Source organism: Neovison vison, chromosome 3, assembly GCF_020171115.1.
Source record: "Neovison vison isolate M4711 chromosome 3, ASM_NN_V1, whole genome shotgun sequence".
Classification (NCBI taxonomy): domain Eukaryota; kingdom Metazoa; phylum Chordata; class Mammalia; order Carnivora; family Mustelidae; genus Neogale; species Neogale vison.
Window position 1 is genome coordinate 231,940,112 of NC_058093.1, and position 143,665 is coordinate 232,083,776.

Below are 143,665 nucleotides of genomic sequence, written 5' to 3' on the forward strand. Positions count from 1 at the left end.
TAAAAGTATTGTGCGGCTCACTCAATGGATTGGAAATCAAGAAAGATCGTAGTCAAGGGACCAGAACATTTGAGGGATGTTGAGAAAGGAGAAAGCAGAGGGTCAAGATTTTGGATGAAGATGGTGGGCTGCTCACATCCACAAGCCTTCAACTACTGCCCTAGACTCCAGAAATCACAGGGAAGGGATGAAAAAAATGTACTTCTGTTGCTGGACCCTGATTGGAAGCACCACTGGTGAGCAGAAGTGTGAGACCCCTGACCCAGGGGTGGGACAGGACGGAGGAGGAGAACTTAGGTCTGAAACACGGAAGGAAGAAAGTGCTTCTGCAGGTTGGGGAGGGCTCTGAGGAGCTGGAGGGAGGGAGGGACTCAAAGGGGTGAGCAGGGAGGGCTTTGTGTGGGTGGTTGGGAGCGCTAACTCTGGTCTTCAAAGGCGAGATTACTTTAAAATTCCTCTTTTCTTGAGCTGGGGGACCTCAGAATCAATTCTGGACCTCCAGCTTCATACCACACGTTTCCTCCCTTTGCCGGCCTTCTGGCTGTGCCCTCATCTCTGTGGACTAAAACTTACTTTTCTCAGTTTCATTTCCTTGCCAGGAAGTGGGGTAAGACCTCTGAGAATGTAGAAATGTGTGACTGAGGCACTGTGATTTTCATCTGATCATTTCCTTCCTCCTTACACACCTGCCCCTGTGTTTCTAAACCTCATGACTTTGTGTGCAGGAACCAGCAGCTCAGCATACCAGCACCTAGAGCTTTCTATAACCCTGGGCCAGCTGGCTTTGCCAGAGCTTAGCAGGAGAGACATGCTTATCCAAAACGCTTTATTATTTTTGCAAGAAAATTTTGGTCATAGAATAATACAAGTTTACTGCACAAAATTGACAAAGTCAGGGGCGCCTGGGTGGCTCAGTTGGTTAAGTGTCTACCTTCGGCTCAGGTCCTGATCTCAGGTGGGGAAATCTGCTTCTCCCACTCTCTCTGCCCCTCCACCCTCACTTGTGTTCTCTTGCGCTCTCTCTCTCTCAAATAAATAACAAATAAAAATATTTAAGAAGACATTTAGGTCTTCCAGGAACCAAATGCTACAAAATATAATTAAAGAAAGCATACTGAGTACAGTAACATAGAAACAAGTATGTAAGACTAATATGACAGAGGACATGAGATATGTACGCAGTGTAAAAATTATAATAGTTGCAGTGTCATTAAAAAAAATCAGTGAAGAGAAACTCCAAGTTCATGGATGGCGGTCTCACTAGAACATCGATGTCATTCTTCCTAAACTTATTTATATGATTCCAATCCACTGCCTCCCCATATTTTGGGTGGAACTTCATACACTGAGTGAAAATTAACATAGAAATAGAGAGGGCCATGGGAGGCCAGGGCTTCCCCCCTCATATAAGATTTATTTATCATTACTTTTTAATAGTAACTATAATTTCCAGGAGACTCTCCTGTGGATTTACAAAGATTAATTGCTTTCACTGTTGGAAGCAGAATAATTGAGATAAGTGCATTTGGCTGGGAAAAGGGAAAAACATTTTGAGTTTAGATTCTAACAGCTGATTCCAATTTGGATTACTATTATTATTTTTAATTTCCGTGTATTTAACATACAGTCTTATACTAGTTTCAGGGGCACCAGACCGTGATTCAGTAATTCCGTACATTACTCAGGTAAGTGTGCTCCTAATCTCCTTTATCTGTTTGACACCCCTCCCCAGTCCCCACCGCTGGCAACCACCTGTTTGGTCTCTATAGTTATGAGTCTGTTTTGGTTTGTCTCTTTTTCCCTTTGTTCGTTTGTTTTGTTTCTTAAACTCCACATAGTAATGAAATCACATGGTATTAGTCTTTCTCCCACTGGCTTATTTCACTTAGCGCTATACTCTCTAGATCCATCCACGTTGGGACGAATGGCAAGATTTCAGGCTTGTTTATGGCTGAGTAATATTCCATTGCATATATATACCACACCTTCTTTGTCCATTCTTCGATCGATGGGCACTTGGGCTGTGTCCATAATTTGTCTGTGGTAAATAAGGCTGTAATACACATAGGGATGCATGTATCTTTTCGAATCAGTGTTTTTATATTCTTTGGGTATAAACCTGGTGGTCTGGGTAACCCCATGAAGCCGATGTAGGATTAAATGTGCAAGAGAAATTGAGGAGGAAGATGGGGGCCTCCGGGAAGTAGGCCTTTCAATCAAGGGTAGGCCTTGATTGATTGAGTCTGAGTCTGACTCTGAACAAAGGCAAGAAGTTAGAAAAGCTGACTTTGCAGTCTAGAGAAGGTCAATAAGACCAGTGGGGAGTCCTTTAGCCCTGTGACTTATCGGAGGAGCCCCATGTCTCCCAGGAACAGGGCTGCCTTAGTGCCCCTGCCTCACTGAGCAGCTCATGTGCAGGGTGACTTGGCTGTCAGTCTGTGGATGGATTTGGAAGGCAGCAGCTGGGACTCCCTCTCCTGGGAGCTCCCTGGGCTAGATGTCTTTTGGGGTCGCCAGAGTGGGGAACAAAGATGCCTTAAGACCATGCAGCAGTGATCAAGGACATGATGAGATCCCGAGCAAGGACTAGGGTTCAAGTTTAGGCTCTATCTCTTGCTTGCCAGGTGACCCCAAGCAATTGCCCTGACCTCAGTGTGTTATTATAGCAACAAGAATAAAACCCAACTCACAGGGATGCTGGAAACTTAAAAGCAGGAGTAGGAAGATGGACAAGCCCAAGACTTGGTCAGCCACTCAAGGTGACCGGTGACCCAGGTGACAAGAACATGCTTGGTCCTGGGGTGTTTTTGTTTTTGTTTTTGTTTTTTAATATTTTGAGCCTTGAAAATGAAATGCTGGTTTTGGTACCAACGATGAGACAGTGTGGCTATGTCTGATGGCCTAGTGTACTCTTGAATCCAGTGAGTCACCTTCTGGGACAGAGCTGTGGAATATATAGAAATCAAAGGTGTGCCACAGGGTATAATTTTAACATTTTTAGGAGCCGCGGTAAAGAGCAAAAAGAAACAGAAAAGTCTGCTTTGATTTAACTCAATATCTCAAAAAGTTTTGTCATTTCAACATGCAATCAGTATAAAACATGATCAGTTGTCAAGAATGTGACATTTTTGGGGTGCCTGGGTGGCTCAGTGGGTTAAGGGTCTGCTTTTGGCTCAGGTCGCCATCCCGGGGTCCTGAGATCAAGCCCCGCATCGGGCTCTCTGCTCAGCGGGAAGCCTGTTTCTCCCCCTCCTTCTGACCGTCCCCCACTCATGCTCTCTCTCTTTCTCTCAAATAAATAGTCCTAAAAAAAAAAAAAGAAAGGATGTGACATTCTTTTTTGGCATGTGCGTACTAAGTCCCTGAAACCAGGCATATGTTTAACAAACTCCCCCCAGCACATCTGGAATTGGACCAGCTGCATTTCCAGTGCCCAGGGAGCCACGTGGGACTCAGGGCTACTGCATCAGACAGGGCAGTTCTGAAACTTCTCCCCCATAAATAATCCGAAATGTAGACAGGGGATGAATCAAAGAGGCCAGTCTTAGATCCTTCTGAAAGTTAGAAGGATCCAAAATAATCCACTATTAAAAGTCAGTGCACGCAAACATCAGACCAGGAGGCAGGGATCCCAGAGCCCAGAACACAGTAGGTGCTCAATACATATTTCAAGTTGAATCGGTTTATATATACACACCTATAATATGCAGATATATAGCTCTTGGCCATGGGACTTGCAGTTAATAAACACCCAACACATGGTATTTGCTGATCTTTTTATTGTTACTGATGATAAATTGGACAGCAGACCCCGCACCAGGAACACAGAAGAAAGTTAAGTCTCTCTGGTTGTCTCCCAGAGGGGATGGTCAGAGACCAGGCTGGGGCAGGTGGGGCTGCAGGGAAATCACTGCTGAGAGGAGGAGGAGCACAGAACAAGGGGAAGGGTGGGGGTCAGGAAGCCTGCATCCCCATCTCAGGTCTGATACCAGCTCACTGTTAGGATCGGAGTCGTCTTCTGCCCTCCGGATCAAGGGACCTCCCCCGACCTCTGAGATGAGGGAGCAGGCCTGGATGATTCTGGAACCCTTCCCCAAAGGCTCACTGGTGCTCAGAGGATGGCACACGCCCAGTCATCTTCCTTCGGGGCAGTGGACGGCATCATGCCTGCGCTGAGGCTCCTCCCAGCAGCTACAGAGTGCCATCCATAAGCCTCGGGAGAATACATCCTGTGCTCACAAGTTGCCCAGCTGTCCTCCATGTCTTCCGCAAGCTGAAAGCATAAAGCACATGATCACTGGGAGAACCGATCCTTCCACCTCGGCGCTGGGTCTCCGTGAGCAGTTAGGGTGCATACTGTTTTACAGGGTCCCCTGGATCCCTCTTGAGGAGGGACAAAGAAGTCTCAGCGGCTGGGGCGGGGGTCAGCAGACAGATGGCAGCAGTCAGCCCCTTGAGACTTGCCTCAACTACAGAGAGACCCATGTTCAAGGCTGTGCCCCTTCCTGACTTGCCCACATGCAGGGACGGATCTGACCACCCCCAGACCGGGGCAGGGCAACTCTGAAGGCCACTCCCTGCGTGGGCACAGGGAGAGCTGAGCACGGGGGCGCCGAGAACTGGCGTTAGAGTCCACTCACTCCAGATCCCAGCTCTTACCGCTCCCTAGATAAATGTCCTGGAGCAGGTGACTTCACGTCTCTGAGCCTCCTTTTCTTGTATGTAAGATTGGGAGTAGCACACACACACACCTCAAAGGGTGTTGTGATGATTTAATGAAATAAGGGAGCATTTAGGACAGAACCTGAGCCCGAAGCAAATATTCAGTAAGCGGTGGTTGTTATTTTTTTCTTATTCATAGAAGAATGAGCCCACTGGGGCTGCTGACAGAGCTGCCTCTGGCCAGGGTCATGTTAGGTGAAGAGTGAAGTCTGGACAGGGGATATGCACGTCCCAGGAAGCCTCTGAATGGGGCCAAGATAACGGAAACTATGGAGCACTGCCCGGGACCCTATGGATATGAATTCGAGCAAAGAACACTTTCTCTGGAGAGAATGAAGGTCACTTGACTGCTCTAAGCCTGCTTCGTCACCTGGGACATGGGGAGAGTAGGACACACCTATCTCAAGGGACACGATGGGAGGTTAGAGGTGGGATAAAACAAGCGAGATGCTCTGCACAGACTTAGAATGTAATGAGAGGTCAGTACACGCCAGATAATGACCATAGTTGGTTACAAGTACGTTAGAATGCATCAGTCTCACATGCCCCATGCTGTGTAGAGGGGGTAGGGGGAGGATGACAGGGAGGAAACAGAACATCTCACAGGCACGTCCCAGGAGCCCACTGGAGACCCATCTCCTTTCTTAAAGCATGGGTAGCTCAGCCAGACCCTGGCCTCCTCTGCCAGCCGCTGCCAGGGGTATGAGTCTCCACCCGCCACATTTCCCGTTGGGTCAGCCGGGTCCAGAATCACAGGCCTGGAGAGAAACAGTGAGAGAGGGATGGGTGACAAGCCAGGGCCATGTCTGGGGGATTCAGAAGCTCCCAGCAGGGCGAAACACCAAGCTGGCACAGGCTGGGACTCAGGACAAGAGCGGGGTGCTGTTTCCTGGGGCATTAATCTTACAGCAAACCCTTAATCCCCGGGAGCAATTAGGATCATCGCTCTAGCTGTTGGAATTTTAGTTCAGATTTCGGCCCTTCCACTTATTTTCTGTTAAGCGTAGCTCCTTACCCCTCAGAACCTCAGTTTACCCATCCGTACTGTAGGTATGGAGAGGCAGGCCTCACAGGGTTGGAGGCTGTTGTATAAATCAGATGGCAGCAGGAAAAGGCTCAGCACAACGGCTGGCCAAGAAAGAGAGGACCAGGAAATGAGGAGCCCTCATTGCCAAGGTGCCACGCCTGCCCCCAGGGGCTCATTTACGTGGGGGAGCTGACCCAGGTGGAGATCGAGTACCTGGCTTTTGCAAGCTGCCTCTGCAGGTATTGTCCAATAATCCGGTTTTCAAAGTTGTAATACTTTGTCCAGTAGATGCAGAGCTGGTGGTAGTTTAGGACTAATTTCAAGACGGTCTGAAATCCCTGAGCCGTGCTGAACTCTGTTCTGTTGCTGCCTTCCTCCCAGGCATAGACTGTCAGGAGCTCCAAGGCATACTGCTGCGGCAGTGGTTTCCCAAGCTTCTTCTTACACTGAGAGGAGGAAAAGGAATCAGAAACATGCACTTGTCCAGCTGGGGCAGAAAGCACATTTCCCAAAGGCCAAATCCAGCCTGCCATCTGCTTTTGTAAATAACATTTACAACATTTACAAAATCTGCTTTTGGTAAATAACATTTCCGTGGAGCAAAGCCACGGCCATTCATTCCCGTGGAGTCTAGGCTGCTTCCATAATACAGATTCGAGTAGTTGTGACAGAGACCATGTGGCCCACGAGGTCTAAAATATTTACTACCTAGGGCATTATGGAAAAATGTTTACTCGCTCCTGGGCTAAGAGCTTGGGCTCTGGATTCTGAGTGATGTGGGTTTGAATCTTGGCTCTATTGGTGCCCAATTCCAGGAAGACAACTTAGACTCATGGAGCCTCGTTTTTCAAACCCTCCAGGTGAAGGGTCATCATAGCACCAAGCCCATAAGAATACTGTGAAAATTAACTGAGAGGAAGAACTTGTAGAATTCCTAAGAGCCAAACAAAATTCCCTCTGGAGTAAGATATGAAACCCAAAGCCTCAGATGATTTCAGAAGTAATTTTCAAGTACCAGGACTGGCACAGAAATAACCAGGCACACAAGGAAATAAGACACCAAGAGTAATAACCATCAGAAAAAAAAAACTGAAAATAGTAATAAGTCCACAAAACTTTAAATATTGAAGAATCACACAGAGACTTTAAAACAACTAGAAATATTCTGTTTACAGAAATAAAAGTAGAGCTTGAACTACAGGAAATTAGAAGCCATGAGAAGTAACTTAGCATATTTGAAAGAGAATAAAATTGAAATCGTTGAACGAAACTTTACAAAAACTGTAATTAATAACTCAGCTGCCAATTAGATACCCTAAAGGGGGAAATTAATGAATTAGAGAGTATGTTAGAATAAACTGTTACGAATAAAGCATGGAGAGGCAGGAAGATGGAAAATGTGGAAGAGGGTATAAAGATAATGGAGGATAGAGTGAAGTCTAACATACATTTAACTGGAGGTCCAGGAGGCAAGGAAGAGAGAGAAAGACAATGTTAGAGGAGAATGGCTGAGAGTTTCCAAATCTGGTGAAAGATATCCATTCACAGATTCAGGAATCCCAGTGAAGGAACCAGTGAACTTTAGGCGGGAGAAGTGAAAAAGCAATCATCATTAAGACACCTCAGACATGGGCACTTGGCTTGCTCAGTTGGTTGGGCATCTGCTTTTGGCTGGTGTCGTGATCCCCGGGTCCTGGGATCAACCCCTGCATCAGGCTCCCTGCTCATAGGGGAGCCTGCCTCTTCTTCTCCCTCTGCCATTGCTACCCTCTGCTTGTGCTCTCTGGCTCTCTCTATCTCTCTGTCAAATAAATAAATAAATAGATAAAATCTTAAAAAAGACACCTCACATAGAAATGAAACAAAATCGAAGACAAAGAGAAAAATATAAATGCAGCCAGGGGAATAAGACACATTACCTACGAAGGATCTATGGTTAGACTGACATGACAACTGACTTTTCACTAGTGACCCTGGAAGACGGAGTAATATATTTCCTTGTACTGAAATGGCTGCCAACACAGCAAAAGTACCCATCAACGATGAAAGTTAAGATCAAGACATTTTCAGGCAAACAAAAACTAAGAGCTCATTATCAGAAGACCGTCAGCAAAAAACAAGCAAATAAGCAAATCAATAAATAAATGAATAAATCTTCCAGGACACACTTCAGGAAGAAGGAACATGATCCCCGGAGGAAGGATAGAGATATAAGAAAGAGCTGATGGTGGAAAACGTGGTAAATACACACATAGTTGAAATGAGCTTTAGGTATGGAAAATGATAGGAATGCTTTGCGGTACTTGAAAATATAGAGACTTGAAACACACAACAACGTGGCATGTAAGTTGCAGGTGGTGATGGTGGTGGTGAGTGGAGTTAGAGTAGGGTGGGATTCCTATGTTGTTTTATGGGAAAGAAGAGAGAGGGAGAGGGGAGGGGAGGAGGGGCAGGGAGGGAGCCGAGGGATGGAGGGAAAGAGACAGTTCCTCATCGCATGGGACTATTTTGCTCATGGTCAAACAACTAATATTCCTGGCCACTGATTGTCAGTAGCATCCTTGCCCCCCTATCACCATGGTTACCAAAAACGTCCTCATGAATTTTCAATATCCTTGGGGGCAGTTGTTACACTTGTCAAGAACCACTTTTGTAAGTTCTAAGATGCTCAGCCTCCATGATCCCATTTCCTTGAACAGCAAACCAGGATGTCTGGCCAATAAAGGATGGTCTTGCTTTGCCTTAATTAATTATTTTTTAAAAAAAGATTCTATTTATTTATTTATTTGAGTGAGAAGGAGAATGATGGTGTGCACGAGAGAGGGAGCAGGAGCTGGGGAGAGAGGCAGAGGGAGGGGGGAGAAGCAGACTCCCCGCTGAGCAGGGAGCCCCTCCTTCCCCACGTGGCCCCTCCCCTCCTCCTTTTCCTCCCCCCTTCCTGCCCTCTCATCCTTCTGGATTCCCCTCCCTCCTTCTCCTTCTCCTCCTCCTTCTCCCCTTTCCACACCTCTCTCCTCTCCTTCCCTCCCTCCATTCTATAGTCCTCCCCGCTTCCTTCGCTCCCTCCTCCTCCTCCTCCTCCTCCTCCTCTGCTCCCCAGGTGGGAGGAACATACCTTCTGGAACCAGTGCTTGACCAAGCGGATCAGGCTCTTCACCTTGGTTGGGCGCTGCCTCAGGAAGTCTCGCTGCAGCTCCGTGAAGCAGGTGGAGAACTCGCCCTCTCTCCGCAGCGCCTGGCACTCTCGGATGAGCGTGATGTAGACTTCAGGGTTAGGTTGGCCGTTATTGGTCCACTGACCTGTTAGGGACAAATCCATAACCTGAAGATGTCAGCGCTTCTCTAGGGTCCTTTCAGTTGTTCTGGGGCAACAAGCTTGCGGGCTGTGGGGCACAGCAGGAGGGGCAGCAGGCCCAGAGCCCTGGGGCCTGGAGTCTGTCCCCAACCTTCCCTTCTCCCAGATCTCCTGCTGTCACCCCGTCCAGGCGGCCATCACCCCCTCTCCCACCAGGACTTCGGGCAGCAGCTTCCTCACTGGTTCCCCCACAGCCCATTCTCGACCCAGCTCCCAGAGAGGCCTTTCAAAACGTGGGCATGTGACTTCTTGCTCCCTACAACATCTGGAATAACATCCAGCACCCCTGCAATGGCCTATGAAACTAGATGTGTTCTGTCTCCTGCCACTGCTCCCATCTCGCCTCCTACATTGGTCCCTTGCCATGGACACCACGTGGCCTTCCATCTCATCTTCAAATACACCAAGCTCATTCCTGTCTCAGGGCCTTTGCACTTGCTGGAACCCCCAGATCTTCCCCAAGTGGGTTCCTACCCATCCCTTGGGCCTCAGCTCAGATGTCACTTGTCAGGGGACCCTCTGTCATCACTCTGTCTGAAAAAACTCTCCACCCTCCGTTGCTCTCCATTGTGTCAATCCTCTTATATTTTTTTGTCACAGCAGGTATCATTCCATTTATTTCTGTACTTATGCTCCCTGTTGGGCTCACACATGGCCAGAGAACAATGCCTGCTCCACAACAGGTGCCCATGGGTCATCTGTGCTTATCACTGTTGATCAGCTGTCTCTGTCCTCTGGTCGTACCCCTCTTCCCACCTGTTTCCACACTATAGCTGGGCTGTCGTTCTAAAACAGCAATCTGACCCTGAGTGAAATCCCTCCACAGCTACCCAACGTGTTCCGGAGAAATCCACAGCCAAGGGTCCAGGCTTCTGCAGGATCAGCTCCCTCCCTCCTCGCCTTCCCCACTCCCCCTTTCCCTCTACCCTCTGTTCATCCTCAGCCTCCTTCAGGTCCCCCAGTGTATCCTGATCTCTCTTCTCCGGGCCTTTGCTTGTGCTGTTCCCTCCGCCTGGCATGTCCTTCCTCCCCTTCTCTCTCCCCCTCTTATTTTTTTGGTAGCCAATGGAATGCCAGCTCCCAACACCAGACGTGGCACCAAGGAAAGTTTTCCCAAACGTTCTCATTTCCAGGTGCTTCTAGAGTTTTGGTATTATTCTCACAGGTCCCCTATGCCAAACAAAACAAAACAAAACAAAAACCAAAAACAAAAGCAAAAAACCCCGCAAAAACCAACCAACCAACAACCACAAAAAAACCCCAAACAACAACAATAAAACCCACCCCAGTTCCATGTACGTAGTTGAGTACGAGGGACCAGTTGTCGTTTCTGCGGCATCCGACAGCTGCCACGGTGTTTCCCTCCAAAATTTAAAATCTAACCTATTCCATTCACCCCTGTGAGTTACTTCACTGTGGTCCCCAAGGGTGCCTCGGGACACAGTTGGAGAACTTACATTTTTGAACACCTCCGCTGGGCCAGAACCTATGTAAGAGCTTAAGGCAGATGATCATTTAATGCTGAAAGCAAGTGCATGACCTCGCTGGCCTGGTTTAACCAGTTTTGTATTTGTAGTGTGGAAACTGGGGGAATCGAACCTCCGAGAGGTGATGCTTCCCGTCCAAATGTTTCTGAAGATTATCTAGAGATTCCAACCCTCAGCTAAGTTTAGCGAGGTCTCCTCGTGTTTGGGGTAAAAGAGGCAGTTCACGTGTTGACTCTAGGCCGGGCCTACGCTGCCTCATTTTCAGCCAGAGAATTCCCAAGTACAAGCAGCCAGCCGGATGGGAATTCCCTGAGAAACGTCTTGCCCCCAGATTGTGCCAGTTTGCCGTTTCCTGTCACCCCTGTGGCTGGTTATGACCTCATTCAATCTAAGATCTTCTCCCCACTTTGCGGGATGTCCTGACAGGGTCAGAATCTACAGCTATGGGAGATTTCTGCTCAGAAATATGAAGAGAGAAAGAAGCCTTGACGCAGGACAGAGGCGGAAAGCCGTGTGTGCATGTGTATGTGTGTGTGTGTGCGCGCACATGTGTGCGTGCGTGCGTGCACGTGTGTGTGTGTGTGCACGCGCACACGTGCACACGTTCGCGCTTACCCAGGACATCAAAGGCAGGCAGCACATCAAACTCCACCTCTTGAGGGAGATAGCGGTGCGTGAGCCAGAAGCTGAGGGCTCGAGGCTTCTCCCACTGCAGACTCCCAACCTCAAACCGCACTTCAAAGATTTCTTTTCTTTGACAGGCTTCCAACTGCCTCTTAATTTCCCAGATGAACTCTGCTCTTTTGTCAAGCTGCTCCTGAAAACTCCCAAGGTTGCTAAGAAAAACCACAAGGTCAGCATCTGATCGGCCTCTGAGGGACGTGCCTTTGCCTGAAGAGCCACCCTAAAACAGATGAGGAGAATGAGAACCGTCATTGAGGAGAGCCTCCCTATATAAAATGATGAGGACAATCACTAACATGCTTGAGCCTTAGCCTATGCACTGAGGGCATCAGCAGTCTCAGCTCCCATAATGCCCACAGGACTCTGCGACTCCTGTACTCTTGTTATCAGACCCCACTTTTCGGGTGTGGCAACAAAGTGCTCAGAGAGGGGGTACAACAGCCCAGCCTCAAGGTAAGAGGGGGCAGAGGTGCAATTCAAACCCTGGCTGTTTCATTCTAGCATCTGTGTTCTTTACTCCCTAACCTTCACTATCGTGTATAGGATTCTATAGCGTAGACTGGCCCGTGCTGGGTGGTTTACACACATCGTAGAATCCTTACAGCCCTACCAGGCGCTGGGAGTTACAGGGGAGGAGGGTGAAGCACAGAGGGGTGAAATGACTTGCTCAAAGTCTCACAGCCAACAGGTGCTATCTGCTTTCAAAATTTATACTTTTTAAAAAAAGTTTTCATTTATTTATTTGACAGAGATCACAAGTAGGCAGAGAGGCAGGCAGAGAGTGGGTGGGGAAGCAGGCTCCCCGCTGAGCAAGGAACCCGAAACGGGGCTCGATCCCAGGACTCTGAGATCATGACCTGAGCTGAAGGCAGAGGTTTAACCCACTGAGCCACCCAGGAACCCCTCAAAATTTATACTCCTAACCAGACCACGATACCATAGAAAGGTTGGGTCCCTACTGCGGATGGGGGAAAAAAGGGACCCCGTGTACACTGTGGGAGGGAATGGAGATTGGAACAGCCGCTGTGGAAGACAGTATGGAGGTTCCTCAAAAAATTAAAAATAGAGCTGCTTTATGATTTGGTAATCCCACTATTGGGTATTTACCCAAAGAAAATGAAAACACTAATTTGAGAAGATACATGCAAAAATGCTTATGGTAAGACTATAATAGCCAAGATATGGAAGCAGCCCAGGCGTCCATCCATAGATGAATGGATAAAAAAGATGTGGTAAGTACACACACACACACACACACACGCACACACAGAGGAATATTCTTCAGCCATAAAAAGAATGACACCTTGCCATTCGCCACAACGTGGATGGATCTAGAAGGTATCATGCTAAGTGAAATAAGCCAGACAAATGGTATATGTGGAATCTAAAAAATGAAACAAAACAAGAGACTCATATACAGGGAACAAACAGGTGGTTGCCAGAGGACAGGTGGGTGGGCGGAGGATGAGCGGCATAAATAAAAGGGATTAAGAAGTTCAAACTTCCGGTTATGCAGTAAGTCCCAGACATGAAAAGTACAGCACAGGGAATACAGTCAGTGATACTGTAATAACACTGTGTGGGGACAGGTGGTGACTACATCTATCTTGAAGAGCACTGAGTAACATACAGAATGGTCGAATCGATACATTGTGTATCTGAAGCTAATATCACATGGTATATTAATTACACGTCAGTAAGAAAAGAGAACCCTGGGTCATCAGGGAAGTTGAGAAGCTGAGCTGGTGCCGGACCCCCTTTCAGCAATCCCCAGCTCTGGTTTTGTGGAATAATACTTTACGGGAGGCAACACTAACAACTTTCGTAGCCACAAAAAGTCATCGGAATAACAGTTGTTGTTGGCTGAAGCCCTCCGAACGTATAGTCTTAAACAACTCATGATTCCGCAGAAATTGTGAGTGCCCAGCCTGGCCGTTCATTATCAAATTATTTCTTAGAGCTGGGTCTCAGTTTTCCTGTCTCTGAAATGGGCGTTGCTAAGGATAGCAGTTCATAAACTTCAGGCAGAGTATTTATTTAAAAGTTCCAGATGTAGGTCCTCACCCCAGAATCTATTCTAACAGGTTATGGTTAGTTTTTTTTTTTTTTTTTTTTAGATATGGATATGTCAGAAACGGCCAGCCCCGAAGAACTGCCCTGTTTCTGTCTGTCTGTCAGTACGGGACCTGTTGTCCAACCAGCCACCCCTTCCCCGGGAGGGAGGTTTGGGCTCACCTTGATGACTTTGGTCACCCGCACAGGGTGGGGGGCTCCTTGGAAACACTCCTCCTTCAGGAAGGTGGAGATGATGTGGACGGCATCCTTGATCTGCCTGCGGAAATTCGTGTCTGGCAGGAGACGGTTTTCAATGAACTTGTCCAGGTGCTTGGCTGGGGTCTCTTCCAGCTCCCACATGATTCCCAGGTTGGGGACAGGAGTGCCTGTGGCCACAGCTGAAGCCTCCCCCGATCCCTCTCGCTGCCTGAGTCAGTTAGTTTCATTTCCTGGGAAGGGAGGAGTTTAGCTGGGCAAACGCTGGGGCGGATCCCTGAAGGGCTTCTCCCCTGCCAGCTCCCTTACCCTTTATGCAGCAGCCTAGGATATCAGGCTGAACACTGAAACTGTTGCGTTTTTTTTTTTTTAAAGATTTTATTTATTTATTTGTGAGAGACAGAGAGAGTGGGAGCGAGCAGGAGCTGGGGGGAGGGGCAGTGGACAAGGGAGGCTCCCCGCTAAGCAGGGAGCCAGGCAGGCTCAGGGATCATGACCTGAGCTGAAGGCAGACACTTGTCCGCCAGAGCCACCAGGCAACCCTGAAACTGTTGCTTTTTAACCGCTGTGGGCACCTCACCCAGGAGAAATTGTCATTAGAAACTGATTTACGGTCTCCTGCTTCCTCTTTTTCTTCATTGCTGACAAAACTGTTTTATAGTTTCCTATGATCTTTACAGCAATATATGCACATTGTAAAGTGGAAGAGAAGTCAGAAGAGCAAGAAGCATAAAGACCATCCATGATCCTAAAACTCAAAAACCACTATAAACACTTCGGTATAGGTCTTTTTAGATATTTTTCTTTTCTTTCTTTTTTTTTAAAAAGATTTTATTTATTTATTTATTTGACAGACAAAGATCATAAGCAGGAAGAGGCAGGCAGAGAGAGGGGGGAAGCAGGCTCCCCACTGAGCAGAGAGCCCCATGTAGGGCTCGATCCCAGGACCCTGAGATCATGACCTGAGGTGAAGGCAGAGGCTTAACCCACTGAGCCACCCAGGTACCCACAGGCTTTATTTCTTACAGCAGTTTTAGGTTTAGAGAAAAACTGAAGAGAAAGAACAGAGCTCCTGAAACAGCCCTCCGACTGGTCTGAAGGGATAACTTTGTCTCAAGCTTCTGCACTCCTTGCTTGCTGACCTAAGTCCCTTGGTCTGTAGCAGGACAGACTGGCCCTGATATTTGCAGACCCCTGGACTCTGGGACAGAAGGACCAAACTTTCCCAGAGCATAAGGCTTGACCACATCCAAGTACAGCTGCCGTGAGGCCAGCCAGCCTGTCCTGGGTCCTGTTGATGGGTGACTATCCACCTGCTTCTCCCGCCTGCAGCCCTCCCTCCCTTTCCCCATGCCTTCCCCTTCAATGCCCCCCAGCTCCTCCTGGACAGGGAAGATGGTCTTTGAGACATCAGTCTGCCATCTTCCTAGATTCCCGGCTCCCCAAATAAAGCAACCCTTCCTTTCCCACCGTCTGTGTCTCTCGAGTACTGATTTTCGAGTGATGAACGGCGGAACCTGAATTGGAACAGGTTCTCTGTCACCTGATACTCTTGCCCATACTTCCCACCCCGACTTCCACACCCACTCACGAATACGGGGCGGAACCTTTGTGACATCTGGTGAATTGGTATTGATTTGTTATGAACTCGGGTCCAAAGGGTTTGCTCTATGTTTGTGCAGTCCGTGTAATGTCACGTGTCCACCCACACGAAATGTGCAGAACCATTTCTGAAAAACACCCTTGGCTCACGTATTCGTCCCTCCCTGTGTGGCTCTTCCTTCTTTCGAACTTCTGCATTTGATGCTATAAACTTCCCAATGAACACGTCTTTCATGGCACCCCACACATTTCAACTGCTTGTTTTTTTCACTTTCCTTTTTCCTGTGCTTTTTCATTTCCTGTGCTAAAATAGCACAGATTTTTATTTTTTTAAAGATTTTCCTTCTTCCTTCCTTCCTTCCTTATTTATTTGAGGGGGGAGGGATAGGGGGAGAGGGAGAGAATCTCAAGAAGACTCCTTGCTCACTGTGGAGCCCCACAAGGGGCTCGATCCCAGGACCCTGAGAACCTGACCTGAGTCAAAAGCAGGAGTTGGATGCCCAACCGACGGAGCCACCCAGGCACCCCCAGCACAGAATATTTTAAAGTTTCTTTTGAGACTTCTTTGACCCATGTGTCAGAAGTGCTGTTGAATCTCCAAAGACTTGGGAATTTTCCAGATATGTTTCTTCTTCTTTTTTTTTTTTTTAAAAAGATTTTATTTATTTATTTGACAGAGAGAGCGATCACAAGTAGGCAGAGAGAGAGAGAGGGAAGCAGGCTCCCTGCTGAGCAGAGAGCCTGATGCGGGGCTTGATCCCAAGACCCTGAGATCATGACCTGAGCCGAAGGCAGCGGCTTAATCCACTGAGCCAGCCAGGTGCCCCCTGATATGTTTCTTATATTGATTTCTCACTTAACTCCACTGTGGTGGAGAGCATACTGTGTGTGACATCTATGCTCTGGAATTTGCTAGGGGTGTGTTTTATGGCCTCAGAATGTGGTGTAGCTTCGTGGATGTTCCACGGGATCTTGGGAAGAGTTTGTCTTCTGTTTTGGTTGGACGATGTAGTCTAGAAATGCCCACTAGCGACCCTTCTTTTGTTTGTTTGTTTATTTATTTATTTATTTATTTATTTGACAGAGAGAGAGATCACAAGTAGGCAGAGAGGCAGGCAGAGAGAAAAGGGGAAGCAGGCTCCCTGCTGAGCGGAGAGCCTGACTCGGGACTCAATCCCAGTTCCCTGAGATCATGACCTGAGTCGAAGGCAGAGGTTTAACCCACTGAGCCACCCAGGCGCCCCTTAACCACCCTTCTTTTAACCAGACCGGCAAATCATCTCCACTCCCCACTCCTTCTGTATAACATGTTGACCTATGTGGAAGGGAAAAGGTAACCATAGAGGGGGGTCTTCTTTCTAGGTGACATGCACTTTGCTTCCCAGTTGGATTGTGTGAATTTCAAAGATTCTCTCTGCTCTCAAATGCTTTCTGGCAATTGCATTTGTCAATGAAATGTATACTGTGAACCTGTATAAAACCTTGGAACATGAGAGACTCCCATTTCGGGGACCAACACCTCATCCTGGTTTTTGAAACAGGAGCTGCTGAGCACAAGGCAGCTGCCTTCGCATTCTGGATAAAAACTGGCCATTCTGTGAAGTATCTGTGAAAGATATTTTCCTAGTAACTGACCTAATGTACTCAGAAGACTGATGGATGGTATCATGTAATTGCATCTTCTAATCACGATTTCTGGAAAACTACGTCTGTACATTTCCTAATACTTGCACAGTTTGCTAGTGGAGACTCCTGGCTCTCACTCCCCAAGGGGACACATCCAGGCGGTTACCTGGGTCTGTGCTCCCTGTAGTGAAATTCAAAGACCCCAAATAAATTATCGCGTTCTCTTTTACTGCTTCCCCTTCTCTTGGTGGATGATACTAATGATATTGTTGACTGAATACATATAAACAGATCCAACATGAGGACAAAAGAGAATTGTCCTTAGAAAACCAACATTGAAATCTTTGGAAAGATGAAGTCAAAGTTTCACAACACACTGTATCAAACCGGGTAAGATTAAGACAACTGTACAAGATTGAGGAAACAATTGGAAAAATCCAGAATTATGAGAGAGCGTGTTTTGCAGGTAGCTTTAACTTATTGCTTCTCTTGAAGAAACAGGAACAAGAAATTTTTTGTGTTTTATGCAATAGAGACAATGCAGGACTCTAGGCAGGGGGCCTGCCCTCAGCAAAAAGGTCTAGGTCTTTACTGAACAATTGGGAGATTAAGGCACATTTGAGGGTCTTGGCAACCAACTTAATCCTGACACTCTGATGTCCTACCTAAAGAGTTGCAGACCAAGTGATGTGTTCAAGGTCACACAGCAAGTTTTGGGCCAGGGCCAAGTTAGCTATAACTGTCCCACACATGCACGGTGACTTGTGTTTCCAAGGTGCTCAAATGTATTACTTAACCTTGTTAGGCCAACGCCCCTGGCAAACCTGATTCAGCAGAGGAGGGGCCAGCCCAGTGGATTCCACAGCACAGAGCATTTTAATCCACTTGTACGGATTTCACCAGGCACCCCCAACCCCTCGACCTTCCTCTTTCCCGGGGCCCACCTTCATCAGCCCTGGTGGGAGACCAGACCCCAGCAACTTCATCTCACCTCTTGGAAATATTTCTAGTTGTTCCCATTTTCCAGATGAAGAAACTGAGTCTGGGAAGTGAGTTTGCACATCTAGAGAGTGCCGGTCAGGATTTGAATGCTGGACGGAACTGATTACAAAACTGGCATGCTTTTTTTTATTGTCAGGTGCTTTGGGCCCCACTGTATTGCCACATGCATTGTGTTTTATTTCAACGAGGGAGAAAAAGATCGTTAGTCAAGTCAGGCGTACCGATAGTTTTGAAAACTTTCCTCATGGAGATTCATCTTGGCTTCTTTGGCAGGTCTACATACGTGGGGAAGGAGCTCGATCATTTTAGAGATGGATATTAGCTTTCTTTTCATCCGTTCATGACTGACTGGTGGTGGTTGCCTAGAATGCTGTGTTGAGAAGGATTCAGAGGCTGCTGGCAGGCTCTGTGGGGAAGATGCCAATTTGATTAGCAATGTCTGCTATGAGTGCGGGGACAGATTAGTAATGTCTGCCCTGAGCACAGAGGAACCAGTGCCTCCTGCTACTCCTTGTGTGTGTGGGGGGGTACTCCACGGCCCTAATTGGTATCTCTCTCCACCTGCTGGCAGCTGGCTAAATCGTAGGAAAAACAGATGGACTGGGACAGTGGTTGGCAAAGTCATGAGGGAGGTGGGAGGCACGAGGCATCAACCAGGAAATATATTCAGATATCATCTCGTCCCCAGTGTACAGTTAGTGTCTGGGTGTGGGGTGGCAGGGAGAGCATGGGTAGTTTGAAAAGAAAATCTCTATAGGCGACTCTAATAGGCCTATTTCTTCCCTAAGATTGAGAACCACCCTTTTGGGGATAAGAAAAAGATCTTGTCTCTAAATTGGCAATCTGGTGGATGAAACTGATGATTCCTTCTGGGAAGTAACCAACATTCCTGATAAATTGCTTAAACACTTTTGGAATAGGTCTTGGCGAGATTAAGACCCCCCCTGGGAAGTTGGTTAGCTCCTTTGCCCACAGGACTTAGCCCTCAGCACTGGTGAGGGCCATCTGTGAAGGCTCCTTGCAGGATGGAAGGTGCTAGAACATAACGGAGACATTGATGATCTGTGATATTATTAACCAGGATGTTAAGGACATTGCATCAGGAGTCCAGTGAAACAGCTCCTTTCTGGCATTGCTGCCATGAGCCATTGGCCATGTTGTTCCCTGCCCTGGGCTTTGGGTTATTCCTCTGTCAGGTAAATGAGTCAATAGAACTTGGCCTTCGTTCAGCTCTTTTCTCTCTTTGCATCTTGACATTGTCTCATTTCACACCACCCAGGATTTCCCCCAAGGTTGAGGAAGAAGAGAGAAGAGATGCTGGCCCCCTGTTGGGTGGGCATCAGCAAAAAGCATTCTTCTACCTGGGTGTGGAGTCAGCCAACAAGGACAGAGACCACATCTGCCTTGTCCATGGCCGAAACCCCAAGGGCTGGTACATAGTAGATGCTCATTAAACACTGACTCTCCAAATAGGATCAAGTATCCTGATGGGGAGGAAGCACTTCCAGAAACCAGAAAGGAAAAACCCAGGCCACCAGCTTTTCCTGGATATTCCTACTTTATTTTTGGCTACATCATCACAAAGAAAGGCAGTGGGTGGTTCGGCATGCACTGGAGGGCGTGTGTGTATTCTAGGCAGGGAGGGGTTACACTTGTCATGGACAGCAGGCGCCCGGTCCGGGGACACTGTGAGCTTGCTGCATGCGGATTCCAGCGCCAACACCTGCGTCAGGCTTGCGCAGTGCAGCTAGCATGCTTTCTCCTCGGGGTGAACCGTGGGAAGGAGGTGGGCCGAGAGGGGGCGCCACGGGGACTGACAGAGGGACAGGGCTGGGGGGCAAGATGGCAGCCTGGAAGCCATTGGCCATCTTGGGGAAGGCGAAGAGCTTGGTGTTTGGAAGATGGTTATTCAAGGCAAGAAATCAGAGTCTTCCGATGAGTTATGCAGGGAGCTGAGGGCAGGGGCCTTGACTGAGAAAAGTTAAAAGGTGCGTTTGGAGAAAGTGAGAGTTTGCGTGTCCATCTGATGACGTCTCTAGACAACGGGCTGTCAGACAGAGGGATGTGATTTTCATGGGGAAGACAAAGGAAACCGGCGAAAAAACAAGCCTTTCTCACCGGGCAGGGACAGACGCCCTGACCCCAGTTTCACATTTGTAACATTCATTCTCTTCGCCTTTTCTTCTTTTTTACTATTATTATTATTTTTTAATTTGGGGGGAAGAGAACCCAAACGATTCATGATGGAACTATGGCCGTTGGCGTCAGGATCTGTCACTCTCCGAAGCTGCACATTCGCGATGGTATCTTATGCTGCCGACAAACTTGGTGAAAGGGTGCAGGAGACAGACAGACTGAGACAGCATCATGGACAGAGACATTCAAGGCGATTCTGCGTGAGAGACAGGGCTTGGGGATTCAGAGAAGCAGAAAGCGCCAGGGACGGACAGAGCAGAGTGTTTACTTAACTAAGAGCAGAGGGAGGGGGAAGGCTGGGGGCTTTGGAGAGCCCCCGCCCCCACCCAGACCCAGAGCTCTGGTTTCTAACTGCCTTTTGCACCTACTTGGGGAGCCCAGGGGCCAAGGAAAGCCCACTAAGGGGCGTCTACACAGCTGGCGGAGGCCACCATGCACCTGGGGCAGCACCAGAAGCAGGCCCAGCGGGGGACGGGGGGCCCCTGGTTCTGCCACCAGGAGACATGGGCAGGGGTTGAGAAGCACACGGGCCTAACTGGAACTCTAAGGCGGGGGGGCCAGTTTGAGTTTGCTGGCCAAGCTGGGGAGGGGGTGAGGCTGGCTTAAGGTATTTTTTGCTGTTGCTATTGAACCCCCTTAGGAAGAGGAAAAGGAGACGGGGAGAGAGATGGACAGGGAGAGAGGAGGGTGAGGAGCAGAGAAAGAGAGTTTGATGCGATGTAGGGTTAGGGAGGGAGGAGGGCAGGATGGGGAGGGGGAGGGTAGGGGGGGACACTAAAGGGTGTTGGGTTCTGCTAGGAAGCAAACAGAGGGGGCATCCTGAAAGACGGGGCTACCAAGCCCCTTTGTGTGTTCTGCGTGTCCATATCTGGATGCATTTGGGGCCAGGAGAGTCTATTCCTAGTCACCGGGGAGTTTAAGCTCGGTGGTCTGTCTTGCTGGCAATCGGGGCGTGTGGCGTGGAGGGGCAGCAGAGGCCTGGAGGTTCTATCTCTGCCCCAGTGCTGGCCCTTGCAGCCTGGTTCCAGTCTGCTGACTAGCTGAGGGTATACACAGACACGACCCAGGAAACGCAGGGTGTGTGTGTGTGTGTGTGTGTGTGTTTTCAAGGCCAGGAGGTTCTAAAAACAGTCCTAAATGATGAAGAACCTTTTCAGTTTCCCCAGACAGAAAGGTTGTTAAATTCCAGCCTCCTTGTACAAATCTCCGCCTTCCTGTCCCTCCTGGAGGGACCAGAGAGGGGCTGCAGTCAGGCCCCGCACCACAGCATCGCAGACGGAGGAAAAAGGTCTTTGGCAGCAGTGCCCAAGGTCAGGGGGCACCTCAAAGGCAGGCTTGGGGAGGGAGAGGGGTGGGGGAGGCAGAGAGAAGAGAGGCCAGAGTGCGAAGGGCGGCAGGGTCAGGCTGGCGGGTGACCTGGCACGGGGTGGGGCATGGAGCTGGGGACCTGGGGGCCCATCCTAATCGCTTGACACGTGGTTCTCGTTCTGCAGCTGGTGCCAGCGCTCAATCTTCTTGTCCTTGTTTTTCAGACACTCGTACCAGTGTTTCAAGCGTTCTCCCTTGGCCGAGATCCCCAGCTGGCAGCCTCCTGGAGGGCAGGATGGGGAGATGGAGGCAGGCGGTCAGTGTGGAGGGGCGCATGGGACTCTCGTTCTGGATCCTAATGTCTAGCTCGGGGAAAGCTGCCGGCAAGCGGTGACCCCTCTGGCAACCTGGGGTCTTTCTCTATGGAGGGCTGTTGTGATGACGTTACCACAGGCCTTCTCTGCCTGCACACCAGCTACTCAGGAGCTCGCCATGGTTCCCTATGGGAGCACCATGTGGTAGCTTCACTATCGCATTTTTTTAAGACCTTCCGTAAGTCACCACCCCACTCACTGAAACTGTCTCCCGCTACTTCTGGGTACCCCTCGTCTATTTCCAAAGGGTCAGCTCGGCCACCCTGTCCAGTCCTGCCCCCACTCCCTGGCTTACGCTGTGTCCCTTGCCTGGAGTGCTCTCCTTGTTCCACCTTTCATGAATGATCTTCCTCATCGTTGGAAGGGGGGCTGGGAAAACTAGAATCTTCCTCCAGGCCTCACGAATTAAGGGGACTTCCTTTATACCCTATTTTTGGGGGCCACAGACCCCACTCTCCTCTGTGATTTGGTTACCTGTTCAGCAAATAACCAATCATGACCCAGTCACCCAGCTTCGTAAGCCCTTTCCTATAAAAGCATCCCCAAATTGGACCCAGATCGGTACCCTGGGTCCCGAGCTGGTGTTTGGATGAAACAGCCACCAGAAGATAGGGAGAGCCTCGCACCCTCTAAGAGAAGCCTGGATCCTCAAGGCTCTTCTCTCCGGGGAGGAGGAGCTTGTCTCTGGGAGTCGGGAGCACTCACCGATGTAATCGTTGGACTTGCCGATGTCATAGTCCCAGACCGAGATGTCCAAGGACTTCTTCGCCAGGTCACTATGTTTGATGTCATAGAAAAACTCCTGGATGCAGCAGAGAAAGACAGGTGAGGGGGAGGGTCCTGATCCTTGGGCATGAGAAGCTAAGGGGATGAGCCCTAGGGATTCAGGGACCAAACACCTGGGAGCAAGGGGACCCTCCTGCTGGATCCTTTACCCCCAGGACAATCCCCTTTCAACAAACACTCTGTATAACAAAGACTCTCCAAACCCGAGATTCCCATTTCAATAACTCTCTAAAATCAGGTGGGGTTTTTCTAAGAGAGCTGCTCCTGGTCAGGTTTCCTTGAAGGCAAATAGCCCTGAATTCAGTTTTTCCATTCTGGTCGCTTCAGAAGTAGGTTTTCCTCTCTCCATCGTTTAGAGATTGAGGGTAGTCGAGTGCCCTGAGACTGACATGAAGAACAGAGGCTTGGGTTTCCAGACTTTCTACATCACTTTTCTGCCTAACTGTAAAATGCCTTCATGTTCATTGTTTGTTTGTTTTTTTTTAAGATTTTTTAAAATTTATTTATTTGACAGACAGAGATCACAAGTAGGCAGAGAGGCAGGCAGAGAGAGAGAGGAGGAAGCAGGCTCCCTGCCGAGCAGAGAGCCCGATGTGGGGCTCGATGCGGGGCTCGATCCCAGGACCCTGGGATCATGACCTGAGACGAAGGCAGAGGCTTTAACCCACTGAGCCACCCAGGCGCCCCCATTCATGTTCATTGTTAAAACAAACGAGGAAGCTAAAATAAAATCAAATAAAACCCAACCCCCAAAGCCTGTCATCTAACTACCCCAGAATAGCCACTGTCAACATTTCCCATGTGCGACCACATTAATGTATGTTTTCAAGTCAACATGAATATTAATTTGAATATTACATGAAACATTTGAATATTATGTAAAGTATAATATGAACATGCTGCATTGTGAGAGCCTTATTTTCCCATTTTATAACACATCGTAAAAAACCAGCTTAGCGCGTTAGCAAATACCTTTCTGGTTTCCTTTAATGCTTAGGTCACTGCCCCTAACCTCAATATAATGCTCAACAGCGGAGTACTGACGTTGTTTCCAACTTTCCGCTACCATTAATAATCAGATGAAAGGCACACTTGCAACTCCGTCATTGTGCAAATCCATGATAACTTATTCAGGATAGATTCTGAGACGTGTATCTCTGAGTTCATAAGGTTCTAAGATAGAGAGCAATGCCATTTGTGGCCAGTAAGAAAGCCGGCCCTATGCGTGTTTGTCCAGTATGTTTATAAATCCTGGAAGTGGAAAATATAGCTCCTTCAGAAGAAGAGAAGTAGGCAATAGAGGCTGGGAAAGGAGGAGGTCTGTTGACTGGACATCCCTTGGTACTTTTGGAATTTTCAGATATGTGACTATATTACCTGTTCCTCAAATAAATGGTATTTAAATTATAAAATGTTAAGGATTTTGGACATTTTGACAACAGTTTGACAAACATCCTTTAGGAAGTTGGACCAGTTTGGTCTCTTACCCATGATGCATACATTTCCCCACAGGCTCACCAACACTGGGTACCAACATTTTATAATATTTTTGTGCCTGATTGTGATGAGATCTGGTGTCTGGCCTTGTTTCCTATCTTCTCTATTGCTAATGAGGCTTACTGGCTCTTTAGATTTCTTTTTCAATGACTTGTTCAGACTCCAGGAGCAGGTAGGACAGGACCGCAGTCATTGGCTCCTTACTCAAAATTCAGGAGTCAGAGTTTGGGACATGAGGGGTCCAGCTTAAAGAGGGACATGGGGATAGGATGCATTGAGCTACTGGCCAGTGATGCTTTGAGCTCTGTTTACAAAGAATATTCTCCATGCACATGGATACGGGCACATGCATTTCAAAAGCAAAATGAGCATAAAGCACACTGTATTGTAGTTTTCTTGGCCCACTTTCCAACATTTGGGTAAAAAACAATTCCCGCTGACTCTGATCTGACGTCAGATCGTTACATTCAACAGATAGTTCTGGACCCCTAGGATCTGACCGCTTGCCAACAAATAACAGAAATCCAGGAGGACAGCATGACATGCAGGAACACGTGAACCCTGCAGGGGTTTTAACACACTGACTCTTAAGGGATGACTAGGAGTCTTCCAGAGAGGGAGAGAGAAAAAGATGGAAGCCCAGGAAAAGGGAGCAGCAGGCGCAAAGGCTAAGATATGTACCAAGGACCCGGGTGAAGTAAGGTTGACTTGAGGCGGGGAGGGTGAGATGGGGAAGGGATGGCACGTAACTTTGAAAGGGCTTGACTGTCACACTAAGAAGTTAAGGAGCCACTGCTGGGTTAAGCAATGGGGAAGAAAAATTCAGATTCATTCTTCAGAAAGCTCATGCTTGTATGAGGATGGGCCAAACACAAGGAAGTGAGTCAGGAGTCTACTGCAATAGTCCAGATGTGAAATGCCTGACAAGTGACAGTGAGACAACAGGAAGGGGCACAGTACGTAGATAGGGGCCTTAGTAGGGCCTGATACCTAGGATGGACATGGGGAGTGAGGGACAGAGAGGGGACAGTGCCAACTGGGTGACTGGTAAAAGGCATCATTATCCTTATTTATTTCCTCAAATTTCAGGACCACAGACTACTAGACCTTGGACATGATTTCATTCAGTCTGTCTCCAAATGCAACTTCTTCCTATGACATGCCTAATCTATAGGTTTTTGTATTAGGCTTGATTCCCTCTGGTGACAAGGAACTCATTACCTATCCTTTAAATAATTCAAGTGGGTGTATAAGAGAAAGCTTTTTAAAAAATATTTTATTTTTATTTATTCATTTTTGAGAGAGAGAGAGCATGAATGGGGAGGGGTGATGGGGCAACAGAGAGGGAGAAAGAATCTGAAGCAGACTCCACACTGAGCAGGGAGCTGACGCAGGGCTCGATCCCACAACCATGAGATCGTGACCTGAGCTGAAACCAAGAGTCAGATGCTCAACCAACTACGCCGCCCCGGGGCTGCAACAGAAAACTGTTTTGATGTGAATCATAACATTCTAGTAGGGAGCTTGTTCCTGCCTCGCACACGGGAAATATCCCAGAGCATGACAAAATATATGGGGTACCCTTACCTCATTAAACTCAGGGTTCAAGGTCTTCTTCTTTATTTGAGTCTTGTGTTTGGCCTTCTTTCCCATGTCTGGTTTCAGCCAGCTGAGAGGAGACAGAAATGCTATTGCGAAGGAAGTTTAATGAATAAGATCAGCCTCTTGACCCCAAAGGCTCCCTCCCGTGCCCGGAGAATCACTGCACAAATCAGGACATGAGTCGACATTAACAACATCGATGTGCGTTAGAGCAGAGCTGCCAGGCACGGCACTAAGGACCTGCGGGATAGTTCATTCTCAACAAACCCTTGTGGTTAAGGCTACAACCCCCCATTTCATGTGCAAGGAAATTGAGCATCCAGACAAGTTGAGACATGTGCCTCAGGTCACACAGCTCGGAACCAACCCAGCGCTTGCCTCTTAGCTAGTACTCAGTCCCAAAGGGTCATATTGAAAGCCTGGATGGTGGTTCCTAGAGTGGCACAATTACCCCTTAGGCTGCCCCCAAGTCCTGGGGAGGCGGTGACTGTATACACAGAAAGGAGAAGATGCAAATCTGATTACAATCAGTCCTCCTCAAAACTATCCAGTGGCTCCCCTTGGGCCTTAGGGTAAAGTTCAAATTCCTTGATGGGGCTTTTAAAGCTCTAGCCCAGCCTGCTCTTATGCTATGCTCTTCACCTCACCTCACTCCCCATTCACTCTCCTTTCCACCTCAGGGCCTTTGCACATACCATTTCCTCTGCCTAGACAGCTCTTCCCCCAATGCCTGGCACATAGTAGGTGCTCAACCAGTATTTTCTGGGCAAATAAGTAAGATGGGCCAAAAGCTCCTAATTGTTGGGACACTTGGACTCTCATTAAAGCTGTCACTATGGGGTGTCTGGGTGACTCAGTGGGTTAAGCCTCTGCCTTCGGCTCAGGTCATGCATGATCCCAGGATCCTGGGATCAAGCCCCACATGGGGCTCTCTGCTCAGCAGGGAGCCTGCTTCCTCTTCTTTCTCTGCCTATCTCTCTGCCTACTTGTGATCTCTATGAAATAAATAAATAAAATATTAAAAAAAAAAAAAAAAGCTGTCACTAGCTGTGCAACTTTGAACCTAAGTGTAGCTTCAGCATGCCTCAGGTTCCCGATCTGCAAAGAGGGCAAACATTTTTTTCCTTCACTTACAGAACTGCTTTTGAGGATCATTTATTTTGTTTATTTATTTTTATTGAAGCATAGTGGACAGTGTTACATTCGCTTCAGGCATACACACAGTGACTTGACAAGTCTACACATCTACCCTTCTGCTGTGCCCACCAAAAGGGTAGTCACCATCTGTCACCACGCAACACTACCGGAAAGCCACTGATGATATTCCCTCTGCTGTGCCTTCACCCCGTGACTCATTCATTCCACAACTGAAAGCCTGTACCTCCTACTGCCCTTGAGGACAATTTTATTATTTTGTTTTATTTTTAATTATTTACTTATTTGAGAGAGAGAGAGAGAGCACGCGAGCACACAGGCAGGGGGAGCAGCAGAGGGAGAGGGAGAAACAGGCTCCCTGCTGAGCAGGCTGCCCCCCACCCCCATTCCCTCTGTGAGGCTCTATCCCAGGATCCTGGGATCATGACCTGAGCCAAAGGCAGAGATGCTTAAGGGACCGAGCCACCCAGGCACCCCTTGAGGACAATTTTAAAGAAGGGACACAAAGTGGGGACTGAACAGTATGAAGTGCTGAGCAAAGATAAAGGGCAATTCTGATTTTAAAAATCTTAATTCAGGGGCACCTGGGTGGCTCAGTGGGTTAAGCCTCTGCCTTTGGCTCAGGTCATGATCTCGGGGTCCTGGGATCGAACCCTGCATCGGGCTCTCTGCTCAGCAGGGAGCCTGCTTCCCCCTCTCTCTGCCTGCCTCTCTGCCTATTTGCGACCTCTCTCCTCTGTCAAATAAATAAATAAAATCTTTAAAAAGAATCTTAATTCAATCTTAGACTGATTAATGGCCTCCTGTTAGCTTTCCCATGATGGTCACCAGGGCAACCGTTTTCTGGGTGACCACAGCAATGTTCCTTCCTCCAGAGTGATTGGGCGGATGGAAGAAGGGCATAGGTAGGGAGAATTATTTAAGAAAAACAGCTTGCTGGTGGCTGGGATGTAACAGAGTGCAAGACAGCGGCCCATGGGCTAATTTTCTTTATTGGCCCATATGAGAAAACAAAACCCAGTTACTCCTAGAAATCAAATTCATCCCTGACTCATAGGTTCTTCTGTTCACTAAACCTCATGTGAAGAAAATCCAAAGCAGAGTCCACCCTGGCCTAATTCTTTAGCCGTGACCTTAAAGGGAGCACTGCCTTCTATTATGAGAGGGAGGCCAGGAGAGGGAACGTCTCCCGGGCTGGAGGGAACATAAACAAACGCTCTCTGCCACGGGGAGGAACGGGAAGGGTAGTGATTTAGAACCAGAATGGCAGACGTTTAATGAGCACCTACTGTGTACCAGACCCCATGACAATGCTCCTCTCAGACCTCCAGCCACAGGGGGGCAAAATGGACTGACAAGGTGGCTGGGCTCTGAATTTACCCCAATGTTCTCGCCGTGGCAGCGCTCGCCCTGGGCTCCCAGCCAGCACCTGGGTCAGCAGGGCCAGCAAGGGCCACCAGGCAGTCCCACTGCCAGGAGATACAGGGCTCCTGCAATGAGCGATTTTGCACTCAAGCATTCCCCATCACCTGGGCTGTAACTTCGTCAGAACTGTACTGCGATCTAAGATTCTTCCTGCCCAACCGTCCTCCCGGGCCCCTCCTCCACCCCACCTGCTTTCCCTATGGTCCTCCGCTGGCTCCCTCTCAATTTTTCTATCCCCCAATAAATCTCCTGCACATCTCATTTAGCCCTGGAGTGTGCTTCTTGGAGGGCAGAACCTAATGACCAATGTTACTCTTCTCATTTTACAGATGAGGACATTGAGGCCCAGAGATGTGAAGGCACTAGCCAAAGGTCACACCGCTAGAGAATATTGAAGACTATGGGCTCTAAGGTTCAAACCCAGGCAGTCTGGATCCAGAGCCCAAGCTTTCAATCATATCCATAGAAACACACGCTGCCACAAGGCAATGCAGAAGTCTACTGAGAGTAGGGCAAATATTGCTATACCAGGAACATTTAGAATTGCTTTCTGCATGAGATCTTATTTGAACCTTTTGCCTTGTGCCCATTCCTGGACATAAGTGGCACTACTGTCTCCACTGTTTCCAGGAAGAATCCAAGGTTAGGATAACTTGCTTACAGTTATAGAGTGGGCAGCTGGCAGAGACAGGAGTGGAACCCACGTCTGATTCAGTGGTGGTTGTGAGGATGTGCTGCGCGGACCTCTAGCTACAGCACTGCTGACTGAGGTCTCAGCTGCTGCTCTTGGAAACCTAGCCATGTTTGTGCCGTGGCCCCACTCTGGGCTGATGGCTGAAGTTGGCAGGATTATTATGGGAGTCCTGTTCCTAGGAGACATGGGACTTGTCTTATGGCTGCTTTGGACCTTGAGGACTCTGATGGCCTTGCTGAACTTGCATCCACGATGCTTCCCCTGGCCCGTCTCTCCCCTCTGCTCACGTGAGTCAGACTCGCATGGTGGTCTAGCAGCTCTCCCATCTCCCTGCCTCAGGCATTGCCGCTAGCGAAGCCCTGGTCTGTTGAACCCCATCTTGGCATCATTCCAGAGACTCTGCACTAACAGATAACACGACTCTCTGACTCCCCATGGTGGAGTTTCTGGGAATAACTCAAAGTCTAAGGTCCTTTCTTTAAACATTTCCAGATTTGCACTGGAAAAAGCTGGATTGCTTCTTTGGCGGTGGGGCTCTGGACTGCTGGAGGGACATGTTGCTGATTCAAGGGGGCTCCAAATGGGGTCACTGCAATGCTGCCAACTGCCTTTGTCCCGATGGAGGGCACAGAGCCACAAAACTCCTCATATGGGCAAGTGACACACCAATCTGACTGTCTGGGATCCCAGACTCACACTCTAGCCAGTTCTGGGCACCATCTCACGGTGTGACCTTGGACAGGCTTATTTCCTTCTCTGGGCCCAGTGTTCAGTCATCTTGGGGAAGCTCTCTAGTTCTCCGTTTGCAAGGATCTAGGACCCCCTCTGGGGTCGGCTCACAGTCCCAGTGACTCACAGTTTGACGAATGGATCTGAGTAGCCGTTGGCGTCCATGGCGGCCAGGTGCACGCAGCGTATGATGCCCACGATGAGGCCTCCCTGCTGTGTGCTGTACATGAGAGACACCAGGATCTTCCCACGTTCCTCTATGTCACCAATACGTTCCACCTGCTGCAGTAGAAGAGGGTATATGAGTCTAGGAAGGGGAGGAGGCCAGGCGACTGGATGGATGGCTAGTGTTAGGGAGGAGTCTGTAGAGAGGAGAAAGAGCTGGCCCTCCCCAGTGTGCTCAGCACCACGGACAGCAGACACCCTCTAGTCTCCAGGGCTCACCAACATGGGTGCAAGTCCAAGGCACACTAGGGTCGAAACTTTACTCTGACTTAGACATGGACAGAGCCCTGAGTGACCCTAAGTGGGGCTAGACCCTGCTTCCAGTCTGAACTGCAAGCTCAGATTTGCCACAGTCAACCAGCCTTCTCACAGTTAGAGTCCCTGGGGTTGCATGAGGGACCTGGGCAAAGAGTGCAGAGGTGTAGTCCAACCCCAGCCTCCACGTCCCCATGGACAGAGGGAGAGTGACATCGCTCTGGTCCTGCAGAACTGCCAGCAGCGCTTAACCAACAAACAGGAGAACTCGAGGGTGTGTCCTGGGGGTGAGAATGTGGGGTGGGGCGCCCACGCAAGGTAGGGGCTCCAGGTCTTGTGGGTATCGTGTTCTAATGCCTCGGGCACAAGGGTACCCCTCTTGCGGTAAACCGACAGGCAAGTGGTTTTAGGAGAAAGAAAGAAGGTGCTAGGCAAGAGAGGAAAGAGCTAGTGGACCCCGACTGTGGCTTCGATACCCACTTAGTGCTCACCTCCTCCTCATAAAGGGCCATGCCTCGGGCTGACCCAGTGGTTCCAGCACGCTTCATCTTAGAGGAAGGAAACAGAAAGGAAAGATAACATGAGTCTGTGAGGCTCATCTCCCTGCACAAGAAGGACCAGAAAACCCTCACCCTTCCATCAGCATCCAGACCCATGAGGGCGGGACCTCCAAGCTTCCATGGCCCTCCAGCTCTTCCCCTTTTAGACAAAACTTGCATAACATTAACCATTTGACAGACCATGTGAATGCACACCAGTCTATGATATAGGGTATATTACTAACCCATTTTACAGAGGAGGGCACTGAGGATTAGAGTGGTTAAGCCACTTGCCTAAGATCACACTGAAACAGGTAAGCTTTTATCTGCTCCGGTAGAAGTGGCACAGGGGTCTTGGGGTCTGAGCCACCAGGTACTTCTTCCCCTGTGGCTCCTAAGGTCCTTTTGTGGGATTCTAGCTCCCTGGGGAACACTATGTGAAAACCCCCGGCTGAGTCCAACCTCCTCACTTTAGGGATAAGGAAAACTGGGATCCAGAGGGGAGGGGAGGCACTGATGAGGCCCCTGCTCTTGGTGGGACCCATGGGGGTAACTGGAAGATGGATAGTTAAGGGCAAAGAACAAAAGATCAGGAGGGTCCTGTGGCTACTCCGGGTCTCTGCCTGTCCAGCCACCTTCGTGCCTCTGGGGCTGGTTGCATCCCTCACAGCAAAAAAGGCAAACTCCGGAGCTGAAAACCCAGATGGGGGCCTGGCCACAGTCCTGACCAACTGGACTCACTGGGTGAGGGATAGAAGAAGGGGCTGGAAGAAGCAGCTGTCACAGGAAAAGACCCAGAGGAAACACCTCACTCTTAGGATTGTGCGTAATGATTTATTTGGAGCCTGGCACTTGGTGTAAATTGCTCCTTGTAGTTTTCCTTGTCGTGTCTTGTTCTTTCGCTGAAGCTACATAAAGACGGTGTGGCACACAGATACGCCATCCTCCGGCCGGCCATCTGGTAGGAGGATGCTGCAGGATTTCCCCTCCTGCCCGCGATGGCGTCCCCACGGGGAAGCTGGCCCACGGCCCAGGGGAGCAGGCACCCTGGTGACTGCAGGAGGGCTGGGCTCTGGCCGGTGCCTGAGAGCACAGCCACTGATTTTCAGTGTGACCTTGGCTGCCCGCTCCCCCTTTTACCTATGGGCCCCTCCCCAAGGGGCTGATTCGATTATCTCTGAAAATAGATGGCTGGGTCCCACTGTACCTCACTAAGTCAGGATCTCCAGGGAGACCCCCACAGATCTGAGTCTGTAAAGCTCTGGTTTAAAAACCTCGAGTTGGGAACTGGGTTTGCCGCCGCCGCCGGGCCACCGTCTCTCGCTCGCTAACTCCAGTGCCAGCGCTATGGGCTCCGGCAGCAGCAGCCACGGGGGAGGAGGGGAAGTGAGGAGGTCTCCGGGCCCACCGGACCGCAGCCTCTACCAAAGGGCTGAAGAAACCTCATTGTTATAGGCCTGGTACTGTGAAATCAGACGTTTTCAGAAATGCACTAAGCTTTGGATGCACAAACTTTCTTTGCAGCGTCTGGGGCGGGCAGGTGCTCAGGACTGCAAAACTGATCTGTGTGTCCAGAGTGCAGCTCTGGGGGCTTTGCAGGAGGCTAGGGAGGCCTCCCTGTGGGGTCTTTATAAAGACGCCAGTATGGGTGGTCTCCATGCCAAACGTGTAACGACTGTGCCAGAGACATCCTGCGAGGATATAGCACACGTGGAAACGTCCTTGAGACTCCACTAGGAGGGAAAACCTTCCATTCTTTAAAAAAAAAAAAAAAGTCTTCCTGTTATTGGTACTTCTGAAAGTTAAGTGTTTTTTCTTCCCTGGAGTCAAAAGATACCTAAGTAATGACTGCCAGCAGAAAAACGGGACAGAAGTCAGGTATTGGCATGGTTTCTGTCTTCATCTGCGTGCGAGTTTTTAACAAATGTGGGGACCTAAGGCCTGAATGCACGTTAGTACGTGTGGACCGTTCTCAGCAGGTTCAACGTTATGACCATGATCAATAAACCGGCTACATTTTTTCTGGACAATGCCAGCATTTGTTTTTTTGTTTGTTCGTTTTTGTTTTTCAAACAAGGAAATTTCCTATCGATGGCAGCTAATTGGAGTTTGTGGCACTTTTGTCATACAAAATATCATACATTCCCAGTGACGGAATGCATCATCACTACACACTTCTAATTGAGTTGTCCTGCCTGCAAATACATGTTTCTAATGTTGTCTGTCTCTTCTGCTGCTCCTGTTAAGTTTGTTATTAAAATACATTAAACTTTAAAAAAGAAAAAGAAAAATCTCCAGTTGATTCTGAGGTATGGCCCAACTGGAGAACCTCGGTGCAGTTCCTGTTCTGTCCTAAAAGGCGAGCGCACACGGAGGGGTCAGAGCTCCGACGCTGTATATGGGATCGCACACTAATCCTTAAAGGACCTTACGAAGCTGGTACTTACTACAGGATTCCATTTTGCAGATGAGAAAACTAAGGCCTAGAGAGGTTAAGTAATTTGGTAAAGTAAAGTAAAATAGAAATAAAATATATAGAAATAAATAAATAAAATAATAAAATAAAGTAAGTAATTTGGTTAAAAAAGAAGTTAAATAAATAATACATGGCAAAGCCTGAGATTCAGACCCAGGGAGTCTGGCTCCAGAGCCCGTGCTCTTAAGCAGTACGTGACCTTGTCTCCTGTCGCTCCGTGCGGTGCTTTATGCCCTCATGACCGACAAGTGGGTCAGCCAGCATTATTTTCCATGATAACACACAGTTAATTTATGAGTCCTTATTAGACACTAGGTTCTGTCCTGATTCTATCTTTCATGCAACCCTCTTCTGGCGCAGGTTGTTAGAAAACCCATTTTGTAGACAAGAAAAACTGAGGCTCAGGAGAGTTCAGACTCTTGACCGAGGCCAGGGAACAGGGAAGTGGCAGAGCTGGGCTCTGAACCCAGGCAGGCCACACTGCTATAGCACACTGCCCTTCCCAGTTTCACCACGGAGGACTCCGAGGTCAGAACTGATGGGTTGGTAAAAGACAGAGCTGGGATGCCAACCCCCACACTCTGGTCTGAAATCTCCCTCTTACCTCTACTGTCGGGCGCCCCGCAGATCACCCCCTTTGCAGGCCCAGAGGAAGGCCCCCAGCCCCCAAATCCTTCTCTCCCATTGCGCCCTCGGGCAAAGGTGCTCACCGGGATCACCCGCTCCAGACAGATATTGAAGTTCTTCTTCTGGTTGGGCTTCAGTTTCTTGAGTGAAAATCTGGTCTCACCGATAAACTCGTTATGGCCAAATTTGTCCTCATCACAGACAGAGATCCTGCGATCGACGTCAGGGGTGGGGAGAGAACACAGAGCCCCAGTTGAGCAAATACTATGTATCAAGATTTATGATTGATAACTGGCAGGGAATGGGTAATGAGCATAGGAATACTTCAATTTCCTACTTCTTCTTCTTTTTTTTTTTTTTTTGACAGAGAGATCACAAGTAGGCAGAGAGGTAGGTGGCGGGGGGTGGGTGTAGCAGGCTCCCTGCTGAGCAGAGAGCCCGATGTGGGGCTCGATCCTAGCACCCTGGGATCATGCCCTGAGCCGAAGGCAGAGGCTTTAACCTACTGAGCCACCCAGGTGCCCCTCCTACTTCTTGAGCACTAGGCCAGCTACTTTACGTTTCTTCTTCATTGCAGTGTAACTTCCAGGCAGTAATGTGCCCACATCTTAAATTTATAGCCCGCTGAACTTTTCTATATGCATACACTGATGGAACCACCACCCAGATCAAGATCTAGAACATTCTGGCTCCTGGAAGACCTCCATGCTCCCTCCTAGTCTTGACCTCCCTTAATGAAAACCACCCTCTTGGCTTCTGCAAGATTCCTATCATCTTGTTTGGGGCCCTCATATACATAAAACCAGATGGCATGTCTTCCTTTATGCTTGGCTTCTTTTGCCCAGCATTGTTGGTGAGCATCACCCGTGTCTACAGCAATGTGTCCTTTTCATGGCTGTATAGTATTCCATTGTATAACCATCCCAGAATACTTCTGCTACTGAAGGAAATTTGGTTTGGGCCAATTTCTAGTTTTAAGCTATGATGAATAAAGCTTCCAGAGAACACTCCTGTCTGAGTCTTTTGTATGCACATGGATGTATTTCTACTGTGTATCTTCCTAGGGGTGGACATACTGAGTCCCAGCCTACACATACGTTTAGCTTCAGTAGAAACTTCCGGTTTTCCAGAGTGTTTCCACCCATTTTACCCCCACCAGCAGGCCATGCTGGTTCTGGCTGCTCTTCTTTCTTGCTAACTTTGATTTTTGTCGGTCTTTCAGCAATAGTATCTCACTGCGGTTTTGATTTATAGTTCCCCAGCAGCTAAGGAATGCTTTATGGCCATCTACACATAATCTTCTACAAAGCTGGGCCAGGAATGTTGTCAGCCTTTCTTCCTTTAATGTTCTCCATGCAAACATGTGAGTTTCTCACTTTAGAGTGGAGACTGGGGGCCAGAGAGGTAGAATAATTTTTCCCTGGTAAGAGGCAGAACCAGGATTTGAATCCAGATCTCTGTGAATCCTCAAACACTATATTGTCCCTGGTTATCTGCTCCGAATAGCAGTGAGTAGAAGAGGTACACACAGAAAGGGCAGGTCACAGAAAGGTCCCTCGGGAGGTGAAAAGGACCGGTCATGGCATGATAATTCATCTTGACAGACACCAAAGGGGAGGAAGAATGCATCCCCCTGAGGCACGGGAGGTAGGGACCAAGGGTATCTTCCCCCTTGGCCATCAACTTGCTTCATCAATTTGCTGAATAATGTTCAAAGCGCTGGAGAGCCAGGGCACCCTCATGGCTGGGCCCCACACTGGTTAGGACTGGGAAAACAAGCTGTCTCTGCTTGGCTGGTGAGGCCACGTGTCTCCAAAGACTTAAGGATCATCTTTTTTTTTTTTTAAGATTTTATTCATTTATTTGACATAGAGAGATCACAAGTAGGCAGAGGCAGGCAGAGAGAGAGGAGGAAGCAGGCTCCCCGCTGAGCAGAGAGCCCGATGCGGGGCTCCATCCCAGGACCCTGAGATCATGACCTGAGCCGAAAGTAGAGGCTTAACCCACTGAGCCACCCAGGCATCCAAGGATCATCATTTCTGAACAAATAATGCCAGTTCTAGGAATTTATCTCAAAGACATAAGAAGTGCAAAAATCCTTAACCACAAAGGCGTTTATCACTGTTGTTTCAAATAACGTATGTATTCCATAATGGGGGATACTTAAGAGAAATCATGAAACAACCATAAGAATATAACATGGAAAATAGTGTTGTAATTGGTCATCAGGGAAAGGCAAGACCATAATGCAACACCGCTACACACCCACCAGAACGGCCGGAATGACGTGTTGATGAGGCTGTGAACAAATGGGGACTCTCGTACATTGCTTGTAGGAGAGTCACCTGGTACAATCCCTACGGAAAATTGTCAGTTTCTAAAAAGCCGAGCATACACCTACACTAGGAGTCTCCCATTACACTCCTGCGAAGAAAAGCACGTGTAATACAATGTCACTAGACTGTTCCTAGCAGTACTACTATAATAGCCCCCAAAGGGAAACCAACCAAATGTCCATTAATAGTAGAACAGGTAAAGGAAACTGGTACAGTCACACAAAGGGATACTAAAGAGTGGTAAAATTGGGCATACTGGGTGGCTCAGTGCACTGAGCCTCCGACTCTTGACTTCGGCTCAGGTCATGATCTCGGGGACGTGGGACTGAGCCCTGCATCAGGCTCTGTGCTCAGCCAGGTGTCTGCTTGGGATTCTCTCTCTTCCTCACCCTCTGCCCCTCACCCCCTCACCCCAATGTGTGCTCTCTCTCTCTCTCTCTAAAATAAATGAATAAATCTTAAAAAAATAAAGAGTGACAAGAATCAACAATGTACAACTATACACACAACTTGGGCAAGTATCACAAATACAATATTAAGTGAAAAGACAGGAAAGATTCACACTGTACCATTCCCTTCGTGTAAAGTACAAAGCCAGACTGAGTTCATTGTCCTTTACGTGTCTGGGTGGTGATTACCCTTGGCTGGGGGGGGGGTGTTCCTCCCTAGAGGGACAGTACCAGGGACAGGGTGTCTGCGGTCTGGGAATGTTCTGTTCCCAGACCCCAGAGTGTTCACTGCATAAAAATTCATCAATCTGTACAGTTTTCATGTGTGCATTTTCCTAAGTGGCTGTTACCCTTCAATAAAAATGCTTTCTTTTAAAGATTTTATTTATTTGACAGAGAGAGAGAGAGAGAGATCACAAGTAGGTAGAAAGGCAGGCAGAGAGAGAGAGAGGGAGAAGCAGGCTTCCCGCTGAGCAGAGAGCCCGATGTGGGGCTCAAGCCCAGAACCTTGAGATCATGACCTGAGCCAAAGGCAGAGGCTTAACCCACTGAGGCACCCCGGTGCCCAAAAAATGCTTTCTTAAAATAAGAGTGTAGCTGGTGGGAATGGACGTGGAACAGCCAATTTGAAAAGCAGTTTGTATGACTTGTAAAAGAACAACAAACAAAAAAATACCCACTATTATCCAACAAACACTCTCTTTTGGCCTCTATCCTTAGGAGACACTAGTATGTACACAAGGAAGCGTAAAGAATGCTCGTTGAAACTTTGTAAAAGAGAGAAGCTGGGAACAACCTAGATGTCCTTCCACAGGATCCTGGCTGAAGAAACTGGTACCATTTACGTAAAATTTAAAACAGGCCTGGGGTGCCTGGGTGGCTCAGTAGGGTTAAGTGTCTGACTTTTTTTTTTTGTTTTTTAAGATTTTATTTATTTACTTAACAGAGAGAGATCACAAGCAGGCAGAGAGGCAGGCAGAGAGAGGGGAAGCAGGTTCCCCACTGAGCAGAGAGCCTGATGCGGGGCTCGATCCCAGGACCCTGAGATCATGACCCGAGGCGAAGGCAGAGGCTTAACCCACTGAACCACGCAGGCACCCCAAGAGTCTGATTCTTGATCCCAGGACAGATCAAGTCCCATGTGGGGCTCTGCAGCTCAGTGGGGTGTCCGCTTGAGATTCTCCCTCTCTCTCTGCCCCTCCTGGCTGCTCACTCTCTCTCTAATAAATATATCTTTAAAAAAAATTAAAAACATTCCAGACAATGCCATCATTGTTTATAGATACACAATCATGTAGTTGAAGTCTAAAACATGCTTGGGAATGATAGCCATACAATTCAGTGTGCGTTTTGCCCTGAGTAGGGGAAGAAGAGAAGGAGGGGATGGGCAGGGGGAATATGACAGGAGCTTTAGTCCGCATCTGTAATGCTTTCTTTCTTGAAAATAATATCAGTTTTAAAAGCTGAAGAACATACAGCAAAATATTAAGATTTTCTTAAAGACTAAGTGCTGCTACTGGGTATTTACGCCAAAGATACAGATGTAGTGAAAAGAAGGATCATCTGTACCCCAATGTTCATAGAAGCCATGGCCATAATCACCAAACTGGAAAGAGCCAAGATGCCCTTCAGCAGACGAATGGATAAAGAAAATGCGGTCCATATATACAATGGAATATTATGTAGCCATCGGAAAGGATGAATACTCAACTTTTGTAGCAACATGGATGGGACTGGAGGAGATTATGCTAAGTGAAATAAGTCAAGCAGAGAGAGTCAATTATCATGTAACTTCACTTACTTGTGGAGCATAAGGAGTAACATGGAGGACGTAAGGAGAAGGAAAGGAAAAGTGAGTTGGGGGAAATCGGAGGGGAAGTCGAACCATGAGAGACTGTGGACTCTGAGAAACAAACTGAGAGTTTTGGAAGGGAGGGGGTGGGGTGTGGGGGGGATGGGTGAGCCTGGTGGTGGGTATTGAGGAGGGCATGGACTGCATGGAGCACTGAGTGTGGTGCATAAACAGTGAATCTTGGAACACTGAAAAAGTTAAATTAAATTTTAAAAAAAGACTGAGTGCTGAGTTGATGGATGTTTGTTTTATTATATTTACACTTTTCTGTATGGTTGTAATATTTAATGATAAAACATTTTTTAAAATTTGTGATAAATCGTTCTGTGTAACACACTGAAGCAGTCAGCTATTTGGCAGATCTAAATGTCTTCCCACAGCTATAACTCTAAGATACAATGTTAAGGGAAAAGGCAAGTTCCAGATCTATACAGCATGGTACTTTCTAGGTTGTAAGCAGTAGTAGAAATAGGCACACGTTCATGGAGGGAGGTTGTGGACCCAGGCTGGTGGAGGGGACTGACATTTTTTTTTTAAATTTTAAAAAAGATTGCTTTTATTTATTTGAGAGAGACAGCAGGTAGGCAGGGGAAAGAGAGAGAGCAGGAGAGAGAGTGAGCAGGGGAGAGGGGAAAAGAGAGAGGGAGAAGCAGACTCCCCATTGAGCAGGGATCAGTCCCACTGATCAGGGGCTCAGAGCTCGATCCCAGGACCCTGGGATTGTGACTTGAGCCAAAGGCAGATGCTTAACTGACTGAATCACCCACGTACCCTAGGGTCTAACATTTAAAAGGAGCTTTGCCTTCTCTGTAAGTTTTTATTCACAAGAAACATGTATTTGCTTATTACCTGCATAATTAAAAATGCAATTTAACAGAACACTGGAGAAGAATATAAAGAATATTAAATGGCATCAATATAGTGTTAAAAGAGGCTGATTAATTATTAGAACCATCTGTGTTTAGAACACTTAATTTTATAAGAAATGTTTGCACACAAATACACACACACACACACACACACACACATAAGTACACATATGACCTGAACGTCCAGAGACCACGATGTTAAGAGTTTTATCTGTATTTTTTTTTTAAATGGAAGGTTATCCTGAATCTTTTTTTTTTTTAAGATTTTATTTATTTGTCAGAGACAGAGAGAGAGAGAGCAAGCGAGCACAGGCAGACAGGCAGGCAGAGGCAGGGGAAGAAGCAGGCTCCCTGCCGAGCAAGGAGCCCGATGTGGGACTCGATCCCAGGACCCTGGGATCATGACCTGAGCTGAAGGCAGCCACTCAACCAACTGAGCCACCCAGGAGTCCCAGAGGGAGAAGCAGGCTCCCTGCTGAGCAAGGAGCCCGATGCGGGACTCGATCCCAGGACTCTGGGATCATGACCTGAGCCGAAGGCAGCTGCTTAACCAACTGAGCCACCCAGGCGTCTTTATCTGTATTTTCAAAAGTCTCTACCATAAACATATGTTGTTTTGTAGAGGTAAAAAAGAAAGAAAGAAACTTTGCAGATATATTTTCAAGAGTGGCCTCTGGCCCCTCTTCTCCATTTGCCCAGCCTCAGTCCCCTCCCCAACCACCCGCAGGTACCTGAGCGTCTTTCTCTGCATGTCCTCATCTGTGATGCCGTGATAGACAAGGGTCTCATTCCAGACGGGGTTCCGGGTGTTCCGTAGAGTTTTCGTACGAAGCTTGTTGGACTAAGCCCAGAGAGATAGACAGACACCTGCCTTGGTGGGAAGCCAGCCCTGCAGCCCCATCCTTTGGGTTGACTTGGGGTCGGTGGGTGGGTGGGTGATGTAGGAGTCTGCTCCCCTTACAAGTGTCTGGGGGCCCAGTTGCTCCCCAATGTATGCTCTCAGTAAGTGGAGGGCATACCCTATGCTGCTACAGCCTTCATCAGTAATGGGCACTGGGCCACCCCTCCCTCCATGTGCAGGGCCCTCTCTTTGAACTTTTCATTAAGATTAGAAAGCATGAGGGGGAAAAAAAGTGATTTATAGGTCAGAAAGGCAGAAATAAAGAGTCACCCACTTATAGGCAGTGAAAAAACAATTTCTGGGACGTATTGAAATGGTTTATTCTGTCTCCCCAAATAGCAACCTCCATGCCTAAAAGTCCTTAGCGGACAAGGTTTTCATTTTACTCTAAGAAAGACAACTAACAAGGCACTATATCCAGAAGAGGTGGCTTGGTAGCAAATCTAATTCATACTAACATGTAAAGGACTCACTGGACACTTTGGCAAAGCCAGTTTGGATTTGGGTGTGAGCAAAGAAGAGAGTATTGAGGAGAAGCAAATGTCACTGGCGGGTCAGAAAGAATAGCGGTCAAACACTTCACAGTTTGGTCATGTCCATGAGAGGGACTCTCCTTTCTTGATCCAAAGAAAGAAAAAGGGAGAGACAGTGTGTATGTGAATGCATACATGCGTGTCCTCTTTGTGTCATGGGGCATTTCCTACTTGCATAGATTTTTAACGGCCATTCTCCCAAGATCATGCAACCAAGTGTTCCCTTGTTTTGGGGACATGCATGTCAAATTAACACAACAAAGCAGAAAATGAAATCCAAGAAAGCACCCTTTCATTTCTAGCCATGTGCTCTGAGTGGGTCCATCCAAAAAGAGGAGAATTAACTCCACTGTCCTTCCACATAACAAGGTAGAGATACGGAGGTGAGCGAGCTGGCTGGGAAGAGAAAGGTGGGCGGGCAGCAGAGCATCTTTGCTCCGTAACAGACATTTTCTCAGGTGCTTAGCACTACGGCCTGGAGAGAGTTATTCATTTCTCTTTGGAGAGGAGAAGCATTTGGATGGGACATAAAGTGGGTGGGGGAGGTGAGCCACGGTCAGCACTGGGGAGCCACTGAAGGTATCTGAGCAGGTGGATGGCCTAATTGGGGCTTCTGCTTCTCTTCTGGACTTCGGCAGCTCCCATTACTTGGCTGGAGACATGGGCAGAGCACCCGCCCCTCGAAGGGGAGTAGTTCATGGTCTACCCCATACCCCTTGCAAGGACTTTGCCACTCAGGAAGGAGGGGCTTTTGGGGCCAGTTAGGGGCGCTATTTTAGGCTCTGAGCTGGGAACCTTGGGTGCCTGCCAGGGCCCATGTGCCCAGTCTGCTGAGAGGTCCAGGCCATATGGTACCTTGCTGGCTCCCGGCAGGAGATGGAGCTTCACATAGGGATCTGCCAAACCGTTGGAATCCATGGGCTTCAGTCCCTGCAACAGAAAAGGCAACAGCATGAAGGGCCTTGGGAGGGCCTGACGCTCAGCTGTCACAGGCACAGCCCCTGGCATCTGTCCTGCCCATCAGTCCTCCTGTGTGCTTCCTCTTCCAAAGACAGAGGAGGGAAATGAAGTATGCTGGGAAGAATGGTGGAATCAGGCAAACGGGGTTTGGAGCCTGGCCATGTTACTTCCCAGCTGTGTGACTTTAGGCAAGTTCCTTAACCTCTCTGAGCCTCATTTTCCTCATCTGTCAAAGGCGATAACAGTACCTGCTTCACAGAGTGGTAAGACTTAAACATGGTCCTACCTGTGAAGTGCTGAGCCCAGAGCCTGGTGCACAGTGATTTCTGCATCAAGGCTGGACTGTTACCCTTAGCATGGAAGGAAATGTTCCAGAACAAGGATGGGAGAGAAGGAGAAGCTGGGGAAAGGGGGCCTGAGTTCTGGCCCTGGCCCCACACTCATTTCGGAGACCTCAGTTTTTCCATCCATAAAATGGGGAACATAGTATCTGTCTGGCCCCCCTCCTCCTGGGCTTGAATGAGGCTTGAGTGAGACACCATGGGGGAAGGGAGTTTTCCTGGGGTAGTAATTAAACTGGGCTTGTTAATATGAGCAAGACCCCAAATTCCTGGGGCCCAGACAAACTCTGTCCAACATCCTATGCTAGGGCTGGGCAGGTGTTCCCACCTCTAGGCTCCTGGCATCCTCTCTCATAGTACTAATCCCAAAGCCATGCATCTTTGTGGCCTCAGTTTCCCCATCTGTTCAGTGGGACTGTTTGCAGCCCCTGTTCGTGGGGTTCTTGGGGGATTAACTGAGACCTCACCTGTGAACGGTGAGCTCTGGGTATAGCACTAGTGGGTGTGGACAATAGGGAGAGGGCGCCACAAAGTAGGAGATAAGGGAGAAAGCTGGCAGAATAGCCTCATGGGTAAGAGCACAGGCTCTTGAGCAGGACTTCCTGGGTTCAAATCCCAGCTTGGCCACTTCCTGGTATGTGATCTGGGCAAGTCACTTAAGCTCTGTGCCTCAGTTTTGTTGTCTGTAAAATGGGAATGATGATAGAAACTTCCTCCTAAGTTGCTGTGAAGATTAAGCAGAATGAAATCATCGTGGAAAGCCTATGATACTCAGGAAATGTCACGGCCACAGTCTCTTGGCCATTTCCCCGACATGAAGTCCGTGAAGGCAGGGCCCAGTTCTAGCTCATGCTAGGATCCCCAGCTTTTAGGAAGTGCCTGGTACAGAGTAGGCATATAATGAACATTTCTGCAATGAATGCTGGGGATTGCCAAGGCTGCAAACTGGCAGACACCACGTTTTTAAAATCTGACCTTGAACATCTCTGTTCGAGGCGGCTTATGCCAGTTTACCAAAGCTAATCCCACAGCCGAACACCTCACACACTTTGTTCGTATCTGTCACCCGCCCAGCCCGAGAGCAGGTGGGTTTTCTGTACCCCGTCTTGAGGGGTGGTGATGGTGTGGCTTTCCCCCATGGCTGGAGCTGAAGGAGGGGACTGAATGAATGGGCCGAAAGCAAAACCATTACTTCTGGGTGCAAATCAGCTCTACCCCCACCAGCTGTGTGACCTCAGGCTTTACTTTGCTGAGACTCAGTTTCCCCATTTGTACAATGGGGCAATAATGGTCCCTACCTTCCAAGGTTTCCAGGAGGATGGCCAGAGCCAATGAATGTGCTGATCTCACTGTGCTCTTGGGGCATGTAAGCGCTCGCTACAGGCACTGATAAGGAACAGGTGCTCAGCAAAACCCGCTGAAGATGTGCCCTGGGCATGTTGATCCAGGAGTTGTGCTAAGCTTTAGCCTCGTTTATCATCCAAACCAGGACATATTATGAGCAAAAAGGGGAGCTTTTCATTATTCCGGCAGGGTCACAGGGATTGGCTAAGGACTGTCCTAGGCAAACAGGAACGTGTGACCGCCTTACACTTAATACTCTGTCATCCTTATGGCAGAGGCACGTTATTGTCCCGGATTTACAAACGGAACACTGGGGCTCAGAGAGGTTGAGTAACTTTCCCCAAATCACACAGCTGAGAGCAATGGAACTAGTGTTTGAACCCAGGAAGTTCCTCAGCCCTGCTTCTGCTTCCGCATGTGCCAGGCTTGCAGCAGGGGGGTAGGGAGGTGAAGTGGTGGGTGGGGAGACTCCAGTCAGTACTTTCTGGGATGGGTGCTGGCATCATCCAGCTCTCCTCGAGGTCCCAAGTTGAGTTGGATGGCTCCCCCTGGAGCCCGCAGCACGGAGATATCCCAGTATCGGCAACAATGGGTGCCCCCTCCCCTGCCCCACCTCTGGCTGCTGCTCCAGCTGGACAGTCATAGGAGCACAAGGAGCCACTGGGTAGGCCTTGTTAGCCACCAAGTCTGGCTGGCATCACTGCCAGGCAGCCCCTCTGCTTCAGTCCCTCCAGAGGCTGCGGACGTGGCCTGGCCCATTTCAGCTCTGCCCTTGACTGATGGCTGCCTCCACTCCCAGGAGTGCCTCCCAGGAGGAAGTATCCATGGCTAATTCCTGCCCATTTCTCGTCACTGTCACACATAGAGAAGCCCGGTCACCCAGCCATCCCCAAGTCCTCGAGACATGCCTGAGCATTCCAAGTGGTCCCCAGCTTGGCCTCTCACTTACTTTGGCTTTTATGATGGTGCAGTGCAGGGAGCTATTGTCCTGGTCATAGAGAAGGCTGAACTCCAGGGCACCCAGGGTGGCTGAAGGAGGCAGAGGCAGGAACCAAGAGAATATTCGTTCAGTCACTCGGCAAACATTTCCTAAGCACTTACTATGTGCCCAGTCTGGTGGAGGCACTGAGCCTACAGAGGGGAAGACTCGGTCCCTGCTCTGGACACCTCATCCTGGTAGACCCTCCTTTCCTTCGGAGCCCTCAGCACACCTGTGATCACTTACTCTCACTTAATCGTGTGTGCAACTGCGCAGTTACTGATTTCCCATCCTGCTAGACCGAGAGCCCCCTGACAGCAAGGGCTGTGACTGTCTCATTCATTGCTGTGTCCCCACTGGGCACAGTACGAGGACACAGTCAGTGCTCACATAGTCACAACAGGAAGAAATGAGTCTGAGCATTTGCTTTTGCCTCTACCTGGAATATTCTGCCATTTTCCATCAAGAAGAGGCAACAGGACGGGTCAAAGCCAGGCCACTGATAATGACCGTGGGTCACTTCTTCCATCTGTGTCCTGTCTGTCCCCCTGACTAGGAGCTCTTGCAATGCTCCCAACCCCACAACACATATTAGATCCAGACACTTGTCCATCCATGTCTCCCTCCGGCACACAAAGGCCATCGCAGCTCTCCCTTGCTGCTCTGACACACCCAGGATGACTGTCACTGGGGTGTGTGTGTGCATGTGTGTCCCTAGGACTCTGGGTCTGAATGGGCAAGGCCCAGAACAGGCATTTTACAAGTCATTGAAGGGATGGATGTAGGAGGAAATGTCTAGGAATTTTTAAATTATGGTTAAGATATTACTTCTAGAAGATATACATTAAAGAGTTTTAGAGGCTATCGAAGTACATACATATAGCTAGGAAGAAAGACGTGAAATGCTGGGCCATATGATACTTCTGTCTGACTCGCTGAGGAACCACCAAACTGAACATCGCAAATATAGTCAAAGCATATTCTTTAAAATGATGTAGACAGTAACTTTGACGTTCCGTGTTTATCACAATAAAAATACACATAGTATCTATTCTTTAGAAAGCTGATGTTGCTTTGTGAAGTTAGTAACACAAACCCGTATCTTTATAACTTGGTTGATATGTTTATTAGGCTTGGCATACAGGGGCCTGTTCCTCTGCCCCTGGGGACGACACCCCAAAGTGACTCTCCCCAGACACTCCTCCCGTAAGTGCCACCTACTTGCTTCATCCGAATCGTAGCTGTTGGCTTCTTCTTCCTCCTCCTCTGGGGGTGGGGGCTGGCGGGCAGGGGCCATGGCAGGCTGGGGGGCAGCAGCAGAGGCTTGGGAATAGGGGCCCGGTGGGGGGCCCACTCGGTCGTTCCTGGTGCCAGCGGCTGAGTAGCCCCCAACTCCCCCTGTTCTCTCCTCCCGGGGTGGGGCAGTGGCCCCGGCATAGCCAGAGTCACCGGGAGCCACCTCTGCAGGGGAGATGGGGAGAGGGCGGGAAAGAGTCAGCTGAGTCTCTGTGTGGTGACATAAGCAACTGCTGCAGTGTTACCGCTAGTGATAAGCACCTACTGTATACCATGTGCTTGGCAAGGTACCAGAACCACCCAGCCCAGCCATGGAGGATTACCATATCCAGCTGACAGGGGGCCAGGGGACCAGAACCACCCAGACCAGCCATGGAGGATCGCCACAACCAGATGACGGGGGACGGGGGTACTGCATCATGTTATTCACGGGTCCTCTGAATGTTGCCTTTATCAAAACCACCTAGGGAAGCTTGCAAAAATGGGTTCTTGAGCCCCACCCGGACTCAGTAGGCAGTGCCATGGGCCTTAGAGTCTGGGTCTTAGAACAAGTCCCAGGAGCTGATTCAGATGCAGGCAAAACAGATCTTATGGGGGTACTGATCAGTAGTATAGGCTCTGCAGCCAGACGGCTTGGGTTTGAATCTCTGCTGTGTGACCCGGGGCAAGTTACTTAATGTCTCTGAGCCTCTGTTTCCTCACATGTAAAATGGGAATTATAATACCTAGAGGTGCTCAAAACTAGTAGCTATTCTTTTAAAAAATTACTACATGGACGGCACTTAAAACAGTACCTGGTGAGCTAGAAAGCAATGAGTAAGCCGTAGCTCTAGTAACTGATGACGAGTCATACTCCTCATATGAAGAATCACCATCACTTAGCATGATCCTAATCCACTCCAGGCCATGGGCTAAGGTTTTATATGTCTTGGTTTGTTTAATCCTCCCATCGACTCTGTGAGGTTATGCCCATTTTAGAGATAAGGAAACAGAGGCTCAGGGAAGTTAAGTGACTTGACAGCTGGAGAGGAAAGGAGCCTGGGTCTCTGGGCGCAGAGGGAGTGAAGGTCTGGCAGCCCCTGCTCTCCCACAGGAAGAGGGGTGCCCACTGGGCAGATATGGGAAGAAAGAACACTTGCCTGGTCTCTGATCTGGAAAGCGTCCTGTGGGTCCAGGGCCGGGTTTGCTGCCTCCTGGAGGCCCTGAATGGGGAAAGAGAGAGGGACAGAGCAGACAAGGTGGTATCATTTGGGTGTTCTTCCCTATCCCCCTTCATTTAAGGACTGTGGAAAGAGGCCTGGAGGCAGCAGGTGATAGCCACAGGCACCCAGGGATGCAAGAATGGTCCCACTGGGGGTCTCTGAGGTCAGAAAGATCTGGGTTCAAGCCCCAGTGCTTCCTTCCTGGGCCTCAGCTTCCTCCTCTGTGAAATGGCTCTTTGCGTTTCACCGACTGCTACAAAGCTGAGAAATGAATGGGAATTGGAATTGTTGTGAGGTGATACGCAGGTTTATGCCTTGACTCCACCATCCATCACTATGGGATCATTCCTGGTCCAGTGGATTCTTTACAACTACATTTCCCATAGCATAGGATGCAAGGGAGAGCCACAGGGAGGGGGCTTGGAGTAATGTTGAAACAAGAACCAGCAAGAAAGTCATTTCAGCTCCCACTGCCTGTCAATACCGACTCCATCATGGAAACGTCTCATTTAGGTGCTACTTCATCTCTAACACCTCTCTAACTTTTGTGAATTTCCCTTTTGAGCAAAAAAGAACAGGCCTTGGGTTCAGACCCTTCAGCAGGCTGGCATAAGGACAGTCTCACTGCACGGCTTTATTTTCATTGCATTAATTTTTATAATTACCCCCTGCAATGGGTTGAACTGAATTCCCCAAAGGATGCTGAAGTCTAACCCCCCGTCCCTCTGAACACGGCCTTATTTGGAAAGAGGGTCTCTGCAGACGATCAAGTTGAGATGAGGTCATCAGGGTGGGCCCTAACACCAGACGACTATGTCCTTAAAAAAAGGAGCGACTTGGACACAGAGATGTACGTAGAAGGAAGATGGTGTGAAGACACACGGAGAAGGCCACCAACCGGCCAAGGAAGCTGTGGGCCAACGGGAGCTGGAAGAGAGGCGTGGAGCAATTTCTCCCTGAAGCCTCCAGGAGGAGTCACCCCTGCCAGCACCTTGATTTCGGACTTCTGGCCTTCAGAACTGTGAGACTATGAATATCTGTACTTTTACTGAATATATGTACTTTTCTGTGCGTGATACTTTGTTAGGATAACCCTAGCCAACTGCTCCGTGTCTATAGGACATGGGATACTGGGTTCTCACTTATGGCACTATTACAGGTTCCTCTTAAAATAACACAATGTTAACTGCACCAGTCAGGCATTATTGCTACTGCTTTATGCAATCCATATTTGTATGGATTTTTCCATATTACTCATCTCTTTGGTCACCATGTCCTCCTGACTCTCACACTGCTGTTCTGGGAGCATCGGTCCCCAGCACTTCCTTGAGAGAGTCTGCGATAGCAAGTTCTCTCCATTGCGTTTTTCAAGTGAATCGATTTCAAGAAAGATGTGAAGTAAGAGGGCAGGTGGCAGGTGCATGAGGTAAGGACTGTGAAAGGGAGGGACAGTGCCTGAAGAAGCCTGTCAACGCGGGTCCGTTGGTCCCCTCTCACTTGTGCCCATCTTCCCCACCTGGAGGATTACTCATGGTCAGGATCTTTGCAGAGCTGAGGGTTTGGTGGTGGCTGTGGCTTTGCAGAAAGCCGGGCGGGCTCTGGAAGCAAGGACAGGAGATACCGGGGTCCCAGCTGAGTGACAGTCTGAGTGGGCAGGCGGCAGGTACCTGGCTGTGCGGCCTGGGGCGGCGCGGGGCTCTGCATGGTGGCGGGGGCGGGTCTGGAGGCTTGCACAGAGTTGGCTCGTCGCAAACCTGCAGGGGAAAAAAAGAACCTGTCTTGTTCTGTGCGTGCGCACACACATACCCACACATGCAGACACAGAGTGGAAGCAGGAGGAAGCCTGGAACTGGTCTGCTGGCATGAGGCAATGCCTTCTGGGTTTGAACTGAGTGCAGACCCCCTCCTCCTCTCCGTGCCTTCTCTCTGTGCAACACTCAGACCTCCTGTGCAAGTCACAGCAGTGACACGGGGGGCAAAAAGCAAAGGTTTCATGATTCTGTCTCCACCTGTGTGAACTTCTGCAAGTGTCTTGCCCTCTCTGGGCCTCTGTCTCCTGATTTGCAAAATGGGGATAACAGTACCTCCCTCCTAGGGTTGCACAGAGATGCTATGGTACAGTACAAGCAAAGGGCCCAGAATAGCACCTGGCATGGAGTAAACTCTAAATATTATTATTGGTTTTTTTAAAAGATTTTGTTTATTTGACACAGAGAGAAAGAGAGAGAGACCATAAGTAGGCAGAGAGACAGGCAGAAAGAGAGAGAGAAGCAGACTCCCTGCTGAGCAGAGAGCCTGATTCGGGGCTCAATTCCAGGACCCTGAGATCATGGCCCGAGTTGAAGGCAGAGGCTTAACCCACTGAGCCACACAGGTGCCCTAAATATTATTATTGTTGACTCTGGTCTCCATTTTCACATAGACCTAGCTCTGCTTCCAGCTTCTCATATAAACTGTGTGACTTGGGCTGGTCATTCACCTTCTCTGAACCTCAAATGTCTCATGGAGGCAACAGCTCTGTCTATAGGATAATAACGACTTAACATTTATTTAATGCTTACCATGTTCCATGTTTCAGGGACTTTACATATTACCTATTTAATCTCTATACCTCATGAAGTGGGTGCTTTATTATCTCCATTTTACAAATGGGGAGGCTGGACACAGAGGGCTAAGGAGCTCACTAATGTCTCCTTGCTGGTATGGCAGAGCCAGGGTTTGAATTCAAGCATTTGGTCTCAAGATTCTGCCTGAGACCATCAGATGCTACTGTCTCCTGCGCAGCTACTGGGGGATCAAAGGGGATACTGTACACAGCAGTTCCTGTGTACATACATCCAGAAGGTATGACATTTCTGGAAGAAAGCTCTGTCCTCGTGTATTTCACTGGTCTGGATCCCACCTTTCCTGAATTCAGCTCTTTGTTGCTGGAAGGATGCTTGAATGCTAATGACAGAAGGTGATTTACCACCTCTGGCTGGGGTCCTGCAGTAGCACTGTGGTTTGTTCATTTGGGTTCTTGTTCATGTGTTTGTTCATTCATTCATTCACTCACTCACTCGCTCATTCAATGTCTACCAAGAGCCAATCCCTAGAAAAGATGGACAAAACCCATCTTAATTCCTCTAAGAGTTCATGGTCCAGAGGAAGGAGACAGACCCTGAGATAATGAGTTTATAAAACAGCAGTAATAGCCCACATCCACTGAGTGGTTCAGATGTGCCAGGCCATAAGCATTGCTTTCTGGAACCCTCAGAACTCAAAGTCATGTGTGGTCCCCATTTTGCAGTAGAGAAAATGGCAGTTCAAGCGTGCCTGAGGTCACTTAGCTTGGAAGCGGCTAGGACCTTCAACCATGTTCGTCTGACTCCAAAAATAACCTGGGGCAGGTTATGTTATACCTGTCCCAGGAGGTAGAAAGTGAATAATCATGCACCCTGGGGTCCCACAGCATGCCGGGCTATGTTCCGAGAACTTTACAAGGACCATTGTGAGGTTTCAGTTCACTTAACCCTTTACAGCAACCCCAGAAGATAAGACTGATTACTGCCATTCTTTTCATTTTACAATAATTGAAAGCTTGCTGTCTTGATCTGTAAAATGGGAACATGCAGCTGGCAGGTGGTAGAACTGAGATCTGACCCCACACAGTCTCTGTTCTGGTGTTTGTGCCCTTGACACTGAACTGACATGGCCATAGAGGTAAATAAGAAGCATCATAGGGGATGGAGGCAAGAGGCAACCTTTGGCTAGGGGGACGGGAAGAGCTTCCTGGTGCAGGTGGAGTTTGGACTTGGAGTTTGGGCGTACCAACATGAAAGGGTTATTGATGCCCAGACAAAACTCTGCAGCTTAAAGAAAAGGCAGGATGATTTTGGTTTATTCCAGGGCACTAACTCCATGTCCCAGATCTGCAAAGAAGGGGACACCGGGAGGTGTCAGGATTAATGAATGGGACATGCAGGGCTCAGGTCATGATCTCAGGTTCGTGAGACTGAGATTCTCTCTCTCCCTTTGCCTTTCCCCACTGCATGCTCTTTCTCTCTCAAATAAATAAATAAATCTTTGGAGTAACTGAATATGATTCCCAAAGCACAGAAAACAAAAGAAAAATGGAACTCATCAAAATTTAAAACTTTGGTGCATCAAAGGACACTATCAATGGGGTGATAGGGCAGCCCACAGAACAGGAGAAAATATTGACAAATCATAAATCTGCAAAGGAATTAATATCCACAATATATGAAGAACTCCCATAACTCAACAATAATAAAACAAACATCCCAATGAAAAAATGGGTGAAGGGCTTGAACAGACATTTCTCCAAAGGAAATATACAAATGGACAATGAACACACGAAAAGATGCTCAACGTCACTAATCATCAAGGAAATGGAAATAAAAAATATGAGATACCCATTCACATGCGTTAGGATGGGTACACACATACACACACTACACAAATGTTGGTGAAAATGTGCAGAAACTGGAAGCCTTGTGTATTTCTGGTGAGAATGTAAACTGGTGAAGCTGCTCTAGAACCAGAATGGATGGTTCCTAAAAAAATTAAACATACAATTACCATATGGTCCAGCTATCTCACTTCTAGGCATAGACCTATCCCCCCAAATTAAGAGCAGAGACTCAAATGGATATTTGCACATCAATGTTCATTATTCACAATAGCCAAAATGTGAAAACAGCCCAAAGATCAATCAACAGATGAATGGATAAACAAAATGTCTATCCATGCACGGGGATCTTATTTAGCCTTAAAAAGGAATTCCCGATTGTGATACATACCACAACATGAATGAACCCTGGACACAGGATGCTCAGTGAAAGAAGCCAGTCACAAAAGGTCACATACTATTTGATTCTATTTATATGAGATGCCAAGAATAAGCTAATCCATAGTGGCTAGTGGTTACCAGGGGCTGGGGGAAAATGGAATGCAGAATTATTGTTTAATGGGTAAAAGATTCAGTTGGGGATGAAATAGCTCTGCAGCTGGTTAGTGGTGATGGCTGCAGGACAGTGTGCACGCACTTAATGCTACTATTAAAAGTAATTAAAACGGTAAATTTAATATTAAGTGTATTTTACCACCATTTAAAAAGATGCTTTCTTTAAAAAGCATTGTTAATAAAGACTTCACCTCCAGAAGAGAAAAACAAGCACAAGCTTTGATGTTGGACAGACATGGGTTTAATTTCCATTGGAACCAATGATCGGCTGTGTGACCTCAGCCCAGTGGCATCCCTTCTCTGAGCTCAGTGTCTCCACTGGTAAAATGGGAATAATAGAAGTCTTCATAACAGGGTTTGGGGCTGTGACAAGGATTAAAGGAGATGTATGAGAAGAACCTGGGCCAACATTTGGCCCATAGTAAGTAGACAACAAATATTCCGTGATGTTGCAGAGCTGAGAAATCCTCCTTTCTCTATGAATCTGAATCACAGGTTCATTAGGGGGTGTGCACAGTGGATTAAGCACAGGGTACGTGCCCAGCTCTCTTGCCAAGAAGAAAAAGAGGGACTATGGGTCTAAGCTGCAGACCCACTATTGAGGAAGAGAAGCCAGAGGTCAATATGGGACCTGAATATTCAGCCCACCCAAGTTTGGACACAGTCTCATGTCCTTGCTTAAAAAGGAAATGAAGTGGCTCTAAGGGATCCCACAGGAGGCAGGGAGCTTTGATCTCTCTCATCCAGCAGATATTTTTCCCAAAGTCCATGAATCAAGGACTCCCACCAGTGGGCACTCTTGGCAAATAAATCCCCCGCGAGTACAGCCAGAGGTACTGGGCACCAGTGAGCCAAGAGCAGTATGAGCGACATCCTGGCCATGCCGACCAACCCTGTCTCATGGACAGCAGAGGCCACTGGCCAAGAAAATAAAGAACTTGAGTGGGTCTGTGAGAGGGAAGTGTCTCAACTCTGCTCAGAGACACGCTGCATTTTCCTCAGGGCTTCCAGGGAGGAGGGCAAATCCCCCTACCTTTTCCTGACAGTTGGCATTAGAGCAGGAACCAGATATTACCAAACACATCTGTTTAGAGGCAGAATTATTTCTCAGTTGTCTTTCCAGCATCTAATCTGGCACGTAGCAGATGCTCAATAAATACAGAATACATGGACTAAAACACTGTCACCGCCATTCCTTTGGATTCCTTCCTCCTCATCCAGGAAGCCTGTCTGGATTTGCCCATGTCTCCTACCTGCTGGGTTCCGGCTGGAGTCGCCGGCAGCCCCACCGTGGCCGTGGTCCCAGTTCTCTGAGTCCCGGCTGGTTGAGCTCATGCGTGCCTCGGAGGCCCTGCGCACAGGAGGCCCATAGCTTCCTCGCCCGGGTGCGGAGGCTGGTTCAGGACCTGGAGGGGAAATCACACGTTAAATGGAGAAAGGGCAACAGAGGGATGGGATAGAAGGATAGAAGGGTTCCTGTCCCAAAATACAAGACAGAGTCAGCAGGACCCACCTGTTTTCTGACCTGGGCCCCTCCTGTCTTCAGTGTCACCTGGAGAGAGAGAGAGAGATGATGGGGGAGCCCTTGTTTTACGGTTTTGGGTGAGCCCTCACTTAAGGAGCGCACAAAGTTCCTGCCACTCTCAGGAACTTTTATAAAATGAGCTGGAAGTCCCCTCTCCCAACTTCCCCTGGGATGTAGCTCCCATTTACTATTTCACATGATTTCCTTTGCATGCATGAGCCCGTGTGAGCACGCATAAGTTTTAAAAAGAATAAACTGGGATCGTTAGCCAATGATCATACAAACTGTTCTAGAATGTTCTCTGTTCGCTTGAGTTTCCCCAGGGCTCACCAGGCATGCTCCAACCTCAAGTCCTTTTGCACGTGACATTCCCAAATGTTCCATAAGCCCTCTCTACCAGCTCCTCAGACAGCCCTTCGGTGACCTTTCCATCCAAAACGGAGCCTCCTGCCACACCTGTCCCCTTCACCTGCTTCATCTGTCCTCCGGACCCCATCACTATCTGGTATTACGTGGTATTTGGCCGTGCTGTTTGTCGAGTATCTGTTTTCCCCAGAACAATTTTAGCTGCTTGAGGGCAAGGATCTTGTCTGTTCCACTTAACACTGTAGTCCTGGGGCACAGAACAGAGTCTGTTCAATAAGGGTTTGTTAAAAGAGTATCAAAAGCTTCTATCGTGGGCATCATTCCAAATCTATAATACACATTTCCATCATTCGATTTTAAAAGAGGCCTACTATAGCATGGTGTGGTTGTACCATCATCCATTAAACAATCCCATTAATGAACATTTAGGGTTTTCCAGGGGTTTTGCTACCATAAATAATGATACAGTGAATACACTTACACAAATATCTGTTTATATTGGCCCTTTGATTGTTGCTAGATATATTCCCAGAGAGGAACTGCCTGATCATATGGGACGTACACTTTGAATTTTAATAAATTCTGCCATAACACTTTCCGAGAGCCTGGAGACGATTTATAGTCTTACCAACAGTTTGTAAAGTACCCATGTCCCCCACCTTCACCAGCACTGGATGCTACCACCAATAATTTTTCATGTGTCACCGTGCAATGCTGGTGATGTTTTCTTTCTAGTGATATGAATGGTTTGGGAGTTATTTGCTTTGTCCAGAGTTTATCTGATAAGCTCATTCATACTATCGATGTGTGTGTTTGTGTCTTTAACATTATACGATATTGGTTAATATTTACTAAGCACTACATTCTGCAAAGCACCTACCATCTAGTATCTCATTTAATCTTCACAGTAACCCAGTGAGTTATTAACCCCATTTCACAGACGAGGAGAGTCTCAGAGGGCTAGGTGACTCGTGGAGCTAGAACTGAGATTTGGGTCATCCCGGTCTCAGATGTCCCAGATCTTGACGGTGAGGCTGTGCCGTCTTCCCAGTCTACAGAGGGGAAAGCTTAACTGGGAAGAAGGCTGTTCCGGAGGTTAGACTGGGGGCTCCCTGGGGACGTGGTGTATGTTGAGAATTCGGTAATTCTCTGCAAGGAATAGACCTGACTTGGGCCACATCAGGAAGAAAGCGTCTGGAGGATTTTGTTTTGAGTGCCAGGCACTGTACAGGACCCCTTGAGAATTCATCTTATGGGACACCCAGTAGGACATTTCAACTCTGAGACCTTCGACTACAACCTACCTTTCAGAAGCATTGCAGGCACTGACCCCCAGAACTGACATTCAGACCAGATTTTATCACTTAGTGTTCACTGACGTCATTACAGAAGCCTCGTCTGTTCAAGCCTACTGGTCTCAGGCAATTAAAACATGTTCGTATTAGAGTTGCTTTTTTCCTTCTTTTTTATTTTTTTGCCTCTCCCTTTTATCATTCATTTTACTAATTAATAATATTACTTGGATAAGGATGATAATATCTATAGCCATGGTAATTTCCTTTTAGTAATTTCCCTTTTACTCATCTTTCACTTTTAATTAGTACAATTTCAGATGCTTCGCTGACGGTTGGCAGGAGTCGCAGGGGCAAGGAAGGCCTTCCCAGCAAGTCCCACTCAGGCTCCAGTGTGTACCACAATGGTGGGAGTCTCTCAGTTTCTAATTTTAATTTCCACCTCTGTGGAACCTCTAAATACTCCATCAGAGATGACAACAAAAGGTGTTGGCGTTGCTGGAGAGTTCCCTGTGCGACCCTTTCCTTTTAAAAAGTTTTTAAAAGGCAGTTTTTAGGGGCACCTGGGTGGCTCAGTGGGTTAAAGCCTCTGCCTCTGCCTTCAGCTCAGGTCATGATCCCGGGGTCCTGGGATCGAGCCCCACATCGGGACCTCTGCTCAGCAGGAAGCCTGCGTCCTTTCCTCTCTCTGCCTGCCTCTTTGCCTATCTCTGTCTGTCATATAAATAAATAAATAAATAATCTTTAAAAAAAAGTTTTTATTTTAATTTCACTATTGTACAACAGTGTTACCATATTGCACTATACTTTACGATAGTGCCACTGTATCACACTTCACTATGCAGGGTTACATTCATCCCAGATGTACAATATAGTGACTCAACACTTAGACACAAGACCCTGTGCTCATCATGACAAGTGCCCTCTTCCATCCCCGTCACTTCCTTCACCCATCCCCCACCCCTCCCCTCCGGTAGCCATCAGTGTGTTCTCTACAGTTAAGAGACTTTATCTTGGTTTCTCTCCCTCCCTTTGCTCACTTGTGGCCTCTGGAATTCCACATATGAGTGAAATCATACGGTGTTCATCTTTCTCTGCCTGACTTAGCATTATACTCTCTAGCTCCATCCATGTTGTTGTAAATGGCATGATGTCATTCTTTTTCATGGCTGAGTAATATTCCATTGTGTATCTCTATATTTATGGCTACCATGTCTTCTTTATTCATTCATCAATTGGTGGACACAGGCTGCTTCCCTATCTTGGCTACTGTAAACAATGCCGCTATAAACATTGGGATGCGTGTACCCCTCTGAATTCGTGTTTTTGTATTCTTTGGGTAAATACCCAGTAGTGCGACTGCTAGATTGTAGCATAGCCCTATCTTTGACTTTTTGAGGAAGCTCCAACTGGTTTCCTGGGCTGCTTTCTTGAAAAGGGTTCTTCCTCTGAGCTGCGCAGAGCACAAAGGGGTCCTAAACCCAAGCCCTGAGGCCAGCTGTCCACCAGCTAGGTGGAAACACAAGACATGATGTCAGAACATGCTCCAGGTAGACCAGTTAGCCAAGATGTGTCCTTGGTCTTAAAAGGAGAAGTTGTTTTGTCTTACCTCGGCTTGGAGCCCGGGCCGCATGCTTGGGCTCAGGTGTGACCTGCTCAGGAACAGCAGGTTCACTGACAGGTTGCTGGGGCTTGGTCTTCTTTATGGGCATAGGCTGTGGGAGGACCTGTTTGGGGAAGCCCTTGAAGAACCATGCTCCGGATCGCTTCCACACCTAGGGGAAGACAGGATGAAGACACGGCGGCCAAGCACTAAGAGTCCTGCTTCCACAAGCACCAGTTTTTAACATTGCTCCCTGCAGGGGGCACCTGGGTGGCTCAGTGGGTTAAAGCCTCTGCCTTCCTCTCAGGTCATGATCTCAGAGTCCTTGTATGGAGCCCCGCATTGGGCTCTCTGCTCAGCAGGGAAGCCTGCTTCCCCCTCTCTCTCTGCCTGCCTCTCTGCCTACTCATGATCTCTGTCAAATAAATAAATGCAATCTTTTTTTAAAAAAAAATATTGTTCCCTGCCCACAGTACAGAGCCTGTCACAATTCCTATGTGACTCACATACTATCTCCCAAACACTCAGTAGCTGGGTCTAAGTATACCCATTTTCTTGATGGAGAAAGCTGAATGTCAGAAAGGTGAGGAACTGCCATAAGGTTACCCCACAAGAGAGTGGAAAGACCGTAAGCGGACTCCAAGCCTTCCACCTCCTAAATGTGTACACTCCCTACTTCTAGGAAGAGAAAAGTCAACGGAAGGGGAAGAAGAGAAATTCACTCAAACATCACTCTTCTGCCAGCGTTCACCGCTGAGCTGGCACCTCTGTACCAATCCCTTACCCGGTTCCCCAGCCTGCGGCTGCCACCCTGTTCCCCTGGTTACAGTGAGGAAGAGGGATCTGGACTCACACGGAAGGGTGTCCCCAAAGCCAGATGGGACTAATGCACTCACCTCTCTCTGCTCCAGGCAGATTTTGCATAACCACACGGGATGCGGGCGGTTATTGGAGGTCTCCACTCCGCACTTGGTGCAGACATTCTGGGGACAAAATATAGGCCAGGGCACACTCAGACATGCCAGGCTCTGTCTGAGCTGCCAGCGATCGGGGCGAAGGGACCAGGAAGGGCCGTTGAGCCCCATTCTCTCTTGATGGATGTCAAGAGCTTGAGCTCTCTCTTTCTCACCTCCCTCCCAGGGCCAAGGCCAATTAGGATTCAAGTTCCAGTCTGAGTTTTGCTTTCCAACAACAAGAACTAGAGTCACTCTGCAGCACTGGATGAGTAAATTCTCTTGAGTTCTCCAAGAGTCCCTGTGGGGTCCGAGTTTTCAGCATCCACACAGGGGAGATCGTGGACCTGATTTTCCCAGTGGAGAGGCCCATATATTTGTTTGTTTATTAAACTGGTTCTTCTTTCTTTCCCCATGAATTGGACCTAACCTGGCCTGTGGTTGCAGGTTCAACTCTCTGAAGAGAACAAAGTTATCCGTATAAAAGCTATGACTGTGTGATGGTTTGAACATTATATTTTGGCTGAGTTGCCTGACAGTCAAGACAAAAAGGAAAACCCAATAGGTCATGAAGCTTTTGCTATCTCATGGACTATAGCAGGTAAGTGTTTTAGCTTAGATAAACTTTCCCCAGTATTGCATTCTAAATGCTAAGGGGGACCCCAAGCAGGAGATGCCAAGTGACATTATGGATGTTCCCAGCTCAGGTGCTCCCCCGCATCCCTCTCCTGGGAATCGGGCAGAACCAAGGATAGTTGTATCCTTGTCCTGGAACTGTCAAGGGCCGACAGCTTGAGGGGAAGGTGCAGGGTGGAGGGAGCAGAGAAGACTCCCCTTCAAGAAAAAATGCTCAAGAAGCCCAGTCAATGGCTCTAACTTGGCCGGAGAGGGGCTTTCTAAGCCAGGGTAAGAGGAGGCTGGGTCGACCTTCCATGTACACACAGTGTAGACACCTGCCCAGCATGCTTTTGAGCCTGATACATAACTCGTTCAGCCACAACCAGGACACTTGGAGGCTTAACCATAGCTCAAGTCCTAGTTCACCCTGGATGGAGCTGAGGTCCGAGGGGACAGAAGAGTCAAAGCATCTTCTCGGACAGGAACCAGAATCAGGGCTGCCTAGAAGATAGTCAGGCATGGGAGCACCTCCAAAGGAGTATATATGTTGGTAACCACGCTTCAGGATCCAAGTTCCATCCCCAAGACCCAGGGCTTGGCTCGAGCCCAGGTCTGGCCCCGTGCATGAGATGAGCGGGGAAGCAGGGGAGAGGAGGGTGACGGTACCTTCTTACAGTCCTCACACACCACACAGGCGGAGCCCAGCATCCCCAGCTGTTCTCCACACAGGATGCAGCGGTTCACTCCATCCCCGGCCACATTCTTCCTCATGTTCTCCAGACGGTCCACCAGGCGCCTGGAAGCAAATGCAGAGTCAGGAGGGCTCTACAGGACCAGGGACCACTGGCATCTCCCCTGGTATCAAGCTGAGGTCTCCCTTCTCTGAGTCCTGGGTTCCTGAGTATCTGATGGTGACTGCTGGACCCTTCCCCAAAATAAGGCACACGTAGTTGAAATTCTGATACGTGTTCAGACCACGGCAGACCCATGTCCCAAATCATCCATCTCTTCTATTGACCTTGGGCTAAGCACCTGATCTAGACTTTTTCTGTCTCCTGTCACCTCCTCCAGGGAAACTGCCTTCTGAGCTCCAGCTTTGTGTATCTACTTGGATGTCTTCATTGGCATCTCCAAGTTTACTTGCAGCTGCTCATCATCGTGGGTCTTCTCTATCCCCATCCCTAGCACACCTGCTCCCCTTCCCAGGATGCAGCTGGACCCTGTCCCCACTCCCCCCATGAGCTGGATCCCACCCGTGGGCACCATGGGCATAAGAACTGCTGGAAGAAAATTTGGGAATCACAGGCTCTAGAAGATCTCTGGCCGCCCGGCCTGGCAGCCACCTGCTGCAGACTCTCCCCACAGGGCCTCCTTCTTCCTGCCCTCCCCTCCAAGCGCTCTGACTCCCAGTGTTATAAATAGCAGCTTCTCCCTTTGTGCTTCATTCATCAGAGAGCCGCTCTGCCCCAGGAGGAGCCAAGAGCAGCCTGTAGGCCCCCAGAGCCTCCACTGTGACCCACATCGGACAGAGCTGCTTCGGGAGGCTGGATGCGCAGAGTCAGAGCGACCCTCTCCTTCCTCCTCCTCCTCTTTCCTCCCTCTCCCTCCCTGTACTCTCCCTAGAAACTGTTTCTATAGGATGACAGGTGGGGCAGTCACCAGGCGCCAGCTCCAGCCTGAGGTCGCAGAACATCCATCTAGAATGCCAGTTGCTGGTGTTTACTGAGCACTTACTATGTACCAGGTGCAGAGCTAAGCCCTTCCCCTGGATCTTCTTAACGAGTCCCTCCAGCAGCACACTATGCTGAGCACTATTCTTGTCCCTATTTTCCAAGTGAGAAAACTGAGAGGTTAAGTGATTTACACCAGTCACCCAGTGGGAGATGGAGAAAGCTGGGATCCAGACCCAGGCACAGTCTGTCTGGAGTCCCTGTTCTTAACTGTAATTCCACCCAGCCGCTCTGTTCCAGGCAGAGCCACAGGCATCTTCTTCAGCAGTCTGATATCCACTCTGCTCAACCCCCCTTGTAGTCCCCACACCGAGGGAGACCCTCAGTCATTGGTAGGCACCAAGTTACACACACCCAGTTACCCCGGCTGGTTCCATCCCTCTGCCTCTCACTTGCCCGAGCTTAGGACAAGACACCCCGCAGCTGCCCCGTCATTTTGTTTCCCTGAAAAGCCCTCAATGTAGGGTTGAGAAATCTGAAGTTTGGCCCTGGATTTTGCCTCTCTGGACTTGTTTCCTCATCTGTAAAAGAGAAGGTGTCGGGCTGAATCAGCAGTGGTCAAACTGTGCTTTATGGCACCCCAGGGTTCCTTAGAGGCAGTTTAGGGGCCACGCACTGGAGTGGAGGGACGGGGTGATTCTGAGGGCCCAGAAACCCTACTTCATCCACAGCATGTCTGCATTTATCACTTTTGTGTGTTTAGAGTGTTGAATTAGATTCTCTCTGGAAAGCTACAGTTTAAAGAAACGGCCTGAAGCTGTCCAGAGCACGTAAATTTCAGGATGCCTTTCAATATCGTAGAATTATCAAATGTTATGAGACAATGAGGCGAGTTGATGGGAAGTAGGGCATGGTGAATTTATGATGACACTTTCCTTGTACACATTTTCCTCTTTTACTATTTCTTCCTTTATCCACTGCCCTAGCCAGGAAATGGTGAGATTTTGTTTGCTCTTCTTACTCTAGCAGGGCAGGGCCCCCAGCACCGAGAGGGTGAGAGACTGGCCTGGGGCTGCTCAGTGAGGGGGAGCATCTAGTTCTCTGGGTCAGGAAATCATCGCTGCTTTCCATGAAACCCTTCTGGCTTCCCGCCTCAGGTCAAGCCTCAGGAAGACAGCCCAGACCAGATGACCCAATTCTAAACCACAGTGCGTTCTACTCAGGAGTCTCAGAGGCTTTCCTGCCTCTCTTGGAAAATCAAGGCCACAGACTCACTCACCGTTTAAACCCACATTCTTAAGCCTCTACCCAGATGCTTGTTTCTTGCACCGTTCACTCCTAAATGCCAAAAGGCCCCATGAACAGGCCTTATATGGGGAGAGTCTCATTAGCTCCTATCAGTACAGCAAATGGCACGGGAAAACAACAGATTTAAGATCATTATTCCGAGGTCTCAGCTCAGGAACCCCTGTTACTCATGAATTCGGCAGAGACCAATAAGGACAGAAACACGTGTGGGCTGGGACGAGCACACCTTCCTTCTCTGCTCCAAGATCTTTCCTGCAGCCCACTCGTGTGGATACCCTCCCTGCAGCCCCTGGTGCTAGGACCTCAGCATGGACAGCTGCCACTGCCAAAGGTCATAAACTTAGCACGGAAACGTTGCAAGAACCTAAATCGAAATTACATCATGGAAGCCCGCGGGTCACCGATGGGTCTTTATCCTGGTGATGAAACACTTTGGCTTCTTTATCCCAGAAGGAATGTGTGTTCTTATCAGTCTTGGCAGGAGTACCCTGTGTGCACCCCAAGGGATGCTGGCAACCCTCCGTGCGTTCAAAAAGGATATGGAGGCATGGAGCCCCTCCTCCCACCTTGTCGGCTATGGGTCTGCAGAAGCCCCCTGAGCAGCCCTTTGGGGAGCCATGGATGGGGGTGTGAAGGGGTGGAGGGGGTGCTCTCAAAATTGGATCCGCCTGGGGATCACATGGGGAGAGCGCGCAGCATGGAGACAGTGATGCTGTGGGATGGAGGCGGGGTCTGGGAATCTGAGTCTCAGGGCGGCTCCCTCTGTGATTCTGATGCTGCTGAATTCCTAGCCACAGGGGAATCACTGAAGGAAGAAAGGGAGCAGGAGGGCGAACTGCATGGGAGACTGTCCTCCTTATTATGCTAAAGGAGGAAAAAGACCCCCACCCCCAAACCCAGGATGTGGAACTGTAGTCAGGGTGCAAACTGGGGTTTGGAACACGTGCAACGAATTTCATGACCAAAAAAAAAGGGGGGGGGGAATCAGAAAGGAAACACACCCAAATATTCACAGTGAGAATCACTGGGTGGTGGGATTATAAGTAACGTTTATTTCCTTTTTTTTTTTTTTTTTAAATTTGCTTCTTTAATGCCTCTGTCTCCCTCCGTCCTCCAGCACCCGATTAGCTGGCCTCCCCATATGCTTCCTTAACCTCCCACCACGAACATGTGTTGCCTTTATTTTAGAAGAGAAAATGCATTTTTGAAAATAGAGAGCCAGGAAGGCAGGGTTAAAAGACGTGGTTTGAATCCTACCTTCTCTCTCTCTCCAGTCAATGACCTTAAAAAGCCTCTGTTCTCTGGGAGCCCTTTTCCCAGACTTTACTGTGAGGGGGTTAGACGAGGTGAAGCTCAAGTTTCCTCCCACGGGCACCAGTCAGGGAGTCTCAGATCCTGAGGCTGAAACGCCACAACTTCCCATGGCGTCTTGAAACAGAAGGTCCCTCCATGTCGAAGAGAAGGCCCTCTCTGCCTCGGCGGCCTGTTCTGTTTGCCTGTCTAATGCCTCCACATTAAGAGCCCAATTAGCTGGACACCGTACGTGCCTGTCACTCTCTAGTTATGTCTTTACATGCCCGATTAACTTTACGACTACCACTCATGCCCTGCGTCCAGGAAACCCATCCATCACCAGGCTGGGTGCTTAAGGGGAGCGGCTGCTTACTCTGTGATGTTTCCCATTTCCCAGGACACTTCCAGAAGCACCAGAAAGTCTACGTCTCCTCTTTTGGGTCCCAGCGGACCAGCCCTGGAGGTGGTGGGAAGTGGATTCCCAACTTGGTCTGACCTTGCTATCCGAATGGAAGCAGATGGGCTACTCATTCATTCAGATATTTATGGAGTGCTTGCCATGTGCCAAGCAGACAATGATGACCCAAGAGGGAGCAAAACAGGTGAGTCCCTGCTTGAGTGGAGCTGGCATTATAGAGAGGGCTTGGGCCTTACTGAATTCATCACATAGATCATCATAATCACACTCATAGTAAGCTCTCTGAAGGACAAGTATCAGTGGTCAGGAGAAGGCAGAAGAGAGGGACAGGAACCATCAAGAAGGGACCTCGGAGGAAGTGACCATCGAGTTGAGATCTGAGCATAAAGAGGAGCTGACCCAGTAAAGAGGTCAAGAAAGAGCACTTGGAAGAAGAGGAAACAGCATGTGCAAAGGCCCTGTGACACACTCAGCATGGCTCATGGGCTGGATGGAGGAAGATGAGGCTGGAGGGGTGGGCAGTGCCTGCTCCATACGGGGTCTTGATGGGATAGCATCAAGAGGCTTTAGGTAGAGGAGACTCAATAACCCCATTTTGAGATAACAAGTGAACATAAGAATGGAGCCCTTGAGACACTCAGAGCCATGAGAGTTTCAGATGCTGCAGTGGGTCCAGGAGAAAGAGGCAGGTAAGTCCCCAGACTTTTGTCTGCATGTGGAGCTGGACCAGGTCTCTGGAAACCACAGGATTATCCCCTGTGGGTCTAACTCAGTACTGCTAAGAGTACAGTAGCAGGAGGGCCGTGAAATCCCGTTGCCCAGTAGCAGGCTCCGGGAAGCTGCCCGGTGTGTTAGTTTCCTATTGCTGATGTAACAAGTCAATGCAATCTTAATGGCTTAAAAGAACACTTATTTATCACCATCACGGTTCTGGAGACCAGATGTCTGACAGGGGTTTCACTGGGCTCAAGTCAAGGTGCTGGGAGGGCTGTATTCTTTCTCGAGGCTCTGGGAGCAAATCCATTCCTTTGCCTTTCCCAGTTTCTAGCAGCTCCCTGTAGTCCTTGGGTCATGACCTTTCCTCCATCTTCAAAGCCAGCAAGTGTAGCATTTTCCAATCTTGCTGTGACTCTGACCCTCCTGCCTCCCTTTTATAGGGACCCATGTGATTACACTGGGCCCACCGGATAATCATCCCATCTGAAGAGTCTTAACTTAATCCCATCTGCAAAGTCCCTTTTGCCACGGAAGGTAACAGATCTGTAGGTTTCCAGGGATTAAGGTGTGGACATCCAGGGGTGTGGGGCAGAGGGCCGTTATTCTGCCTACCACACCCACATTCCTGCCCCATCTGCCACCCAGGTCCCATGTCCACCCGACTCACGTCTGAATCAAGACTTCTGCCCTCCTCTCCAGAGCAAGGTTTGGGCAAAATATCCCTATGCCTCACTGTGGATGTCAGACAAGCCAAACTTTGGGCTCTTAGGATCCTGAACACCTTCTCCAGGCACTCAGAGTCCCTACACACAGGTACACACACACGCAGGCATGCACACACTTCCAGAATTTAGAAACAGGCAGTGATGCAAGGCTTGGGGTGCCAATTCCAGGGTGAGCTTGCCTGGGTCCCTATTTGGCTTTGCCATTTCCCCGCTCTGGGATCCCCCAAGAAAGTTACTTAACTTTTCTGAGCCTCTCTTTTTCATCTGTAAACCGGGGAAAACAAAGTTCTGACTCCTAGGGTTGTAGCCAAAATAAAGTAAGAGTGTTTTTGTAAAATGCCTGGAACATGATAACTACTCAGTAATGGTTGCTGCTAATTATTTCTTCTGGAAATCTGTGGCTTTTAAACTCCCTATACCCTAGGAAATCTGTCTTTTGAAAAAGCCTTTGAAGGAGCTGGGATGACTAGAAACAGACATGGATGGTCCATATCCACACAGGTGAACACATTCATCCACGGGCACACCCCTAGAGGCACAGGTTCACGTGCATCTGTGAGTACACCCGTGCACGCTCACAGACCCGTGAGCGATCATACCTACACGCAGAACGCGCCTTCTCAAGCGCAGGTCGCAGAAAGCCTAGCCCCGTTTGGCTGCCTTGTGCAGACAAGGACAGAAACCACATCGTGGGCTGACCCTTCCTGTTCCTAAAGCCCGGGCTCCCTCAACAGGTGCAAACTGGCCTCAGAAACATTCAGGCAGTTGCTTCTGCACTGGAGCGCCTCGATGAATGTTGGGAGAAGGCTAGTGGAGCTACGATTACGTGGGGAAATAGGCTTAATGTGGGGTGCTATGGAGACGCGGTACCCTGCCCATGAGGCATGATGGCTTTGCAGGCAAGTCCTCAGTCGGGGACTGTCCTGATACTGCGCCACTGATGGGATGCGGCTGGAGCGGCCGCCTTTAGAGCAGCGGTGGGCTGTGATCACATGCGATTTGTAAAAATTGCACAAAGTGGGAGAGTGGATGTCATGTTGTCTCTCTCTCTCTGGCTCCCCCTCTGTTTTTTCTCTCTCTCACACACACCATCAATTCCAGATCATGCAGCTTTTCCCCTCACCCTAATTGCCCAGCGGGGGAGGTTATTACCGTTAAGTTTATTAAACTTGGCGTTTTTTCAAGTCAGTATCAGATCCTCTGCTGTGAACGGGGATATGGCTACTCTGAGGAGGGCCAGCCTGAGTCTCCATGGCCAAGGTCTCTCAGGAGCCTGTCCTTAAATGACTGAGCTGCTCTATCATGAAGCCGTTCGGCCAGCATGTGGGACGTGAGCATTTCAGACTCATTAATCCTCAATGTTGTTTATTGCTGTTGACACCTGGGGAGCTGTAGATCCTCATTTCTCTCCTTGATGGATTGGGGAATGAGATTCCTGCTCAGGCCTCAGCTCTTTGGGAAGAGGGTCACCTCAGCTCAGAGCTAGAGACAAGGGAGCCAAGACAGAAAGACTTCTGGAGGATTCGGCAGAGCTAAGGTAAGTCTGTCAATGCCAGGCAAGGAGCTGGGTCATTATAAACCCAGCAATAGTCACGGTTACCAGGTGCTGTGCTAAGTATTCCGTATGCACTGTTTCTTTCTTTCTTTGAAGATTTTTTTGTTTCTTTGAGGGGGTGGAAGGGTAGAGGGAGAGAAAGTCCCAAGCAGACTCCTCACCAGGTGCAGAGCCCGACGCTGGGCTCGATCCCATGACCCCCAAATCACGACTCAAGCCGAAACCAAAAGTCAGAAACCCAACCGACTGCACCCCCCAGGAGCCCTACATGTGTTGTTTTCCTTACGCCATCTATAACCTGTGAAAACAGCTCCATAATTCATCCCCATTTTACAGATGGGAAACCGAGGCACATAGGGTGTGCGAGGGGCAGAGATGGCGCCAGAGGCTAGGTCTAGCTGCCCAGATGTTGTCGCCCCCTGTAGAAGAATGAAGTCTTTGTTTCTCCGTAGTGTTTATGGGTAGAGCTCCTTCTAATCCCTCCCCAAGCCTGGCCTTAAGCCGGGGGTGGGAGGAAGAGGACAAGGGTCACTGCCATGGAGAGACAGGAACTGTCCCACTGAAGGAAGAAGTGTGTGGGACAGAACTGGTTAGCCTGAGTGAAGATCTAAGACACCCTGTAAATTCTTGACGTCCCTAAATCCCTTAACTCACTTGTCAATTTGCCTTCCCTCCACGCACCCCAGAAGGCAACAGGATAAAGTAGAGAGACAGATTCAAGTTCCAAACCCTGGTTTGGTCCTGTAAAGGCTGTGCGCCCCTGGGCAAGTGTCTGAACCTCACCGAGCTTTGGGTTTTTTCAGCCATATGGCAAGGACAACAATCTGTCTCTCAATGAGGATATTAAGGAGGTAAAAGGACGTGTAACATATTTGGAAGGCCCTAGCACAGCGCTTGGCAAATAAATACTTGCTTTTCTACAGAACAGCAGAGTTAAGACTCTAGCCCTAGAGCCAGCCTGCCTGGGGTTATAATCCTCAGTTCTATTGCTTTTTAACCGTGTGACCCTGGGCAAGTTGCTTAACCTCTCTGTGCATCAATTTCCTCATCTGTAAAATGGGAATGATGATAACGTGGCCCCATGCATAGGATTGTTACAGAAATTACATAAAGGAATCTATATAAAGCTTCGAGCACAGGGCTGGCACATGGAGCTTTGTAAGAGGGAACTACTGTTTTATTTCCCTAGATGTGGAGCATGGTACCAGGAAAATCCTCAAGTCTGTTTCTTCTTCCTTTAGTGAACCACTGACAAGAGACCTAGAGCAGCGGCTCTCAGCAGGGAGTGTGTGGTGATGGATGGAGACACCTGGGGTTGTCCTAGCTGGGTGGAAGGGTACTAGAGGCATCTAGTGGGCGGAGGCCAGGAACTCTGCTCAAAAAAAATCACCTACAATGTCCAGAACAGTATACACCACAAAGAATGATCTGTCCTCAAATGCACATAGTATGATGGCTGAAAAACCCCAGGTTGGAGACCCCATGGTCCAACTCCCCATTTTACAGATAAGGTCCAGAAAGCGATGAGGTCGAAGTGACTCAGTGAGAGGCTTAGGGTTTAGGATTCATTCAGCATGAACTATGCCTCCAACACATATTCATTTGTTCTCCGTTTTATGCCAGACACTGGGCTACTTAAGGAATTGGGAAGACTTGCATGTTCATCTTGTAAAAACAGGCTGCATAAAGTATTGATGTGAGAGGACCCTTGAAACCACTGATCCAATGCCTGGGGACACTGAGGTTCTATCCCTCAGTGATTCTTAACATAGGAGGGTTCAGAGCCCCCACACCCCCTGCCAAGTCTGGTGAAATCTATTATATTTCTTTTCAAAAAATATATACAGACACACACACAAATGCTTACGAACCCCTGAATCCTATTTACACTTAGGACTCCAGGTCAAAAAAAAAAAAAAAAAAAAAGGCCAGAGTGTGGGGGTGGTCTTCCTTTTGAAAGAGGAGAGCATGGTCTGGCTTCCTGTCAGCATATCAACCTAAATCAATGTACCAAGGTTACACGTCTTATTACTCACTTCTCCCTCTGTCCACATTTTGGAAAAATTCTGTGCCAAAAACATAGGAGATGATGGAACGGAGATGGGGAAGTGGCAGAACCCCACAGAGTCCGTCAACCACAGGTCTCCCCGTGTCTCTCTGCCTTCCTCCTCCAACACAGCGTCTGGACACCAAGGTTAATGACAAATCCTAATTACTTTTGGTGACCCATCTGTTGAGGGAAAATGACCTCAGATGGAAGCCACCCGGCTACCCGTCCCTTGGCACAGGCAGGATATGTGAGCCAATGCCTTTGAGAGGCTCTGGACAGAAAGAAATGTAAGGACGCAGAGGGGCCAGCCAGTTGGTAAAAACGAAACAAAAACCACCAACAGATTTTCCTAGGCATATGTTTAACTGCAGAGTCAATACATTGAAAAGTCCGGTGGACACCCTATGGGCGTCTGTCCAACTCGCAAACGTCCTTCTCACCCTTGGCAGCCACGCCAATGTGACCTGGCACCCCTGGTATGAGAGATGGGTGACCTGATCGGACTTCCTTCCCTAGGAATGGGGAGTGAGGCTATAAAAACCAAGCGGGAGAAAAGAAACTTTCCTGAGGCCAGGCTGTGTTCCTGCCCCTCGGTTCCCTGAGATAGCTCCCAATCCTTATATGAAACTCGCCTTTTTGCATAAGGTGGTAGAGTCTCCAAAAATGGCCACCATTAACGCCATCCTTCCCTGGGGGCCTAAGTCGTTCTTCCAGAAGGAGGAGGGACCTATTTCCCCTCTCAAAGAGAATGTGGAGGGGTGACGCTCCACCGGTTCCATACCCAGCTGCTAAGAACCTAGCAACTTCCATCTTTGCTCTCTTGGGATCCTGCTGCCATGTAAAGCTCAGGCCAGATTACTGAAAGGGCAGAGATCCCATGGAAAGGCTGAGCCACAACGAGAGCACCAAAGCACAGACATAGGAGCTGAGCTTTTGTGGCCCTCCCAGTGCAGCCTGGCCACCAGCTGAATGCAGCCGAGTGACCCCAGCCCACACCACATGGAGCAGAAAACCCACCCAGCAGAGCCCTGTCCAAGTGTGCAACCCACAGGATCATGAGACATCACAACTGCTGTTGCTTCGAGACCCTAAGTTCCAGGTGACTGTTATAGAACAGTTATAGAACAAGAGATGACTCAGGCAATCTCCCTGGAATTCATTTCCTTTCCTGCAAAGAGCATTCGGGGTGTGAAAAATAAACTCTGCTATCCCACTCAGCACCTCAATAAGGAATGTGGGGGCAAAAGGAGGCTGTTTAATGAGTTTCCCTGCTGGCCATCATCTCTCCCTGCAGGGATGCTGAAGAGAGAAGAGCTGGGTTGTAGGCTGAGCGGTGAAGCAAGGTTTGGACACCCCTCCCCTGCTTCCCACCATCCCCCTCCCCCACACCCCCCCAATCCCCGCAGGACAGAAGCAAAGAGGCTTCCAGGAGAGATGTAGCTCTTGCCTGATGCTTGCCTGGGATTCCCTGGGTTGGCCAACTCTAGCCAAAGCGCCCCAGGGAGGGAGGGCCTCCTGGGAGGCCTGATGGCAATTCTTCCCCAGGTCTCTGAGAGCCACGGGAACATGCAGTACTGGCAGATCTAGAGGTTCAAACCAGTGAATGAGAACTCGAAGAAACCACTAGGCCAGCCCCCAAAGGACTCCCACTTCTAGTTGCACAGTGTCCCCCTCACACCTGAGCTTATAAAATTTCCATGTTCCTCGGAGTCTAAGAACTTGGGGCCAGGATTTTAGGAAAGACACCTAAGAATTAAAAGCAAAATGCTGGAGATCATCAGACAGGACTGTATACCTTGGCTCTATGTGACCTCGGGCAAGTGACTTTGGGCCAATCACCTCTCTGACCCTGTTTCCTCACCTGCAAAAGGAGGACAATAGTAGCACCCACTCAACAAGGTTGAGAGGAGCAGTTAAAGAGTTAATCCATAAGGAGTTTTAGATTCAGTGTTCGGCACATAGTAAATGCTCAGTAAATGGTACCTAGTATGATGATGATCATTTACGTGTTGGCTTTCCCTCAGTTAATAGGAAAGAAACTTCCACATCACGGAGCTGGTGTGAACCCGAAAAGATTCTCAGATACATCTGCAATTTTAACAGTTAGATAGAGCTCATTAGCTTTGAGAAGGCCAGCCAATGCATGGTCCTCCATCAGACACACCCAGCTATTCTCAGGATCCTCAGAATCAGCCTGACTTGCCTTATTAGATGGAGGGGAGCGGGTCTGAGGTCCCAAAGGGTCATTGACTGAGAGCCCCAGGTTCAGAAGTGGGAGCCCCAATGGCACCCCGTTTGAGCCTTGTTCTGTGTCTGATGTGTCATCTTGGTTTTATCTGACTCTGCTCTGATCTCTTCCCAGGGAAGCATGGAGGGAACAGGAATGAGGGCAGGTTTGAGATCGCAAGACACAAATCACATCGGGCTTGCCTCTGGCAATGCTACCAGCAGGCACCGGCTGCTGGAACAGTGCAGGAGAAGAGCCACAGCCAGAATCCTGCAGCACTGTCCTCCCCCACTCTGGCAGAAAGCATACCATCTCAGCAAAGGAACACTCTGTCATCAAAGGGCTTGGCCCCAGCCTCCCTGGAAGCCTCTCAAATTCCCCTTAGGGAAGCCAGGGCTGCTGGAATTCCAGGGCTTGCCAAACAGGAGTCTCGGGGCATAATTCTAGAATGGAGGCCTTGGTCAGGGTCAAAACCTGAGCTTCCTTAACAAATTCATCTTTAAAGGACTGCTTCCCTTTATGGAATGTGGGGTTATGCCAGGCACTACGATAACCCTTTGCACCCTAATTAAACACTCACTAAGAGTTAGGTGCTAATGCTGTCCCCATTTTACAGATGAGGAAACCGAGGCACAGAGAGGTTAAAGTGGCTTACCTAAGGTCACATAGAGGGGATGTGGGGAGAGCTGGAATTTGAACCTAGGTATCTCTGACTCAGAAGCCCCAGGAATTAACCACTGTGCTAGAATATTCTACCACACCCTCAAGCTAATTGAGGCGATATGATAAGACACAGAGGACAAGGTAGGGAACCCATCTATCCTGTTCTAGAAGGCTCAAGCTCTGCCCAGAGGGACTGCCATAAATTTTCCCCCAGAGGAAGCACACGTGCCTTGTTTGTACAACACGGCTGTACCCCCAGCCACAGTTGATTGGATGAGAGACAGCCCCTGACACAAGCCAGCCAATCAGAGTGCCTTCCCTGGAAAGTGGCACCCTCTAGGTCACATTATGTCTAAAGTAATTGGGGGCAGCACGGTCTGCCATGTTCACCCACTCATTGAACAAATTATTTTTCAGCACCCCTACTATGTTGTAGGCACTGAGAATTCACTAGCGAAACAAACAGGCAAAAATAAATAAATAAATAAATAAATAAATAAATAAATAAACCCTCTACCCTCCGTCATCTTACAATCTGACAGGGAGATATACAATAGTCAAACTAATTATGCAAAATGGGAATGATGTTATCTGGTGGTAATTGCTATGGCAGAAAAGGGCTAAGAGGAGTTTTGCTTTTAAGCTTTTACCCTTATTACCCGTATCCCTCACTTCAAAAGGCTGAGGTCCATTGTTGGGTGAAGTGAACACACACACACACACACTCACACTCACTCACACTCACAGACCTCCTGCCTGCAGAACTCCCCACTCTTGGCATATCTTTTAAAAAGCAAAATAAGAATGCAAGCCCACAAGCACGCCCCTGCAGACCTCCCCCTTCAGCAGCCTCCGGCGTAAGCAGACAGAGGGTGGAGGGTGCTGCTGACACCGGCTGGAGCAGGTGTCTGTCATCTGTCAGCAGCAGTCTCCATCCTACCCTTGGTAAAATGTTCTGCAGAGGCTCAGACCAAAGGCACCAACTTCCACTTTCTGCCCAAGATCCTCATTCACCCCAGCCGAGAGTGTGTGTGGAGAGCTAAACGGGCACCTCAGTGCCCACACCAGTTGTAAGCCACTGGCAAAGGCCGCCCCAGGCAGATGGGGCCTGGGGAGGGGGCTGCGGAGGAGGGGGTCCATTTGAGATCCTGGTCTGGGAGGACCCTCCAGGGGCCTGTCATCCTGACCACTATGCCAAGAGCCCCCCATACACACATATCCTCCTTTCATCCCCTTCCCCACCCTCACGGTCAACCCCATCCCCCCCATTCCTCCCTTTGTAAGAGCACCCACATACTGCTCCCTCCCTAACCCTGGCCTTCCTCAATGATGTCACTTTCTGACACACACGTCACATGGCCTCCTTATATCCCTTGCTTCTCTCTCATATGCATTTTGAAAAGCTCTGTCCTCCAAACTCTACTTTTTCCCTTCTTCTTTCCATTTCTGAAAATGAAGTGTCCCTGGGGTCTGGGACGTGTACGTGCATCATCGCACCTACTGTTTACAACAGCCCTGTGAGATAAACTGGCGTGTCCCCCACTGGACCAGCACGTGAACAGGGGCTCAGAGAGGTGAGGCATTGTGCTGGGGAACCACAGTGGGCAAGCAGGGAGCTGGGATGAGCCACCCCCCCCACCCGCTGCCATTCTTGGAGTCCAGACCCACCAGGTTAACCTCTGCCGCCTCCCTCTCATGCTGTCTCCCTGTTTCAGGATCCGCTTCTGTTGTTCTCATATATAAATTCATTGCGCATGCGCTGTTTGACATACCATCCCTAGACAGACGCTCCCCTCCTTACCTCTCCCTTGGCTGTACGTTCTGGCCTACCGTGCTTCTAGAACATATTTCTATGTAGCTGAGATCGGCCCAGACGCCATGTGCTCACAACCACAGACCCCCAGGCTCCAATGACAAGCTCCCACCACCCTTTCAGAGCTCCCCTCTCTGTAAGGCACCCCCAGCCACGAAGCCCCCTCCCTAGCCAGTTCCCAGCTCATCCTCTCTCCTCCTTCCTGAGCTCTTCCACCTCATGCCACAAGGATTCCAGTCCTGCCAGACGCCGGGCAGGGGGCAATAGTGGGGGGGGAGGGCAACATCCCGGGGCAGTCCGCCCCACCCCAGTACACTCCTCAGCAGCACAGTCTGCTGGCCCTCAGGCCTCCGGGGCGGCTCTCCACGTGGATGGGACATGTCGGGCCTCACCCAATTCGCTCCTGTTCCATCTCTTCCATTTTCTCAGCTCGAGCGATGACTCTGTTGATGATTTCCTTCTCCTCATCTGTCAGCTCTTCCTGCTTCCTCTGTCTGTCGGGCTGACCACTGGGATGGACGGACCAGCCTGCCTGGAGCCTGAAAGATAATACGGGGAGGCGTGAGACCGCAGAGGTGCCCAGCAGGAAGCAGGCAGCGGTGGTTAGGCTCTGCTCCCTAGGGTCTGGAAAACCTCAATTCAAATCCCCACAGGGAAACTCACTGGCTGGGAGACGAGCCTCAGTTTGCTCATCTATACAATGGGACACACTTTCCTCCCTCACAAGGTTCTTAGGAGTTTATTTCTAAGCACTTAGCACGTGGTAGACACTCTGTGAGCAGCGTCTGTAGGATGCTCCTAAGAACCGAGAGAGTAAGGGTGTTCTCAGGAGAAGAATCCAGAATAGGACACTCTACAGCTGGAACAGAAACAATTCTGGGAGGGTGGTCAGAGGCCCGGGGTCCCAGGTTGAGCCAGCTCCTGTCTGGCACAGATGTTCTGTTTGGGCTACAATTTATTTCTTCTATAAATTGGAACTAATAGCCAACTGGATTTACAAAAAGCTCTTCATTTCACATCAACATCCAGATTTCCAGCCTCAAAATCTCCTGTAGCATTTTGCGTTCCAAATTTTAAAAAAATTTTTTAAAGCCAACACCGACACAGCATCCATTGGGTGCCCACATGACCTCATGTCATCTTCACATGATCTCTACAGGGCAGGGGTTGTTCCTGTCTGCTTACTGGTGAGGAGACTTGAATATGGAGAAAAGAGACCACTTGCCCACAGTCACATGGCTGGAAAGTGGCAGAGTGGAATTCTGAGCTAGGCAGGCTGCTCACTTAACCTCCACAGTATGGAGGGAACCCAAAGTCCTCCCCACACAGCCTGGGTGGGGGCACAGTGGATCAAAGGCTGCCGGGTGGTGGGCTGATGCTGTGGTCTATGGCAAATTATAATCATCTCTGCTAATAAGATGGTCCCTGCCCCGCGGCACTAAGGCACACCCCCTGAGTGGAGTGCAAGGTTAAATACCACTAGAAATGCTTGTCCCTGCAAGGGAAAAAAACCAGTAAGCAGGAATCCTCTGAAGCCAGCACCCCATTAGCTGTCAGCCTCTATTATTTCCACTGCTCTAATCACATCAGCAGGCATGAAATTGCCTTTTGACACTCAAAGTTGGAAATTAAAAGCCCCATCTTCCTCCCTCTCCTTGGCTTCTCTTCCATTCTCCCACCCTCGGCTGATTGGTTCTGAAGAGTGGAGGAACCCAAAAGCAAAGAGAGACAGATGTCTAGGGGCAGACCTTACTCTGAGAAAGGGAAGAAAGTTGTGGCCTGTGGAAATTCCTCATGGAAACACACCTTGTATTGCAGCAAGGACCTCTGGGGATGAGCAATTGTGAAATTGCTCAGACCACGCCGCTCAAACCCTCCCAGGGCTTCTCACTGATTTAGAACAACACCCAGAACTTCATGGCTATAGTGGGAGCATGACATCGTGTATATGATAAACGTCACTGAATGGTGTACTTTTAAACGGTTAATGTTATGTTACTGTGTGAATTCTACCTTAATGTTCTAAAAGATTTTGCCCATCTGCTAAATCCTACCCAATCTGTCCTTAACCTGCCTCTCCGTCCTTATGGCCTCTTGTTTTCCCTTATCCCTACAGTCAGCTGCACTGGCCTCTCTGCTCACTTCTGAACACTGAACCCTTGTTCTCGCCTCAGGGCCTTTGCACTTGCCGTTCGCCCTGCTGGAAAACTTATTTCCATGGACCTTTCCAGGGCCGGCTCCTTCTTATTACTGAGGCCTCAGCTCAAACAGCACCTTCTCAGAGAGGCCTTCCTTGATCTCCCTTCGCCCAGATTTACTTTCCTTATGGCACCCATCATTAACTGAAATTACTTTTGGAAAAATTTTTGTTGTTTACCTGTTTAGTAGATCTCTCCACACCCCCCCTCCCCCCGCCCAGCCCAACAATGTTGCTTCCAGGAGGGCAGGGGCCTTGTCTGGCTCTGGACCAGTTGTATTTAGAATTGTGTCTGAAAGCCCAGAAGGATTTTGAATAAGACATGGTCCCTGTGGCCCAAAGAGGTGTTAAATGCCTAATCAAAAGTGTGACCCACTGGGAGACCCAAGCAGTGGAACCTGGTCTGTCTAGGGACCAAGGACAGCTCCCTAGGAAGTGACAGCCACGTGAGGACCTCGCGATGGGTCTACTGTGATGTCCGCGAAGCTTATATTTGAGACCATTTGGTTGCACAGCCAGCTTCTCAGACCCCAAGAAGGGCATTAGCGATGGCTGAGTGGTTGAAAAATTTGCAAAAGCAAGGTATTTTTGTCTTTGTTATCTTAAAGAAGGCCCCTTCACTGATATAAGCTTCAGACCCCGCAGCAGAGCTAGGGCTCCTGCGGAGACCCCAGAGCTCAGCTGAACTCCACAAGGGCATGGCAGAGGAAGAGACCAGGCCTGGCAGAGGGAACAAATGGTCTTTGCAAAGGCCTGGAGTTGAGAAGGCAGGAGGAATGCCCGAGGAAGTGAAGAGCCATGTGGTAGTCCGCCTGCAAGATGGTCCCCTAGGACCACTGCCTCCTGGTATTTACACTGACTCCCAGCTGGTCCTGTGTGGCCAGCAAAATACAGTGGACATGGCATTGTGTGACTTCCAAGGCTGGGTCATAAGAGACACTGCGGCCTCTGCCTTGCTGTCTTGGGTCATTTGCTCAGAGAGAAGCCAGGTGCCATGTCACGAGGATGTGTAAACATCCCGGTGGAGAAGCCCACATGCAAGGGATCGGAGGCCCCCCAGTCACAGCCAGTGCCAACTCGACTGCTACATGATGCTCCAGCCCCTGGTGAGTCCTGGGATGACTGCAGCCCAGCAGGCATGTGACTACAGCTGCACGAAGAGCCCTGGGCCAGAAGCACCCTGAGGCCACCCTCAAAGGCCCACCAACAGAAACTGTGAGATGTGACAAGTGGTTTCTGTTGTCTTGAGCCACTAAGTTGGAGGTGATTTGGTGTGCAGCATTAAATAACTGGAAAAACCCGGCTGGAGGACAGAGACAGAGGGGTATAAAGACCCATCTACAGTGTCAATATACAATTTCCATTGCTGCATTGCTGAGTTGTTACAAACTCAGGGGCTTAAAAAACACACATGTACTATCTCATGGTTTCTGTATCTGTCCAGGCATGGCTCAGCTGGGTCCTCTGCTTGGCATCTCATGAGGCTGCAGTGTGGTGTTGGCTGGGCTGTGTTCTCATCTGGAGGCTTGACTGGGGAAGAATCTGCTTCCAGGTACATTCAGGTTGTTGGCAGCTTCCTTGCAGCTCCCTAGGCTGAGGGCCTAGCTTTTTGTTAGCTACAGTCAAGAGGCCACCCCTGGATCCTGGAGGCAATCTGCAATTCCTAACCTGGTAGGATTCTCCAGCTTCATCCTGTGAGTTGCTTGCTTCAAAAATGCCCAGTGAATCTAGCTTCTATAAACTGAGAGTCTTATATAACATAATGTAATCATGAGAGGGACATCAGGTCTCTTTGCTGTATTCTGTAGGTTAGAAACAGATCCCAGGTCCCCAGACTCAAGGTGAGGGATTACACAAAGTCATGAATACCAGAGGTGGAGACTATTGGCTGTCTGCCTTACTTGAATGCTCCCCATAACAGAGACCTCACTCTCTTATAAGGAGTCTCTGATGTTGTGTTAGAAAGATCTCATTATGGTGTGCTAACATCCCTTCATCTGCCGCTTCTTCCCATTATTTTTAAAGGACACATTGGACTGCCGCATAAGAAAGACCAGTCATCCTTCCCAAAGAGCCTTAGTCACAACCTGATTCGGCCACCTCCCTGTATCCCTCTGGCCTCCCACGGAAATGGGTGTCTTAATTGTCCCTATTCTTCCCTCCTTTGTCCCCATTTTTTTCCTTCCTCCTCTTCTGATCCCTTTCTGCTTACTTCCTGCCTTTACAAAGCATCTCAGTGACCAAAACAGAGCATAGGTGAGATGCTGGGCTGTGTACCCAGTGAAAACCCCTGTGAAGACATGTTCCTGCAGCTCACGGTCTGTCAGCCAGGGGCTTGATGTGAGACCGATTCCTCTCACCCCAGCCCACAGCTTGCTGGGGTCCATGTGCACAGGAAACGGGTGCTGCTGGACATACATGGCTCCAGAAACATAAGCAGGGATGGGGGTCCCTCACAGGGTCCACCTGAGTCTTTTTTGCCTCCATCTGCAGACAAGCAGAAGGTCTGCTGGAGGCTGCCAGCATCTCTCCAAACCCTTCTCCCATTCTCGGCTCCAAAACATGCAGTTGACAAACAGCTCATTCAGTGTTTGAAAATGTCACCAACTGGTCTCCGTGGGGGACTCACAAGCCTCCTGTGGATTTTCACGTTTTAATTCCAAAAGCAAAAGAGGGAAACAAGATGGTGTTTCAAACCAAAGCCTTCGCTCTCAAGGGAGACACTGGGTCTGTCTGGGTCTCCTCATGATATGCTGGGGAGCACTGTGAACATGGGACCTTTGAGAATGCATGACAGGACAGTGGCTCCCTTGCCAAGGGCCTCTGGGCAGGGGATTGTAGCTCCACATCCTGAAGGCCAGAGTCTAGTGTTGGGAAATTATCCAAGGCCAAAGCTAGAGACCCAAGTGCTGCTTCTTTGAACAAGTTACTCACAGCCTCGTATCCAAGCCAGAAAATATCCAAAGGGCCACTGCCAGCCAACACGAACCCTTGCTGACTGGGTGGAGTTCAAGGTCGTCATCCTGGGTCAGCTGCATATAAGCAGGCTATACATGGGGGCTCTGCACTGCTCTGAATATCAGTTTCTGGATCTATTGAAATGGGAATGATATAATTTCTGTTTCCTGTAGGGACCCTGAGAGGTTCCTCTGTACCCTTAAAGGCCATATGAAGGGAGACCTGGCTCACTGGCTGAGACAGGGAAGAGAAGAGCCCAGCCTGTCTCCTGTCTCCGCTCTGATCCACATACTTAAGACAATGCTTCCTGGAGAAATGAATGATTGCTGCCTCCTGGTCCTCCCAAACTGTCCTCAGCAGTTCCCTGGAGAGATCTCAAGGGCTACAGAGGAGTGGGGGAGAGAGGGACGGAGTAGGCAGTTAACCTGGCCCTCCATCCTTACTCAGCTGGGCTCTCAAAGCAGAATCCCAATGAAGAAGAAGAAGGAGGAGGAAGAGAAGGAAGAGGGCAAGGGGGGAGGGAGGGGGAGGAGGACGGAAAGGAAGAGGAGAAGGAGGGGAAGGAAGAGGAAAAGGAGAAGGAGAAAGAGAAGAAGAAGAAGAAAGAAGAAAAAAACCATTTTTTAAAGAACTTAATATTTAATAAAGCATGAAATAGGGTTTGTTGCATTGATGACCTCAATACTTCACCCTCCCAAACATCCATGCTCTTTGCCATGTGAATTTCAACTCACTCTCACCAAACAGTTAATCTATTTTCCTGCCAGTGAATCCTTCCCAGACTTACAACTTGTTGCAGCCAATAAAATGCAGGGGAGTGATGTTGTACCCCTCTGCTGAAGCTGAGCCTGCGCAAGACCCCTGTGTTTCTGCTTCCTCCCTTACACCTCTGCCGTGAGCACGGCAAGCCCAGGACAGAGTGCTGGAGGATGAGAAGCATGTGGAACAGAGCTGAGCCATTGCAGCCAGGGCTGTCCTAGATCAGCCAACCCTCTGATGCATAAGCAAGCCGAGGCAAGACCAGCAGGGCCACCAGCCAAGCCCAGAACCCTGGGAATAACTATGGTTCTATGCTTCTCAGTTTTAAGATGGCTTGTCACACAGCAAAAGCTAACTGATACACTCTCCCCTATGGTGACCGCACACTAAAGCGAAGCCTGTTAGAGCCACTATATTTGTTTTATGGTCTGGTTTTATTTGAAATGACCAGTTGCATGAATGTCACTATCCTATGTTGAGTGCTTTCAGCCACTAAAGGCTCTCCTCTCATCTGTCTTATATATTTAGCTTCTGAACTACGTTTATTCAAAGAAAGAGTTTCACTGCTAACAGAAAGTTTGAAGATCACTGCAGCTGACCGGCTCATTTTCCCGCTGACTGATGCTCCAAGGAGACCAGGGACTTGCTGAGTAGCACGTGTGACACAGAAACTCAAGAAACTGGCATCCTGGCATGCCTCATTGGCCACCTGAATGCACCTGCCCAGGTGAGTCTGGAGAAGGTCCGAAGGAGCTCTCGCCCCACAGTCAATAGCCACGGCCCCCAAGGCAGGGAAGGAAACCTGTCCTGACTCTTGGTGGCAGCCCCTGAGTGACACCTGTCACTCCCTAAAATCCTGCAAAGACCAAACTCCCTCCTCCCTTTGGCCTCCCCCCTCCATTCTTCATTTCACACACACAATAGTCACATAATAAATACCCACCAGATGTCTCTATTAATAAATTATAATTCCCCAAAAGAGTGGGATGATGGAAGGGCTGTCGGGGCACAAAGGCTCTGAAGCATTAAATAGCAGCGGTGTGTAGAAAATTAATCCTTTTTCTTTCCTTTCTTCTTCTCCACCCCCCTTACCCCCAGGATGCCAATAGAGGCAGGTGTCAGCAGGAAGTCACTTTCCAGCTCAGTGAATGAGGTTTTAATGAATCCGGGAGGAAAGGATGGGGAAGGAGAGGCTGCTTCACCACAGAACAGTTTACATACGCCCTGCTGGCATAAAGGCCCTATTGGATGAAATTTACCCCTAGCAGACTAAAGGGGGTGTGGAAGGGATGCTGTGGCTATCCCCCCACCTTTAGAATGCTAAAGGGGATCTCAGGGCTCCTGCTAATCTTTTAAGTAAGACTGAGATCTATTCACTTCCTCTGAATTTCCACACTATCTCTCTTATTTGGACTTTGCACGAGCTGTTCCCCTACCTGGAACTCTTCTATCTCTTCTCCATCTTGCTCCCCTGCGGCCTGGTCTCAGTTTACATGTCACTTCTTCTAGGAACTCTCTCATCATGACTGCCAAGTCTGGGCTGGGTGCCTCTCCTTGTGTTCCCATGGCCCACGGTGATTCTGCTATTGTATCTCCTTGCATGCTTGTGTATTTGTTGCCGACTGGCCATTTATTTGTTGGTAGACCCTACAAGATACATACTCTGGCTATCGCTGTATCCCTGGGGCTTAACACAGTGTCTGGTACTTGGTAGGCACTTGGTGAGTATTTGTTAATGAAGGGAGGGAAGAGGGAAGGGTGAAGGAAGGAGGGAAAGAGAATGAACATACACCCTACCTTTTGACTTTCAGCCCTCAGGGAGCCTCCAAGAGCCTTGGCACCCTCTGGAGTCCAGAATTTCTCTCTCTGGGGATGTCCGTATTTATGACCTGACAATGTCTCAGCATCTCTCCCTGGATGTCTGAATAATATACTCACGACATTCATAAAAAGCTGATCTCATCTGGCCAGGGTCTTACCAGCCAACAACAGAAACTGCAGAACATTCAAATGGTCTTTAGTGATCAGCTTGTCCAAAGCCCGCAATGGACAGATAGGGAGGGAGGGTCGGAATTGGGGAAAGAATTTCCCTGGTTCACCTAGTTAAATGTTTTTTTTTTTTAAAGATTTTATTCATTTATTTGACAGACAGAGATCACAAGTAGGCAGACAGGCTGGGAGAGAGAGAGGAGAAGCAGGCTCCCCACTGAGCAGAGAGCCCGATGCGGGGCTCAATCCCAGGACCCCAGTTAAATGTTTATCAGCATTAAGAAAACCTTTAAGGATTCTGGGCCTGATGATGTGGTCACTTGGGTCCAAAAAAGCTGAAATTATGCCAGTGCTAGATATATACATATATATGTGTATATATATACTATCCAGATATATGGTATCTACAGGTATAAATATAATATATATATTACAATGCAAGGTATATATACAACATGTGTGTGTGTGTGCATGGGTTTGCATATGTGTAAACACACCATGTAAATATAGACAAAGGTCAGGAAAGGTTGTAGTTCATACATCTCTCTGACTTTGCTTGGTGGTTTCCAGTTTACAGAGCTTTCCTGTACAGCTCATTTGATCCGACCCGCAAAGGGAAGAGGAGCAGGGTAATCAGACCCACTTTACAAAGGAGGGAGCCGGGAAGCAAGGAGGTGAAGGGCATGGCTCAAGGCCACGCTGAAACTGAGTACCAGAGCAGGACTCAGGCCTGGGTTTTCTGATGCCAGGCCGGGTCCTCTGACGCTGGCTCTGTGACAACTTCCCCATCTTAGGGAGGGTAAAAACAGCTTTCCAGAGCTTCTCAATGTGCACACACAGCCAAAGCCTGGTCTGCTTTGCAGCCCGACTGTTCATTTATTGGGCCCAGCATCCAATCTGTCATGCATATTGAGGAAATTAATCCAATTTAAAACGCAAACGTTGCAAGCAAAGACAGGACCTCTGCGTCAAAAGCACTTCGCTGGGAAAGAGGCTGACCTCCCTTGAGGTGACAGGGGCCATATGTGTGGCATGTAACTGCCCACAGGCTCTGTTCTGTTCCTCATCACCTTTTATTAATGATAGCAGTTATGTGAGCCAACACTGTCTTTATCTGAGAACACTGTTCCCAGGCAAACGCTGCAGAGGGGGCACAGAGTGGTCAAGAAATTTGCTGGAATCCTACAGATGACTAACAAGGAGAAAACTGAGAGCTCCTAAGGAACTAACTCCCAAGGAATTTGTTCTATCCTTTTACCAAGATCGGTTTTTTTTTTTTTTGAAACTTCACAATTTTTTTCCCCTCAAGAAACTTGGTTTTTGTTTTTTGTTTGTTTGGTTTTTTTGTTTTGTTTTGTTTTTTAGTTATGTAAAACTTGCTAGTTCTTTTTTTTTTAATCAGCTCTCTTTAGGGGCAAAGTTAATTTGATCAGAAAAAAAGATAAAACTCAATTTGTAGAAAAATTAAAGTATCAAAATACTCACTGTTCTTTATCACTGAAGGAAGGCAAAGAAAGGAGAAAGAGAGAGAAAATAAATAAAGTTAGGCAAGAAATCTTCTAACAATGCCAACACGGTCTGGATGCAACAACCACAGAGTGTAAATTGCAGTGACCTACTTCTGGTTTGGTCCGCCCCCACCCCAGTCATTATCTTCTCATTTTGGCGCATCCAAAAACGGCTGCTGCAATGTTGGGCTGTAAAATGCTCAGCTTCGATTAAAATGACCAATCAGTTCAGCTTATTAATTAGCTGAGCTCCTCACTGATGTTCCAAATAATGGATTTTGGTACCAAAAAGAACTCACCTAATGGCAGCATGGCCAGCATCACCCTGGGGGACAAGGAGTACATTGAGGGAGGCCCATGAGCCCTGAAGAGTCAGCGGATCATTCCTTTGCAGTACCCCACTTTGGGAAAGCAAATGCTTCCAGAAAGGAGACCAGCATCTCCATGTACCAGGTGAGCCATTACAGACACGTCCTGGACTCCCTTTGTGCCTGTTTCAACCCCCGACCTCTGGTACTCTCTGACTCGCAGCCTGGAAAGCCATAGAGAAATGCCAACCTCCAGTACCCCACGCATTCCCAACACAGGGGGCTGGGCCACCGCCCGCCTCAAGCACAAAGCAGGTGTGTTCCCGGCTTTCAAACACAATGACAGCGACGGTGTTTCAAACACCCTCATTAGATTCAAGGGGGCTGAGAGAGGAAGGTATTTGAAAATCACAAAGGCAACTAAAAAGTCACAAAAATAGTAAAGGTCTCTGGCTAGCCAACAGTTAATTAAGAGGCGATTTCTTAATTTATTGGAGAAAGGCATCAGAAGGGACTACATTGGGCTACAGCAGACAAGCTTGCTTATGTGATGACTGTAATTCACCTATTAGTATTTATTTGAAAAATAATATTAATATCTGGAGGAGACGCAGGCCCAAGGCAGCCCGATGCATGCAGAATGCAAGATGTCTCACAGGAGCCCAGGAGCACTTTAATGAAACTGTGTCCAGACTGCTGGAATAATTCTAATTTAATTGTAGAGCAGATTGTTGGCTTCCTATTGACTAAAGTAAACTCTGATGGATGGTATTTTAATTAACTGACATTTCTTAAATAAAATAAATATTTAACCCCCCTCCACCCTTTGGGTAACTGTTTGTCTTACAGAGACACAATTTTTGGCTGATGGAATATTCTCTGCAAAGTAAGTTTGGCTCCAAGAGGACACCAGGGGAGGGGCTTGGCGGACTAGAAGTTTCCTATTGACAAGGAAGCCAACAGAATTCGCTGGTGTCTTCAAAATTATAAAGCTTGTAGAACTGGAGGTTTTAGATAGAAGGAAGTGGACAGGGGCTTTTGCTTCAAAGAATATGGGCTGACTAAAATATTCAGAAAGGCCCTTTGCCAATATATAATTAGGTCCTAGATAAATTAGAGCAGAACCTCTTTTTAAAAAGATTTATGTGTGTATTTGAGAGAGAGAAAGCTCATGAGCAGAAGGGGAAGAGGAAGAGGGACAGAGATTTCCCAGCAGACCGCGGGCTGAGCACGGAGCCAGATGCAGGGCTCGATCTCACGACCCGAAGATAGTGACATGAGCTGAAACCAAGAGTTGGACACCCAACTGACTGAGTGACCCCAGCACCCCAGAGAAGACACTTTTTTTTTAAGTGAATTCTTAATGGTATTTCTTTTCTTTTCTTTTTTTTTCAAGATTTTATTTATTTATTTGACACAGAGAGAGAGAGATCACAAGTAGGCAGAGGCAGGCGGGGGAGGGGAGGGGGAAGCAGGCTCCCCGCTGAGCAGAGAGCCCGATGTGGGGCTCAATCCCAGGACCCTGAGATCATGACCCGAGCTGAAGGCAGCGGCTTAACCCACTGAGCCACCCAGGCGCCCCCAGACACTTTTTAAAAAAGATTTTATTTATTTATATGACAGATAGAGAGATCACAAGTAGGCAGAGAGGCAGGCAGAGAGAAAGGGGCAAGCAGGCTCCCAGCTCTATCCCAGGACCCTGAGATCATGACCCGAGCCGAAGGCAGAAGCTCAACCCACTGAGCCACCGCAGCACCCCAGAGCAAACCCTTTTTTAATGCATTTCTGGGATTGCTAGAAAGCAAGGGAATGTTCCAACACTGCCTCCTCTGGCAAAACAAATAAACAAAACAGACTTTGTCAAAATAAAAACATTTTCTCTTCAAAAGATTCTGTTATGAGAAAGAAAATGCACATTGCAGACTGAGAGAAAATATGTGCAAAATGTGGTTCCAAAAAGAAGGATGTTTATCCACAACATATGAAAAAAAGAACCTATAAAATTCAACAGGAAGGTAAATGACCTGATCTTTAAAATGGGCAAGAGATTTAAACAGACATTTCAACAGAGGTTAGAGGGATGGGGAACATTACCTAAGACACTCAGCATCATTAGTCAATAGGGAAATGTGAGTGAAAACCACAGAGAAAGGCCAGTATACACACACACTTGAAGGGTTAACACTAGAAAGACTGGTCATCTCCAGAGCTGGGGAGGCGGCAGAGAAGCCTAGAACTCTCTCCCAAGCCTGATGGTGGGAACATAAAATGGTACAACCAACTTGGAATACGGTCTGGCTGCTTAGTGACAAATCCAGTAAGTAGGGACAGTCTGCTCCCAAGTAATTACCTAAGAGAGAGGACGGCATCTCTATAGGAGTTTTTTAAAAAGATTTAATTTATTTATTTGAGAGAGAAAAGGAGAGAGCATGAGAGTAGGGAAGGGCAGAGGGAGAAGCTGTCTCCCTGTTGAGCAGGGAGCCGGGTGCGGGGCTCTACCCCAGGACCCTGGGATCATGACCTGAGCTGAAGGCAGACGCCTAACCAACTGAGCCACCCAGGCATCCCTCTATAAGACATTTTATTTGCACCTGACGCAGACTAGAAACAGCCCAGCTTTCCACAGTAGACGGACAGATAAACAAATTGTGGTATACCTACAGAACAAAATGCAATTCAGTTGTAAAAAGGAACAGACTATGGCTACGCAGAACAGTCTGGACGTTCTGGAACAATAAGGATGGCTCATGAAATAAACTGTGCTGAGAGAAAGAAGAGAGACATCTCTTCCCAGAAAAAGAGCTCACGCTCTACGATGCCATTTGTAGGACATTCTGGAAAAGGCAAGCTAACTTGCCGTTTTTATAATGTATATAGTTATAGATGAGCAATTACCTAGAGATGGGTTGGGAGGAGATGGAGGAAGAGGCACAAGGAGGCTTCTGGGATGGATGGATTTGTTCATTAGCTTGACGACTGTGACTGCTTCATGAGTATATGTTTTGACAATGACCAAATTTCACTGTGTACTGTCAAAGGTATGCATGTATACTTTTATAAAGGCAATTTTTTGAAAAAGAAAAAGAAGACCAAGCAAACGGAATCCAGGACAGTGAGCTGTGAGCAGGAAGCCGAGGCAAACACCAGCAGTGCTGTTCCAAAGTCTGACCTCAGCTCCTCATGGGCAGTCTGAGACCCTGACATGGAGTCAGGACCCTCTGGGGGTTCCTGGGCGGGGCAGGGGGAGGGTAACATCATAGTTGGGGAGCAGTACCCCTGACTCCCAGTAGGAGCAAAAGCGCCAATCCCTCTGAAGTAAAACATCCCCAAAGGAGATTCCCCAGGATTCTCGCAGATTGAGCGCACAATAAAAAATTAATCAGCATTCAAAGAAACAAGCCATTTTGAGTGAAAATCTGCAGGAACGATCAACAACAGCTTTAGATTGTCCAACAGTCAGTGGCGTGCTGGTGAACTTTTTGCCACGGATGATTTAACAGTGGGGACAAAACCCCACTGGATGCAAAACTGGGAAGAAAGGCATAGCAGCATATCATTATATACACGGTATATAACATAAAACAGAGAATAACACAATGTCATAACATAATTAAGCAATTAATTTTGAGTCTTTGCATCCTTTGTGTTGAACATTGTTTAACTGCAGAATTACAAACTCAATGTTTCAGAATCGTGTTTAATCATCAGCTTGCAAAATGTCTGAAAATTGATCAGCCCTCGTGAGCCAGGGTGGTACAGATCTGAGGCATCACTGATTTGGGTATAATAATCCTTGGATACAGAATGTGACATCACCTTCGTGTCACATTTCCCAAATTTTAAATCATTAGGCCAAAACCAAACAGCACAAAAACACTTCTGCGAGTCAGAGTCAGCCGGCGGCCTGCCAGTCTGCACCCTGTGACCTGATCCAACTTTCTTATGTGACTGATAAGAAAACTGAGGCCCAGAGAGGGGCAAAGCTTCGCCTCTGATCATACAGGAAAAAAGCTTGGTCTAGACGCATAACAGAGCCTGGTTCTAAGCACCGGGTCCCTGCTCTTCCTGCCGTCTCTACTCTGGGGCGTGCAGCTCGGAATTTGCTTATTATTCCAAACTTGCAAAGTAGTAAATGTGAAGTTCCTGTAACAATACCCTCACTGGATTCATTTCTTCCCACCGCAGGGAAGGAAATTCTATTTATTTCTTTGGGACTCTTTTCTCCCTCGCTGACCCCACACAAGCCATGCCCCGGAAGACGCGGCAACTTACTTTGACTGCAGAGGTCGGTTGCTGGGACACATCCAACGGCTAGAGCTGTTGCTGAATACGGTGTCAGTCATGGCGGGAGTTTGGTGCTCCTGGAAAATAGGAACACAGAGAGGACATCACCCAGTTATGCAGCTGCTCTACATTTCTCAAGTCCTTACTCTATGCCAAGTACTCTGCAGGATGCAGAAAAGAAAGGGAACTTTTCCCAGCTTCTCCAATTCCCAGATGGGGAAAACTGAGGCCCCAAGGGGGAGACTTCCTGCTGGATGCCAGTGGCATCCTTCCCTAGTGGCAGAAACGATGAGGGAGAGCCTTCTTCCATAAATGCACATTCTTCTCCTTGACTAACTCAGTGTGTGTGTGTGTGTGTGGGGGGTCATTGGAGTTTTTAATTCCAATCCAGTGTCTTCCTACTGGCGGACATCATTGGACTTGTTTGCCCATGCATGTGGCTTGGTCAGCTTTGTGATCCGAAATCCTGGAGTCAATCCTGGCTTTTTTTTTTTTTTTAAATATTTTAACACCAAGCCATGAGAAAATCATGTCAGCTCGGACTTCATAATAACACCCAGAATCTGCCCACTGCTCTCTGCCTGGCCAGTTACTGTGCTGGTCCGCACCACGGCTATCTGCCCCTGGCTTACTGCAGTAGCCTCTTCATTGGTCCCCTGCTTCTACCCTTGGCCTGCTTCAGTCCACGCTCCATGCAGAAGCCTGTCGGATGTCCACACACATCAAAGTCACAGCTTGTAGAAACGGCATAGCCATGCTGAAACACAGAGCTACCATAGGACCCAGCAACTCCACGCCTAAATATCTTACCCACTCAAGAGAAATGAAAACACACGCCCACGCAAAACCCTGTAGGCAAATGCTCATCATAGCATTATTCACAATAGCCAAAAGGTAGGAACGACTCAGTATTCACCAGCTGCTGAATGGACAAACAAGAGGCAGCCTGTCATGCAACGGAACATCGTCCAGCCCTAGAGAGGAAGGAAACGTTCACGCCTGCCGCGTGGAAGAAACTCCAAAACATGATGCCGAGAGAAAGAAGCCAGTCACAAGATGCCACATGGTGTATGGTTTCCTCTATAAGAAATGTCCAGAACAGGTGAATCCGTAGAGACAGAAAATAGCTTCTGATTGCCAGAGGTTGGGGGAGGGCAGAAGGGCTGAAGATGAAGGCTATGTGGTACGGGGATTCTTTGGAGAACGAGAATGTTCTAAAATTCACTATTATCATGGTTGTACAACTCTGTGTATATACTAAAACCCATTAAATTGTCTATTTTTTTCCAAGCTTTTGTTTATTTATTTGTTAGAGAGGGAGAAGCAGGCTCCCTGCAGAGCATGGAGTCAGATGCGGGACTTGATCCCAGGACCCTGGGGTCATGACCTGAGCTGAAGGCGGATGCTTAACCGAGTGAGCCACCCCAGGCGTCCCCTAAATTGCCTACTTTAAATGGGTGAATCGTACTGTATGTGAATTTTATCTCAGTCAAGTCAGGATAGGATGATGACACTCTGGAAAACTGGCAGGCTCGTTAGAGCTATAAACATTCACCGACCCTACCGCTCACGAATTCTACTCTCAAGCATAAACCCAAGGGGGAAATGCTCATGTTCTAAAACACGCACAAGAATGTTCATAACCTCTTTATCCATAACAGCTAACTAGAAATCATCCAAGTGCCCATCAGCAGGAGAGCAGATAGATAAAGGTGGTCTGCTCACACAGTAAAATACTGGCCCACAGTAAAAGACAAACTCCAAATGTACGTGACAATGGGGGACGAATCTCACAGACACCATGTCTTATGGAAGAAGCCAGCGGCAAATGAGGACACGCTATTGGATCACGTTTATATGAAGGTTAAGGACAGACAAAGCTCTTCGATGGTTGTAGAAATCCGCAAATCCGTGGCTAACTCTGGGGTACCGAGGGTACTGGCTGGGAAGGGGCAGAAGGGGAACTCTGCAGGGTAGAAATGTTCTGTATCTTCAACTGGGTGTTGTGTACATCTGCAAAAGCCAGGTGTGTACGTCATGGCCCTTTCTTCACCCCAAATAAAGTAAATCAGCCCATGTCACTCTTCTGCTCAAATGTCTTCAATGGCTCCCTATTGCTCCCAGAACAAGGTCTCAACTCCTTAGCATGATTTTGGGTCCTCATGACCTCCTTCTCGAACCCTATCTGCCACTCTCCTCTTATTCCTTACTCAGCCCCACAGGCCTCCCTGTGCTTCCTCCAATACCCCACCTCCCTGCTCTCCCATCTGCCTGGAACTCACCTGCAGATGTTTGCTTGGTTCATTCTCCTCCTTTGTTTAGGTCTATTCTCAAACGTCACCTCCTCAAAGCGCCCTCCCTGATTGCTCCAATTAAAACATCTCCTCCTCCAGCTCCTCCGCTCTGGCTTCTTTCACTCTGATTTCCTTTTCTTCAGAGCTCATATCCCTTCCCAAATGTGTCATAGGTCTTGTTGATTTGCTTAGAGTTTGTATCTCTTATCTCTAAAATATAAGCCCCTCGCAGGACCTACTCTGTCCTATTCCTTCTTAATCTCTAACACCTCACATAACACCTGGCACACAGAAGGTGCTTACTAAATATTTGTTGAATGCATGCATGAGTCTCCTTGAACATGAAGGCAGTCCGGCTGAACTCAGCCAGGCTTCTGTCCTCTGCGGAGCTCCCCACCTTGCCCCGCCCACAGGGTCTAGCCCAAGAGTAAAGGGGGAGAGACCACAGAGATTACATTCAATTTAAAAAAACAAAAAAATGAAAAACAACTTTAGAAAGCGGATCACTGTGTCCGGTGGGTCCTGATATCCCTGAAGGTCTTGGTACAACATGGCCTCGTTTCCTGGGACTGATTAGTTGAGAAGCCGGCGGGGTGAACTCTCTCTCCTCTCCTGTAGCTGGTAGGATAATTAAATCTGCCAGTGGGTTGAAGGCCGGACACGGAGGAGGGAGGCCTCTTACAGAAAAGCCATTTCATCTGCTCCCCTGTGGTTGACATAATCTCCCCAGACTCATAGGAGCATTTCACTGCTTCCACTTGGGAAACAGAAAGAAAGGAGGGATGGCTCCTGGTGCAGAGGAAGTGTGCTGAAAAGAAACTTAACATCTCATTTTTGCCTGTGCTGGGAGCTGAGAGAGGCCACCCTGGGCCCCGGGGACCCCTGGGCTCTGCTGGCTGCTCAGAGCCTCGGATCCAGGTAATGGGTCCAGTTTGCTGCCTCTGGCCTGGACTTAGAATGCTTACTTGAATACCCTGCTTTCTGCTTTGCAGCAGAGATGAAGCACTGCCCTGGGGGGCTGGGGGGGTGGGGTCCCAGGAAGCAGGGAGAGCTGGGGCAAGGCTTACACAGTCCCCCTCTCCCCATGAACTCTATCTCCAAATTCTGTTGCCCTAAAGGTGGAACCTGGCTTCCCCCCCACCCCAGCGTTCAGTCATGCGCACCAGGAGTTCATTTCCTATTAAAATTCTGCCCGCAAAGCACGAGAGCCCTGGCTGACAGCCCCGTGGAAACTACCCAGCTCCATCCTCCAGGCCAGAAGCCAGCCCGGACAGAACCATGGTTTCAACTTTGCCATCCAGGGCTCTCAAAGCACTTCACGTCTCAGGACTGGACTCCTTGTCCAGTGCGTGCCCTGGTCAGCTGGGCCTGGGCCAGGAGAGGGGATGCCTGAGGCATCGAGGCATTGAACAGCCAAGGGTTGAGCCCGGAGAAAAGAGGTCATGTGTCTGCAGGCAGGCCCTCACTGAGGGGGCTGGGAGAGGAGGGGGATGGCAGGAACTGCCGATGTCCTTTACAGGAGGGGTGTCCACCCCCCCCACCATACACACACACACACGTACACCACACACACACACACACACACACACCCCTCTAGGAGTGTTAGCAGCCAAGAGCTCAGGGCAGCACCATTTTCCAGAGAACTGCCCTCAGCCAACAAAAGCAGTGGCCTTACCCAGAGATACAGGAGGCTACGCTTGCCCGAGGTGCGGCCCAAAGCCAGTGAAAAACAGACAAGGTGGGGACAAGGCACAGCCTCCTTGGGTCCAGGTGGGAGAGCTCTGTGTGCCAACAGCTCCCGAGCTCCCCGTGGGATCGGGCAGAGGCCAGACTCCCGATGAAGCCACATCCCCCACTGCCCTACACTGTGTCCCTGAGTCATCACTAGTCCTAGAAATCCCATCGCTGGTTCTGCTTTCAGAGAACTCAACCTCATGTGGGAGTAGAAGGGAGAATTTTAGGACAGCAGGGCTCGGATCCCTGAATTCACCACCCTGGGCGAGCCGCTTCACCACCTTCCAACCTGAGAGGAGGCGTTCCTAAGACGTTCTCCCAGCGGCCTGCAGACGATGCTCCATGAAGTACAGCCATAATGTCAGGTTTGAGGGGGAGTTAATGGACATGGCGAGCCTCTGACATTTTCCGATGCCCCCTGCCTCTCCTACTGTGTGCTACAGAGAAGCCATCAGCACAGTGGACAGGAACCCGGCAGTCCTGAGGCAGGAGCAGCAGAGGGAAACCAACCACTGGAAACCAGGAGCAAAAGGAGAGATGCACGTGTCCGATAAATTATATAGGATTCTGCCCTAGGACCCGCCGAACCTTGGTGTCACTGATCTGGTGAGTTTAAGCACAGTGACAGTCCCTGCCACCCTGTAAGCACTTGCAGAGTGGTAACCTCCCCTTTCCTGCTTCCCCTAGACTATTTAGTTTCTCCAGCAATGATGACTAACATTTCTTGAGCATCTACTATGTGCAAAATCCCATGCCTTCACCATTTGCTTGAATCTTTACAATCCTACTCCCAGGTGAGTGAGAGCATCCTCATTTTGCAGGTGGAAAAAATGAGGCTCAGAGTAGTTAAGCCACTGGCTTAAAATCACACAGCTACCAAGAAGCAGAGCCAGGATTTGAACTCTCTGCCAAGCCCATGTGCTAATCACTACTCTGCTCACACCTACAAAACGTCCCTCCTTGGTTTTAGATTGTTCGATCTTGGTGAGTGTTTGGTGACCATCAGTCCCTGACTGTATTCCCACCCCTCAGCCTCAGAAACGAGCAGAGACACGCCCAACCAGCCCCCTCCCTGGAGGTGCTGAAAGAGAACACGTTTCCGCTCGGTCAGGGCCAAAGCCATGGCTTAGATCCAGTCATGCAGCTGCAAGTTCAGAAAGCATAAAATCACTGCCTCCCTGGAAGCCAGAGGCTCTAGCTCTTTCTCCCGGACACAGGTTGCCCCCAGGCCTACAGCAAGCTCCAAGACCCAGTCTGCTTTGGATCATAAAAGCAACAACACCAACAACTGACAGTTCCTGTATCGAGGGCTTATTACCTGCTAAGTAATTGCCTTTCATGTTTTATCTTGCTCAGTCCTCACGATAGCCCTCGACAGAGATGTTCTTCTTCCCCATCTTACAGATGAGTCACTGAGTCATGGAGCGTTTAAATGGGCTTCCCAAGTTCCTACTTAAAGTGTGTCTAGGAAGCAGTCTAAATGCTTAATACTAAGCCCGGACTAGCTGGTGGTTGGTGGCCCATCTGGACAGTGGCGTGTGACACAGCTAGGAGGAATAAAGAGAGGATTTATGGCGGATACGGCTGCCTCACTACAATACACTGCTGCCGTGCAGACCAAGACGGAGGACGATGTTCCAGAACACCACCACTCGTGTGTGCAAGGGAAGGCAGGATACATGCGTGCGGCTTTGGGTTATACATGCATAAAGGATCACTAAAGAGCAAGCATGCAAAAAAAAGAGCAAGCATGAAGCAGGTAACGTCGCTCCCCTCCGGGGAGAGGGACTGAGGAGCTGAAGCTGAGCTGAGAGGGAGAATTTTCACAAGGTTCCCTTTTGGATTTGCAACCTTCGAGCTATGTGAGTTATCTTGAAATAAATGAACACTTAGGTTTTTTTAAAATGTAATTTAAAATAATAAAGTGCTGCAGTGGCTGCCCATTGTAAGATTTAAGGCCTCCTCCTTGACCTCAAAGAAGAGCCAGGCTCTTCTGCCAGCTACCCTCCCTGTCTCTGACCGTGTGCCCGTCATACTGGCTTTTCCAGCTACCAGACCTTTGTCTCTCCTGTTCTCTCTGACTTGACAGCTGCTTCCAAGCACTCTCATGAAGCTGATTCCCTCTCATCCTCTGCTGGTCTCTGCTCAAGTGTCCCCTCCTCCAGGAAGCCTTCCTTGACTACACTCTCTAAGTCACCTCCTCGAACCCCATTGCTTACTCTCCCTGTTTGTTTCCTTTACAATACTGTGATTTGCAATCATTATTATTTTTTTTTTATTTCCTGTTTGTCTCTCTGCCTGTTCTGTGAGATCCACAATAGCAGGGCTGGGCCCAGGTTTGTTCAACAGTTGTAGGTCTGGTGCATGCTGGGCCAGCTTCATGGGCCCACAACCTAGGCAGCCACCCAGGGCACCATGAGCAGAAGGGCCCCGAGCTTGCCTTAATGCTCTGCTGTTACCGGCTTGAGATTCTTAATAATATCGAGCAGGGGGGCCCTGCATTTTCACTCTGCAGCCGGTCCTGAGTACAGTATACAGTAGATGCTCAGTAAAGCCTCACCCAAACTCGGTGAGCACAGAAGGCACTCAACAAATCCACATGTACGGGTCAGAGCCAGGCCCATTCCAGACCTGCCCCCCGCACAGCTTGGTGTTAAGCCATAAGCCACTTGCAGCTGAGACCACTGTTAAGACTCTGTCCTTAGCCCAGAAAAGCCAGATTCCAGAACCCTGCCTTTCTCCCTCTTTGCATTTTGTTCTGCCTACTTCTCCTTGGCACTGTCTGCTCAGGAACCATGCCTCCAACCACTGGAATCTCCAGGTCTTCTGTCACATTCCAAGGAGCTGAAAAACCAACTCTGAAAGCCCTTTTAGCTTCAGAGCTGCAGCAGGTTTCCGGGACACTGCAGGGCACTCTGGGGGAGGGGGTGGTCTATGGGGCACTGCAGGGCACTCTGGGAGGGAGGGCGGTCTATGGGGAACTGCAGGGCACTATGGGGCGGGGAGGGTACTCTATGGGGCACTGCAGGGCACCGCAGGGAACTGGCGTGAGCTGCCGCTGTTGGCGCAGAATTCAACGCCACAGTCAGCCTCCCAGCCCCACAGTCTTGGAATTTACCCAGAAGCTTCGCAGCAGAACCTGCAGCTACCAGGGTTGGCACCCAGACACTCCTATCTCTCTGTGTCTCTTTCCCGTCCCTCCGCTCTTCCCCTGAGTCCAGCCTATCGCTGCTCAATTAGGAATCTGGAAAAACTCACTCACACCATCTGATGGTGTGGGAAATGCAATTTGCACCAAGGACCTCAAATGGGGGTGGGGAGAGACTGGGGGTGGGTGGGATATTCCAGAAACAGCGTCCAGGCTGAAAATATGTTTTGTTTGGCCCATGCAGTGTTTTTTAAAAGTAAAATCAAGCCAATATTCTAAAAAGCATGGGATTTAATTAAAAATACAGATTGCCAGCTTCTGTTGAGAAATAGGAAGAATCAGAAAGTATTTATAGAACATCTATTACTATGTGCCAGACACTGTTTTAGGCATTGGGGATACAACATCCAAGCAAACAAACAGGGAGCAAAATCACTGTCCTTGTGGAGCTTATATTTTAGTGGGGAGGACAGATAATAACCAAACAGTAAGGCATTAAGACTAAGGGGGATTGATGATTGAGAGGGAAGTTTGAGTTTGCATAGGTATCCAGAGGAGAGCTCATTAAGAGGTAATATCTGAGCAAAGACTTGAAGGGGGTAATGGACTGAGCCACATGGCTCTCTGAAGCAGAGCATTCCAAGCAGAGGAGAAAGCAAGTGCAAAGGCCCTATTCGTTTTATTTTCTGCGTGACTCTGGCAAGTCACTTAGTCATTCTGGGCCTTAGATTTTGCATCTGTAAAATGAGGACATTAAAGTTCCCATCTTTGTTATATTTACCTTGCAGGGTTGCTGGGAAGAGCTGATGAGTTAACACATGTGCAGGGACTTTGTAATACAAACTCCTTTTCAAGTAGTAGACAAGGAGGTCATTGCTAATGTTATCTAAGGGTCTGGCTAGGGAGGAGAACAAAGGTCTAATTTCCAGTGATTGTTTAGGCTCGAATGAGACATTTCAGTGGATTATCAGGGGTAGAGATTTCTTGGTTTACCTGTTTGGCATTTCTTTCTCTTTTTGTGGGTAATGGCACCCCAATTTTCCTTCAGGAAACCCTCTCTCTTTCAGTATCTATCTGTGTCTCTGAGAAGGAGCTCATCCATTCTGGCCCCTAGAAGTGGACCAACTTCCCTTGCCAGGCCAGTTGGAGCATTATAGCCCATGGGCTACAGCAGCTGGTCCAGGGATAAACACATGACCTAATCTGGACAGATGAAGGTCTGTCCTCTGGGACTGCTTAGCTGGTAGAACAGAAGCTTGGAGCTGCTATTATCCCTTCTGCCACCACATGGGAAATGCCTGCCAAAGGATAAAAGTAGAACTGAAAGATGGAAAGAGACTGAGTTCTGATGATGCACTGGAATGCTAGATCCAGCCGTACCTGAATCCATCCTGGCCTTTTTGGCAACCATGATCCAATATGTTCCTCCATTTTTTTTTTCTTCTTGAGATTATCTGAATTGAATTTTTGCTATTGCAACCCTCCTGAGCCCTATGTGTCTTCACAGAACAGCCACCTTGGAGCAAACAGGGATGTCAAAGGCAGTACAAGTTGGCTGAGGCCTGGGGAGAAATATGCCAGCCTTCGACAACCCCCTGGAATACCCCTCCTGCACCAGAGGCACTGCCACCCAAGCTCAGGCCTTGCAAGAGGACAGGAAACATTTGTAAAGCTTCCTCACCAAGGCCTGCTGAGACCCTGCACTGACAATTAAAATTCAGTGACAATAAACAGCACTAATTAAAAGCAAAACTAAGTACTTAATAAGACAAATGAGGTGACGGTATTAAAAGTCAGGATGAGAGAGCTGGCATTAATTAAAAACAAAGACTAATCTCTTTCCTCCTCTGAAAAGGCTGTGTCTGTGTGTGTCTAGAAAATGCTAAGATTCATTAATGTACTAAATGCCACAGGAACAGGAAGATTCTGGTATTGGTTTTGCCTGGGGGTTGGAGCGGTGAGGGTCTTCCCAGAGAGGGGGACATTTGGGCCGGGCCTTAAAGGATAAAAAGGACCAGGCAAGACTGAAAAGATGAAGATGGGGATGTGCGTGACCAAAGACTCAGAGGTTTCAGGCGACATGGCAATGTTTGTGGACTGGAGAAATTCATGGGAATGGAGCCTGGGGTGACTAGAGGGCAGAGAGCAGTGGGGAAACAGGATAGAAAAGAAAGAGCCGGCCATGATTAACCCTATGGCCTAAAGCAATCTCCACCTGGCCAACCCTGCTTGGAATCCTTCTGGATCCTGAAGGATCCAGAAACTAAGACCCCATGCTCTCTAGGAGAGTTCACCAGGGTGACCTAGGGCATGGGTGTGGCAGCCAAGCCCATCTCGCCATCCACCAGCCTCACAAGTGTTTTCCCCTCACCGAGCCTCAGTTTCCCCGTCCATAGAATTGGATCTCAAATTGTAACTATCGTGAGGATTAAATGAGACGGTGTATGGGAAGGCCCCAGTTCGGGGCCGGCACAAAACACCTGCTTGTCACACGGGAGCTATCATGAATTTGCATTGCTATTAATAATAATGATCTCAGTTGCCTTTTCCTAAAGAGATGGAAGCCCAGTTCTGGCTCTAGAAGACAATGTCCCAGGATTTTTGAAGCGAGAATAAGTACATGAAGCATGATGATGATGAATAAGGGAAATGACAATATGTGATTTTATCCTACGAGGGAAACAGTGCAAGTGTACCAAAGCGAGGGTGGTCTGCTGAGTGCGGTGGTGGTCGTGAGCGCTGCTGACCAACCCTGTGATGGGGCTGCCCTTCTCTCTCCCTGGGAAGCTGGGAGTGGCCGCATGAGCCGCTTTGGCTAGCAAACGTTCCCAGGTGGAAATAGAAGCCAGTGCATTTTTGTTTTTTTAGTAAAGTTCAATTAGCCAGTATACAGTACATCATCAGTTTTTGATGTAGCAGCCAATGATTCATTAGTTGCGTATAACACCCATAGTGCGTGTAACACTCATCACATCACGTGCCTCCGGCACTCTTCACCGCATCCCCTCTCCCTGTCTTGACAATCGTGGATGTGTGAGGATGGAGCTCCGCCCAGCCTGGGCCCCTGGGGGAGGATACACGCAGAGCAGACCCCCCCCCCTGCTAGCCCCCCACACCCAGTCAGCATGGCTGAGAGACAAATCTGGTTCTCCAGCCACTGAAACTGTGGGGATGGCGTGTTCCTGCAGCAACCACCTAACCCAGCCTGTCTGTGCTTCCCGACGGCCAGGACTGCACTATTTCATGTGCACCATCTCATCTGAGCTTCAGAACAATCCTAGAACACACGATCTTTTATTACCCAGTTTTACAGATCAGGAAACGGAAGCCCAGAGAAGTCCAGCGCTTTGCCCAAAGACACACAGCCAGGAAGTCTCACCAGGGTGTACCTTCACACACAAAAGGAAGGGGAAAGCATGCAGAATGGATCTTCCTGGGAAGAATGTCTCCTGCTGGACAGGGGTACCCCAAACCTTTCCTCCCTATGCAGGGTTATGAATCTCTCTGTGCCCTGAGTCTACGAAGCCAAACACTGAACTACAAAGTGCACACACTGTTACAGATCTCTCTCCAGGGCTCCCTACACAGACCAGCCAATTACCCGGTTCCTTGATAAAGTGGAAACTGGCCTTTGTTGTGTTGTTAACCAAGTTTATCTCTGCTCCAGCTAGGCTGTGGTGTGCAAGGAAGAGGAAAAGCTCAGGATTGATTTTTGTGTTGTCGCAAGCATGGCCAGACACATGGGACCCCAAACAGGAAAATGGGATGAGCCAGGTCTGTGTACTAAAACAAGCCATTTAGCTTAATGGCCCCTGGCTGCCCCTTGGGCCCAAGTTACAATGAAACTTGTTCTAATTAAAACTCAGCTGGAACGGACTTATCTGCAGCCCTAAATCTCATCACACCCCACAGACCACAAGCCCCATCCTGACCCCTCCTCGGTGTCAAGGTCACATTGGACTATCCAAGGACGCAGCCCTGGGTCTTTTATAAATGAGCCTTCTCACCACCCTGCTCCATTGACGACTGATACAAGTAATATACTATCTGGCTAAGAAGATATTCGTTTATAGGATTTGTATTTATATTTTTATATAATTTGCTATTTTCATATGGCAAATATGGTGGCATAGTGGCAGCATTGTATGGTCCAACCCAATAATAAAAATAATAATAAAAATAGCTTTGCTGGATATCTTCTAGTCACTCGTCCAGATGCATTCACCCACCACCCAGCTCTGCGTCCTGGGAGAATGTCCTGTGTGGGTGCGTTCAGAGGCTTTCCTGCCCTCTGGCTCCTGGTCGGGTCTGTCTAATGGGAGGCAGCAACAGGAGACCCGAAGCGGGGAGAGAGAGGCTAGGGCACATATTCTCTGGGCCCCACCTGCTGGTTACCATGAGCTGGTTGCTGGGGGTCACAGTTCCTGTCCGGAGGACCCCTCCATACAATCCTTTCTCTTCTGGGTCCACAGGTGTTCCCTTCCGGCCCCTCAAGGCCTAGACAGGCTGATGGCTCCCTCCATCAGGTGCTGGGCCATGGAGCACCCAGGACCTGCTGGATTGTTCATGTGACTGTAAATGTCTCTCCATTAAACTTGCCTCTTCTATCCCTCTGGGCGTGTGTCCAGTTTCCAAGGGCCTGCAACATGCCAGGCCCTGTTCGAGGTTACGTAGCTCATCTAATCCTCACCATGAGCCAATGAACGATGAGTTTTCCTCTTCACAAATGAGGCACCTGGGGCACAGAGAGGTTCAGGAACTTCTCCCAGGTCACCCAGCTAGGAAATGATGGGGACACATGGAGAATCCCAGTAGTGTGATTCTAGAGCCAGTGCAACAGGTGGGGGGTACAGTGAGGGAGACGGGCCCAGGTCAAGGTTGGCTTTCTTACCATTGGAGCTATCAAAAGGAGGGCCTGTGACTGTGGGAGGTGAAGAGCTCCCATCACTGCAAGTAGTCCAACACAAACAGCAGAACTACTTGTCAAGGCTGCTATAAAGAGGGTGACGTGCACTTCCAAAGAAAGGAACGGTTCAAGTTCACGGACTCCTCCCAGTCCGTTGCACTAACTCCCTGACTTGGCCGGACTCTCTTAGCAAGTAAGCAGAGCCAGTGTCTTAAGAGAGAAGGATAAAGTACTCTGGCCTCAGATGCTCCCTGCCCTGGGAAAATTGCATATTTTCACTTCATCCTTGTGAAGCAGAAGCAGTCAGGGCCCCAGGAGGGGATCCTAGTTGTTTTCTCACCTTGGCACAACACGCACACACATACACACATACATGTCACCCTCATTTTCACCCATGGTACAAATTCCATGACAGAATTTTCCGTGGAGAGCTCAGGTTTTGGAGTCACCTGGACCTGGGTCCAACTGCTAGCTAAATTCAATCTGGGTGAGTCTGGGCAAACTATTTAACTTCTTAGAGCCTCAGTCTCCCCATCTGTACAATGGGGGCTGTGACAGCACCTACTTCCTAGAGCTCATGAGAGGTGGGAGCAGAAGACAGAGTAGTCAAGGCTGCCTTACCCAGTGCTGGCACAGATGTTACCCACGTGTTCTTCCAGAACCTTCGCCACCCAAAAAATAACACAGGTTCCAGAGTCTCCGGCCAGGAAGATACTTCCTGCCTTGCAGTGTGGCCATGGCCACTTCCCCTGGGGTGTGGATACGAAGAAATCTGAGACCACTTCGAAAAGAACAGAAAGCTTCTCTTCATTGCCATGAACACTAGACCTTGAAGACCTGCCCTGCCCAGACCCTCCTGGTGCCAGGTGGGAGAAAGTAACAGAAACAGGAGTTTTGGTCGGTGTTGGCTGGTTCATTCAAACGAATGAACCACAAAGTTCCTGTCTCTCTCTCCCGTCCCCATGGAAACAGCCATCCGAGCATCAAATATGGACGGAGCACTCTGCGATTTACAAAGCCCTTGGTCGTCACGATCTCGGGGGCAGGTGGGACAGAGAGGAGTGCCGGAGGTCGAGGGATGTAGAGCGGCCAGGGTTCAAATCCCAGCTCTGTGTGTTCGGACAGTCACTTAACCTCTCTGTGCCTCACTTCCCTCATATGAAAACCAGAGATGACAATAGCGGCAAGAACAGCACCTCCCTCCCGGTGGGGGACGCTGAGAGATTAAATGAACACGACGTAGGTTTCAAGCACTCACAACAGCAGCTGGCACATGGTGGGTACTAAATAAAGAGGAACAAGCCACCCTGGTCACATTTCTGGGGAATAAAGGCTGATAGTAACACCTGTAATGCCACTCATCATCTGTCAGGGGCTGGGGCCACGCTGCGTGCTCTACTTACACGGGCTCCGGTCGTGCTTGGCAAGAGACACCACTGAGTCCCTCTCACAGAAGGAAAAACTGGGGTTTTAAGGGTTAACTGGCTTTCCCCAGGATGGAATCAGAGCCAGTGAGTAGTAGGGCTGGGAGTCCAGCACAATTTGACTCTAAATACTCACCTGCCATCTTCTTTCTCCCGCCCATCCCCCCCCCCACGGAGCCCTCATGTCAGCCAAGAACATTCATTCTGTTCCAGGCTGAGCTTTCTACACATGTGGGGACTTAGCACAGCTGTCTCGGTCCTCAGTTCAGTCTTTATACCAGGAAACGGAGGCAAGGAGAGAGGAGGTATTGGCCCAAAGTCTCCAGCTCAGCAGATGACAGAGCCGGTGTCCAAATCCCAGATGTCACAGTCCATTTTTATATGCGACACACACACACACACACACAGAGGCATGCACACAAAATTCCTTCTTGGTGCAGCCAACAAGTCACCATCCATCCTTTGACTTGAAGACCTTCTGAAGAGACATTATATTACAACATCTGGGAGCACCTGGGTGGCTCCGTCGGTTAAGTCTGTGCCTTAACCTGGGATCAAGCCCTGCATCAGGAGCCTGCTTCTCCCTCACTGTCGACCACTTGCTCTGCTCATTCTCTCTCTCTCTCAAATAAATAAATAAAATCTTAAAAAAAAAAAACTACATCTGAAGTTGATTTAGTTTCTCTTCTTTTCAGAGCTACTCACTCTAGTAGGTGACACGTTTTATTGCATGAGGGGCCTCTTGGCATCCAGATTTCCAGGGACTTACATGAGCTCTTGAAAGAAATGAAGCCAGCAGCAAAAATGTGGGACACAGGCTATATGGGCCAGTTTGTCCTGGGGCAGCAGAGAGACTGTTAAATTGATGTCCCTCAACAAACTTGCCTTCACCTTAAGTAACCCCTTCCCACACTCACTCTGAACTTTAGCTGAAGTCAGGAAATATGACCCGAGCAGAGCTGAGGTCCCCATCAGGGGGCCATGCACTGAGACATGGAAAGGGCAGCTCCCTAAAAGAACACTGGAGTGTTGGTACCACGGAAACGAGGAACACATGTCCACTCCCCGTCCCCCCATGGAACTCTCAGTCTTGTGGACAATGATTTCTGTGAACTCTGTGAAGCTAAGCTCTGAGTTTCTGGGTTCTAAGTACGTGGCAAGGGTTCTCCCAGGTAGAGAAAGCCCACCTGAGAGGCCAGCCGGCCCGGAAGAGAGCAGAGCTTGAGCATCGGAACTCTGTCCCAGTGCTATTAATCCTAATGCTATTTTTGAGCCACTGGATAGAGTCAAGCCTCAGCTGTGTTGTGGCCTCTTCTAGTACATTAACCAATAAATGTCCCTTTGTGTCGCTTAAACTTGCCTGAGTGAGGATTACGATCAATGGAATCCTGATTGATAAACACACACTCACTCACTCATACTCCGAATCATTCCTATAATTTGCAAATTCTGTACCTGTGAATTTGCCTACTGACCCCTAGCCCCCAAAACAATACCTGTAGCACCTTCACGGTCATTTGGCATGCACACACACACACATGCACACACACACACAGAGAACAGCAGAAAAAAAAACGAGTGGCCGAACATGCATATTACCCGCTCGGGTCCAACACCTCTCACACCACACATGGGTCTCTTTTTCAAGGTCTTGTTTAATGCCACGTTGTTTACATTTTTATTGCAAACAATAAAATGATGATGATAAAATGGTGATTTCGCTGTTGAAAATGGCCCCTGAACCCAGCGCTGAGGTGCTGCCTGGTGTTCCTCAATGCAAGAAGGCTGCAGTGCACCTTACAGAGAACCTACATTTGCCTGATACGTTCATGGGCCATAAGTTACAGCGCCGTTGGCCATGAGTTCAATGTTAATGACTCAACAATACTATCTACTGCTACGGACTGAATGTTCCTGTCCCCTCAGAATTCATGTGGTTGAGACTCTACCCCCACATGGGATGGTATTAGCCGGGCGGGGGATGGGGCGTGGGAGGTGATCAGAGTTAACTTAAGTCATGGGACTAGGACCCTCGTGATGGGACTGGTGCCCATCTAAGAATCTCGAGAGAGTTCTCTTGGCTCTCGGCCCTCTGCCACATAAAGACACAACAAGAAATCAGCAGTCCTCAGGCCAGAGAGAATCCTCACCAGAACCCGACCCTTTTGGCACCCTGACCTCAGGCTTCCAGCCTCTAGAACGGTGAGAAAGAAATTTTTTTTAATGTTTTATTTATTTACTTATTTTTTTAAATTTACTTGACAGAGAGGTAGGCAGAGAGGCAGGCAGAAAGAGATAGGAAGAAGTAGGCTCCCTGCCAAGCAGAGAGCCTGACTCGAGGCTCGATCCCAGGACCCTGGGATCATGACCTGAGCCAAAGGCAGAGGCTTTAACCCACTGAGCCACCCAGGTGCCCCAAGAAAGAAATTTCTGTTGCTTATAAACCACCCAGTCTAAGGCAGTTTGTTACTGGAGCCTGAGCAGACTAAGACATGTGTTGAATAAGATGTCTGTAAGCAGAAATGCACACAAAACAAAGGATATGAATGGATCACTTAAGGAAGTGTGAGTAGAAGCTTGCAGGGACCTAACCCGTTATTTCCCTCAGGAGTGATGATTCAAGTATGTGCTAATTCAGCGATCATGGTGACTTTGCAGAATAAAACTACTCCAAATGATGAGAGTCAACTCTCTCTCATATGTATACATGTATGTATAGAAAGTAGACAGTATATCGTATGCATAATGTGTAATGATATGTTATATATCTTATGTATATGCAAATGTTTATATATATAATATCCTAGTCAGCAAGTGCTCCTACCTTTCCACTTTCCCTTTCACATGGAGGACTACTAAGTGGGGCAAATGCTTAGGAGTTTGGTCTGTTTTCTCTTTTATTTTTTCAGAGTCTGGTGGAGGCAAGGGGTAGATAATGAGATAATTGATGTAAAGAGGCAATTTGGGAGGAAAAGTGCCAAGAACCTACAAAGTACTGTCATTATGGCTTGTTTTCTGGCCAACTTCTCCCACGAGATGCCCACCAAGGTGCATTTCGAACCCCGTCCCTCCAACCATTCACCTTTCTGGAGCAGAACGAGGTAAGCTGGAAGGGTGGAAACCAGCCAGGAGTGAACACATTGGTTTGGGGATTTGCCAGAGATGGAAAAGTTACAGGAATTGTCTAGCATGCGGCTTTTCTGGAGTCTGATCGGATAATGAAGCAGGGCTGGGAGCAAATGGGTTTCTAAGTGTCTTTGCCATCTCTAAGCACCCACGGCGTGGGATCCGAGGGGAACGAGTTTTGCAGCGAGCTGGGGGCGGGGGGCACATCAGCCTGCAGCTTAGTTTCTGCCATAAACCAGGTGACTGATAAGGGCTGATGTGAGGGAGTCGGAAGGTCCTCATCTTTCAAAGCGGAGGACAAGTGAAGAGTGAGTCCCCTTGGCCCTGAGTCTTAGCTCTTTTTGAGAAAAGAAACTTGTGGAAAGAAAAGGAAAGCACGAAGGTCATTTTTCTCTGAAAGCTAAGTGGAGGCTTGGCAGTTATCTGTAAGTCTTGGGACTGGTTTGAATGGCCAAGCTGCCATCGGAAAATCAAGAAAGGAGACAAAAGGGTCCCTCACAAGCCTTCATGGGACCTGGGGATGCAGAAGCCTTGAGTGAAAAACCAAGCTCCCAGAAAGGCAAGTTCCTCTGGCAGAACGGAAACCAGGGTCTGAATCTAGAGGCACGAGAGGGAGGAAGTGACGCAAGACTCCGCCTCTCCAACAGCCACTTCACCTGGTGTTTCTGGAGACATCCTCAGGACCTCTCCTCAATAATCATCCTTCCTAGGAAGCCAACCTGTGTTCAGCTTAGGGACTTGTGTGACAGGAAGTGGCTAACTCCAGACACTTCACGGCTGCGTCCTGGCTCGGTCCCTCGCTAGCCTGGGACCTTGGGCACATTCCCTGGCCTCTCTGTACCCCTTGTCTGGAAAATGGGGGCTACAAATGCTTCTTCTTCTCAGGGCTGGTGGATGAAGTGAGGCATGCAGAGTTCCCAGCACGGTGCTGGCCCATACTAAATGCTCAGTAAGTGGGAGCTCTTATTACAGGAAAGAAAAAAAAAAAAAAAAGACAATTCTAGCACAAAGTCCTGGTTGCCAACCACAGCCTGTAAGGTCTGAACTTACTACCCTCCTCTCTGCTTCCTCCCCCTTAATGCCTCATGTCCATCTCCCTTCCCCCAGGTGCAGTCACCTCCAAACTGATGAGCGCTGGTGCTCTTTAAAATTCTTAGGTGGCGAGCCTTAGCATGGCGGATTTGGGGGGGGGCAGTAAAAAGGGCTAATTCCAGCATACTGGAAGTAAAATAAATTAGAATATGCAAAATATCTAAAAACTAAAAACAAACAAAAATGCCAATTTCAGGATCCCAACCAAACCACCTAAAGAAGAAACTCGTGGTGAGTGTCCCCATCATACTTTTTGGAAATCTGTCCGGTGATTATAATGTGCAGCCTGGACAGAGACCCACCTGCTGAGAACCACGGACCCTGCTCCACACGCTCTTCAGGTCCCTGCCCCTCCTGCCCAGGCATCTCGAACTTGGTCATGCATCAGTGCCCTGGAGGGCTCGTGAAAACAGACGGATGTTCCCCCTTGCCTGCCCTGATGTTTCTGTTTCAGGAGGTCTGGGACCCAGCCCGAGAGTTTGCATTTCTAGTAAGTTCCAGGTGGCAGCGATGCTGCTGGTCTAGGGACCACACTCTGAAAGCCACCACTTTATGCCAGTGCTAGAAAAAGGAGACCCACGAGACCAAGCTTCCCAGATGCCAGCCTCCTTTGTGGGTAACACTCTCTTGCCTCGAATCAGAGCAAATAACTCAGGGGTGCACCAGTCAATGTCATCATAGATCTGGGAAGGCCAGCAGGGAGGCTAAGGGCTTTGGGGCCTCACCTTCTCTTGTTTCTCTCCTTTTTTTAAAAACAATCCACCACTTCAGAGTCAGTCCCGGAGCATTTGCTGCCGGTTCTTCCACACACGGCCCAAACCCTTCGCCTGCAATGCAGGTCTTCTTAAATATTGAATAAGTCTGCTTCCTACCAGCGGCCGTGACCGGGCTGAGGGAATGTGCAAATGGACTAAGTCTTAATGTGTTTAATCAGGTTAAAAAGATCAGGCTGCTGAGCTGGTTTTGGAAAAGACCTTCACTTCTTCCCCATCACCGAAATCTCTGGTGCCTCAACACCTCCCCTGTCCATCCCCTACCCCTTCCTGGGGATTTTTTTTGCCGGTGGTGGGGGGGTTGCTGCTGCTGCTTTTGCTGTTCGATGAACCATTAAGTGAGTTAGAGCGGCCTGGGGAGTGGGTCAGGTTGTGAACGAGAGCACGAACGTTAGAAGGGCATAGTCAGCGTTTTTTTTTTTTAATCTGACAAATACTTCCCGAGCACCTACTGGGTGCCAGAGGCTGTGGGGCAAGGCACACTGAGTGCAGAGTGCTAAATAAAAGAGTCAAATGATCCTGTTCTGTGGGAGGAGCTGGTATTCCAGCGGGGGGTGGGCGAGACGATGAACAAAATAAATACTATAGTAAGATCGTGTGTCCCACGGTGCTAAGTGCCAGGGAGAAACGGGCAGGCAAGGAGGACACAGGATTCTGACACAGGGGTGTAATTTCTAAATAAGGTGATCTAGAAAAGGCCTCTCTGAGAAGGTGATATTTGAGGAAAGGCCCACAGAAGGTGAGGCAGTGGACAGGGGGCGGGAAGGATTAGGACGACCCCTTCTAGAAGGCTGAGCTCTGAGATTTCATCGTCATGACCGTCATCATCCGTTGATGAAGCCTCTCTCAAGTCCCATGCCTGTTCCAAGCAAAGATGATATATACCGACTCGTTATGTCCCCAAGAAAATCCGGGGAGGTTGATGTTATTGCTAGCCCTTTTCCAGATGAGGAAACTGAGACACAGGGAGATTTAGTAACTTGGTCAGAATCACACAGCAGCAGAGCTGGTGGACTGGTAACTTTCCCAATCCCCTCTCCAGATTTTCAGGGAGGAGCCCCACACCACAGTTCACCGCAGAACAAAATCTCTCCCTGGTGGGGTCACACTGCCCTTCCCCCTTCCAGGGGATTGGGGTTGTAAAAGGGGTGGGGTACAGAGGGCTGGGCCAATATACAAAGTCCTTTGTGCGTCACTCAGTTCCAGAGTATTTGTCAAATCGCTCGGCGCCCTCCCCTGGAGGTGAATCCCACCACAGCTAAGGAGCCCTTTACAAAACAGATCAGATCAGGTCATCTGCTTATAAAAACAGAGTTTCTCTCAGAACTGCTCTCAGAAGAAAGGCAAGCTGTCATACCACGGTCCTGCAGGTACCACCAACCTCATCTCACACTGGGCTCCCCCCAGCCTTGTGCTCCCATCATGCTGGCTTTCGTTCAGAGCCTTGAATGCCACCTCAGGGCCTTTCCACATGCTGTTCCCACTGCTATAACTGTTCTCTTTGCTTTACTCAGTTAACTCCTATCCATCCTTCAGCTCTCAGGTCCAATGTCACTTCCTCAGGGAAGCCCTTCCAGATTTCCTGGCAATGCTCTCTCATAGACCTTTCCTGAACCCTCGGGTTTTACATATATATATATATGAATATGATATCCACATGCATGATTACTGATTTATGTCTACCTCCTCGAGAGAAAGGTCCAAATCGAAATCATTTTCTATTTTATTCCAGCTCTGAGTGCAATGCCTGGTTCTAAGTGACCAAATAGAAGGTAAGGCTCTTCCCAAACAAATACTCCTCAGAAAGCACCTTCTGTCCAAGATGTTTCTCACAATGTCGAGTGCCTCTCATTCCCTCTCAAATTTGCTTTATTTTGCGTAACAAGATAGTTCAAGTAAATTCTTTCTCAACTTTCAAACCAGCAGGCAACTCCAAATGGTGTGTCTTCCTTTTCCTGTTCTCCAACCAAAAGCATCTGCGGGAGGTGAGTTTTCTCACTATGAGAGTTCTATCTTTGACTTTGGTGTCCAAAAGATTTGGATTGGGATCCCTGAATCTCCCCTTGACCGGCAGTGTGAATTTGGGCAACTGAGACCTCTCTGTCCTCTATAGCCTCAGAGTTCTGGTCTGCAAAATGGGCATGAGAACAGTGCCTCCTTCACAAGCCCTGAGAGGGTTAGAGACCACTTAGGTGAGTGCAAAGCCCAAGGTCGAGCCCATTGTCAGTGCTCTGTGACTTGGTGGACAGGGTCCAATTCATTTGCTTCCTGTATCCAAGTGCAGCTCATGGGTCTTTTCAGCAAGATGATGATGAAATGCTATAAACAGGTGGGGAGCCCCCCTGCCCCACCCCAGGGCATTGGAGACCACCCTGCAGTAGAGACCTGAGGTCACCCCACAGTTTGTGTCAACCTAAAATCTCAGCCCTGTGGTGCCCCGTGGGAATAAAGGCTCCCATCCTACACCCACTGCCATGACAACCAGAGGGAGAATTTTCCAGAGCTGGAGTCTGTTCAGTCCCAGGGCCTTGGTGGGGGGTATTCTTGGGGGGGCCTCTCTGGCCACTTGAAGACTCCCCCTACCAGCTGCTGTGGTGTTTTACCTTCTGAGTGTGTTCAGAACCAAAACGAGCCTTTCTGCTACCACCAGTCCTTCTCCAGAGGCCACATCAGTGTCAGAGTCGAAACCCTGGTCCTGGGGACCACACAGAGGTGGCTCATGTGGCTGACTCTGGATGGGACCAGGGGCTCTCCACATAGACAGGGAAAGAACTATAACTGCTCCCAACACACACACACACACACACACACACACACACACACGCACACACACAGTAGATCCAGCAGAACATGGAGGAGATACAGACAACTACTTATCCAACCCCCCTCACAGGGGGCCAAATAAAGAAGTTTTATTTCACAAAGTGATGACATGCAGCCTCTTAATTCACTTTCAACAAACTTATCGAATGAGTACTACCATTCCCCCCATTCTACAGAAGAAGAAACTGAGGCTGAGAAGGACAAAGGCCACTTGGCCAAAGGTCACACAGCTGGTGGGAATCACAGTCTGTTTCAAACCCACATCTGCTGGGCTCCAAACCCTACTGACGTGACCACTGCCTCCCTCTCTGTACCCATGGGGCATCACGATTGATGAGCACTCTGTGTTTTCTGAGCAAACAATCCAAACCTAAACCATGAAGGGTCTCGCCACACCTCCCCAGTGACTACTGAATCTCTATTAAATAGAGATTAAGTCTCTGTGTCCTGAGTCCCCTCTGGTTCATGCAGGAAAGTCCCGGATATATTCCAGGTAACCGGAAGGAAACTAATGTAAGCTAAGAGAACGGGGGACATGTGGGGATATTTATGGCTGGGAATGTATCAACAATTAGGAGCAAATGATTAGATGCACATTTTGTAATGTGGAAGGATCTTAAAAAGAGGTGCTAAGTGGGAAAAAAAAAAGTGAGCAACTTACATAAGTTAAAAGTCCCTATTTTGAAGGTACGTATACAAACAGAAGAGATGTCCACTAAATGGGATAGGAGGGCCACCTGTGAGGGGAGGGGAATGGCCTACGAGGATAAGGAAAATAAATAACAAAAAAACTTAGAAACCTTTAGGGATCAACGGTGGTCTTGTCCTAAGAAATGAGAAAAAGAACTCCACTGTCTGCGCCCGGGCCAGAAGACGAATTCCATGCTCATCTACAAAGCAGGTGAGTTCTGGGTGGAAACCTGAGAGGCTCCAAAGGAGGCCAGCTCTCCCCACACTGTAATCAGAAGCAAAGCCCCCTCCTGGGCACCAGCATGGGAGCACTATTCATTTCTCCCCGGGGACTGCTCTCCAAAGAGGCACGCGCTGTTCAGAAGACGCACGCCCAGACCCCTCTGCAGATAAGACAGAGAACATGTAGGCCTGTCCCAGCCAGATAAACCCTCCCAAGGGGGGAAGAAACAACAAGAAGAAACAAATCTACAGAAACGGCGGCCAGTCCCTTTGTGAGAGGCACGGGAGGTGAGTGCTGGGTCCGAGCCTTGCATGGCCCCTCTCGGGCTGGGTCATCTTACTTTGGGCTTCTGGGATGTGCCAATGCTGATGACCCCCTCTGCCTGGAGCTGGTCAGCTCTGATGACCAGCACGAAGGTCTGTAAGGATCAGAGGGAACACTGCAAACGCCAGGAGCTTGCATCTTCCCTCCTGCCTAGCAGCCCTTCCCATGAGCCCCCCATCTGCAGACCTCTGGGAGAGATACTTGGCCACGTCCCCGCCTGACATGGCAGCAGCAGGACCCCCTCCAGTAGGTTGCTTAGCACTGGCAGCCTATTCCAGCCCCTGCTCATGAGGGAAAAATCCCTGAGCTGCTGCCGTTTCCTCCGGGGAGAGAGGGAGGGTGCATTTTAGCATGGAAGGAGCACTGGCAATCTCCTTGAAAGGCACCCCTTCACTTGGCACAAGCTGTTCCTCTTGCTGCTTAAGCCACAGGCCCCTGGTTGCAGCCAAGGCCCCTCTTGTGATCTCCAGAATCACAACGGCTGCACCGATGCCAAGAACAGGTCCTGTCTCCCCGGGAGTGGAACCTGGTTCCTCTTGCACCCCCACATCTGATCCCTCCGTAAGACCTGTCTGTGATCCTGCAGAATACCCCCAAATCTGACCACCTTCTTCCCGGGTCCATGGCCTCATCCCTGGTCCCCGTGTCGGGTCTCCTGGACCACCCCAGCCTCCTGCAGTCTTTTGTCCACTAACAGACCAAAGTGATGAGGACCAAGACTGGGAATTAGATCACGTTGCTCTCCTGATGAGAACCGTCCCCCAAAATAAGGTAAAATCCAGACTCCTTGCCTACACTGGAGTCCTGCGTGGCCCAGCCCCCACCCCCATCCCAGCCCTGGCCCACCTTGCCCCCCTCACTCTCCCCTGCCACCTCTTACACTGGTCTTCTTGCTGTTCCTTCAAGACACCATCGCTGTCTCTGCCTCTGCATTTCTGTTCCCCCAGCCTGGATTGTTCTGGCTCTTTCTGGAAACTCCGCTTTCAATCCAAACATTGTCATCTCTGCAAGTTTTCTCCTGGCCACACTTTTTATAACCAAATTAGCTCTCTCTCCCTGACCTATCCCTTGTCTTCCTCTATCGTGTCATATTGTTTCCTGAAATCACCTTGTGGATGTGTTTCCTTGATTAGTGCCTTTGTCCCCCACTAGACTGTCAGCTCTAGGAAGGATAGAGAATCCCCAGGGCCTACAGCAGTGCCCGGCACGTGGTAGTGAACAATAAATATTTGGGAATAAATTGGTCAAAAGCAGCGGTTCTTGGAAGTGAGGCTCCTGGAGGGGCAGCAACCACATCACTGCGAATGATGTGTCAGACACTCAAGTTTCTGAGCCCCAACCTAGTCCCACTAGAATCAGAAACTCTGCCTTAACCATCCTTCCAGGGATTCTGACACAGGTTCACGTGTGAGAACGTCTGGCATAGAACCATCTACCATCTCTCACTGGGTCCCCTCTTGTGACAAATGAGCAAATGACCAGTAGGGTGGTCAATCTTGCCAGTGGAGGGGGCAGGGAGTGAGGAGGGCATCAGGTTGCCCTTGACTGACCACTGGCCCCTGTAGATCCAGGTGGTCTTTACCTTCCCAGCATCATGCAGAGAATGCCAAGGCTGGCTAGGGCTCCAGAGACCACTGCGTCCCTCCCCTCCCCCCCTCCCGAGTAGGAAAGCAGGCAACTCCCCCAGAAAGCCACATCTCTGATCTTTGCGGAGCTCCTCAATATTCCAAGCATTTGACATAGAGGTAAGACGACCGACTCGTCCTGATTTGCCCACACCTTTTCTAGTTTGAACACACAGAGAGCCTGGCATGCCAAGAGTCCCATGTGGGACAGCTGGGACAGCTGGTCACCCTACTCAGGGGCTCACGAATACTTTCTTTCCCTTCACAAGCCATTCAGTATATCTGCGCAGATGAGAGAAAGATGGGATGGGGCAGGGCAGGAATAAGGAGAGAGCAAGAGGAGAAGAAAGGAGGCACCGGGACAGGCAGGGACACAAGAGAGATGGGACAGAGGACTTTAGAAGGGTGCGGTAGTTGGGCAAGGGGACAGGGGCAGTGAAAAGGGGAGAGAGACCTAGAAAGAGAGACTTGGGGACACAGTGGCACTAGCGTGACAAAGGAAAACGCTGACAGGTAAAGGGGGACAGGGATAAGCGGCAGGCTGAGGGCCAAAATGGACCTCGCAGATGCTTTTTTGGCAGCATCTCATGTGGAAGGCCTCCCGATAAACTTCGAGAAATGATTTCTCTGCTCAGCAGCCCCGGAACGCTGCCCCTCCATCAACAGCTGGCACCAGAACCCGCTTACATAATCTGTTCTCTACTGAGAGCTGTTTCCATTCACAAGTCGCTGCTTGTCATTGTGTAGGTGCATTAAAGAGGAAAAAATGGGAAGAAAGGAGGAAAAAGGGAAGAAAAAGGCAACTGAATGAACTCACTCAGGCTATATTGAGAGATGAGGGGACTTCCCCCCTCGGCTCTCTAAATAAACCTTCACAAACCACACATCATTATGATGCTGTCAGCTTCCTCTTGTTGATTAATGGCAGAAGGGTGGGCAAAAAACCCAGCTTCCTGAGGCCCATTACCTTACTCACTAACTGGATTACTAAACCAGAGTCTGACACTGCTCTGTTACAATGAGATTTAAGCAAGCGTTATGTCGTTAAAACGAATGACAGCAAGACAATTACTTCGAGGAAACCCCGGTGGCTTTGCATTCAGCCGCATGGTTCCTTGGTGCAGCCACAGCCCACGTGGAAAGCAAGTTGGGGTAAGAACCACCTGAGTTCTCTCAAACCCCGAAGGCCCAGCCAGGCTAGAGAGCTGGCTGATACCTGCTTCCTTGCCCCCGAGCCATCTGATAACCTAAGTCCCTACGTTCTGCCTGAGAAAGAAACCTCCTACCCACGGCTCCCCCCAAAGTGGGGTGCTCAGAAGTTAGCAAGGAATGGGGTCACCACTGCTAGATCAAGCTTGTGCTTCTTGTGAGAAAACAGGGATTCGAGGGCAGAAAGTAAGGGGTGGGCGCTGGGGAGGCAAAAGGCCTGAATCTTACCTTGCTCAGCCCCTTGGGAAATGGTGAGTAGTGGGGGAGCAAACCTTGGGAGAAAGCCTGAGGCTTGCAGCACAGCTAGAACGTTATAACTAACACCTGTAAAAGTGTTGCACATTTTTTTCCTTTACCTATAGCAGTGGATGTTACCTATAACATTCCTTTACCTATAGCAGTGGAGGCTTGTGGAAACACAGGTCTTAAGGCCCCGCACTCAGAGTATCTGATGGAGGGGGTCTAGGCACACCCCGAGAATCTGCCTCGGACTCTGATCTCAGACATCAAGCGCTTTCTGCCTCCAACAGAAGGCGATTCCAGCAACATTTGCCTTTCCTGCCTTTTGCCCCTTCTTTTACCTGCTAGTTCAGTGTGCGTAGACTCCACCCCCCACTCCTAAAAAGCCCTCCCCTCACTTCTTGAAAGGGATTTTCCAACTCCTCCTCAGTAAAGTGTAAATGACTAATAAGGCCAGATGTGTTATCCTATCCCAAGCATTTGCTCTTTGTCCAAGAGCAAGGGCTTAAGACAGAGAACAAAGCCTTAATAATGGACTTTCAGATGTCATTGAGCTGAATGAAAACACCCCCAAAAGGGTGACTAAGGAAGCCCTCTCTCTGTACCACCCCCCAAAAGCTTACATGTTGTAGGCAGCCCCTAACTTAATCTAAGTCCCAAAAGAGATGGTGCCTTGGTCACCATTTTATTCCCAATACCCACCATGCCTAGTGCCAGGCATACCATAAGTGCTCAATAAATGCGTGGTACATGAGTAAGTGTCAAAGATGCTCTGGCAGGAGGCAAGAAAGGCTGAGCCTTGCCTGTAACAGACCCGAAATAAAAGCCAAGTCCTTCTAAACTCGGCACCAATGACTCATCATAACCAATAAACACTAAGTGTCTACTGTATGCAGACCTTGGACTGGACCATAGGTCAAAGGTGCCTCCTCAAATTGACCTGTCCACTAGTCAACCCACTGAGGTTTCATTCATTTATTCCTGTGTGTCCATGCAGGTCGCCACTGAACAACTGCTGTGTGCTAACCTTGACTTTAGAAATTGAGATGCACAGCTTTGGCCGTAGAATCTTGCCTATGGCACTTCTGGTGCCCTGGGCAGTAGCCCCACGGCAGGGAAAGCACCATGGCTGGGAAGCAAGGGAAAGCTCAGGTCTCCTAGGAGAAACTCATGGGCTCTAAGCTGGTGAGTTGGAATGATTCAGCAAAAACCTCCCAAGGATTTAGAGGAACAAAAGACAGAGGAGTGAGTAGGGCTTCTCCTCCCAGACCGCTTCCTCCAGGGCCTGACCACAGCACAAATGAGGGCCTTATTTGAAGCTTCCAAGGGGCTTCACGGGCTTTGAGGAAAGGAGGCCATGATACCCATTTCACAGATGAAGAAACTGAGGTCCCGGCGACCACCAGCAACTGCACAAACACCACAAAGGCAATAAGTGGGAACAGAAGTCTCCCGTCTCCAAGCCCTGTCTTCTCTCTCCTGGGCCCCAAAGCTGCACAGTTGGCCCGCAGGATTCACCTTCCTCTACCTCTCCCAATCTTGTTTCAGTCCGGGGTGACTTCACCATTACCCATCATCCCCATGGCTAACATATGTTGCTTACTTACTCCTCCCAGGCTCAGTACTAAGTATTTTGCAAGCATTAACTCAAAATTTTCCTAATTCCTTTAGTACTTCACTTTACAAAGGGAAAAAAAATTAAGCCTCAGAGAAGTGAAGTGACCCAACTGGAAGGATCTAAACCCAAGATCTGTTTCCATGCCGTACTATCTTATTATACTTAACCGAGGAAATTAAGGCTCAGAGAGGTTAAGAGTCTTCCCTGAAGTCACACAGCAAGGAAGCGCTGGAGTCAGACTTGAACTCCGGTCTGGCTTCTCCCAGAGGTCCACACTGCAGCCCCTCAGATGGCTAGTTAAGGAGGCAGATGGGGGTGGGGAATAGGAAGGAGAGGGGCCCATTTCTGTGGTAGCACCTTCATAGTCCCAGCACAAAGGGATCTCCATCCTGGGTGGTAGCTGAATGATTCAGGCTTATTGGCTCCAGCCTACCACGACTGGGTCCCGGATTTCTTTCTCTCCAAGGTTACCGCCTCAGTGTTGAACAGGAATCTACCACACTGTTTGCTTCTCATGGTATTCACATCAATCCTGATTCATCTGCCTTTCAACCAGCTCAAAGGGGATAGCCTTTCAAAGGGGATAGGAAGCAGAAGACAGGACCGAATGTCATGGTGGTTTTTAGAAGAAAGTTACAAACTCTCTGTGACCCACATGGGGTGCAATAAATAAAGAATAAATACCACAGCCTACAAATAAATGCCCCGAGCAGCCACACTGACAAGAACTCACAGCCTTGGGCAGGTGGCCAGGATGCATATGAGCTGTAGGAAAGGGGGAGAGGGACAGCCAGCTGGGGAAAAGTCTTCCCAGGCCACCTTTTAGACTTGCCGAGCCCTGGCTGCTGCGTCTCTCCCACCAGTGAGAAAGGAAATGCCCACATTTATCTCCATAGCTATGCTTCCCAATCCCCAGCGCAGGCTAGAGGAGACACCGCAGAATGTCCTCCATCCAGCTGGCTTCGGAGGGTGGGGACTGCCCAAGCCAGGAGGAAAGGGATGATGCCTTGTCTTCATGACAACAGATGGGTAGGTTGCTCGGCTGTGATTTACTGTGTGGTCTTAGACAAGCTGCTTTTCCTCTCTGGGCCCCCCTGAAGGGGTCAGACTAGATCAGAGGTTCTGAACTTGAGGTCCTCAGATGAGCATTAGGGAGGGTCCACGAGTCCCTGGGTGTTGTGTGTTTGTATGAATAAGCATCTTTTCAGAGTGGGGTTTCTCAAAGGGGTCCTTGCTGCCAGCCCTGGGGTAAGTCTCTACAGAGCCTTCAAATGCTACAATATCTGTATGTCTACATATCTGAGGCCACAAATAAAGCAGACCCCTTTGCAGCTAAGCACAAAGTTCTAGGAACCTAGCAAAGTTCTCACAAGAGACCCCCAATCCTGAATCACCCCAAACAGGCCTCCTCGGCACTCATGATAAATTTCCAAACACAGTATACCCCTTTCCTAGAAGCACGTCTGCATACACATTCCTATCACACAGTCACAGAACCTCAGCCAGAAGGGGCCCTGGACTCACCTAGACCATGTGCCCCATTGCACATACATGGAAACTGAAGCCCAGAAAGGGGAGGCAGAGCTGGGCCTGGAACCCAGGTCTCCTGATTCAAGCCCAAGCCTCTTTCCAGAAGCTTCTGTTTCCCTCTCCCTGGTGCACCACAATGCACCATTTCAAATGTGATGGGGGAGGAGGAAGGGCAGCCTTCTGGATCTCAGCCACCCCCGAGGAAGTAAGGCTAAGAGGCAGCAAGGAAATGTGTTCAAAGCACCCACATGTTAACAACCCAGTCCCAGCTCCCTCAGCTGGGCTAGCAGGCACACTCTGCATGGCTGAACCAGTTGTTAAAACACTGACATACTCCCGTACCAGATGGTGACATTGTACTGAGGCCCCTAGGGCTCCCCTGATGCTTTCCTAGTTCCCCCCAAACCTCCCCACAATCCAGCAATTAAATGGTTAACACTTAACACAATAGGGAACTCCCAACAGGCCCCACTGCAGGGCCCCAGTGAATGCCAAAGTTCAATATCTTAAATTTCACCCACAGCCAGTTCTTGTGGCTCCTTAACTAAACTAAATTTCTTCACGTCAGTCATTCCTACTTGAGGCTTTCCAGGGAGGAAACTAAGGCAACTTCCTCCTCAAGGTCACCCAGTGAGAAAAGCGTGGGATTTTGAAGACCACATCTTTAACACTAACCACCAAGCAGCCCACCCCTCCACTTCACATGCTCTCCCTGAGCAGGCACATGCCCCAGGATTTCGGCGTCCCCGCTTGGCTCCGGGACTGGAGAAAATGACTGAGTGGGCCCTGCTTACATTTCAGGCTTGCCATTCTCTGGGGCTGATGTTTTATTCCTCCCACCTCCAAGAACAAGAACCTACAGAGAAATCCTTGGGGATGCAGAAGACTAAAGTGGCCCCTGAGATAATGAGAAGATGCTAAAAATAAGGACATTCATTTCCAAAAAGGTAGATGTAATCAAAGCAGAAAGCAAAGAGAAATCTCCTTTTGATGGGTCACAGATTAACAGCAAAGACGTTTTCAAATTAAATGTGAGTTTTTGGATTCGGTGACAAGAAACCTCGACTTCCCACTCACTAACAGGTTGGTTCAGGCTTATCCCATCAGGATCTCAGATAAAGAAACTAGAGCGGGGTTTGGTCTGTCCTGGAACAGATCTGAAGCCAGAAACTGGGGTCCTTCCCCAGATCGGAAGAAACCCTGTTCCCCTCTTTGCCTACTTTCAGACAGGCTCAGGATGGAGTCCCCCAGGCTGGTGCCAGGATGCACCCACATACAATCACTTACAGGTTACACCACCTGTGAAAATAGAACATCGTCTGCTGAGCAGGCTGCTGGCTGCTCCCCTCTGGGCTGCCTGACCACTCATTCCAAGCAAAATGTGGTCTTTCATGGCTCCCAGATCTCCCATCTCAGGAAGCTTAGAACAGCCAAGCTTGCAAAAATCGCTACAATTGAATCACTCAGCCGTACCTGGAAGGTGGTACAGTCTGAGCCCTGCCCTACACAAGCCTCACCTGGTGTGCCTAGGTGGCCCTCAGCAAGGGTTAACCTTTCAGCCTCAGGCGACCCTCTCCCATCCAGGGCCAAGGTGCCCACCCACAGAACAGAGCATCCAGAGACCCTCCATGCAGGCTGGCCAGCCCACGAAGGGTTAATCCACTCAGAGAACTGCTGGCTACTTTCAACAGCTTCTGCTGCAAGGGAGAGGGTAAATTGGGCAGAAGCCACAATTTTGATCGCATTGCCTAAAACAGGAGCATATTTTACCCCCTCCCTGGGCACTGAGCCGAAATCTCATTTAGCTTTGGGGTGCTGCTTAGGCGATCAAACACTGCGGAATGTGGGCAAATAAATGTGGTCATTCCTCAACACTCCTCCCCCCAACCCCCCACCTTCCCTCTATCCCACTAGCTCATGTACAAACCTCATCCCAACTGGGATCCCAATACCCCTAGCCCATTTACACAATTAAGAAGAATAGCACTTACCTCCACACCAGAGGATTGCAGAGGGAATGGGTGAGCCAAATTCTTGCCAACTCTTCCCTTCCCTGCCGGGGTGGGAAGATACTAACTCCCGATGACTTGGTTTGAAAGCTCACTGGAGGTGCCTGAAAGAAAATTGTTCATTTGGTTCCCCTACTCTTCCCAAAATAAAATCGAAGCGCCAGCATGCACACACGCACGCTCACTCGTGCACGCTCACGCGCACACACACACACAGCAACTACCCCTAAATCATGCAGAACCAAGATGAAAAGAAATACCACTGCCAGAAGAAGAGAAAACTCAGACCAGTCAGTGGACAAGGCAAAGGCAGTGGCTCCCTCAGACTGCCCTCCACAAGGATGATGGTTTTCGTTCGGAGCCCTCTCCCCCCACCCCCTCTTCCTTTTTCTTTCTCTTTCTCTCTGTCGTCTGTCTGCGTCCGCGTAGGCAACACCGGGCTGCTGGCAGTAGACGAATCAATTGCTTCCCCAGTGCCCGAATCAGTGGCAGCTGCCACCACTGCTGCAAAACCCCGTTTGAGCAAGGGAGGGGGCAGCTGCTTCCCCGTGCAGGGGGAACCAAGCCGGCCTCCCACCCGTGATTTATGTGCGGGGTGCCTGGAGAAAGACAGGTGGGGGGCCAGGAGGAGAGGTTGGGCGCACCAGAGATCCCCGCTGGTCGAAACGGCAATCAGGAGATTGGCGATCAGCACCGCGGACAGCGCTAAACTGCGGCGGCGGCGGCAGAGGGATGGGCGGGAAGCGAACCTTGAGGCAGCGAAGTTAAGTTATTGGATGGTTGGAGCAGAGAAGGGGGAGTAGTGGGAGGACGGGACTTCTCGACATCATACAGTGAAGTCAGTGACAGTCTACCTACCACATACTTGTTCTAATATTGTCGCTCACAGAGCCAGGAGCTGTAAGTTCACAGCCCCTTTCCCACACACGCCCCCAGACCTTCATTCACGGTTCCTCTCTGCTGGGAAAAGTCTGACCCCAGTGTGGGAGCTTCCAAATGGCTTTTACCCCCAAAACTCAGCCCCGCTGACTTGGCCTCACCCATATCGCTTCAGATTTCTGACTTGTGTCTTGAGTGCCTCAGAATTCAGAGCATGAAAGGCTTAACAAATGAAAAATTCTAAGGGGCTTATTTGAATAAGCATGTGACAGATTTCTGGGAACCGGTTCTGGCCCCCATACAACCTTGGAAAAGTCACTTAATGTCTCCGAGTCCCAACTGTAAAATGAGGATATGACTATCCAATTTTCCTGAACATAAAAAGCAACAATAAGAACACCAAAGCTGTGGGCCGCTAGGATACCACAGCCTCCTACAATTCAAATGTTTTGACAGAGGGAGAAAGTAATTGACAGCCAACCCAGGATGGCATGCACCAAGCCTCACCTTTCAGCATGTGGTGTAAGAGGGATGAAGTTGGGAGATTATAGGAGGTCTAAATCAGACAACTGAGCCTTGGCCAAAGACCCATCCCCAAAAGATCTGAAGTGAAATCACTGTATGAACAAGGAAATAAAACCACTGAAAGGAGAAATATACAAAGAGAAATTGACTCCCATTGACATCCCACAGTGTTCCAGATCTCAAGGGTCCTTTTCTTGCTTACTATGGGAAAAGGAAAGGAAATTTTAAGCAGACCAAGATCTGAAAAGTGAAGGAGAACTCTCTCTACTGGGGATGCTTTTCTAAAGTGTCCCACTCACATGGCCCAGGGTGAGCTCCTACATTCGTCACTTAATTCTCCCTTGAAAGGAGGACTTCAAATGTTAGCATCTTAGCAATCACTTAGAGGTTCACTTTATAGATGTTCACGATCATCGTGATCACGATGATGGTGATGATGGCGACAATTATGGTGGTAACAGTGGTGATGGCAGCTATCATTTCTTGGGAACTGACTATGCACCAGCCATTCTCCTACAAACTTTACATGTATCAGCTCCTTCAGTCTTTGCCATGACCCTTTGACAAGACTATTATTACTTCCATTTTACAGATGAGGACACTGAGCCTCAAGAAATTAAGTGCCTTGCATAAGGTTACACAGCAAGTAGCAGACACAGAATTCAAACCCAGGGTTGTATGATTCCGAAGCCCATGCTTCAGAATGACTCCGAGAGTCAAGTTCAAATATGTCCTATAATTTTTTTTTTGGCAGATCTCTTTGAATTGTTTCTGGGAAGACCCTACAACAGAAGTTCAATCCCCTCACTATACACATGCAGAAAGTGAGGACCAGAGAAGGGCAGTGACTTGCTCATACCCAAAGAGCTAGGAGGTGGCAGAGTTGAGTCTGGAACTTAGGCCTTTTAGGTGCCAGAGCCTATGTTCCAGCTCCTAGGACAGTGCCTGACACATAGTAGGCCCTCAACAAACATCTAAAGAGTGATTCAAGAAGAGAGAAATTAAAGTCACACAGGATACTGATTGTAGAATCAGGACCCAATATTTCCCAAGTCTTTTGGCTCCTAGTCCCAAGAAAAATCTACCCCACTTCACAGCTTCTAGGATTAGACACATGTTCTGGAAGGGCGTCTCTAATTCAGGTCTCCCTTAGGAAATCAAAATAGCTACCAACTGCTAAATGCCTAGACACCTACTGTGCACTATGCAAGGCACTTGACACTATCTTTGGTTTACACAAGTGCATGAGGTGCATGTTATTTGTTGTCCCGTTTTCAGATGAGAAGACTGAGGCTCGAGCATGTGAAATGACACCCCAAAGTTCACAGCAGGGATGCAATCCCAGATCTGTCTGATTCCAAGGCCTGTGTTTTTGCCACCCTGTTAGTCTTCTTCCTCAAACTGGGCCCCCTAGAGGCCCCTGGTAGAATGAAAAGGAGGCCTGAGTTGCCCCACACACACATCCTGATTTTAACCAGAGCAGCTGTGCTTCTAAGTCTTTTGCATACTGGACATCTGCCCAAGCCTTCATTGAAACAGGACTTTGCAAACTCTAAAAACAATAATATGGTTGAAACCACAGCTCTACACCATCCCCTATGACCACGTCATCTAGGAATTAGCCCCACCTTCCCGGGGATTTTGCCACACTATCTGCACTGCCCTCGTCACCATCTCTAAACCCTGGTTCTGTCCTGTGAGCTCCTGGAGAGCTCTTAGTTCAAAGCACTGGCTGCTGCTGTAAGCTCCAACACCAGGGAGATACCCCCAAACCAGACACCTCAAGCCTCAGCCCAGCCAGGCTCTGATCCTCTCAAGAATGGAGCAAGGCTGTGGGATTTCTCAGGGCCCCAGATTCAGCAAGCTGCCCCATCCTGTCCTTACTCTGTTGAAGCCAGAGGCAGCCCTCTAAGTCTCTCCATCACCCCTAGGGAGGATGGGCAATGCTGGTGATGGTTATAACTACAACCACAAAAGCCATCCACTATGTTCTGGGCAACTCATGTGCACACTATTATTTCATCCTCACAACAATCCTATGTGTTCAGATGGAAATAGTTTTATTGCCATTTTACAAATGAGAACACTGAGACTTAAATGCCTAAAGCATACTAGCCCAAGGCCATTTCATTCATAAGTGGCGGAACTAGGATTTGAACCGAGGCCTTCTAAGTCTGTAACTATTATGCTACTGGCATCCCTAATTATAACTGTCACTCCCATTTATTTTTGGTGTTTATCATTTGCCCAATGATGTCCTTTATCACTCCAATGATATTCTCGACTTAACTTAGCACAATGAAGCTTTACCCATCTTAAAGATGAGGACATTAGTTAGGCACAGAGAGGTCAGGTGACTTGCCCGAGGAACACAGCTACAAAGAGGGGGAAGCTCAGGGGGTGAATCTAAACAGTTTCAGGCCCCATCTCCCTGCTGTCTCTCAGGGAGATGGGTACAGAGGTAGTGCAGAAAGAATGCTCTCATTTCACTTGGCAAATGGGGCAGAATAATGGCCCCCAAAGCTGTCCATGTCCTAATCTTCAGAGATGGGTACTCTGTTGCCTTGTATGGCAAACAAGACATTATAGACACGATGAAGTTAAGGATCCTGAGATTGGAGAGATTATCCTGGGTTATCTGGGTGGGCACAATGTAATCACAAGAATCTTCCCAAGGGGAGAAGGGAGGAGGAGGGTGAGGGAGGTGGTGTGGTCAGAGTGTAGGACTGAGAGACAGAGAGATGAAGACAGCACGGGGCTGGCCCTGACAATGATGGAAGGGGCTACTAGCCAAGGAATGAGGGCAGCCTCTCCAAGCTGGGAAAGCCAAAGAAACAGATCTTCCCCTAGAGCCTCCAAAAGGAGCATTGCCTGGCCAACACTTTGATTTTAGGACCTCCAGAGCTATAAGATAATAAATCTGTGTTGTGTTAAGCCACTCCTGTTGCTGTACAGTGTTGTAGTAGCCACGGGAAACCAATAAGGCACGTTTGCCGGTGAACCCATAACGAGAAGCCCAGAGCAAATCCTCCTTAGCAATCTTAACTGAGCTCCCTCTGGGCCAGAGGACCGGGTACTTCCACCATATCACAGTTGTTCTAAACCACAGTGTGTGTGTGTGTGTGTACACACACACAGATGTGCCTCTGCAGGCATGCGCACACAGACAGAGGCCCTACAACAGAAAGGACTCAAGCTCAAAGCTCTAGCTGGACCAGGCTCTGGGCCCGATGGCAGTGCTGAGGCACAGGATGCTTCCTCCATCCCCTCCTTCTCTTTGACAGCCTCCGGGGAAATGCTATCAATAGGAACACAAAAGGGAAGAAATGTCACAGGGCAGCTTTCCAGGATCAGTCAAAGATAAAACAAGTAAATGAAGCAGAGAGACAGGAGAGTAAGAAAAAGAATTGCTAGGTCCCTGAGACCAGCCTAAGTTCCCCCACAGATCCCTTCCTGCTGAGAGGCATTTAGGGTACTCAGTTGATGAAGTGTCTACCTTTGGTTCTAGTCATGATCTTAGGGTCCTGGGATCAAGGCCTACATGGGGCTCACTGCTCAACAAGGAGTCTGCTGCTCCCTCTCCTTCTTCCCCACCACCCCCTCCCTGCTTGAGCTCTCTCTCTCAAATAAATAAATAAAATCTTAAAAAAAAAAAAAAAGATCCCTTCCCACTGAGAAAGAGGCTAGTCTTGGGGAAGCCTGTCAGTCCCCTTAGGAGAAAATAGGGTAATTACAGAGAAGACACTGCAGAACTTGGTGAGACAAGCTTTTAATGACAACTCAACAAGCATTATTTATTAATCATTCAGTTCGGTGTTACCAGGCAAGGCACTGTCAGAGCAAATAAGCCTGGGCTCGCCTTCCGGTGCTCTGGGCTTGATTCCTGGCTCTCCCATTCACTAGCTGTGTGACCTTGGGTATGTTATCTGCACGCCCTGTGCCTCAGTTTCCTTGACTCTAAAATGGAACTATGATAACTTCCCCACCTACCTACCTGTGTGGCCAGGACGTTTCATTGAGCTAACCTATGTGAACAAGTGTCCCTTTCCTCCTTGCAGAGTCTAGGTAAATGTCCAGCCCAAAATGACCAGAGCTGCTGGGGAAAGGGCATTGGCAGAACCAGAGTGATGAAATGGTCAAAAGGCCAGGTTTTAGAGGAAGGCTGCCTAGGTTCGGATCTGGCTCTGCTCCATATACACTGTGGCCCGGAGTAAGTTGCTAAACCTCTCTGTGCCTCAGTGTCCCCATTTGCAAAGTGGGGGATAATCGCCATACCTCATCACATGGTTGTCATTAGGATCACAGGAGCAAAAATATATAAAAGCATTTAGAACGGTGCCTGGGATATAGGAAGCCCTATGTGTGTCATCTTTATTTATTACTTTCACTGTTGTAATGATGATTGTTATTGACAAGATGTGTTTTCCACAGGGCAATACATGGTGGGCTGAAATACAAAAGATGACGTGAGGGGGTCTGTGGAGACGTATTTTTTTAAGGTCTGAATGTTGCATATTTATTTTAAAATGCATCAGAAAAATATTGTATTTCCACTTCCCATAGCGACAAACATTTGCTTGTATACAAATGTGCTTAAGTTGATAGAATGTAGGGCAAAAATAAGTCTGCTTTCCTCTTTTATTTCCAGCACCTCAATGGGATTATCTGCCCCAAAGTAAGCCCTCTGGGTGTTCTGGGTTCACCTAACTCCCCTCCCCAGAGTAGCCGCATCTCTCAGTTATTCCAGTAAATCCAGAAGCAAAGTCTTACGCCAAGAAAATGAAGGAAGAATGCAGGATCTTCCCTCCCCAGGTCCCTTCCAGAATCTGTTCCTGGTCCATAAAGAATAAATAACTAGCAGTGATTGAAGAGTGACATGTTTGTGTCCCTCATCTGAGCTCCTACAATGCAGCTAACCCTCTCCCAGGGTCCGGCCCCCATGACCAGCTCTCCTGTCGCACCAAATATTCCAAGAACACAGCTCAGTCTTGTGCATCTCTGAATTCTCAGAGCCCAGAACAAACCTGACATCTGGTCAATGTTGAATAAGTGAATTATTCTTAGAACGTTTGATGCCTGTATCTTTTATCTTACTGTAATCTCAGACAGGGGGAACCTGACCACCCGAAATTGCACGGTTACTTACAAACGGCATACGTCAGTGGTTCATGGCATCCTCCAAGGAGCCCCCACAGCTTCAAAATGAACAATTCTAGGAAGACCTGGGCCAGGTCTTTATCCCAGATGATCAACCCCAGAGCTGGCAGCCATAGGGCAAGTGCTGAGCAAGCCGGGAGAAGCCAGGAAACCTGCCTGAGGAGTAAGATTTGAGCTGGTTGGATTTGAGTGAGTGGGGAAAAGTGTGGACTGAAGAGCTGCTTCAGAAAACAGCTCTGCAGATGGGACTCCCATCAAGGCATCAGGGATGGAGGGGACTGACATTTCCAAAAGCAGCAATGTTTATAGCAGCAATGGCCACGGTCGCCAAACTGTGGAAAGAACAAGATGCCCTTCAACCGACGAATGGATAAGGAAGATGTGGTCCATATACACGATGGAGTATGATGCCTCCATCAGAAAGGACGAATACCCAACTTTTGTAGCAACATGGATGGGACTGGAAGAGATTATGCTGAGTGAAATAAGTCAAGCAGAGAGAGTCAATGATCATATGGTTTCACTTATTTGTGGAGCATAACAAATAACATGGAGGACAAGGGGAGATGGAGAGGAGAAGGGAGTTGAGGGAAATTGGAAGGGGAGGTGAACCATGAGAGACTATGGACTCTGAAAAACAATCTGAGGGGTTTGAAGCGGGGGGGTGGGGTGGAAGGTCGGGATACCAGGTGGTGGCTATTAGAGAGGGCACGGATTGCATGGAGCACTGGGTGTGGTGCAAAAATAATGAATACTGTTATGCTGAAAATAATTTTTTTTTTAAAAAAGTAGCTTTAAGCTGTGATGGAAAAGGAATGAATCCAGGATAAAGGAATGGCAGGCACGTGACTTTAGGAAGGGAGGTCAGGAGAGGCCAGAGGTATTTCCTATCCCGTCTTTCCAAGCACTCTTCCAAAAAGACCCTCTGGCTTTTCTCTGAAATGAACAAACCAGATTCTTCCATTCTTCCAGGCCTCTGTCAACAAGTTCTAGTCATTAGCTAGTGTTGGGGAGGGAACAGAGGGAGAGCTGGCTCCTCATGTAGTGGCTTAGCTACTCGCCAAGCTCGTAGCAGAATAGTTGAAAGGGAGTTAGCTTTGAGTCTCACCTTGCCAACACAGTGTGATCTTGTGGAAGTCACTTCACCTCTCTGAGTCTTAGCATCCTTGTCTGTAAAATGGGAAATGGGAAAAGAGTAACACCTACATCGTTAGTTTATGGGACCATTCGAAGAGACAAAATACGTGAAGGGCTTGGTATAGTCCGTAAAGTGCTGGCACACAGTAAGTGCTTAATACGTGAGTTGATGTTGTTTCTATTACTATTACGATTATTGTCATTACACTCTACCCAATGCTGGGGATCCTGTGACATGAGGACGATTCCACCCCTTCATGCTCCAGGCCAGCAGGAGAGTTAGAAAAGAGACCTCCAAATGCCAAAACAGAGTGGAAACTGCTAGGAGACAGCCATGGACAGGGTACTGGAGAGAAGACATGGGTTTCTGTGATGCATGGCGGCGGAGAGAGGAGGAACAAGGTTATCTGTGCGGGAGCCCTGGGAAGTGGGAGGGGTGGCAGAGGTGGGGCAGGGAGCATGTCCCAAGTGTTTCCCCCTCCTTATTCCTGTCTTTGCTCCAACATCTGGGGGACATCGTTCCTCCAAGGAGATTTCTCCACAATGTGCTTAAGTAATCCTTATGTGACCCCACAGATATCCAGCAGGCTTCGAAAAGGAGAGGCTAGCTCTGCCCACAAATTCCATTGGGCTAAGCAGGCAAGGCAGGGCAGAGTGGCACAGAGATGGAGGGGACTGGCGTGCAGAGAAGCAGAGTAGCAGTCAGGTTAGCTGGCAGCAGGGAGTAAACTGTCACAGGCTTCCTGGGGATGCGGGTTGATCCAGTACTATGTGTCCAGACAGTAACAATGACACACACTTACCATCTGACCCATTAGCCTCTCTTCTGGAATTGAATCTAAGGACATAATTAGATGTATACACAGAGATGAGCATCACAGCGTTCCTTATCATAATGACAGACTGGAGAAATGGCCTGCCAGTCCAGCAATGGGAGGGTCATTTGAATAAACTGTGGTACAGTCCATACCAGTGGCCAGGAAGCAGCCCCACACTGGGAGAGTCTTGATGGAACTTTGAAGAGATGTAACCTCCGTACTTTAAAAAAAAAAAAAAAAAACAACAAACCTACAAGATCATAAATATAGTTTGATCCCATTAATAAATAGGGCCCTTGAGAAGACAGAAATGCAGGGAAGGTCCTTCTACATGCACACTCTATCTCTCCTTCAAGGTCCTGGCCGGTCACTCATTTATTCAGTCAACAAATGTAGGCTGAGATCAGACTTACGTGCCAGATGCTCAGGATATAGAAGGACGCAAAAGTGACACCCTCTCTTCTCTTGCCAAGCTTTGAGATTCGAAATTCACCTCTTTCTCTGATTACACCAGTCCAGACTGAGGTTTCTCTTTTCTGGTCCCTAGTAGTCCCCCCAGAACTTACGAAGGATGATAATAGCAATTTCCCAAGACCTCAGCTAACGTCCTTACATTTAGGATATCGCATCTCTGGAGAGTAAATCCTAGGATTGATCTCCATGTCCCAGATGAGAGGACTGAGGCTCAGACTAAATAAGATATTTGTTCGGGTTCATACATTACCACAGAACAAAGCAGGGACTCAGTCTAGCCTGTCCTATGTCAGACTCCCGCCCTCCATCACTGCGTTTGTGCCAAACAAAAACTTAAGGACTTGCTTGGGCCCAGCACAGGGCACCCGTCCGCACTCCCAAGAGTCTTTCCTGACTCCTCCCGGCACCGCTGGACCCTCCTCTTCTCTGCCCCCAGTGCGCACAATTCAGGCACCATAGTACCCTGTCGCCTTCTACCGGGATCCCCAGTGTGGAGGGAAGGAGACCTCTGACCACCCTAAATTGCAGGGTTAGTTATAAATGGCTTGTGTCAGTAGTGAATGGGATTCTCTAAGGAGCCCCATGACTTCCAGAGGCTGCTGTCCATGAACAAGGTTAGAAGGATCTAGACTAGACCGTCATCCCAGAAGATGAGAGGCAGACCTGCTGGGTATATCCAGGTATCAGTTCCTGGGGAAAGGAGACCACCTATGTCTCTTATGTCCTGGACACAGGGTGTGGCATAGGATAAATACCAAATAAATAGTTCATGAATGAATGACTGAAAAAAATGAATGGAAAGGAGCATCATTTTTGCCAGCCATTTATTTCCTGGATCAAAGGTTTTCTTCCTCGGGACCAGATGCCTATGGTTCACGGAGCCTTGCACCATCATCACCACACCCAGGAAATTGCTAAGAAATGGAGCAGAAAGAAATTCAGGCCACTCACTCACCCACGGCCCCTCGCATGGCCCCGACCACATGGTAGGGGAGGCTTAGAGAAAAGATGAGGACTAATCCCTGCAGGGGAGGTCAGCTGCATAGCCCCTGCCCCAGCTGCTGCTCCTAAAGGTGCAGCCACATGGAACATTCCTGCTCGCTCAGACAGCAAAGCCAGGAAGCTCACACCAGCCCTTTCTAGAACAGGAAGCAAAGAGAGAAAAAGCCCCAGGGGACATGAGTCTGGCTGCATTGAAAATGCCTACTGGTTTTTCAGGAAAACCAGGTAAGTTCCAGAGCGTGCTTTTCACAAGCATTTTTATGTCATTCTCAAGCCTTGAGGGGCATCAAAACAAGATATCACCTCTCATGGACCAATCCTGATATTCCCATAATTTGTTGCAGGGAAAGGGAACAGAGGTTCTGAGCCTCTCCATCCTCATCTGTAAAGTGGGAGTGAGGGGGTCTACATTCCTAGATGTTTGTAAGAATCAAAGGGGACTGAAACACACCAAAGGACCCAGCACAGAGCTCAGTGAATGAAAACTGTTCAGCAAATGCCTGCTTGGTCTGAAGGCAACAAAAATCACCAAAAAAAAAAAAAAAAGCCAGTGTTTTCTGGAAAAAATACCCCTTTCCAGTCTAGAAGATTATGTCTATCACCCCAGCCTCTAAAAGAATAGATGCAGGACAGGTAAGTTTTGAAGGAAGAAGGGGAAAACTAGGGATCGTGAGGTGTTTTGTCAGATGTCAGGCCAAGGTGGGCTCCGAGAAGAGAGATATTATGAGGGTGTTGGACACACAGAAGGGAGAAAAGTGGGTACAGACAAGGAATAAAAGAAGTAAGATGTACTAAAAGAAGGTTCTGCTGATTTCCCTGATGACCTCAGAGCACACTGGGGAAACTGAGGTGCAGCATTAGGAGTCCTGGGTCATCTTCAGCACATATTTGGCTGCAAGGAACAGAAACTTCCTCAGAAATGGATCGCATGGAATCCAAGGACCGGCTTCCTTGCCACCATCATCTCTTGCCTGGACAACAGCAGTTGTCTGCCTACAATGCATTCGCAGCACATGGCCAGTGTATAGCCTCAAAGTTAAACCAGGACATGCTATTCCTTTCTTGAAACCCCCTCTGGTACCTCCCCATTGCACTTGAAAAAAAAAAAAGATTTTACCTGGCCCCCCTCTACCACCCCATGCCTCTTTCCCATGCCTCTGTTGTTACATTCCAGCCTCAGGCCTTTGCTCTGTTTATCAAGCACCTAAACTTATTCTCACCTCAGGACCTTTGCACCAGCCGTTCCTTCTGTCTTGACTTACTTCCTCCTGTTCTTTGTATAGTGGGATCCTTTGTTGTCATTCATGTCCTAGTTTAGGTCACCTCCTCGGAGAGGTCTTCTCTGATCACCTCCCCCTCATTGTCCATTTTAGTTTTCTGCATAACACTTATCACCACCTGATGATTTATTATTAAGTCACATAGATTATCTGGATAGAGTATTTCTCTTATTACAATATAAGTTCCATGAGAGAAGACACCTAATGGTCACAGGTATATGCCAGCACATAGAAGAGTGTCTAATATACAATAGATGCTCAACAAAAATTTGTTGGATGAATGGCTGGATGGATGGGTATATGTGTGGGTGGGCAGATGGATGGATGGATGGGTACATGGATGGATGGATGGATGGGTACATGGGTGGATGGATGGATGGGTGGGTGGATGGATGGAGGGATGGGTGGATGGGTGGGTGGGTGGATGGATGGAGGGATGGGTGGATGGATGGATGGATGGATGGGTACATGGGTGGATGGATGGATGGATGGGTACATGGGTGGATGGATGGATGGGTGGGTGGGTGGGTGGATGGATGGGTGGGTGGGTGGGTGGATGGATGGATGGATGGATGGGTACATGGGTGTATAGATGGACAGATTTATCCAAAAATAAGATATGAAATTTAGCCAGACCTCATACGATGTGGAAGAGGTCCATCATAAACCAAGTGTTCTCCCTGTCTCTGAGTGGCCCGGGTATTTCTTTGCTCTGCTTGACTATTTCTTGTCTCTCTCTCTCTCTTTTTAAATGAACTTTTTATTTTGTAATGATTTCAGGTTTATAGAAAAGCTGTGAGTCCTCATATACCCTTTGTTCATCTTTCTCCCTAAAGTTAACATTGTACATTATCATGGTACCTTTGTCAAACCAAGAAATTGGCATTGGTACAATACTGCTAACTGACTTCAGTTGAATTTCACTAACATCTTTTTTGGTTGTTCTGGGCTCTGACATTGCCTTGAGCCATCGTGTCTCTTGGTGTCCTTCAACCTGTGACAGTTTCTCAGTCTTGCCTCGGTCCACATGACCTTGACACTTGTGAGGAGTACTGGTCAGGTATTTTGTGGCATGTCCCTCCATGTGGGTTTGTCTGATGATTCTCAGGATTGGACTGGAGTCAAGGATTTGGAGGAAGACTCCCACAGAGGGGAAGGCCCTTCTTATCACCTCCTATCAGGGGGTCCAGATGTCGACATGACTATGTCTCTTTTCCAGCCACTTTCCTTGGACTTGCATATGATCCAAGTCTTCTTGGTCAGCATTTCTGGGCCTCTGCTATCTGAACACAAGCTCTGTAGCTTTGGATTAATTGGCTCAGTGGTGCCCATGGGGCTGGGGCTAGGGGGTAGGGTCACACAAGACAAACAGAGAGAACCGGAGGGATGACTGGTTCTTTTAGGACAGTGTATCCATTTCCCGGGTATGCTATGATTACCTCCAACTGGATGGCTAGAACAATGGCTTGATTTATTCCCTCACAGTTCTGGAGACTAGAAGTACGAAATCAAGGTGTCACAAGAGGGTCACACTCTCTCGAAGGCTGTAGGGAAGAAGCTGTCCCATGCCTTGCTCCTAGCTTCTGATGGTTGCCAACAGACCTCGGCATCCCTTGGGTCATGGCTGCACCACCCCAGTCTCTGCCCCATCATCACTTGGCTTCATTCCCCTATCTCTTCTGTGTCCATGTCTTCACCTCTAAGGACAACTGGGTTTAGGGCCCGCCCTAATCCAGTATGACCTCATCTTAACCTAACTAATTCTATCTGCAAAGACCCTATTTCTAAATACAGTTACATTCTGAGGTTCCAGGTGGACATGAACTTTGGGGGATGCTAGCCAAGTTAGTGCAGAAGGCAGATGATAGATAGGGAGGCAGTGGTCATGCTCTGAGTCCAAGCCCTTCATTGACTCATGGAGAAACCGAGCACAAATCGTTACCCCTCCTGCCAGGCCTTCCCCATCCATAGAATGGAAGAAGGTGTTGGCAATATTGTTTGCATAACAGGGATCAACTAAGCTGGCAACTGTTACAGAATCTTTTAATCTGTGATGTACTTCCTAACTGTAAGTTTATTATCTGTGGCAGCCATGAGAATGCCTTGCAGACCTCCAGCTACAGGAAGCTTAATTAACCAAGGGCCCCAGCTGCTATACTCTCAAATCCATCGGTGCAAACGAGGCCACACTTCCCATGGGCTGCTCCCAGCCAATGACTGAGTGCAGCAGGGATACTAAAACGGGCCTGATCCAGGGAGACAGGCCCTCCTCTGGCAGTGGCTGGAGGACTCCTGACACTTTGTGGAAGATTCTTCAGATGGCAGGAGACTTCACCTTCGGACTTCACTTTTGGACTTCACCCATCCTTCTCTCCCTCTCTCCCTCACTCAGTGTCTGATGGCTCTCCATGGCTTCCTGGCACTCTTCCTGTTTTTCTTCCACAGGTGTTTCTCCTAATTAAATCCTTGCACATTTAGTCCCATCTTGGTGTCTGCCTATTGTGATAACCCAGACCAACACAGCGTCCCTTACCTTTGACCAATCAGCAAACATGTCCCTGCTCCTGATTATCCTTTAAGTAAATCACACCCTCACACCCATACTTGGTCCAAGAGGTCCAGAGAGAGCTGATCTCTCCCTCTGTTACAGGGGCTGGCACATGCCCAAGTGTGACCAATCCTTCTACTGGATTGGCCACAATGGAATGCTTGGTATAGAGAAGGGCATGTAACCTGACGCAAACCAATTGCTACTACTTTTAGGAAAGAAACATATCTTTTACAGTGGGGCTGCTATGTTGGTAGAATGCAAACCTGGAACTGCCAAGGAGCACCTTTGCCACCCTCCATCCACCCTGACACTGAAATCTATGCAAAAGACAGTGGGATGTGAGAAACTGATTCCTGATACCATAATTTCAGCACCTGGATCCAGCCATGCCTGAAGCTCTTCTACTTGTTGATAACATATGTCGATATAGTCCTTTTTTTAGTTTTTTAATTTTTTTTGCTTTTTTGCTTCACCCTGTTTGAGTTGAGTGTTCCAACTAAAAAAAATTAAACCCATAATTTTCCCAACACGATTCTTCAAAGTAAGGACCAGGGATTTTGGCTTCTGGAGAAGAACTACAAAGTCAAGTAAACATCAAGGATGGACAAAATGGATTCTTTTAATTCAATGTGTGAACTACTTTCAGAGTGTCAGAAGGATTAAAGAGAAAAAAGAAACAACCAAAGAAGCATCAGTGGGAGCCAGTTTGGCTTTAGGCTGCTTTTTAAAGAAAGCCTCTCCACAATTAGGATTTCCAAATATAATCCCTCTCTCGTTCGACAGAACCCAGTACCTAGACAGCTACTTCTAAAAATAAGAGAAATAAAATCTGTTTTCTGATGAATCATAAACACATTTCGTCTCTGGTTCTTCTCCTGTTTTGGTATGAAACTCAGAAGAAAGTGTTTCCCTTCTTTTAAAAAATTAAAATTTGTGGAGATTTCTACCAATAAACTCGTTCTGCTCTTCTCCCTAAGTGGATTATTTTTACAAACACTCCCATTTGGATGGGGAGGCTGATATCAGACCCATAATATTAATCACCATTGAGGTTGATCCTACATAGTGAAAAACATCTTGGTCACTCTTTTCTTGGCTATAGATAAGAACCCCAACAAAGCTGAGACTCTGTAATCCCTTTTCTCTTAGCCTAACAGTAAGAGCACCCAGCCTGCTGAGGCACTGTGAACAGGACTACAGAATTTAGCAAAACTGTGGTCTGTGAGGTATTTCTAACTCAAGGCTCGATCTCTCTCCTTTGGAAATAAAATATGAAATAAACCATTAATGTTTAATGGAGGCATCACTAATTAAGACTAATTAACATAAGGAGCCCTAAGTTCGCTACACAATTCATTCCCCTTTCCTGAGTAAATGCAAATGGCAAAAGGAAGGTCTGTCTCCTATCAGGACACTTCTGTCCCTCTTTCAGATGTGTCTCCATCCCTGGCACAGTTTTGATGGCAAAAAGCAAAGGCACCTACATGTTCTTTAAATAGATCTCTGCCCTGACTGCCTTGACAGCTAATGGCCAAAGGATGCTAACACACAGTGGCATCTGTGTTCGCAAAATCAAGGAAGTTTTCCATCAACCGACTTGCTCCTTTATTAAGGGGAAAAGCAATCAGGCATACAGGAACAAAGCTGACTAGGGGATTTGAACCTCTGAACTTCACTGAACAGATGCCCAGGGATGAGGTGAACTCAAATCTGTAACAGTAATAACCACCTTAATGATCCCAGCAACAGCAACGGCGGTAATCGTTACCATTTCCTGAGCACCTTCTGCAAGCTTGGCTCAAAATCACTGCTTTATACGCATGATCTCCCTGAATTCTCACAATTAACTCTAAGAAATAAGTGCTAATATTATCTCTGCATAACAACATGATGGTGGTAGTTGGTTGCAAAAGTGGCCCTAATTCTTCCTTCTCCTATACCCATAGCCTTTGTAATGTAACCCACATGGCAGTGTGACCTTGCAGCTCTGTCCTTCAAGAGATGAAGTCAATTTCTCTGTCCCTCGAATCAGGCTGGCCTCTGCCTTGCTTTGGCCAACAGAATGCCAAGATTCTGGACTTCAAGGGCACCTTTCAACTACCTCCTGAAATCCTGCCCAACAATAAACCCAAATTAGCCTGTTGGGAGATGAGAGGCCTCATGAGACAGAACCGAGCCCAGACAAGGCTATCCCTGACCAGCCAGCTCCCAGATACCCACAGCCCATAAGCAAGCTCAGAAAGATTAGCCAAACTCTGTCCAGTTTGTCATTTCTACCCAAGCAAGCCACATACTAGTGAGCAGTTATAAATGTTTACTGTTATGTGTCACTGAGGTTTTGTGGTTGTTTTTACATATCATTACTGTCCAAACAGACTGATACAATGATAAAACCTAATTCATGGAGAGATGAAAGTGGCTTCCTAGCAAGTTTCTTAGCTCATAGCAGGGATTCAGCAAATACCAGCTAAATGAGTAAATGAATGAATAAATGAGTTGGAAACAAAATCTAGGTCTGTCTGACATGATAGTCTGAGCATTTGACTAATAAGCTACACCAGAATGTATATATCTATCCTAAGTGACTTTATTCTTTAAGAATTACCCAGCACAGACCTGGATCAATAAATGCCCCTTCAGGGGCACCTGGATGGCTCAGCTGGTTAAGCGGCCAACTCTTGATTCTGGCTCAGGTCATGATCTCAGGGATATGGGATCGAGCCCCATGTCAGGCTCTGTACTCAGCCCCTTGTCAGGCTCTGCACTCTGCACTCGGGCTCTCCACTCAGTGGAGTCTGCTTGTCCATCTCCCTCTGCTCCTCCTCCTCTAATCTCTCAAATAAATAAATAAATAAATAAATAAATAAATAAATAAAATCTTTGAAAATAATTTTTAAAAATGCCACTCTCATTTCTTTTTTTTGACACCCTTGATTTCTCCCCAACCTGTTTAACTCAATCCCTGCCCTATTATAAAATCCATAGAGAAAAGAGGAAATACAGGAAGTGAAAAAAGATGGGTTTGACACCATTATATCTGCCCCTGGTGGGAAAAAATAGGTTTCAATTCAACTTTTCTGTTTTTATGTGTTCAGTATAGCTAGGTTCTGCCCATACCCCACCTTTGATCTCTACCTTTTAATTCGCAAGTTTAGACCATTTGCATTTATTATGATTACTGATCTATTTGAATTTCCCTCTATCATCTTTGTGCTCTTTATTTGCCCCGCTTGTTGCATAGTATTCACTGGTATTCTACCTCCCCCACTGCTAGTAGGGAGGTTTGTTAGAAGGTGGGGGGGGGGAGACAGAAAATTATCCTCCCAACTGAGAAGGCACTTTGAGACCAGAAAATGAAAGAGGTGACTCCACACCATCTACAAAAGTTTTATTCAAGGTAACTTACTGACATGGTGGGGAGAGGGTGGAAAATGATCCACAGAAGCTGCATAGCTACTCTCTGCAAAGTCCAGACCTTAGCCCACAGTTTTTATAGAGTGAGGGGGCATGCAGAAGGGCACTGTAGTGAGATCAAAGTGTTTGCATGCACCTCAAAGGGCTTGTATGCACGTAACTGACAGATAACCCTAAATGAGATCTCGTGTACCACCTGTGCTTCAGGAGGAAAAGCTGTTACCTCCAATAGATTCATGGGAGGCCAAAACAAGTCTCCTCCAAACCCAGCCTTGGAGGGCATTTCTAATGTGTGTATATTAATCTCCAAGACCCCAGAACACACAGCCCCAAGGGAAGTTATAGAACAAACTTGAATAAGATAGAGGACCAAAGATGGGAGTCAAAATTGCCAGCACTTCTCCAAGGTTGTACTTTCTTCCTATTATTTCGGTAGTTGCCTTCTGTTTTTTAACACGTGTGTGCAAACTCATCTAAAATGAATCTACTTCTTTACCCTCCTCCAAGACAATGTCGTAGAATAGTTTGAGTCTAACTCTTCCCTACTGTCCTACACATCTAGGTCTGTTTTTTTCTCTACCCCTCAAAGCAATCACCCTGGCACACTATACAACTAGATACTTACCATTTACTTATTATTACATCTTAAACATATACTATGTTCCTTACACAACTCTATATTCCTCAAAGGATTTTCACTCTCACAAACCCAAACCTTGCAAAGTAAGCAGTGGATATATTATGATCAGGATAGGAGACTGAGAAGCTCCAGGTCTTGGAAGGGTAACAAACCAAGACAGGGAGCCCTGGATGGAGAAGCCAGTTCTCTAGACTCTCAACTCAGTGCTCACAGAAGTCTCCAGGACACTGCCAGCTGAATCAGGTATAGTGTCCCCTTTTCATAAATATTCTGCTCACATTTCATCATAACACTTTGCACGCCAGTGACAGTCTGAGAACTTGTCTCTCATGCTTGAGAGAATTTTCTGTTTATTCCAAACTCTGGCCAGATTAGAAATTTTTAACACAAAGTATCTCTTTATCAACATCTATATATCTATCTCTACATTTACCTATCCACATATCTATCTATCTATCTATCTATCCATCAAGAGATAGATATTTGTTCACAGCATGTCATCTTCCTTTGTCAAGCATGCTTTGTTCATCTCAGCATCTTGTCCCTCCCCAGGACCTTTCAAAGCAGACTTACTCCTTGATTTTCCTTTCTAGCAGCCTCAGCCATTCCCCACCTCAACTCTCCTTTCACTGTGACCTGGTGGTGATGTGGACAACAAAATCAACATCTGTCCACTGATGCCAGGAAATGAAGGAAGGTTCTGTGGAATGCTGAATACCAACTTCAATTTAAAAAAAAAAATACACCCCTACTACCTCCTGTAAAGAGCTTTAATCTTTCTCTTCAGGGGATTAAAACATTTCAAAGTAGTGAATGAAAACTCATTTAATATCTCTGTTCAAATATGTTCCATCAGCCTATAGATTATTAAAAAAAAAGATGAGAGTGCTAAATGTGAGAAAAAATAAACTCAATTTGTGCTAGCAATCAAAATTTCAAAGCTGGGGTCAGGTCTCATAATGGAAAAGAAGAGGGAGATCTTTTTCACACCAGGGAACCAATTCCACTGTCATTATATTTTCTTCCCTTTGCTTCTGCAAAGCCTCATCTCTCAACAAAAGGTCTTACTCATTTTCTCCTCCCCTTTAAATTTCTGAACAAGCCTGGGAGAACAATGTTTTAAATGACAGTAAGAGCTAACAATGATTGAGCACTTACCATGTGTCACCCACTAATCTAAGTATTTGACTTATTATTTAACACATTCAGGGCCCACATAAGACTATGGAGGGAGCACCACTAGTATTCCCACTTCACAGCTAAGGAATTTGAGGCACAGAGAGGTGACATACCTACTAGGGGAAGAGGCAGGATTTAAACCCAAGGAATCTGGCTCTGGCATCCACGCTCCTAATTACTCCACTCTATGGCCTCTCAAGGTCATACCATTACCATCCCTTGGGATCAATCACTGTCCCCACCATCTTCTGTTACTCTTCCTTGCCCTCCCCGGCACACAGGAGCTGACCTATACACACTGCATCACTGGGCTCCTTTGCCCATTGGGTTTATCAGTGGGAGGGTCTGATAGGAGATCAGAGTGTGAGGGGAGAGAGAAATTGGGGTCTTTATTCCCATGCCCCCTCCTGCAGGGTCACCACAGGCTGGTCAACTGCCTTGGCGAAATGCCACATAGCCCCTGTCAGGTGGCTGTCTCCACAACTTTCTCCCTCCCGGTGTGGGTAACTTCTCTCTCTCCTTGCCCCCCCCTTAATACCTAGAGGTGGCAACATTCTCCTGCTGGTTCAGATCCCTGGCCCAATACCCAATCTGCCAGATTCCTCAAACCCCGCCTACATCCTTGTAAATAGCCCTTTGATACTCTGCAGATTTTCTGCGTCGAGTGTTGCTCTGTCCCTGCCAGGCGCCTGGCTGATCTGCCCATCTAAGACAATTCATCAGAATTTCCTCAGACTATCACTTCACAGATGGCAAAGAGCCTGTCACTACAGGGAGAAGGATTATTTAGTACCCTCAGAAAATGGTCACTGGTCCATTAGTACCTCTTCTGAGACTAAATGAAAACACATATAAATCATCCTTTCTAGAACTATCTATGGAGTGCCTTCTAGATATTAGATACTACCCTGGGGACACACCAGCAGATGGGACAACCTGGGTCCCTCCTGGGGGAAGTATAAACATTAGAGGGAGATTCAGGTCACATACAGAGAATACATGAGAACTGGAACAGCACTGTGGTTGTGGATAGCGATATGAGGGAAGGGATTCCAATTGGAGATCTCCCCAGACGTGCCATACTGGAACCTGAAGGATGAAAGGACATGGCCATGCACTGGGGGGAGGGCAGGTATAGGGAGTGATTGTGACATAGTGCTCCAGAGGAAATCGTGCTCTGGAAGACCCAGAGGCAGGAAGGATAGCAAAGGTGGTGGACATAGTAGGGATGTGGGGATTGGGGGTAGCAGGGATGTTGGGGGGCACTCAGGAAAGCAGGAAAGGGGCATTTTCTCATGAATTTCTACCAGCTTATGTCTGACAGGAGATGGGGCGGGACTAGGAACCGGGAAGAAGGGCTGAAGGGGGGTTTTGCCCCACATTTTTCTCAAAGGACAGCACCAGAGATGAAAGGGAAAAGAGGACGGCCAGTAAGAGGATAGGAATCGAAGGGGGACTTTCTTTTTTTAATTTTAGAGTCAGAGCAGATCATTCTAGAAAGTAGCTTCCATCACTGTAGGGCAGTGTTTTTCAGACTTTAAGCCAAGACCCACAAGTTAGAACTACATTTTACATCACAGCCCAGCTCATACGCATGCACACAGATGGGTGACTGAAGCCAAAGTTTCATAAAACAACACTTGCGCATACCACCAGTAACATTCTCCAGTAGGTACTATTCTATACCGATTTCTACCCATTAAACTGACTTGATAACTCACTAATAGAGCTCCCTTCTTGCTGTGAACACCAATACTGAAGACACAAGTAGAAGAGAGTATTGCTTTTTACCATTATTATTTGCTTTTACCCTTTTTCTTTACTTTTACAGAAGTACAGTTGACACACACAAGGTTACATTAGTCTCACGTGTGCAACACAGTGATTCAATAACTCTGTACGTCACACTATGTTCACAAGTGTAGCTACCATCTGTCGCCATGCAACACTGTTACAATACCATTGACATATTCCCTATGCTGTGCCTTTCATCCCCGTGACTTTCTCATTCCATCACTGGAAGCCTGTACCTCCCATTCCCCTTCACCCATCTTGCCCATTCCACTACCCCCTGCCCTCTGGAAACCACCAGTTTGTTCTCTGTGATTATGAGAGTATTTTAAAGATTTTTTAAAATGTGATAATACGTTATGTTGATGAGCATGTGGGGAAACGAGCACTCTCATATACTATTAGTGGAAGCAAGAATTAATGCAATTCCATTAGTGGGCCATTTGACCGTCTTTATCAATATTTTAAATGCATATGCCTCTGACTCAGCAATCCCACTGCCAGGAATTTCTTACATATTTATTCACACATGTGCCCAAAGATGGATGTGAGATAATTCACTGTGTCATTGTTTGTCGCGACCTCAGGCTGCAAAAAATACAAATGTCCAGTAGGACGCTGATAAAATAAATTATGGGAGGGGCGCCTGGGTGGCTCAGTGGGTTAAAGCCTCTGCCTTTGGCTCAGAGTCATGATCCCAGGGTCCTGGGATCAAGCCCTGCATTGGGCTCTCTGCTCAGCAGGGAGCCTGCTTCCCTCTCCCTCTCTCTGCTTGCCTCTCTGCCCGCTTGTGATCTCTGCCTGTCAAATAAATAAATAAAATCTTAGAAAACAAAAACAAAAACGAATTATGGGACATTCTTACAGAAGTCCAAGCAACCATGACAATAAATGAGGCAGGTTTTTATGAATTAAAATGGAAGAAAGTCCAAGATGTATCATATAGTTGAGAAAGCAAGGGCAAGAGGCTCTCTCCCATGTGAAGACACTGAGAGAAGCCAGAAAGAGGCCTTTACTCAGGACAAAATTACTCAGCACTTTGACCATGGTCTCCTAGTCTCCAGAAGAGTAAAATATAAATGCCTGTTGTTTAAGCAGCACCCCCAACCCAGGCCAATGGTATTTTGTTATAGCAGCTCAAGCCGACTCATAGAAATAGCAAAAAGTATTTAAAAGTATAAGAAACAGGGCGCCTGGAGGGGCTCAGTCAGTTAAGCTTCTGCCTTTGGCTCAGGTCATGATCTCAGGGTCCTGGGATCAAGTTCAGCATCGGGCTCCCTGCTCTGCAGTGAGTCTGGTTCTCCCTCTGCCTCTCCCCACTACCCCCAACCCCTGGCTCATACTCATTCTCTCTCTCTCAAATAAATAAAATCTTTTTAAAAATACAGAAGAAACATATATGTACTGACATGGAAGGAACTCATACACATTTCTGGATGGAAAAAGCAAGTTGCTGTTATACTGTTATAGTATCATACATTTATGTAAAATGCACATTCATGTAACAATATGCATATTCATACACAAATGCACAGAAAATTATCTGGAAATATAAACATCTAACAAATGGCAAGATACTCAGGGGCAAAGAAGGGTCACAGTCAAAGGGGATATTAGCTTTGTTGGTAAATTTTTATTCTTTATAAAAAGCTATTTCTGTATCATTTATGTAACTAAAAACTATTTCAGGATATATCCCCTCCACGTGCCCAGAGAAAACAGCCTAACCCCAAGCTACATAAACTGTCAACCTCAGGCCTACTTCTAGAATCTGAGTTCTAAAATCTGCCTTGCAACTCAAGAATTCTTCCCACTACCATTCAGTTCTCCATCTTAATTCTGGAACCAGCAAAAATTACATTCTACTCAGGAGAGACTAGGGCAGGACTTGCATCCCAACAGACACCAATAAGGAGATAATGTTTTTGTGCAGTAAACATAACATGGTTAGATCTCAACAAGGTTAGCTAAGACAATTAATTTCAAAGCTTTACAGCTGACAGCAATACACAAATTAGTTTCCGCATCAGCTTGAGGAAACTAACTTCATTACAATGAGGAATTCAGAAGGGAGCTCTGATGCCTTTTTAAAAAGTGAGATGAAACTTCAAAGTGAGATGAAACTATTTTCTAGAGCAACTCCATAATGATACCACAAAGACGATATTTATCTCAAAACTCAACACCCAGTAGGGATAAGATGGAAGGAAGAAAGAAGCCTCAAAGAAATGTCAGGTTGAGATCTGCAAGAGACATTCATGAGAGGAAAATAAAAAAAATTAAAGGTCTCAAAAAGTTTATTATAAATTATGCCAAGAGCTAACATTTATTTATTCAGTCAAAAAAATAAATAGAGAGTATTGACTGTGCCAGGCACTGGGGATAGAAGAGTGAATAATAAGACACACTAAAATTCTGCCTTTGGTGGAGCAGATAGCCTGCCAATAAACATAAGTGCTCAAACGGTCTGGGGAGGTAGACAGGGAGTATCAGGTTAGGAGACTTTGATGCAAAACACACCAAGTGGTCAGGGAAGGTCTCACCGAGAAAGTGACATTTGAGCAAACACCTGAAGGAGGCAAAAGTGTAAGCCTAGCAGATATCTAAGGGAAGTCTGTTCCAGGCAGAGGGAGTGGCAAGTGCAAAGGTCCTGAGGTAGGGACATACCTGGTATATATTTAAGGAGCAGCAAAAGGCTAATATGGCTGAAGCAGAGAGAACAAAGGGAAAATCCCAGGAGATGAGATGAGAGAGGAAGCCAGGAGCCAGACAGGATAGGGCGCTACAGGCCATTGTAATTACCTGGGCTTTTATTAAGAGAGATGGGAGTCATAGAAGAGTTTAGAGAGCAGGAGTGACATGAACTCACACAGCATGGGATACTCTGGTGGGGAGCAAGGGGAGAGGTGGGAAGACCAGTTGGGAGGTCACTGTAATAATCCAGGGGAAAGAGGGTTCACTGAGTATTTACTGTGAGCTTCGGACTTTACATACCATAGTTTCTGGTTTTATTTGTCTTAATTGAGATATAAACTACATACCACAAAATTCACCATTTTCAAGTGTACAATTCAGTTGTTTTTAACATATTCACAGGGTTGTGCAACCATCAACACTCTCTAATTCCAGAGCATTTTCACCCCCCCCAAAAGAATCCCTGTGCCCATTAGTAGTCATTCCCTCTCCCCCATCTCTGGAGACCACTGATCTACATTCTGTCCCTCCAGATTTGCTTATTTTGAACATTTCATATTAATGGGATCACACAAGACCTGGGCTTTCGTCTCTGGCTTCTTTCACTGAGCATCACATTTTCAACGCTCCTCCACACTTTCTTTTTTAAGACTGAAGAATATTACACTATCTTATTAAATGCCCACAAAAACCCTATGAGGAAGAAACTATCATTATCATGCCCAGTTTTCAGACAGGGAAACTGCAGCCCAGAGAGGTCAGGTACATTGCCCAAGGACAGCCAGGAGAAGGGAAGACTTGAGACTGAACCCAGAAGTCTGGCTCCAAGGCTTGCCCACTGGATTATGTTCACTGCCTTAATGAATGAATGGTGAACCTTCAGCAGGCCCCTCGTTGGACTGGGGGAACAGAGGCCCTGATTTCACAGAGTTTGAGCAAAGCCATGACCAAGACTCGGATGTCACAACCTCCTGTTCGGCTGGGGTCCACTTTAGATGTTCTTGTGGCACGAGAGGGACCTTCTCATTCTGGGTGGAGTCAGATAAGACAGGGACAGCGGACCTGGCAGAAGTGAGACCCTGGAGGTGGGGATGGAGGGAGGGAGGGGAATACCAACAGTGCTGCCTTCCCCCACCGCCGAATTCATAAATGTCAGTGCAGCTCAAGAAGCATTTACTAGGCACAGACCAGGTGCAAGAATCCGTGTGAACAGTGGTGTCAATGTCAACAAGATAGGATCCCTGCCCTTCAAAAATTCCCAGGGCAATTGGGGAAAGGGCTATCGCAGTGTTACCTCCTGGTAACACTGATGGTGTTCTTATCTCTGCCATCTTTGCATGCTACTAGGAAGCTGGCACGGTGCTTGGTACACAGTTTTCCTCCAACAGACATTTGCTGAGAAGCATCTATATATTTGAGATGCCACCCATTCCCTTGGCTCTTTCTTACTAACCCTGACCCACCTACAGTCTTCCCTGTTGCCCCAGGAACACTTCCTGAGCCTTTCACAGGAATCCTTATGTCAGGTCTGCTTCTGGTCACCACTCAAGCCAGGAGGTAAGCTCGCTTGCCATAATCACTATCATGTCACAATCACTACCATGTCATGTCATAATGCCATAACCACTATCATGTCACAATCACTGTCACTAAAGCTTACTGAGCACTTACTATGGGCCAGGCAGGTACATAGTAAGTACCTGCTTGTAAGCAGTTCACCTGTATTCGCTCAGTTATTCTACAACACTGCTATGAGCAGGTGCTATTATTACACCCTGTTTGCAGATGAGGAAAGTGAGTTGCAGGGACTCTTACTGCATAGTCAGTAGTAGCACAGGTAAGATCTGAACCCAGGCAATCTTTCCAAGCCTGGGCTTTTAACCATCTATGTCTGCTGTCTTTGGGGTAGGCTTGGGGAACACAGCTGGTATTGGGGAGGCCAGGTGCCAGATGCGAGGTAGCATCTATGTACAAAGAGAAAAAGGAAACAGAAAAAGCACTGAGGGAAGGGCAAGAGGCATATTGCATGGGAAGGTGTCCAAGAAGACATCAGAAATCTTCTGTTGTAATAAAGCCCAGCCATAGTTCTTGCCAATGAGTTCCAAAAGATTTCCCTGATTCCATACAACCCCCTTCATTTTGACCTGAGATTCCTTGAATGAATTTTTGTTCCTTGGAACTGAACTAATTCCTATATGTGCCAGGCGCTGTGTGTATTAAGACGAGGTATGGTTCCTACCTATGGTCAGCATCAGTGTGAAGATCTTGGTTTTGGGTTTGTTTTAGTTTTGAGAACATATTCATAGACTTCTATGGTAGGTTACCTCAAGCATTACACTGAGCTCTTCACATGCATTCTAGGGGGCAATCACTGTAATCAGCTCCATTTTACAGACAAGGAAATGAAGACTTTCAGATGTTAAGTCCTTTACACAAGGTGATGGTATTAAGTGGCAAAACCAAATTCAGCTTGGGTGTGACAGGCTCTACTGGCCACAGTCTGAAGTCTAAGCTTCCCAGCACTGTGTGTCCGAACTCTGCTCCATGAGGCACAGTACGAAGTGGCAGGGTCTTCACTTGCCCTGGCACTGAGCAGAAATAATCTCACAAGCCATGCATAGCTTCTTAGAGCTAACACTGGGGGAAGCTGGCCTTCCTTCCAAAAACACTGTAATTGGGGCATCAAAGAGTCATAACACATAGTTACAACATCACATCCTCTACCCTACCACTTCTATGCCGAATCATCCGTTGACTTCCCACAGATAAGCTCCTCCCTGACTGGCTGGGACCATGCAGACAAGCAGCAGGGATATTTGATGAGTGGAGAATTTTCAGTGAATAC

The 143,665-nt window shown here is 48.3% G+C and overlaps 2 protein-coding genes across 4 annotated transcripts; both read right to left on the reverse strand.

Annotated features, from left to right (window-relative positions):
* Positions 1-3,762: 3,762 nt before the first annotated feature.
* Positions 3,763-13,862, reverse strand: OAS1 (2'-5'-oligoadenylate synthetase 1). Its single transcript, XM_044244232.1, has 6 exons — positions 13,511-13,862; positions 11,207-11,495; positions 8,865-9,049; positions 5,963-6,195; positions 5,327-5,480; positions 3,763-4,273 (listed from the first exon to the last, which is right to left on the reverse strand). The coding sequence occupies exons 1-6, from the start codon at positions 13,688-13,690 to the stop codon at positions 4,112-4,114; spliced, it is 1,203 nt and encodes a 400-aa protein (XP_044100167.1). The 5' UTR covers positions 13,691-13,862; the 3' UTR covers positions 3,763-4,111.
* Positions 13,863-19,315: 5,453 nt separating this feature from the next.
* Positions 19,316-118,029, reverse strand: RPH3A (rabphilin 3A). 3 transcript variants are annotated; one of them, XM_044244236.1, is made up of 22 exons: positions 117,924-118,029; positions 117,262-117,383; positions 86,480-86,568; positions 81,877-81,888; positions 72,881-73,027; positions 58,716-58,845; positions 57,375-57,461; positions 56,485-56,650; positions 53,206-53,244; positions 52,946-53,098; positions 48,394-48,480; positions 46,664-46,726; positions 45,450-45,689; positions 44,199-44,278; positions 41,460-41,534; positions 39,902-40,011; positions 33,748-33,874; positions 30,514-30,570; positions 29,670-29,824; positions 25,525-25,606; positions 22,360-22,456; positions 19,316-21,563 (listed from the first exon to the last, which is right to left on the reverse strand). In XM_044244236.1, the coding sequence occupies exons 3-22, from the start codon at positions 86,548-86,550 to the stop codon at positions 21,433-21,435; spliced, it is 2,109 nt and encodes a 702-aa protein (XP_044100171.1). In that variant the 5' UTR covers positions 86,551-86,568; positions 117,262-117,383; positions 117,924-118,029; the 3' UTR covers positions 19,316-21,432. The 3 variants fall into 3 exon arrangements, with proteins under 3 accessions (XP_044100171.1, XP_044100169.1, XP_044100170.1); XM_044244234.1 differs by lacking the exon at positions 117,924-118,029 and adding an exon at positions 117,540-117,787; XM_044244235.1 differs by lacking the exon at positions 117,924-118,029 and having other exon boundaries at positions 117,262-117,458.
* Positions 118,030-143,665: the final 25,636 nt, after the last annotated feature.

Coding starts and splice junctions, on each gene's coding strand:
- OAS1 (XM_044244232.1), bottom strand. CDS start 13,690: ATGTGGGAGCTGGAAGAGACCCCAGCCAAGCACCTGGACAAGTTCATT. Junction 11,496..13,510: donor GGGTGACCAAAGTCATCAAG/GTGAGCCCAAAC, acceptor CATCTGTTTTAG/GGTGGCTCTTCAGGCAAAGG. Junction 6,196..8,864: donor TCAAGCACTGGTTCCAGAAG/GTATGTTCCTCC, acceptor TCCTCCTCTCAG/TGTAAGAAGAAGCTTGGGAA.
- RPH3A (XM_044244236.1), bottom strand. CDS start 86,550: ATGACTGACACCGTATTCAGCAACAGCTCTAGCCGTTGGATGTGTCCC. Junction 33,875..39,901: donor ATGCAGAGAAAGACGCTCAG/GTACCTGCGGGT, acceptor CGTCGATCGCAG/GATCTCTGTCTGTGATGAGG. Junction 21,564..22,359: donor CAAGTCCAACGATTACATCG/GTGAGTGCTCCC, acceptor CCTGCCCTCCAG/GAGGCTGCCAGCTGGGGATC.